Consider the following 144,179-nt stretch of genomic DNA (forward strand, 5'->3'; position numbering starts at 1 on the left):
GGTATTTGAAGAGGCAAAGCGCGGTTCATTAACGAGTTTTATATAAAACGTGCTTTTGAACCACGTTTTAACTAAACGTCCACTCAGCTTCAGCTAAAACATGATTATACTGCGTTTTATATAAAACGAGTTAATGAATCGCGTTTTACCTTAACGTCCCAAATGGCCATTAAGGTAAAACGTGGTTCAAAAATGTATTTTATATATTTTGGTCACTAAATTTCTTTTTCACCTATATATGTATTTTGAGTCCAAAAAGACAATATTTAGGTTCGGAACTCATGTTTTCTTAGGTCTAGCAGTTTGGCTCGAGGATCCATTGTTCAGGTTTAGCAGTCTTATCTGGTAGGCCCCACTGTTCAGGTCTAGCAGTTCTATTTGTGTAGAGCCCACTGTCCAAGCACTTGAAGTGTGAGGGCGCATCTTTGGTCTAACAGGGAAATTTTTATTTTATGTGTCTTATTTAACTGACACTAGTTATATGAGGCATTTTTTTGTCTCACAGTTTTGTGGACTCAGGTTTTTATGGACGTAAAAGTGTAAGATTGGGGTCCACAAATTTATAAGACAAAATGGAATCTTACATAACTAATATCAGTTATGTGAGGCACACAAAAAAAATCTAATCTAACAGATGTATCTGTGTAGGGCCTATTATCTTGTCTAGTGGTTGCACCTACGAGGCGCAATGCACATGCATTAATGCTTAACGTGCTTTGATGGACATTGAATTATTGCTCCGAGGGGTGTGAAAGGGAGCGAGAGATTAGGGGCGGATCTACGAGCTCCGGTAAAATTTTTACGTATTTACAGATATTCCAGTACAAAAATATGTTATATAATGAGAGTGGCAACCTGAATCACATATATATACACACCCACACGCACATACACACATCAATATACAAAAAAATATTTACATTTTGCCGGCTATAATTTTTTAAAGCGACTATACTAGCATGTAGTTTTCCCCATTTTTTCTCTCACTGTTTCATAGTCCTTAGGGGTCGACCCATCCTCACAATTCACTCCATCCTGCCCATTGTATCGGAAGGAAAAAACAGGGGCAACATATTAACTATGCTATTATTATAAAAAAAAAATAAGGCGGAAACAGTGAACAACAAAATTAATCTAGATTAGAGGATTGAGGTACGAAAACAACAAAGATAAATAAGGCAAAAGTTGTACGGATAGTTCAACAGTAAACTTAATCCGGAAACATGAACATCTAAAAAAGCGAAGCAGCAAAGTAGAAGGAAAAAAATAAGAAAATCAAAGCACATGTCATTGAATTAATCCAGGTGATTTTTTAATTTGATTAGCGACAAAGTTGAAGATTAAAGTAATTTGTTATTTTTCCTTGTGGCATTCAATCAGATGTCATCCCCAAGAACCAAGAACGTAACTTATAAGCCGGATTAGTTAACAAATTAAATTAACGCAACCAAACAAATAGGACAATATATACTGTTAAAATTTGTCCATTTAATGTTTATATCAACTTATAACGGTTAATTTAATGCAGTAAGAATATATATGAGTTAATCACAATCATATTCTTATGATTGTACAAGCACATGACATGTATGTATTAACTTGATATAAATATCAAACGTGGGTAAAATTTTATCAAATATATACTAATATCCACTGGATTAAACAAATCCACCAAAGAGAAACTTTATAAATAATCAAAAATTCAAGCAGACAAAAATCAGGAATATGCTAATTGTTTTGGAGCAATAAATCAGGAATATGTTGGATGTTCAAGGCACATTCGAACCTCGGAATAAATAAATAAAACCATATCATAATTTAACAAGAATTTAGGTTTTACACACACACACACACACACATATATATATATATATATATATATATATATTAATCACGAGAACCAAATACAATGCAAAAACAAAAAGATTTATGTTATACTTACTGACAGAATAGATGTATTTTTACAATCAATACAATTTAAACTGGTGTATATGGAATATTTTTCGGGTTAGCATGCACGTATCATTTTCAAGGTTACATGATAATATCCAAATAAATTACGTTGTCGGCATATAATATACTATTGAATTTGTTCTTTTCAAGGAAACATGTTTCGGTTAAACATGTAGCAAACGATGTTAATTAGGATGAGAACCCCTAGTTCAGTTAAATTAGTAGGCAGGGTGGATGCAACATAGAATTATCGGGTTCAACTGAACCTAATATTTTTGACATGAAACATAAATTTATGCATAAAAGATTACTAGAATTACAATAAATAGTAACTCATAATTTATAAATAATGAACTCATAGAACTAAAATCATAGATCTGCTTCTGTTAATAGTACTAACGAAAGTTAATATATATAGCCGGTTGAAACTAAGAAAATGTCGTCCTCTGATCACTTAGTAAACAAAGAACCCAAAGGCCGGCTAGCTATTTCACATTTCTTGAGACAAATTATATTGCCACAAGCTAAGTCTCATTTAACATATATTGTTCACTGATTTCCTGCAGGTGTGATTCATTCTTCTCCTTTAGTACGTAGGTAAGAGGAGTTTTGTTTTGTATTCAGCTTTTTTATTTCATGTTTTTCCATTCTAATCGATGATCATTTGTTAGAAAAATGTCTCTACAGCCAGAGATGAAGTCAGGATTTCATTTTAAGTTACCAGATTCTAACGTACGAATTTATTTATATTTAATGGATGTTTTAAAAGACAAAGACAGAATTCTGACATCCCTTCCTAATACTCTAGCTCCGCATGTGACCAGAAACATGTGTTTTTCTGACAGACTTTTGTCACAAAAGTGCAAAAGAAAACTGTTTTCAATGGAAACATCACCACGAAAAACACGTGGTTCTAATAGTAGTGTCTTATCATGTTAAAGAAATTTGAAAAAAAAAATATCATCTATTATTACTCATGTTCTCACTGGAATATTTTCTTGTGTCTGAAATTGATAGGTGAAAATTACTCAACTATATGAAAGAGACGTTATTAGGGAGATCTGGGAATTAAATCAGCATTTGTTATGATCAATGTGCTAATCTTCTTCTTCTTCTTATTTGCGGTAAGCCAAACTTATTACTATGTTAGCTTTACCAATAATCATGTTTAAATGAAGCTATTTCTTGTTAATACACTTCAACTTTATTGCAACAAATTATGTCTATAATCTCTATGTTAAGTGGTTCTTTTGTTAAATCACCAAAACATACACTATAAATGCAATAAATATATCCTGCTACTGATTTTATGCTTGAAAAGATCGTGTAGGTAGCTTATCATTACTAATTTAGATCTGTTATCGTATCACAATCTAAAAGGATTTTATCTTATATCAACTTATAACAATGAATTTAACCTATTGTATAAGGTTACTTCCATTATTTCCGGTTACTAATTTTGCTCATTATGAATAGTTACTTTTAATTATTATTAACGTGACCAGTAGATAGTGTGAAAAGTATCAACATATAGAAGTTAGTTAAGCTCGTTTAACAAAATCTATAATTAGCCACTAGAGATATTGGATTTGTTTTTTCAATTTGTGATCTTCGGCTAACATGTATCGAACAATACTAATGGCTCGTTTGGTACGAGGGATAATAAATATTTAGTTTCCGAATTAAATTTAAGAAGAGTTTATTCCATGTTTGGTTGGGAGAAAATTGCGGTATAATTAATTCCAGAATTAATTATCCCGGAATTATAATATTTTTTTATCCCCATAAAAAGGTGGAATAACTAATCTCAGAATAATTAATATTGGGATAACTTCTTTCCAATCAAATGACCCCTAAGGGTATTGATAATTCCTAGTTCTTATAAAAAAAAAATAATAACTACATAAACTAAGAAAATGTCTTCCTTCATCTGTTCACTTCATACGAGAAGTACTCTGTCGGGGCCGGCCAGTGGCGAAGCCAGAAAATACAATAAGTTAGGGTGTTCAAATTTTTGAACGCCCTTTGTTAGTAGGCGCTACGCAACGATGTTCAAAGTCTATTTTTTTATGAATAACAAGTAGCTAACACTTCCCATTCAGTAATATCTATGTAATTAGACAATTCATCTCTTTTTGACCGAAAAAGTGTACATGTTCAGGATGGAAGCATCAGGGCCCATTTAAATTACTTAAACTCCGTAAATTTCTTTTCTCTTTTCATTCATTCAGCTATCCTTTACTCATTTCGTATCGCCCTCGGGACTATCCTAATGACTTCAGCCTACGAGTCTGAACACTATAAAAAAGTCCCGCAACAACTTCTTCATTGTTGACCCTTGCTCGACTTTGAGAACTCACACTTGGAACAATTCGAGCTTGTTCACGTTCAGCCATGTCCAAAATAGGAACGAGGAAATACTTAGAATGGCTGTAACTATTCAATGTGACAACATATGTCACAATTAATCGTAGAAGAAGAGGGACTGAGGATAAACTAATTTTTCATACTAAGAAGGCAATGAAGTTACTAAGATCTTTACTTTAAATAAGTATCAATGGTTTAATCACATTAAATGGCAGATACAATCACACAAAGAAAAACTTCTTGATCATTTCTCTTAAATTTATTATAAACTATTTTAATATTACATATTAGTCTGCCACTATTATGAAAAAATCAGGAGTGCATATATTGGTCAAATTCAACATGTAGTTTTCAAATAATATGAATGTTTATCTGTCAAAACAGTACAGTTAAATTTATAATATAGTTTATAGACAAGTGAATCGATTTGACCAAAAACGAAATGAATAATAACATAAATAAGGCTATGAAATAAAATTAAAGAAAATGCAAGCCTGACTATGAACTTATTCTCTCAGATGGCAAAAGTAAGAACGATACTCAAGAATAGAGATTGAGAATAGTGTTATAAAATGATAGCAGAATGTAGCTTTTTTGTGTACAGAATATTTCGTGTCCACAATGGATGTTAATTCCCCTATTTATAGCTCTTTTTAGGGAGACAAGATCCCCAAATCAAACTCTTCTTGAATGAGAATAAAACCGTCATTGATGGCTGCATAATAGTTGGCTTTAAATGCATATATTCTCTATAATGGACGCTTATTGAATGCTATCCGATGTCAATACTTTGAACCTTTGTCATCGGCTACTCTATCTGCGGAACTCATCCAGCATTAGGCATATGCTTGCAATCGGTATCGACTATTTGCTAACGTACATCATATAAGTCTTCAGCTCCACGTGTCATCCCTTCATTCATCCAACTGTCGATAGCCAATTTTACTGTATATAGATAGTCCCCCTACTTTTTGGTGACAATACTTTAGTGTCACCAGGAAGTAGAGAAAACCTCTTTTGTTAGCAAGCAATTTCTGAACATTTTCTGACATTTGAATGGCTGCATATCTCTCCGCATTTAAATTACCCGAACATGTGTTATATCTCACGATTCAACAAATATTTTTGCCAGTTCTCGAGGTAATCAAGACCATGATTTTCGCTATCTATATCTTCTCTACCACTCCTCATTTTTACACTTTACCTTTTATAACTTCTTCTTCTTCTTTGATTTATCTTAGAATCCAACTACAAACTTCAACTTTTTCAATAAAAAATTTTCTTTAAAAATTTCTCACCATCATGTCTTCTAACACTGCTGCTTTCGGAAATTCTAGCATTCTCATTGGCGGAGATTCAAAGAAGAACAAAACCAAAGAGGTTGATATCGAGTCTGATCCTACCGTAAACACCATCATACCTCTTAAACTTAATATGAAGTCTGACCTTCAAGAACAAAAAGAACCTGCAAATCCTAAAATTGGCAGATTCTGGCATGTTAATAGGTATTCTTCTTCCATCCGTCCTCCTAGCATTCATGTCGTGATAGAGGATTGTAACTATAACAATATTAAAATCCTCACCCCTAGCGAGGTAGAAAGGGTCATCTTCTCCAAACCAGCGTTCATGTATGTTTATACATACTCTTGCACTTTGGACCCTTTCACTTTGAGAGTAGTTGAACCCTTTAATCTTAGAATTTTGCCACCGATACCAAATATATCTGGCACAAGTAGGCCCTTCCGTATGGTGTACGGTGGCTTGTCTCTGCTAATTGTGCTCTCAGACCGGAAAAACCCTAACTCTCACACACATGATGAATCTATACTCCCCCAAGATTTTCCCTAGGGGAGTGCTAAAGATTAGCAAACGCGATCAGCATGCTCTACTTACTAGCATTGATAATGACAACAACTGTGGATGGATAGAATGGTTTGTTGTCATGGCTACCAGGGATATCATCCCGACCACATCACCAGCTTTTTCCGAATCATAGAATCTTTTCCGTAAGTCTTCAAATACCATTTTTTTTGTTCAGAAAGACCTTCCTTCGCTACTAACTTTACATTTTTCTTACCCAGCTACTCACTAAAATCCACTACGGGTTCAAGATCTGGCCTTATAGGTAGATAAAATTCTGGATATTACTACACCAGAATCCCGAAGGTGGAAAGAAATGGCTCTCAAATATGGGTGGAAAGCCAAAAACCAAGGTAAACAAAGATTTTCCTTCCCCTCTTTCAATCTTACAACCTAACTTAGAAAAATTTTGCTAACTACATTTTTATACCACATAGGACTTCTGAAGGGATCCGCTGTGTGCCCCGGCGTCGAGGCTCTCGATGACCCGAAAGAAGCTTAACAGGTATTACAACATGCCCTTGCCCGACGGCAAGCTTGTGAATCTACTCTTGCTTCCAGTGAAGGCGCCTCCTCCAAGAGTACCCAGCCTAAAAATAAGAAACTAAAAAGAAAACGCACTTTCTCGGCTGGTACTCAGGAGAAAAAATCGAAAAGAAAATCAACTAGATCGGCCATAGTGGTCCTCGATAACGAAGAAATCGACGATGAATCGGATGCCCTTCATAGAAAAAAAAGGATCTTTATCAGCTCAAATAGGTGCTCAGCCGGGAGAGCTTCAAACTCCACCACCAGAAGAAGTTGAAGGAATCTAAGGGGAAATGGATTTGGTTGAAAATGCCGATTCCCGTTTTTCGATTCTTGCCGATGCCTCCAGTCAAAGGAGTTCAGTCTCTGACCTTCCCCTACCACTAACTTCTGGGCCAATAACAACTGTCACTCCTTCTTCACCAGCTTTTCCTCTCCCCCGATGCCATGCCAACAAAAGGAAGAAACTCTTACTTCATGGTCTCTCGACCAAGGAAATTTGGGAAATACTTATTCGGCACCCACTTAAGACCCTCATGGAAAATGAAGTTCCATTCTTTCGGTTTCGAATGAGTTCCATATAGTCTCCAAGCTGGCGGAGATTTCCAATCATTTGAAGCCGCTGGCCTCAGAAAAAAATTGGAGAAAATGGATTCTATTTCTATGGAGTGTCCAATAAATAATAACATGTATTGCTCGGCACAGGTATCAATCTAACTTTCTTTTATCTTCTTTAAATTTATACTTTGCATTAATAACTTTAGCTCTAACTTTTTTCTGGCCAACTTTCTTGCTTCCGAGGGCCTGCAGAGGTTAATTCTGGAGAAGCAAAAGCTTACTTCGAAATGAGACCAACTTTTAGTCGAACGGAATCAGTTTGTCGAGCGCCTCCTGGTGTTGGAAGCGAGAATTTCTCAAATACACAATCTCAAGGCTTGGGTACAGCAATCCGAGCAAAATAGAATGGCTCACAGCCAAGAAGTTGCCTAGCTACATGAAAACCTTAAGAAAGCAAAGGCTAAGTGGGCTAAACTTCACGACACCATGACTGCTGCTGCCAAACGCGAGCCTGGATTTATGGACCAAGTTAATAACTTGGAAGCTAACTTACGTCCAAAACTGAGGAGGCCGATATTACCGAGAATCAAAGAACAAGGATGGAGGAAAGGCTCAAAAGAATTATGGAGCAGAATCAAATTCTCGGATCCTCTTGCCATGTGTCACTGATATCGTTTTTTCTTTGTTGCTGAAAATGTCACCCCATTGACTCGATCTCCTTCGAAGATCATGTTGATTGTCATCCGAGGTGACCCTAATGTCGGTTTTGACGGTTTTGCATGATCTCGATTTCTCCCATAGTTGTTCTTGGCGTGGCCATTCTTCAACAATGTAGCCACCTCTTTACAAAGATGTCGGCAGTCCCTGGTCCTATGGCAGTGAGTCACATAGAATTTACACCATAAATTAGGATCCATTTGGCTAGGATCCGGTCAGATTGGTTTCGGGAACCTAGATTCTTTAATATTCCTCATTACCGACACCAATACTACCAGACTGATGTTAAAACTATAGTCGGATAATCTGGGGTTGTCACACCTCCTTTTTCCGCGCCCGCGGGGGCACAGGGGAGTTTTTTCCAATTAAAGAACAATCGAAACGGGATTTATTTATTTATTTCAGAGTCGCCACTTGGGAGATTTAGGGTGTCCCAAGTCACCAATTTTAATCCCGAAGCGAGGAAAATGATGACTCCATATTACAGTCTGCGTACCAGAAATCCGGATAAGGAATTCTGTTAACCCGGGAGAAGGTGTTAGGCATTCCCGAGTTCCGTGGTTCTAGCACGGTCGCTCAACTGTTATATTCGGCTTGATTATCTGATTTTATACAAGTCTGAACTTATGTGCAAAATTTAACTTTTAACCGCTTTTATCATTTACTGTTTTTATCAAGAATTGCAACGTTGTGAAAATGTATCTCGAACCGCGTTACAATCAATGTACCCGCGGTCGTCGACACACTTTGACTCCGTTGAGATTTGGATTTGGGTCACATCAATGTGCACCCGAGTTTAAGGAAATTAAATTGTTAAAGGCGCGCCTAAAGCGACTAGCGTATTTATTTTGGGTAGGACCGTGGAATTTTACTAAATGGTCCATCCCGAAGTCTAAATAATTTTTAAAGCAAATATTTACTGAGGGCCCCGCAATTGTATTTTATTTGGCGAGGCTCATCTCATTCTTATTTTTTTTCAAAAATAAATTTACAACGTCATGGACACGCATCTCGAACCACGTCACAATCAATGTACCCGTGATTAGAAACACATTTCGAATCCGTCGAGATTTGGATTTGGGTCACATAAATGTGCACCCGAGTTTAGGAAGGTAAGGTTTATTAAAGCGTGTCCTAAAGAGACTAACGTGTTGTTATTTTAGGAGGGTTGTGAGATTTGCTAAACAACCCGTCCTGGAAACTAAATGCTTCAATAATTTACATTTAACAAGGGCCCCGCATCTGCGTGTTTTGTTTATTTTCATCGAGGCTCATCTCGTTCTTATTTTAAAAGGATATCCTATAGCAACTACGTTTCTTGTCGTGTTCGTCTCTATCAATTGAAAACGGTAGATAGTCCTAATTAATTACACGCTTGCAAGTTGTATGTAATGGAATTCAGAAATGCTTAACAACAAGTCGGGACCGAAGCTGCGTGCACAGTCGGCCAAACAAATAATCCTGGGCCCAAATCCAGCCCACGCGCGGTTGGCCAGACCTGGGCCACTGCTCGCTCGATGCGGGCCTGCCTGATCTGTCCTCGACCTGGGCTCGACCCTTGTGAGGTTGAGGAGTGCAGGCTTGCGCCGTTTATTTTAAGGCAATGGTTTGCCAATTATATGGGGACAATTTATCAAAAGGACACAAAATTAACTAACATGGATAGTTCTAATGTATTTAAAGACATGCTAACCTTATAAAACCTAAGATACAACCTACTGCATTGGGGACCCTTTTATCTATCAGCCTACATATACAAACTAACATTCAATCACCATATATTGATATCTACTGGGCACACAGGCTACCTTCAGTATCTAAACAAGAATGTAAACTATTATACATTAAATGAGGTTCAATATAACAGTCTATGTACGAAATAAACAACTTCAGCTCTTCTCTTTTATATTCATGCTTAAACTCTCAAGTTACATTGGCACTGTTAATCGCGTACCTGGTATAGCAAAGCAGAAGAAGAAGGAGAATTGTCAGCTGAGGGGTATGCGGCAAATACAACAACAGCAGATAAACAGCAATAACACAGCAACAATCCAACAACCACAAATGTTTTCCACAGCCCACAAACAACCAGCAATATTTCCCAGAACAAAGAAAACCAGCAAATAGTCGAGCACCAAATGAGCAATCCCAGGAAAGAGTGATGAAACAACAGCAATACCAGAGTATTCAATGCAGCAACACCAACAGTTCAACAATCACAAGCAGCTCAGTCAATGCAAACCACAGAACTTGGCCGAGACAGCTTGACCAATATGAACTCTTATACAACTTTTCAGACAGTGTTTGGTTACAGTGTTTACTGGAAATTAACTTATGTTTTCAGTCTTTTTCTTTAAACTCACAAGACCTCTCCTCAGACTAACAAATTTTCCAGCCTTTTGTTTTCTCCTTTTCTGAAGACTAAAAGTCCAGCCCTGTTTAAGTTATCAAATGGCCTATTTATAGGCCAAATGAAACAGTACAGCTGAGCTGCCTGCCTTGCCAATTGGCAGAATGCCCATACTCTTTAAGCCCATGCCTAAGCATCTTTGGTGCCAGCCCCTTTGTTCCCCACGCCTGGTCTTTGTTTAATCAAGAGTTATGGGCTCGTTTTATTTATTCATTTTAAGCCCCCATACTCTTATGTCTTGTCCCCCCATTGACATTAGTTTAATCCCAAATTAGTACCCTACTTGTCAGTTCATTTAAACTAATCATTTTTGTTCTTTGCAAACCCCAGACTACCCCTGTCAACCTTGATTATTACTGCCCCTGCCTATTGCAGCATCATGGCATTGTTGAACTGATGAAAGTTCAAATTCAAGACTGCCTCGACTGAATCCTTTTAGTCATTTTTACAATGCCAACAAACCATTTCAAACATTACTGGGGCATTCAGTCAGTGGCCGAGTTCAATTAGTTACGTGAAAATACTAGCTCATTCGATTCATTAGTTATAGCAAACTAATCGACGACATTTATCGAGTCGACTATACTAATTATAACAGGTAATAATCAGTCGCTCATATAAATAATACGTTCAGGGACCTAAAGGGTATCAGACAACTTTTGTTCAATTACTGGGGCCTATATGAATTATTTATGCGACGACTATACTAATCGGACATGCTTTTCACAGAGTGTATTCAGAACACAAACAGAAGACAATCGACCAAATAAAAGGTCTTTACAGAGATGAAAGAAATCCAAAAAATAACAAAATAACAACCAAACACAAAGAGATATGCTGACAACTTATTTAGAAATAAAACAAAAGAAAGAAAAACTTACCACAATGTTTAAATCAAACAGACCCAAATCTGATTCAACTTCGAATTTTTGAGGCCGAACAAACTTTAATCAGGGTGTTCTCACATGAGAACACCTTGATTAAGGTCTATTAGACCTCAAACCCATGTCAAAACTGGCCGGGTTCCCCAGGTGCATGTGTTTCAAGTTCTGGATTTCCAGATCTGGATTTTTAGGAGTTGTGGGTAGATTCGGACCAAACCAAGCTTGGTTTGGTCACGAGGAAGGTCAGGGGAGTGTCTGGTATGAAGATGGGATGGTTTGGCATAGATCCGGGTTCGACTCAAATCTTCAAATGAAGATTCGAGACGAACGGAAGTGATTCGAGGCTCGTGGTTAGTGGATTTGTGTTCAGGACAGTGAGGTGGTCCTAGGGTGTTCAGGAGGTGGCCACCGGCGTCCATGCCGCCGGGTTCTGGTGAAAGGGAAGCTAGGGCGGCTGCTAGGGTTTGGGGGGGGCTTCAGTGTTTGGATGAAGACGATGAGTGGGGGGTTAGAATAGGGGGCGTGGGGTGTGATAGGAGGCTTATATACGGGGAGGCTGATTCAATCCTGGCCGTTGGATTGATTAAAATTGATGGCCAGGATTGGGGAGGCTAGACCATACGGTGCCGTTTGGTTAATCAAGGGGTCGGTCAAAAACGGGAATGGGTCGGGTCATGAGGGCTAATAAGGGCCATCGGATCAATGGAGATGAACGGCCCAGATTAACCGTCCCTGAAACGACGTCGTTTCAGGCAGTGCCTGGGCAGGCCTGGTCTGGACCGGACCTGTGCTGGTTTGGGCCCATTTTTTTTTATTTCCTGGGCCTAACCCGTTTTTCAATCCCTATTTTTTTTTTCTATTTTATTTTTTCTTTTAAAACAAAAAATGAAATAACAAACAATAAAATAATGAAATTAAAACCAACAATAATGCAACATTTTAACACAATTATCATAAAAAATATTTCGGTAAGTTAACTAAAAGCCTAGAACGAACGATGCACATATATTTTTGAATTTTCTTTTACTGACCGAATTATGGTTTAATCACCCTGACATGCATATTTTGTATTTTGTTTGTTAATGATTAAATGCAAAATGGACAGATCCACAAATGACTAACAACACATGTCACGAAAAACTCGAACAATTGTACAGCGAAATCATTTGTCACTATTTTTATTTTCTTTTGGAGCGATTGCTTCGTAAAGCAAAAATCACGTGCTTACAGCTGCCCCTCTTTGCACGAAGACACGAAGGGTTTTCGCGCAAAGATAAGCGAGCGATTTTTGCCCGTCCGAATACTCCGTGTGAAGCATTTTTGAAAAAGATTTGACCGAACCTTTGCTTCAGAGGTTTCCTACATATCCTGGGCTGAAAACAGGAATCAGGTCAATGTAGTTCGGGAAATTTGGTAGCTGGGACTACCGTGTGACTGTAGTGCTTGTTGTTGTTGTGCGCTGTTGTATGCTGATGTAGGATGCTACTGCTCAACCGATCTCCCTATTACATTGCTCAAAAGGAAAACAAGAAGCTAAGCTAAATTGAGGATCCTGAAATCTTATCCATCTTCAACTTGTTCTTGTTGCTTTGCTTTCTTGTCGGCTAACACTCTCCTCCGATGCCTTTATCTTGTGACTTTGGGAGATGATGCTTGGTCCTTTGCTGACGTTTGAATGCCAGTTTACATTACTTTGCTTGATCCGCTGGGGACACGGCTTTCTTCTTTAAATCTTCCAATGGTTTCTTCAGTGGTATGTTTCTTCATCAGCATCGTCATGCTGGGCATGCTACAACGTTTCCAAACTGCTTCTTTTGAGATGCATTCCTTTTTCCTTTTGAATTGCACACTTTCCTCTGCAGTTGTCTGCTTCTTGGTGCTGGGGATTTCATTGTTTCCCGCTTGGGGCTCTCTGTTGTACCCTTCCGTCTCCAGGTGGGGTGACTGATTCCAAAATCTAGAGCTAAAGAGTATTCCCGCATTATACTGGTGGGCGACCTAGAACTTAAAAGTATTCCCGCATTATACTGGTGGGCGACCTAGAACTTAAATGTATTCCCGCATTATACTGGTGGGCGACCTAGAACTTAAAAGTATTCCCGCATTATACTGGTGGGCAACCTAGAACTTAAAAGTATTCCCGCATTATACTGGTGGGTGACCTAGAACTTAAATGTATTCCCGCATTATACTGGTGGGCGACCTAGAACTTAAATGTATTCCCGCATTATACTGGTGGGCGACCTAGAACTTAAATGTATTCCCGCATTATACTGGTGGGCGACCTAGAACTTAAAAGTATTCCCGCATTATACTGGTGGGCGACCTAGAACTTAAATGTATTCCCGCATTATACTGGTGGGCGACCTAGAACTTAAATGTATTCCCGCATTATACTGGTGGGCGACCTAGAACTTAAATGTATTCCCGCATTGTACTGGTGGGCGACCTAGAACTTAAATGTATTCCCGCATTATACTGGTGGGCGACCTAGAACTTAAAATGTATTCCCGCATTATACTGGTGGGTGACCTAGAACTTAAATGTATTCCCGCATTATACTGGTGGGCGACCTAGAACTTAAATGTATTCCCGCATTATACTGGTGGGCGACCTAGAACTTAAATGTATTCCCGCATTATACTGGCGGGCGACCTAGAACTTAAATGTATTCCCGCATTATACTGGCGGGCGACCTAGAACTTAAATGTATTCCCGCATTATACTGGTGGGCGACCTAGAACTTAAATGTATTCCCGCATTATACTGGTGGGCGACCTAGAACTTAAATGTATTCCCGCATTATACTGGTGGGCGACCTAGAACTTAAATGTATTCCCGCATTATACTGGTGGGCGACCTAGAACTTAAATGTATTCCCGCATTATACTGGTGGGCGACCTAGAACTTAAATGTATTCCCGCATTATACTGGTGGGCGACCTAGAACTTAAATGTATTCCCGCATTATACTGGCGGGCGACCTAGAACTTAAATGTATTCCCGCATTATACTGGTGGGCGACCTAGAACTTAAATGTATTGAAATTGTTTCCCCGTTCTTCCGAGAAAATTTTCGACAATCGGCAGAAAATTTTCTGCCCCGGTTTTTGGTGACTTCCATGGCGGTGCATCTTGCAGCCATCATCAATCCTTTGTTCCCCTGCAACAGACAAAAGGATTTAATTAGTTTTTATCGTGGTGGTAGAGGGTGCCTTCCTGGCGAGCAATTTTTCTCTCTTCCTCTTTTCTTGCTCTTTGTCCCCATAATTGGTTGGCGGGCAAAGTTGCCTGTTGGGGGTCTCTAGCCTGCTGGGGATTGGTTTTCAGTTTATCCCCTACTCTGCTTTCTCTTTAAACACATGATGTGGGAGTCTGCTTCTAACTCCTGAAACCACTCCCTTTTGGAGCATACTTCTTCCAACATTTCAGGGCACAATCACTGCATTGCCCGGGACCAGTCTTTAAGACTGTTTGTATTATCCTGCACTGGATGAATTCCCCTTTGGTTCCTGGTAGTAAGCTTTGAAAATCCTTTAAAGACACTTTTTTAGGAAAAGAAATAAAGATATGGAAAAGAGAAAAACTTCCTGAACCAATATTTTGTGGGAGGAGACAATCCACAGAACTTATCTGGAGGACAAAACTGGTCCCCGTGATCATGGCGTGCACCATAGATTCCGACCCAGTCTATTTGTATCGATTGATCTGCTCGATGGTTTGACTTGCTGGGGATGATAAAGGAGTGTTCACTTCGTTTCGAATGTGGTAGCTTTGTTGATCTGTCTTGTCGCCCCATAGTGCCCTTCTAGGGGTTTTCACTAATGAGACTCTCTCTTTTCTCTCATCTCCCGGCGCCTTATGGTGCCTGTGAAGGTTTTCACCAATAAGACTCTCTCATTTTATTTCTTTCGAGGATCTGGGGTGTTGTAGATACGACCCTCTCTTCCGGGGATTCCTTTGACTATCAACTCATTCCTAGTCTTACGATCCTCTTCTTTGCTGGGGATCAGTGTATTACTCTTGGCCTTATTTGCCGGATTTGGCATCTCTCGAACATTGATCGGGAGGTCTTTTGGATGTTGATGTTGGTTCTAGTGTGGAGTTAAAGAAAGGCTATGAAAAAATGAAAATAATTTGATGGGTGATGTGCTACAACTCTTGGAATCAAACCTTTGTTGGAATTTTTAAAACATAACTTCTGCCCCAGTTTTCTTGCTTGGGGAGTTTATTTATTTTTTTACTCTTATGTTGTGCTACGTGCGTTACGCACGCTGTGTCTATTATGCACACTATGTACATTATGCATCCTATATTTATTATGATGCATACTATGACCGAGCCGCGAGGCGCCTACGTATCCTCTTTAAGGAATCAGGTCAAACGTAGTTCCCACGGTTTTGTATTTCTTATGATTTTATCTTTCTTTTTTTTTTCTTTTTTTTTTTCATGTCCTTTCCATTAGTGATTCCAAAAGAGGGGTATGAAAGAATTACTTAAGGCTCAAAGGGGGAAGCAAGGGTTAAACAGTGTTTGGATAGAAGAAAGAATTGCCTCCGTCATCTCATTATCCATCAAATGCCAAATACAAACAAATAAACCAAAAATTGCCATAATTAAAGAAATTACGCATAATATCTCTTGACTGCATCTGAATTGATAGCCATGTCGACACATCTACCCTCGATATCTGTCAAACACAGAGCGCCGTTGGACAATACTCTGGTCACGATATAAGGCCCTTGCCAATTTGGGGCGAATTTGCCTTTTGCTTCGACCTGATGTGGGAGGATCTTCTTTAACACCTGCTGCCCTACCTCAAACTTCCTGGGGCGCACCTTCTTGTTATATGCTCTTGCCATTCTCTTCTGATACAGTTGACCATGGCACACTGCTGCCAATCTTTTCTCATCTATCAGGCTCAACTGTTCCAATCGAGCTTTTACCCATTCATCATCATCAATCCCGGCTTCAGTGACAATTCGGAGGGACGGAATTTCGACCTCCGCTGGTATCACGGCCTCAGTTCCGTATACCAACAAGTAAGGAGTTGTGCCTATGGAGGTCCGGACGGTAGTGCGGTACCCCAATAAAGCAAAGGGTAATTTCTCGTGCCACTGTCTGGACCCTTCCACCATTTTTCGCAGTATCTTCTTGATATTCTTATTGGCTGCTTCGACTGCTCCATTTGCCTTAGGACGATATGGGGTGGAATTGCGGTGTGTAATCTTGAATTGTTGGCATACCTCTCTCATCAAGCTGCTATTAAGATTCGCACCGTTATCCGTGATGATCACTTTTGGGATCCCAAATCTGCAGATGATATGGGAGTGAACAAAGTCCACCACTGCCTTCTTAGTTACTGATTTGAAGGTTTTAGCCTCAACCCATTTGGTGAAGTAATCAATGGTCACTAGAATGAACCTATGACCGTTGGACGCTGCTGGCTCGATGGGCCCAATGACATCCATGCCCCATGCTACAAACGGCCAGGGTGCTGACATCGTATGTAACTCTGTTGGCGGAGAATGAATCAAATCTCCATGTATCTGGCACTGATGGCATTTCCTTACGAAAGTGATACAGTCGTGTTCCATGGTTAGCCAATAACACCCTGTTCGAAGGATCTTTCTTGCCAATATATATCCGCTCATGTGTGGCCCACAAACTCCGGCATGTACTTCCGCCATAACCGTCGTTGCCTGCCCGGCATCTATGCATCTCAACAATCCCAAATCCGGGGTTCTTTTGTACAATACTCCTCCACTGAGGAAGAAACCATTCGACAAACGCCGAAGGGCTCTTTTTTGGTCCCCAAAAGCATGTTCTGGATATATCCCCATCCTGAGGTATTCCTTGATATCATGAAACCAGGGTTCGCCATCTGCTTCTTCTTCTACGGCATTGCAGTAGGCGTGCTGATCACGGACCTGGATGTGTAGAGGATCAACATACATTTTGTCAGGGTGGTGCAACATTGATGCTAAGGTGGCTAAGGCATCCGCAACCTCATTGTGAACTCTCGGGATATGTTTGAACTTTACCGATCGAAATTTCTTGCTCAGATCATGCAAGCATTGTCGGTATGGTATGAGCTTTAGATCTCGTGTTTCCCATTCACCCTGAATTTGATGTACCAAGAGGTCCGAGTCTCCCAAGACCAAGACGTCTTGGACACCCATGTCAGCAGCCAAGCGCAGACCCAGAATGCAAGCTTCATATTCGGCCATATTGTTGGTGCAATAGAAGCGTAGTTGAGCCGTAACAGGATAATGCCGTCCTGTTTCAGAAATGAGTACTGCTCCTATTCCAACCCCTTTTGCGTTTGCCGCTCCATCGAAGAAAAGCTTCCAACCCGGTTCCTCGGGTAATTCCAACTCATTCGTATGCATCACCTCTTCGTCAGGAAAATACGTTCTTAAGGGCTCGTATTTCTCATCAACGGGATTCTCTGCCAAATGGTCTGCCAGTGCCTGGGCTTTCATGGCCGTCCTTGTCACGTAGATGATATCAAATTCTGTGAGCAGAATTTGCCATTTTGCCAACCTTCCCGTGGGCATAGGTTTCTGAAAGATATACTTCAACGGGTCCAAACGGGATATGAGATAAGTAGTATATGAAGACAGGTAGTGCTTCAACTTCTGAGCTACCCAAGTTAGGGCGCAGCATGTTTTCTCGAGTTGAGTGTACTTGACCTCATGCACTGTGAATTTCTTGCTAAGATAGTAGATGGCCTGCTCCTTCCTCCCTGTGTCATCATGTTGCCCCAATACACAACCAAATGAATTTTCCAAGACCGTCAGGTAAAGGATTAGGGGTTTCCCGGGCTTAGGTGGGACCAATACGGGTGGATTAGACAGATACCCTTTGATTTGGTCGAAGGCCTCCTGACACTCTGCCGTCCAACCTACTGCAGCATCCTTTCTCAGTAGCCGAAATATGGGCTCACAAGTTGCTGTGAGTTGAGCGATGAACCTGCTGATGTAATTGAGTCTACCCAGCAAACTCATTACCTCTGTTTTGTTCCTTGGCGGTGGCAAGTCTCGGATGGATTCAATTTTGGATGGGTCTAACTCAATCCCCCGTCGACTGACGATGAATCCTAGCAACTTTCCTGATGGAACCCCGAATGCGCATTTGGCCGGGTTAAGCTTGATATCATACCTCCGGAGTCTTTGGAAAAATCTCCTTAGGTCTGCCACATGGTCCTCCTGACGCCAAGATTTGATGATCACATCATCGACGTACACCTCTATTTCTTTGTGTATCATGTCATGAAACACAGCAGTCATTGCTCGCATGTACGTTGCCCCAGCGTTCTTTAAACCGAACGGCATTACCCGATAGCAGTAGGTTCCCCATGGCGTAATAAATGCTGTCTTCTCAGCATCCTCTTCGTCCATTAGGATCTGATGATAGCCCGCATAGCAATCCACAAAGGATCCGATCTCGCGCCCAGCGCAATTATCGATCAGGATATGAATATTGGGTAACGGGAAATTGTCCTTGGGACTTGCTTTGTTGAGGTTGCGGTAGTCGACGCACACCCTGATTTTTCCATCCTTCTTTGGGACTGGTACCACATTGGCCAACCACTCGGGATACCGAGTGACCCGAATGACCTTCGATTGTAACTGCTTAATCACTTCTTCTTTGATCTTTACACTCATTTCTGTTTTAAATTTCCTTAGTTTTTGCTTGACCGGAGGGTATGCCGGGTCAGTGGGCAATTTGTGAACCACTAAATCGGTGCTCAATCCAGGCATATCATCATATGACCATGCAAAAACATCTTTGAATTCCCTGAGAGTTTCGATCAATTCTGCTTTGACATTCGGCTCAATGTGGATGCTAATTTTGGTCTCTTGGATGTTATCAGCGTCTCCTAGGTTCACAGCCTCAGTGTCATTTAGGTTAGGCTTGGGTTTCTCTTCAAATTGGCACAGTTCTCGATTTATTTCTTCGAAGGCTTCCCCTTCGTCACATTCGGATTCATTATCACAAACGACCTCTTGCATCATTGAGTCAGATTCAGATTGATTTATTAGACTAGGTCGAAGATCCGCTGTGCATGCCATGTCATTAGGACCAGTAAAAAGAGAACTGTTCAGAAAGAAAAAGAACAAAACAAGAAATTAAAACGGGACAAAAGAAAAGAACTTTATTAAATTTGCAGGATAAAAAGGGTTCACACTTTTACAAAACGAAAGTAAAATTGGGATTACACCCTTGAATAATCCGATCAAACAAACAAACAAACAAAACATTAATCAAAGCCTACTACCAAGACTCCCCTCGGACAGGAAGAGGAGTAACCGTCCAATTGTTGGTCTTGGCCTCAGGCCCCACAAATTGTATCTCTGCTCGGCTGGAACCTTCTCCAGCTTCCACCATACTGACATCCGCAAATAGCCTCTCAAAACTCTGATTCAGGTCTTCATTTATACCGATCAAAGGTCCTCGAATCTTTGGGATCGCTGACCCCTTGGCACTTGCTTTAACAAAAGACCTTGAGAGGCGTGGCACTGGTTTAGGCAGGGACCAGACTATCTTCTTCATTTTTCGCGCTTGCTTCCTGTCTGCTGCGGTTGGTTTGAACCCCAACCCGAAAGTTTCCAGATTCTTAGGAAGGGAGACAGGTTGGACTATCCCTTGAAGTTCAACTCCCAGGCCTTTTCCCGGCACAAACCCATTACCCAGCATTTCTGATACCATCATTACTGTTGCGGCAGTCACCCTAGGGTGCGGGATGATTTCTCCTTCAGAAATTTTGTTGGCCGACCCTGTATCGAGAATCTGGTAGACCCAGGGACCCTTGTCATCAGTGGTCTCTATGAAAGGCACAATGGTTCCGCCCATGGTGCATGTCGTATCCTCGCCGTGCAACACGACCTCTTGTCTTTCCCACTCGAACTTCACTGTCTGATGTAGGGTGGAAGGCACCGCTTTAGCTGCATGAATCCAAGGTCGTCCTAACAGCAAGTTGTAAGATACCGTGGCGTCCAACACCTGGAATTCCATGGTAAATAGGACCGGACCGATGGTTAATTCAAGTACAACATCCCCCACAGTGGCGGTTCCGTTTCCGTCAAACCCCCGGACACAGATGCTATTCTCCCGGATTCTTCCACGGTCAATCTTTAACTGGTCCAGGGTGGATAATGGACAAATATTGGCGCTTGAGCCGTTATCCACCAATACTCGGGTTACCACCGAGTCTTCACATTTGACAGCTAGGTATAGAGCTTTGTTATGCTCCGTACCTTCCACCGGCAGGTCATCATCTGAGAATGTCACTCTGTTCACCTCGAAAATCTTGCTAGCAATGGTTTCCAGGTGGTTTACAGAAATCTCACTGGGTACATGGGCCTCGTTCAATATCTTTAACAGGGCCCGACGATGTTCCTCGGAATGGAGGAGTAATGACAATAGTGAGATCTGGGCAGGTGTTTTTCTCAGCTGCTCAACCACAGAATAGTCTTGTACTTTCATCTTCCTCAGGAAGTCTTCAGCCTCTTCTTCTGACACTGGCTTCTTGGTTGCCACTGGGTTGGTTTTTCTTAACTCCACCGGAGCAAAGCATCGACCTGATCGAGTCAGCCCTTGCGCTTCACAACTGACTTCTTCCACCTGTTTTCCTTGGTATGTCACCACTGCTTTTTCATATTTCCAGGGCACAGCCCTGCTGTCAAGCATTGGCAGTTGGACCACCGGCTTTATGGTCACCCGTTCTCTACATACCCCTTTCAACATGACTGCCGGTGTGGGCAGGATCCCTGGTATTACCAACTTGCTTGGCTCGGGTTTGCTTGCTATGACGGACGGGCTCTTCCCCCATATTACTACCGGCTTGACGCCTTCTCCCTGCGACTGTACATTTGTTTCTCCACTGGTTAAGACTTCTTTTGGGGCAGCTTGGATCATCATCACTGTTTGTGAGGGTTTTCTTAATTCTCCTCCCTCACACACCAACTCAATCATGTGAGTTTCGTGATGCGCTGGCAGTGGGTTTTGGTTGATGTTAGGAGCCTCTGGTGTCTGGACCTCGATCTTATTGGTGTCAATAAGATCCTGTATGGCATGCCTTAACTTCCAGCACTTCTCGGTATCGTGCCCGAGCATCCCTGAACAGTATTCACAACTGATTGAACGATCCAAATTCTGAGGCGGGGGATTTGGTTCCCGAGTATGGACAGGACTAACCAAACCCAATTGCCGCAGCTTGTGGAACACAGCGGTGTAGGTTTCTCCCAATTCGGTGAAGGTTCTTTGCTTCCGCAACCTGTCATTCCTAGCATCTGGATTTCCCCGGAAACCTGCCCCTGAAGGATTTCTATATGCCCTTGGTGGAGGGTAAGTGTTTTGTGGTGGTGCACATATGTTCTGGGGAGCCGGTGCGCGCCATTGTGGGCGAACCGGAGGCTGAGTGTATACCTGGGCTTGGTGTACGGAACAATGTGGTTCTCGAGGTGGGTAGAAATTTTGTGGTGGGTTGTATGGGTAGTTTGACCTGTGAGGCCTGGGTTGGTTGTAGTGTGGCCTGCCAGCCCTGGACCAACTGCCTGCCTCGATCGTGGCAACCTCTTCTTTCTTTCTTCTTAACGCACCTCCCGTGCCGCTTTGAATAGCCTGGGTTGTGGCCTTAAGTGCCGAATAGTTTAAGATCTTGTCCGACCTCAAACCTTCTTCTATCATGACCCCTATTTTGACCACCTCGTTGAAAGATTTTCCAACCGTTGTCACCAAGTGACCAAAGTAGGTTGGATCCAATGTCTGCAAAAAGTAGTCTACCATCTCTCCCTCTCTCATGGGAGGATCGACCCTAGCTGCTTGTTCTCTCCAGCGGAACCCGAACTCGCGAAAACTTTCCCCGGGTTTCTTCCCAGTTCTCAGTAACGTGAGACGGTCAGGAACTATCTCCAGATTGTACTGGAAATGACCTGCAAAAGCCTGCGCCAGGTCATCCCACGTGTACCACCTGCTGAAATCCTGCCTGGTATACCATTCCAGTGCAGATCCGCTCAGACTTTGGCCGAAATAAGCTATCAAAAGCTCATCCTTGCCTCCTGCCCCTCTCATTTTGCTACAGAATCCCCGCAAATGTGCCATGGGATCACCGTGCCCTTCATATAAATCAAACTTGGGCATCTTGAACCCAGCCGGGAGTTGGACATCTGGGAAAGGGCACAGATCTTTGTATGCCACGCTGACTTGATTGCCCAACCCGTGCAAGTTCCTGAAGGACTGCTCCAGGCTTTTGAACTTTCTCAACACTTCATCCTGTTCAGGGGCCTTAACCAGCTTCTCAACCTCTGCCGGTACTTCCAACTGTGGATTGTAAGCCTGTGGTTCGGGTGCATGGAATGTAGGCTCAGGGGGATAGTATTGGGTGTCGTGAGCCTGCAACAACGGCTCACTAGTCGTTCGCTGTAAAGGGGATGATGTAGGTCCCACAAAAATGGGAATATTGGGTGTTGGGAGAGGTTGATGGGGTGGTGGAGCTTGGGAGTCATGAGGGCTTCTTTCTTGATGATAGAGGGGATTTGGGCGGCTTGTGGAAGGGCCAGAGTGAGGGTACTCCGGCATGTGTCCCAGTGTCTCATGGCTCTTTTGTGTTTTGGCCAAGGCTAGCTGCATTGCATGCATCTCTAGTCCCATCCTTTCAATCTTTTCCATTGCCTCTTTTAGCAACTGGCTCATCGGCCTTTCTTCCTCATTACTATTCTCTGAAGTAGTCATGCTTGTTGCTACCGGTCCTTTGGATCTGGTTTGGTATGAATGTGTTGCCAGAATTCTTTAACAACTAACTGTCTGGTATCAGACAACAACAAACTTTGTTAGTGTTAGAGCTTAACAGATTTGATCATAACACATAGAGGATGCAATGCACCTAGGCAGTTAACCGTTTCTACATGCTTTGCTTCAAACCACATGCGTCATCCCGGTTTGTTCATTCGTCTCTTTTTAAAGTATTTTGCGAAACCCCGCGTTTTGTTTCTTTTATTTATTTATTTAAAAGCGGTCGAATCTTATGGGGATTGCCTACGTATCACGTCCCCGCGTGAATCAGACCAGGCGTAGTTCTGCCCCAAAGTAAAGACACATAGAAATTCTTCCGGAGTCACTTAATTTCATTATCAAAATTTGCTATTACACATTGCTTCAAACAACATAGCAACAGTACAGACTCCACGGTTCTTTGACCCTATTTGATTGAAGGAAAAATGGAAAACAACATATGGGAAAACATCAAAGCTTAACTAAAACAAGACTCGACCAGAGGTTAATTTTCCAACTTAGGGACCCGCGAGGCATCGTTCGGCCTTTTCGCGGTTCTAGGTGCGAGATCCCTTTCGAGCTGCTCCAACTCGTGCATGGTCTGTTTGACATAACCCATCACTACTGGGAGAACGGTAACGCAGGTCATGTTTTCACACCGTCGACACCTTCTGATGATGGCATGGGCAATGGCCCTGATCTTGTCTCTGGTTTTTTTCTTCTCTATGAGTAGGTGTCTTATCTGATCACTGCACGTCTTGAATACCTGTGAGTCCTGTATATGCTGATCCCTCAGCTGCCGCACTTCTTCCTTCATTTGGGCCAACAAGTCGTAACAGTATCTACTCTCCGATTGGAAATCCCCGGCCTGCTTAACTGCTTTAAACTCAAGTGTAGCCATCTCCCTCTTTATTTTGGCCACAGTCTTCTCGTGGTCACGTTTCAATTGGTTCAAACACCGGCGATGCTTATCTACTCTTGTTCCCCACCGTGCCTTGAACTCTGTCATGACCTTTTCGGATTCTTCTAACCTGTCTCGCCATTCCGCGATCTCTCTTTTCAAACCCTTTATCAACCGCTGGTCTGATCGACTTCTGGGCTGCTCATCGAGAGACAATCTCAATTTTTGGACTTGGGCCTTAAGCTCTTCATTCTCTTGGATCAATCTGTTCTTTTCGCTTCGATCCGCCGCGATTTGTACGCTGTTATCGAATTTCAGACTGTCCATTTGTAGCTTCAAATCGCCAATCTCTGCCCGATAACCCTTCTCTTTTGCTAACCAGTTCCATTGCCCTTGGGATGATTCTACGAAATCTTTGAGATGCGGCCTCTTAGCCGGTCTTTCGTAGGACAGGCTACCTCTAAACCAAGCGTGATATTCTGGGGCGACTTCCCCTTTTGCCGTATTAATCACACAAGTGTTTGCTGTCAGATGTTGGCATTCACTCCAGATTTGGCGAACTTCTTCTTCAGGGAAATGACCGTTCGGACTGATTTCAATCACTTGGGTACTCAAATCTTCATCTTTCGGTACCACTTGGTACCTCCCAAGTTGCCTCAAAACCCGATACGGTGCATAGGGTTGGATACTTTTCAGTCCCATCAACAGAAAGTGAGGCCGGGTTGCCGGCATGTATATGATTTCCTCGATAGGTGACCATCCGAGCGTCCACTGGACTTGGCTGGCAGTGAGAGTTCGGAGAAATGCGGTCCATGATGTGACTCCCTCAGGTAAATTGAACCCTTTGATTCTCGTGTAGAATTCTCCAATACAAGTTTTCTCTGGCGAACCATAACCCAAAAGTGAGGAGCGATGGCATAAATGATCGGTCATCCACATTTGCAACAGTAGGTTACATCCTTCGAAAAAGTCGCCCCTGGCTCGACAAGCAGTGAGAGCCCGGAAAATGTCAGCCATAATCATAGGCGCCAGAGTACTTTTATCTTGGGTAAGCAAAGTATTGACGACCCCGGTTATCTTTAGATCAATGTTTCCATCTTTCCTAGGGAACACTATAAGGCCCAGAAAGGCTGTCATAAAAGCCACTAGCCTGTGTTCGTCCCACTTTTGTCGGTTGCCTTTACTGCATAGTTTGAAATCCGGCTTATTGAACCCGCCCACGTGACCGTATCTAGCATATATGAGGTGGAGACTGCAGAATCCTTTGGCAAGATCTGGATGGTGGAATGTCCGAGGTATTTTTAGGAAATCCAGAAACCTGTGTACCGTGACAGCTCTAGGTGCAATCAAGTATTTGAACCTAAAAGGGGCTTCATCAATCCCGATGTACCCTGCTATTTCTTCCAACGTCGGGGTGAGCTCGAAGTCCGAAAAATGGAACACGTTGTGTGCGGAATCCCAACAAGTGACCAATGATCTGATGATATCACCCCGAGGCTGAACGTTTAGTAGGTCCGGGAGACCTTTCAGATATTTCCTTACTTTGTCTTGCCCTTCTTTGCCTAAGTCGTTCCACCATAACCGCAATTCAAACGGGATCTTGGTCATTACTGAAAAGGGTTCGTTTTGTACCGTGCTCATCCTGCACATTTATTGGGGTGATTATGCCAAGTGAATAAAAAATAAAACTTTATTTAGACGTATACTTTTTATAAAACTTTATGAAAAACCCTGCACATTTATTACTTTCATGACTTTTGGCAAAACAAGTAATTTTGCCACAAATAAAGACATATATTTATATTTATATATATATATGTAGATATATATATATATATATATCAAAATAAGACTCTTTTCCATCTTCATTTTTGTGACAGGACAAACTATATATATATATATATATATATATATATATATATATATATATATTTTTATTTTTTTATATTTTATAAAAAGTATATAAAAGCAGAACGACAACCCCTTTTTTCTTCTTTTCTATTTTTCCTTTGCAATTAATAAAACAAAACCAATAAGACATTTTCCTTTCATTTTCTCAAAATTTCGGCAGAGTTTTGACGGTATTTTGGCATTGGCTTTTTTCCAAAAATAAACAATTAACTCCTTAACCGCTATTCCTTCCTTTTTTTTTCCAATTTCCATTATTCAAACACTGGTCAGCATGCGGGCTCGAGACAAATAGATGCACGGAAAACAAATGGGGATGCATTAGGATGGTCCTTTCATACCAGGTTGCTAGTCCTAGACGGACCCAACCCCTGTGTTGAGTCCCCTAAGTCATATGCAACATGATGCAAATAAGCGTTCCTACTAGGGTTCCGGCATGAAGTCACGTTATTCTATGTTCAAAACCTGGGTCAGTGTTCTAGACAGTGTACCCGAGCGGACAACTCGAGCCGAGGAGGGGCAACTTACCGGGAACCAAAAGGCCGTCCGGCTTCGTAACTTATCCGTCCTCTTTCTTATTTCGGGTATTGACACTAACAGAATAGGGAGTCTCGACCAGCGAGCTTCTCCCCGGAGGTAAGAAGAGAAGGGTTTCGGCACAGTTTATATACAGTTCAAATAATATCAAAGCGGTAAAAGCAGCATTTAGCACATTAGGCTCAAAACATGTAATAATCAGATAATAAATAAAGCCAAATAATAACAATTATTCTAAGCTCGAATTCTTAACCCTGAACCAGTGGTTCTGGGTTCACCATCCCCAGCAGAGTCGCCAGAGCTGTCACACCTCCTTTTTCCGCGCCCGCGGGGGCACAGGGGAGTTTTTTCCAATTAAAGGACAATCGAAACGGGATTTATTTATTTATTTCAGAGTCGCCACTTGGGAGATTTAGGGTGTCCCAAGTCACCAATTTTAATCCCGAAGCGAGGAAAATGATGACTCCATATTACAGTCTGCGTACCAGAAATCCGGATAAGGAATTCTGTTAACCCGGGAGAAGGTGTTAGGCATTCCCGAGTTCCGTGGTTCTAGCACGGTCGCTCAACTGTTATATTCGGCTTGATTATCTGATTTTATACAAGTCTGAACTTATGTGCAAAATTTAACTTTTAACCGCTTTTATCATTTACTGTTTTTATCAAGAATTGCAACGTTGTGAAAATGTATCTCGAACCGCGTTACAATCAATGTACCCGCGGTCGTCGACACACTTTGACTCCGTTGAGATTTGGATTTGGGTCACATCAATGTGCACCCGAGTTTAAGGAAATTAAATTGTTAAAGGCGCGCCTAAAGCGACTAGCGTATTTATTTTGGGTAGGACCGTGGAATTTTACTAAATGGTCCATCCCGAAGTCTAAATAATTTTTAAAGCAAATATTTACTGAGGGCCCCGCAATTGTATTTTATTTGGCGAGGCTCATCTCATTCTTATTTTTTTTCAAAAATGAATTTGCAACGTCATGGACACGCATCTCGAACCACGTCACAATCAATGTACCCGTGATTAGAAACACATTTCGAATCCGTCGAGATTTGGATTTGGGTCACATAAATGTGCACCCGAGTTTAGGAAGGTAAGGTTTATTAAAGCGTGTCCTAAAGAGACTAACGTGTTGTTATTTTAGGAGGGTTGTGAGATTTGCTAAACAACCCGTCCTGGAAACTAAATGCTTCAATAATTTACATTTAACAAGGGCCCCGCATCTGCGTGTTTTGTTTATTTTCATCGAGGCTCATCTCGTTCTTATTTTAAAAGGATATCCTATAGCAACTACGTTTCTTGTCGTGTTCGTCTCTATCAATTGAAAACGGTAGATAGTCCTAATTAATTACACGCTTGCAAGTTGTATGTAATGGAATTCAGAAATGCTTAACAACAAGTCGGGACCGAAGCTGCGTGCACAGTCGGCCAAACAAATAATCCTGGGCCCAAATCCAGCCCACGCGCGGTTGGCCAGACCTGGGCCACTGCTCGCTCGATGCGGGCCTGCCTGATCTGTCCTCGACCTGGGCTCGACCCTTGTGAGGTTGAGGAGTGCAGGCTTGCGCCGTTTATTTTAAGGCAATGGTTTGCCAATTATATGGGGACAATTTATCAAAAGGACACAAAATTAACTAACATGGATAGTTCTAATGTATTTAAAGACATGCTAACCTTATAAAACCTAAGATACAACCTACTGCATTGGGGACCCTTTTATCTATCAGCCTACATATACAAACTAACATTCAATCACCATATATTGATATCTACTGGGCACACAGGCTACCTTCAGTATCTAAACAAGAATGTAAACTATTATACATTAAATGAGGTTCAATATAACAGTCTATGTACGAAATAAACAACTTCAGCTCTTCTCTTTTATATTCATGCTTAAACTCTCAAGTTACATTGGCACTGTTAATCGCGTACCTGGTATAGCAAAGCAGAAGAAGAAGGAGAATTGTCAGCTGAGGGGTATGCGGCAAATACAACAACAGCAGATAAACAGCAATAACACAGCAACAATCCAACAACCACAAATGTTTTCCACAGCCCACAAACAACCAGCAATATTTCCCAGAACAAAGAAAACCAGCAAATAGTCGAGCACCAAATGAGCAATCCCAGGAAAGAGTGATGAAACAACAGCAATACCAGAGTATTCAATGCAGCAACACCAACAGTTCAACAATCACAAGCAGCTCAGTCAATGCAAACCACAGAACTTGGCCGAGACAGCTTGACCAATATGAACTCTTATACAACTTTTCAGACAGTGTTTGGTTACAGTGTTTACTGGAAATTAACTTATGTTTTCAGTCTTTTTCTTTAAACTCACAAGACCTCTCCTCAGACTAACAAATTTTCCAGCCTTTTGTTTTCTCCTTTTCTGAAGACTAAAAGTCCAGCCCTGTTTAAGTTATCAAATGGCCTATTTATAGGCCAAATGAAACAGTACAGCTGAGCTGCCTGCCTTGCCAATTGGCAGAATGCCCATACTCTTTAAGCCCATGCCTAAGCATCTTTGGTGCCAGCCCCTTTGTTCCCCACGCCTGGTCTTTGTTTAATCAAGAGTTATGGGCTCGTTTTATTTATTCATTTTAAGCCCCCATACTCTTATGTCTTGTCCCCCCATTGACATTAGTTTAATCCCAAATTAGTACCCTACTTGTCAGTTCATTTAAACTAATCATTTTTGTTCTTTGCAAACCCCAGACTACCCCTGTCAACCTTGATTATTACTGCCCCTGCCTATTGCAGCATCATGGCATTGTTGAACTGATGAAAGTTCAAATTCAAGACTGCCTCGACTGAATCCTTTTAGTCATTTTTACAATGCCAACAAACCATTTCAAACATTACTGGGGCATTCAGTCAGTGGCCGAGTTCAATTAGTTACGTGAAAATACTAGCTCATTCGATTCATTAGTTATAGCAAACTAATCGACGACATTTATCGAGTCGACTATACTAATTATAACAGGTAATAATCAGTCGCTCATATAAATAATACGTTCAGGGACCTAAAGGGTATCAGACAACTTTTGTTCAATTACTGGGGCCTATATGAATTATTTATGCGACGACTATACTAATCGGACATGCTTTTCACAGAGTGTATTCAGAACACAAACAGAAGACAATCGACCAAATAAAAGGTCTTTACAGAGATGAAAGAAATCCAAAAAATAACAAAATAACAACCAAACACAAAGAGATATGCTGACAACTTATTTAGAAATAAAACAAAAGAAAGAAAAACTTACCACAATGTTTAAATCAAACAGACCCAAATCTGATTCAACTTCGAATTTTTGAGGCCGAACAAACTTTAATCAGGGTGTTCTCACATGAGAACACCTTGATTAAGGTCTATTAGACCTCAAACCCATGTCAAAACTGGCCGGGTTCCCCAGGTGCATGTGTTTCAAGTTCTGGATTTCCAGATCTGGATTTTTAGGAGTTGTGGGTAGATTCGGACCAAACCAAGCTTGGTTTGGTCACGAGGAAGGTCAGGGGAGTGTCTGGTATGAAGATGGGATGGTTTGGCATAGATCCGGGTTCGACTCAAATCTTCAAATGAAGATTCGAGACGAACGGAAGTGATTCGAGGCTCGTGGTTAGTGGATTTGTGTTCAGGACAGTGAGGTGGTCCTAGGGTGTTCAGGAGGTGGCCACCGGCGTCCATGCCGCCGGGTTCTGGTGAAAGGGAAGCTAGGGCGGCTGCTAGGGTTTGGGGGGCTTCAGTGTTTGGATGAAGACGATGAGTGGGGGGTAGAATAGGGGGCGTGGGGTGTGATAAGAGGCTTATATACGGGGAGGCTGATTCAATCCTGGCCGTTGGATTGATTAAAATTGATGGCCAGGATTGGGGAGGTTAGACCATACGGTGCCGTTTGGTTAATCAAGGGGTCGGTCAAAAACGGGAATGGGTCGGGTCATGAGGGCTAATAAGGGCCATCGGATCAATGGAGATGAACGGCCCAGATTAACCGTCCCTGAAACGACGTCGTTTCAGACAGTGCCTGGGCAGGCCTGGTCTGGACCGGACCTGTGCTGGTTTGGGCCCATTTTTTTTTATTTCCTGGGCCTAACCCGTTTTTCAATCCCTATTTTTATTTTCTATTTTATTTTTTCTTTTAAAACAAAAAATGAAATAACAAACAATAAAATAATGAAATTAAAACCAACAATAATGCAACATTTTAACACAATTATCACAAAAAATATTTCGGTAAGTTAACTAAAAGCCTAGAACGAACGATGCACATATATTTTTGAATTTTCTTTTACTGACCGAATTATGGTTTAATCACCCTGAACATGCATATTTTGTATTTTGTTTGTTAATGATTAAATGCAAAATGGACAGATCCACAAATGACTAACAACACATGTCACGAAAAACTCGAACAATTGTACAGCGAAATCATTTGTCACTATTTTTATTTTCTTTTGGAGCGATTGTTCGTAAAGCAAAAATCACGTGCTTACAGGGGTATGTCGACTCTCGATACCCTATCGTCTCTTTCTCATACAACGATCTGTTACTTCGACCACGGTTTGATTTTCTATCAGTAGTGAAACTTTTCGATGACTGAAAACCCTTATTTCCACGAGCATCGACCCTCTCGTACGGTTGAAAACGACTCTAGAGGACCTCCGATCTGCATAAAATCATTTTTAAACCTATCTTGATTTCGATCACGATTATGTCCTTTGGAAGACACCGAAGAACCAAGTTAATCTTCTTCAATTCTTATTTTTGACTTGTAGTGATTGTGAACATCTACCCATGTGGTTGCCTAAAATTCGAGCAAACTCTCCTTCAATTTCCCGAAGGCATCAGCTCAACGGGTTGATACTCTTTGTAAATGCCTCCGTTGCTCACTCATCCAGAACCGTTGGTAACAACATCCTTTTATTCTGAAATCGAATCACGAACTCTCGCAAGAGTTAGGATTCTCCTTGGGATACTCTGAATATATCTGTCTTCCTTGCCTGGACCATTCTTGCTTAGCATGAGCTTTAATAAACAAATCTTCAATCATTTTAGATGAATAAATAGAATGCTCACGTGAAGGAGAATACCAAGTTAGGGTACTCTTCGTCAGGGTTTAGCCAAACTTCTTCAACAAAATAGATTCAATCTCATGCTAAGCTAAATCGTTCCCCTTTACAACTGTTGTGTACGTCATTATATGTTCCTATGGATCCGAAGTCCCATCATATTTCGGTATATCTGGCATCTTAAACCTCTTTGGGATCAACTTCGGTGCCGCACTAGGTTTAAATAGAAATTGTGTATACTTCTTTGAATATGGCCCTTTTAACACTGGTGGCACTCCCGGGATCTGATCCATCCGAGCATGACATTCCTTTGCATTCTAATCCATTCGTTTATTCATTTCTCTCATGAACCTCATGAGCTCGATTTTGAAAGGATCGTTTAAGTTGTTGTTCCCATATCCACTACAGATACCTCCTGCTTCGTTGAAACTAGTCTCCTCCCTAAGAGTGTCGTTATCGATTCTTTGAACCGTTTGATTTATGGGAACACTAAGAGGAATCGGAGCCTTTCCATTAGCATTATTAGAAGCACCCGATATGCATGCTTTAATTCTGTCATCACCCGATCTTGCCTTGAGAGGTGATCCATAATCTCCTTTTGTTGTTCTCTTAAGATTCTGACCGTTTCAACAACGAGTTCATCATCAGGAGTTAGACTCCTCATATGTCGAGGATTCTGTCCTTCATGAACTGGAGTTGTTTCATCTCCTTCATTGCGGGTTTCATTGCTGAATCATCCTGTTGAAACACATCTTCACGTTCATAGTGTGCTCCAACATTGTTGACATCGTTAGCTGTCATTTCCGATTTTTCTTCTGCTAAGAAAAGAATTAAAATTTGTTAGCAACAGATGAGTGGAACAAAGAAATTACACAATTGTCTATGCTCCACGGCGGGCGCCAAACTATTCACCCGTCAAAACGATACAACTGAATTTATAACTTGGTTTATAGGCAAGTGAATCGATCTGAACCAAAAGTACGAAATGAATAATAACAGAAACAAGGCTACAAAATGGAATTAAAGGAAATGCAAGCTTGTGTATGAACTTAATCTCTTCGATGGAAAAAGTAAGAATGATATTCAAGCATAGAGACTGAGAATAGTGTTATAAAATGAGATATGTAGCTTTTTTATGTACAGAATGTTTCATGTCCACAATGGATGTTAATTTCCCTGTTTATAGATCTATTTAGGAAGTCAAGATCCTCAAATCAAGCTCCTCTTAAATGAGAATAAAACCAATATTGATAGATGCATAATGGTTGGCTATAAATGCAGATATTCTCCATAATGGTCGCTTATTGAATGCTATCCGATGTCAATACTTTGACTACTCTATCTTCGGAACTCATCCAACATTGGTCACGTGCTTACAACAGGTATTGACTATTTGCTGACTCACATCTTACATGTCTTCAGCTCCATGTGTCATCCCTTCGTTTGTCCGACTATCGCTAACCAATTTTACCGCATGCAATGAAAAACCCCAATTCGTTAAAAGACACTCCAACAGAACATGTTCTCAAAGGGATTTAATCTTTGAATGATGTGACAATACATAATTTCCTTACATATATGAATATGTAGTGGGGTCATTGTCCTTTGTTTTATTTTAATTTATTATTTAAAAGTTGTACTCAATTCCAAAAAAGTCCTCTCACGTGAATCACATGGCTTCTCTTCTGGTGCCAAAACAAAGTACTTTTCTTGCAGTTTTGTCTTTGTAACTATCTTAAAAGAAACTATGCAAGAGTATAATAATGGGACTCTCAGACATATATAGTACGAGTGTAATAACCCCATAATTTAAATGGGGACATATTGGTCATTTCATAAAACTAATAATGATTGAGCCGTTGCCCATCAGTATGGATAAAAACATGAACTAGGCTAGTGGAGAACTTTACTCCAAATATAAAGAATCTGAAACAACGAAAACCTAGAAGGAGCCACGAAGCCTCTCCAAAAGAAATATTTACCATCATATGCAGAAAGCATTACAAGGAAATTAAAGAGGGAATGAAGTCCTCTGGCATAAAGTTTTAAAAGGGAACAAGAAAAGGAATTTCACCTCGATTCAGTGTAGGTATACGCAGAAACAAAACTCACACAGTGGAGTGAATAAAAGAAAGAGGTAACATTGTATTCTTAATTTTACTTTTAACTAGTAATATTATATAGATAATCATTGACTTGAGTTAAATTGTGATACTAGAATTAATGCTGTATTTAGTTATAATGAATATCATTAGACATGAATTATTTTATTATCATAAAATTGATTAAATTGATGAACGTTTCATGAACTAGGAAGAAAGAATTACAAAGAAGTATTTGATAAGTTCACAGGTAGCCTTACTAAGCTTATTACGAATGGAACCACGAGGAATTTGGTACTTCGCAAAGTTGACACTTAGACTCGTGTTTGTGATAATATAGATTGATCGAGGAAGTCGTATGAACGCCCGAGTTTGCACGCTTGGTATTTTGAAGCGAGTACTGTGAGTAGTAATCTTACCACAATTTGTGTTTTCATAACCTGCATGGTTTATATATGATTTTGAAAATAAACATATTACTGATGTTTTAAAATTGCATGTGGGACAAGTCCTTTACTTGATATGATACCGAAGAGTTTACTTGAGATGTTTACCGAATAATTTAAATATTTTTACCGTTACTAGATATATTTTACCGTTACTTGAGATGTTACAGTTATTTGAATTATTCTCACTATTACTAGACATATTTTACTGTTACTTGAGACATGATGACTGTTACCGAAATAAAATTACAAGATTTGATAAGGAATGATATGCCCTTTATTATTTTGAAAATGCTTTTGTACAAGTATTTACTATTTACAAGAAAGAGTATAAATGGGAGGAGATTTTGAAGGATCCGGTAGCTAACGGCGGGTTCGTTAAACCTGGTGCACCTTGTAGTTACAGATTACCGATTACAGTTATAGCCCTAGCTACTGGGAAGGTAGAACTAGCATACAGTTACAGTTTTCACTCTAGTAGGGATCTACCGTTATATTTGACTCATTTTACAAAGGGGTCCACACAGTGATACAAATTACATGATCATTTCTTGGAAACCTCCCGACATAAAGAATTGATATGATATAGTGCTTGCTGAGTTTATTACCGAATTGTTGAGTTTTTCAACATGGACATATTATGTCTATCAATTAATATCAGGTTGTTCAAATTATACCACCAAACAATCGCGAAATTAAAAATTTTGTTACCGGTGTTCAAGAAAAATATATAAGTATATATATAGTAATAAGAAAATATATTTTGATCTATGTAAAAAAATATACTTTTGCGACGAAGAGTGTTCAACTCAAATAGATAATGGAGTAGGGACGATGGAAAAAGGTTTTACTTTTTCATCGAAGAAAACACGTTGATATATCTTACTTTTCATACGAGTAAAGAAACATTTGGTTAGACTTACACTGTGGAGATACTTTAGATAGATTTTTTTAGTAAACATACCAGCGGGTCAAACTAGTTTATAGGAGTATATGTTTTCATTTATTTATATATTTATGTATTTAATAGAAATTAAAAGTACTTATAAGCAAAAATTTATTAAAAGTTTATAGGAGTATTGAGAAGACCAGCTTATAACTTTTCAGTTTTGTAAGCACTTCTGTTTTATTAATATTTTTACTGTTTTATCCTTTATATTTTCGTAATCTTCGAATGCGCTTGCCAAGACAAAAACCTTTACGCCTTCCCACTCAATTTCTGTCATTGTTCTTATCCATATAATATACTTTTAAATGTATAGTATTTTTAAAATAGCTGTAAGGCATTTCATATATTTAATTGAAATGGGGCTTCTCAATATTTTATTTATTAAATACATTAACTGTTTATTATTAGTCTCAACATTTTAATCTAATCACGTAATTAATTATTTATAAAATTACTTTCAACACTTGAAAGTATTTTGTAACATCCGATACATATCAACTACTTTTATCAACTGCAATAAACATGCTATTAAATGACTACTGATTGATTGTTATTAGTGCTGGGTTTCAAGCTTGTTAAAACTTAAAATAGAGTGAATGAGAAATGGAGGGAAAAATTAAATTTTTAAATTTTTCTCTTTGACAAAGGAACATTGTCTCATATTGGAGGAGGAAAAAGTTTTGATAGGTATATATACAATTGCACTTCTTCTAGTTCTTAAGGAGTTGAGAAGAAGACAAGTCTCGCGTCGTCGTCGTTTGGCTTCGGTTTCGGATTTTGTCAGATGATGGCATGCCTCGCGTCGTCATTTCTCGCTCAGATTTGATTGATTAATTTTTTGGACCAAATTTATTTGTTAATATTAACGCAACATTATTTAATCCAAATTAGATCATTTCTATAACCGTAATTTAATTTTTCCTCCGTTTTAATTTTCCTGTTATTTTTTGAATTTAGCGATTTGCGTAAATAGCCGTTTTATAAAACAATCAATTTGAATTGTAGCCTTATATAGAAGAGTAACTCGTGTATTACCCAACGTTTTGGCTATAAATACATGAACTCTCCTTAAGATTTTCCTTGCAGAAATTTTGATTTCTCCTTCTTTCTTCTGCATTGTTTTTAACAGAAAGAAAGTAGTAAGTATGATTTGCTACTGATATTAGAGTTTGTTGGTCACTGAGGTTTGAAGTATCGCTACACAGTGAGGGTAATCCGTTTTATCCTTGGAAGAAATAATCCTAAACCTTAGGTGCTAGGAGAGGATTAAATTCTTAAGGAAATACTGTGAATACAGTGGGCCCATATTAATTTTGTTCTTTTAAATTTCTAGTTTTACATTATTTCTATTTTTGAATATATTTTCAAATACAGAATACTAACAATTAGTAATTAGGAATTGGCAACATGGGAATAAAAGTTATTCTCAAAAGCTAGTTCAACCATATTGGTAGTGTAAAAAAGTTTAATTTCATTCGCTTTTAAGTGACCTTATTGCGTAAATAATTTTGTTCGTTATTGAATATTATCTAAAACTCTTGATGTATTATTAGTGGATTCTTTTATTAATTACTTACCCCAAATTAATGATTATTAGTGGATTCTTTTATTAATTACTTACCCCAAATTAATGATTATTAGTGGATTCTTTAATTAATTACTTATCCCAATCAAGTTTGGACTATATTCTTATAATAAGTAAGTTACTAAGTTTAGATTAAATTTAATAATGAGCATCAACTTTTAAAAGATTAACTTTAATCTAAACAAATATTTCAATTTTGTATTCTAGTGGGGGTTATTTGTCCCACATTGATTTGTAACTCCTAATATTAAAATTTTGTAAACTTATATAAAGGCCTTGAAGTCTTAATGTAAGTTATCATATTGCATTTGAGTGAACATTTGATATAACGCTTTCTTTTAATTGCTTTTGTTTTTTCCCAGAGAGGGAGAGGCTGTTCATAACCTCATATGTTTTGACGTCAGCTTATTATTAAAGCCTCTTGTTCAGGTAATCTTAAAAATACTTATTCTGTTCAATTTATGTGATACTTTTTGCTTATCGAAATTTAAATTATTTAGAGAGCGTTTGGACATAAACATTGTGAAATTTCGGAAAAAGTTAAAAATCAAGTGGAAATGGATTTAAAAATTAGAGTTGTGTTTGGACATGAATACAATTTGGAGTTGTTTTTGAATTCTTGTTAGTGATTTGAAGTGACAATTTTGAAAAAATAGTTTTTTAGAGTTTTAAAATTTTCCAAAAAATCCTGAAATTCAACTTCTAAGTCAATTAAAAATTTTATTACCAAATAATGATTCCGAAAAAAAAGTAAAAAAATTTCGAGAAAGCGTAAAGAGAAATCTATAGCCAAACGGGTCTTTAATTTAATCGTGAATTTGAAGATAGGGTCTTTAGAGTTTTTGAGATAAAATTAACAAATTTAAAAACTACATAAAAAGTATTATAAGTCACAATAATTAATAAATATTTAAAGGCATGCATATGAAAGAATCACGAGCAAAGAATTGTTTGATTCTCAAAATCCGAACATGTTCACGTAAATTAGAACAGAGAGAATATCATGTTTGCGTTTATTTCCATATCTGCGTTTTAAGTTTTTTTATTTATTTAAAAGTTTCTTATTCATCCTTCATTTTTTTATTCCTTTTATCTTTGCACCTAAGTGATTAACCTAGAAACAAATAACTTAATTTTAATCTTGCAGATGAAATTGTAACTGCAGGCGTTTGGACAATATTTTGATGAAGTTAAAAAGCAAAACATATTTGAAATTGAATATAAAAAATATTTGTTGTGTTTGACACTTTTGAACATTAATTTGACTTTGAAAAGAAAGTTTGAAGTTTTGTAAGTAAAAATTTGAAATTCACTTGAAAATAGTATTCAAATTAGTTTGTCAACTTCAAATTTTATATTATATGTTGGAGTTGAAAAATAAATTTTATAACAAACATTGTTTATATTTTAAGTTGAACTTAAAGTAATGAAAAAACCTTATTGACCAAATTGAGCGTTATTATATATAAAAATTTTAAAGAGCACAAGAAATATTCCTATCGCGTGTAATTCTTTGGGGAAGCCTTGAAAGGCATACGAGGCCTCTCGTAGATCAATACCGACTCAGTCCGCTCCTACTATCCAAATACAATAATGAAAGGCTCGTCCATATTGGCCATAGATAAACAATGGCATATTGTCACTCTACATGTTAGAGTCAAGGACTAAAAAAAATATATTGTTAATTAATGCTAAAAGGTGAATTTTTTAATACATGTAAAATAATTAAAAAAATCAATAAACGTAGATGGGTGGGAGTAATAATTAATTAATAAAAAAGCAGCTTCATATGATATTACTCCTATTAACATAATATATCTTATTGGATTCTTCTTCTGAGATTTGGCATACATTAACTAATTTTGTCTTGTACTCAACTAGCCTTTTCAAACGTTATTAGAGATAGAGCTGGACCTCTATGAATTTAAAATAGTACAAATTTCATTTATTTCACTTTTCCTTAATTGCCTCAAGAGTACAAGAAAATTAAATTAAATATTCGGCGCGTAAAAAGTTGTCTAACTTTTACAAGTCCTTATAATTAAGTTGTCTGCAAGGGTAGACGGTCTACCTTAAATCTCTTCGTATGCGGTTCTTCTTCGGACCAGGGGCAGATATACCTTTATTAAATATGTATATATAGATAGTATACAAATAAAAATATTGTATATAAATATAAAAAACGACACCGCTTATTATTAAGTGATTTATTGATTCGTTCATTTCTTCAAATGCTGACGTCGCGTATCTAAAATCTTGTGTACGCTACTGTCCCGGACCCTGTGTAAATACGGGATATGTTGTGCACCAGACTGCCCTTTTATATATATTGTCCTAACACTCTCAGTTTCTTCAACAGAAATTTTATCCTTATTTCATATAATGGAGAATAAGAGAGTAGCTATTATTGGAGCTGGAATCAGTGGACTTCTTGCATGCAAATACACATTAGAAAAAGGCTTTATTCCTATAGTTTTTGAAGCTTCAAATGAAATTGGAGGAGTTTGGACTCAAACTATTGAATCAACTAGACTTCAAAGTCCAAAGAGAACGTTTGAATTCACTGATTTTCCTTGGCCTTCTTCAGTTAGAGGAAGATATCCTCATAATACTGATGTTTTGAAGTATATTGAGGCTTATTCTCAACATTTTGAGTTGCTTCCTTATATTCAGTTGAATACAAAAGTCATTGGTATAGATTATGTTGGAGTTTCTGATGAAGAAATGGATTCTTGGGATTTTTGGAGTGGAAATGGGAAACCCTTTGGCTCTAAGGGGAAATGGCACATTTTGGTGCAACATGCTGAGGACTTCACCACTCAGGTATGCATGTTTAAACTGAAAGAGAAAACAAAATCTTTTCTTCTTTCTTGATTTCTTTCATATATGTTTAGTAGTTTAGGATTGATTAATTTGTTGCTGTATAATCACATCTACTACATTACCACCAAAGATTGTGGTGGGATGTATATGATCTTTGCATATTTTAAATTAAAGGTTTCGGGTTCGAACTCTGAGAATGAAGAAACTTCTAATGCATAACGAATTTGAATCAGTCGGGATCCAATTCAGAAAAACACTGGAATAACCAAAAATAACATCGGCTACATTCGGTCCATATTAATGAAATCCGCTAATTATCAACAAGGTTTATGGTAGACTGATAAATACTCCTTCATCCTTAACTAGAGGTCTCGGTTTCGAACCCTGGGTATGGAGTCACCTTTATTAGGGAGCGCGTTACCTCCCCCTCCAATATACGACTTCCTAGCGCGAATTCGATTTAGTCGGGCCTCAATATAGGTACTGGACACCAAGTAGATAATTCAAAAAAAACCCGCTAATTGGGATAGTAAAGATAGATTTGGGACCAGAAAGAAGATAGATTTAACTTCTTGATTTTTTTTAAAGGTCAAATATTTTGAAATAAATTCAGTTTGTTAAAACAATTGATATTTGAGAGTGATGGAATATTTGTAAGTTAGAGTTTAAAAAATACTTAAGAGATGTCGCACTCGATTCATACGTACCCTGTAACTCCGTTTGACTTAAGTTGCTCCTATTCCTATTCATGTTTAGAGATCCAAAGAGATATACATTAGCCAAGATTAATTAATTACTCGTTTAAGTGTTTTGAAATTTAAAATTTGAAGATAACGTATTTCTGATTTTGTTACGAAATCTGTAAAATAAAGCTTTTAAAACTTACTCGTTCAACCTTCTTCCACCCATAGTCAATACTCCATTCAATCCACTTTATGTAAATATTTTTACTTTTGAGAAGATTATATTGCAACTTATATACTAGTATTTTTCATATAGTTTTTGAATATTCAAATTTTAATTTTAAAATATTGAGTTAATTTAATTTAATTTAGCTTCAAAAATAAGTCAAATTTACTCTCGCAAAACGAAAAAATTTCCATAAATTGAAAAGAAACGAGTAGTAGTTTATGGAATTCATTATCCTATATATCTTGACATTATAAAGATTTTTACACTTCTACTCACTCTATTCCATTTTATGTAAAGATGTTTGAATGAGTACAAAGTTTAAAATGTTAATAATTTAAGGCACGCGGAATAGAATGGTTTTCGAAGGTACTAAAATAGAAAGAGCGTCATATACATTATAACTGATTGACTAGTGTATTTTAACTGGTTATATCAGATTATTAATTTATTACTTTATTTTTAAATTATCAAATTAGGTTTTCTATAGATCATTCCGCTTGTCATCTTAACTTGATAGTGTAAAAAAATCTTTATATTATTATTGTATGAAAATTCAACTCATAATTTATTATGTTCTTAATTCCAGGATTATGAAGTAGAATTTTTGATTCTATGCGTTGGGAGGTATAGTGGTCTACCAAATATCCCAGAGTTCCCTATAGGTGAAGGGCCTGATGTTTTTTATGGGACAGTAATACATTCTATGGAGTATTCAGCTATGGACAATGAAAGTGCTAGAGAGTTAATTAAAGGGAAAAGTATTGCAGTTATTGGCTCTCAGAAATCAGCTATAGATATTGCTGCTGAATGTGCTGCTGCTAATGGTAAGAAACTGCTTTGATCATAATCCTTTATTTTCATATATAATTTCTTGCCTTTTCAACTGATATTTGCACCAGCATATGGGGCCCGACTAATCCGAATTTGGAACAAATGCAGAGATAGCCATTTTCAGAAATGATATTTAGAGATTACCCAGTACCTGGTTTGTCCTGAAATTTTAAACTAAAAAATCATAAGTTCATGACAATTCAGGACACTTTTGTCCCAAAAAATTGAACCGGAAAACTAAAATTCAGGATGCGCTGATTAATTTCTAAATAACAACCCTTTAAAATGGATATGTGATGTCATTTCTACCACGAATTTATACTGTGTAAGGCTCATTCGAGGGGGAAGTGCTTCCTACCCAAACTTTTTGGGGGACGTACACAAATAACCATTCCTAGTGCTGCTATTCATGGATTAACCAATTTTTATTTTGTCCTGAAAATTTAAACTACAATTCTTAATTTCAGGACGATTCAGGACATTTGTGTCCCGCAAAATTAAACTGAAAAATTGAAATTCAGTATATATTGGCTAATTTCTAAATAGTAGCTCTTTTATGTGGCTATCATTTCTATTTTTTCATATCAGGGCTAGAATCCCTAACTTCTGATTAATAGTGATAGGATCTTATTCATTCCGCATGGTGTTTTGCACCAAATATCAAAAAATCTTATTTTTGGCCATGGTAAACTGAAGCAAAATTTGATCATATTTGTAAATTAGGTCCTGGAAATCCTTGTACATTGGTTCAAAGGACAATAGCATGGGCTCTTCCGAGTGGTTGCTTTTGGTGGGGAATTAATCTTGGATTTCTATATGGTAGCCGCTTTTCAGAGCTCTTGGTTCACAAGCCTGGCCAAAACATCATTTACAGTGCCTTGGCCACCCTACTTTCCCCTCTGGTAAATTTTCTTGAAATCCATTCCATTAATTAAGAAATAAAAAATAGGAAAGTCTAAATTTGCTCGTGTATTATTCAAAATTGCTAACGTTTGCAAATCGTCTTATATTTGAACTTGCTATTAATGTAGCTCAAATGTGATATGAGTGGGAAAAAAAAGTATAAATTTATTCCTCAACTTTTGATTGTGGTCTAAAATTAGAGAAATGTATAAGTTTTATCTACTACAAAATAATAGCCAACATTTTTTTTTGTTTTTTGTATATATGTAATATACATACTTTATACACTTTTTGGCTAGCGAATGTAATTAATTGGGAAAATGATATTGTATAGCTGCTCTCAAAATAATAACTGAAAAAATGTATGTATATATATACACACACATTCTGTATGTTATATACAAAAATTATATAAGTTTTATACACTTTTTTGACTACCAAATATAAATTGTTTCTGCCGCAGACTAAAAGTGACAATTACCTTAATTAATTTCGGGCGACAGGTCAATTTTGTGCCCTTAATATTACCCTTATGGTGGAGCTTTGTTAGACAGAAGTTTCACCGATGATAAAGTGGCCCAATTAATTTCAGATAATATATGAGCAAATTTGACACATTTCATGTATATAATTTTTTTTCTTCATATACTTAATTTTATTTGTTAATTCTTTTATTTTCATTGAACAATAATTTTTCAGAGATGGGGTTTTTCAAAATTTGTGGAGAGTTACCTTAGATGGAATCTTCCATTGAAGAAGTACAATATGGTACCAAAACAAAGCTTTCTTCAAGATATGTCTTCTTGCAAAGCATTCTTATTACCTGAGAATTTCTATGGAAAAGTGGAAGAAGGAAGCATTATTCTTAAGCAAACACAGTGTTTCTCTTTCTACAAACAAGGATTGATTATTGATGGAGAAGTTGATGAGCCTATAAAAGCTGACCTTGTTATATTTGCTACTGGATATAAAGGTCAAGAGAAGCTGAAGAATATGTTTGCCTCAAAAAGTTTTCAAAACTACATAATGGGTTCACCTAAATCAATTGTTCCTCTTTACAGGTACACACTATTACTAATTTACTACTATCAAACCACCCACCCAATTCCTACAAAAATAAATAAATAAGTTGAAAAGATCCAAATTTACCCTCCACTACTAGAATTCGTTTTAAATTAATCTCATCTATTTTGCCGGGTCATTGATATCTTCGTCATGAAGGGAAGTCTTGAAGCAACAGTAAAGTTGTCTCCGTGTGAAGTATAGATCATGAGTTCGGGCCGTGGAAGCGGTCACTAATATTTATATTAGGGTAGACTGTCTACATCATACTCCCAGGGGTGCGATCATTCATGGAATTCTGCTTGAATGCGAGATGCTTTATACACCGAACTGCTTATTTTTTTGTTGATATCTTCATCATAGAAAATCATCTCGTATTTTCCGATAACACGTATTTTTGTTGGAACTCCGTTAGGATAAAGGGAAAATACGAAATAATTTTTTAAAGTCAAGGAATCCACTATGTCAAGATTTTAATCGAGTTCCATGTTGTAACTCCGCTAGGGTCAAGGAAAAGTAGGAGAAATTTTGCTAAAGGCAAGAGTATTAATGACTCGAAAGTATAACGAAGGCTAATACTACAATATTTTTAACAGTAGAAGGGCAATTTGGAAATTTTCTCTAGAATAAGTTACATGTTTCTGATATAAAAAAGGCAGTCCGGTGCACAAAGCATTGTATATTCACGCAAAGTCCGATGAAGAGTTGCACTCAAGGGGGTGTGGTAGCCTATCCTAATGGAAGCATCAATGGTTAACTTCATGCATGGCTTGAACCCGTGACCTATAGGTCACATATAAACAACTTTACTGTTGTTCCGAGTCTCCCCTTCCTGTTTCTGATATGATTTGCTATTTCTTTTTCTTTGTAATATTTGGGCAGGCACATAATACATCCAAGAATACCACAACTAGCAATAATAGGATACTCAGGAAGCATAACAAATCTTCACACATCTGAGATGAGGTGTCAATGGCTAGCACATTTTCTTGACCAAACTTTCAAGTTGCCAAGCATAAAAGAGATGGAAAAAGAGATTGAAATGTGGGAAATTTACATGAAAAAATATGCAGGGAAAGAGTATAAAAGAGCTTGCATTGCAGCTTTACATATTTGGTACAATGATCAATTGTGCAAAGACATTGGGTGCAACAATAGAAGAAAGAAGAGTTTCTATGATGAGTGGTTTCAACCATATGTGCAGTCTGATTATGTTGGATTAAGTCCTAATTAATTAGTCATATATTTTGGAGAATTTGAGATTCTTTTATATGTATAATGGCCAATATGTTTGGACGGTGTTATTTTCTTTCTTTTTACCTTGTATTGGTCTTTGAGATTGGATTGGTTTCTCTTGTCTAGTAAATTCTCAAGGATCTTATAGAAGTTTCCTGTCCTATTATGAAATAGAAAAATTTACAGCTTATCTTTTTTTAATGAGTTTGACAAGTCTAGATTTGATAGCGATGATTCTTATATATATATATATATATATATATATATATATATATATATATATATGTTTGACCGAGCTTCTAAAATCAACTTATTTTAAAAGGTTATTTTTTAAAGGTATTTTCTTAAAAGTTATTTTTGATGAGGAATAATTTGTGAGTCTAATTAATTTGGAAAATATTTTTGAGCAGTAATTAATATTTGACCAAGCTTTTAAAAAAATACTTCTAACAATATTTTTTGTCAAAATACTTTTCAAAAAAATGCTTTTGGGAAGAAACTATAATTTTTTCTGCTTCTCAAAAACTGATTTTGTTTCTACTCAAAAGCATTTTTTTTACTTCTAAAGCTTGGTCAAATACCTTAACTTTGAAAAAAGTATTTTTGAAAAAAAAAATATTTTCGGCAAAAAGAAGCTCGACCAAACAAGCTATTAGTGGTTTTACTCCGCCAAGCTAACCAACTTCCTTAACAACAAGCCTTAACTTCCCTAGGGGGCGTTTCGCTATTGGGATTAATTCTGGTATAAAATTTAAGATTATATTTATTCTGTGTTTAGTTATCGATATAGTTAAAACTGGTATACATTTAATACTAAAATCTTAATATATATTATCTTTCTCATAATGATAATCCTAAGATATCCTTGTTCTGAACGATCCCTACATCATCAAGCAACTCACAACTAACTTAAAGAAAAACATAAGAGGCACAACATTCATTCTAAAGTTATCTCACAACAACAATAATATATAATAATAATAGTCCTTAGGATCAGCTCTCAGTCTCGTAGTTAGCCCCGTTATAGTCCTCTTTTATTTGAGTTTGGAACTGACAATATGAGTAAGCTCATATATACAGAGTGATGATAACATGAGTTGACCAAATGGAGGTTATGATTCATATAACATCTTAATTGTTTGGGACCAAAGCTTAGTCATTATTATAATATTGGTAAAATTTTACTCACTTCGATCTAGTGGCAGATTCAAAATTTTCATCAAGAGTGTCAAAATATAAATAATTAGATACATCGATAAGTCAAGAGGAGTCAACATATAGTAAATGTACATAAAATAAAAAATTTATCTAACAAAATAGTGTAATTTTCCGCGAAGAGGTATCGCTTGACACCTCTTGCTTCAATGTGGCTCCGCCACTATTTCGGTCTATAATAAGTGGGCTTTTTATGCATTTAGCATATCCCTTAAGAAAAGTTTAACTCAGAAAGAAAAAAGATACTTTAATTAAATTGCTCTTAATTAAAATTTATATATTGTTAACTTGGAGAGGTACAGATGCTCCGGTGAGGTGGTGTGAGAGGCTGGAATTGAAGGGCCAACGGAGAGATAGAGGTAGAGTGAAGAAGTATTGGGAACAAGTGATAAGACGAGATATGATATTGCTCCAGCTTACTGAAAACATGATCATGGATAGGAAGATGTGGAGGTTGAGTATAAAGGTCAAGGGTTAGGTAGCCGAGCATTGTTCGTATTTGTAGCAGTAACTTTGATACTGTTTGCAACAAATTTTTATAAGACTAAAAAATAAACTGCAACAAAAATAATATAAAGAAAAAGAGATTTTATTGATAAATATTTGTGAGTACAATTCTATGTATCCATTGATTCTCCTCTCTAAAATTCTCCGTGATTCGAGGGCTTGAGAAGCGTCTTTCTCGAATGTAGGATGATGTGGACCTCCTTGTGATGTATTTAATCGCCAAAAACGTCGAGCAACACTTTGTTGTTACGGGTTGATCTCCGGGAAGAACTCCGTTGATCACTCTTTTGTTGAAGAACTAAGCACTTGATGATTGATCTCTCTATTTGTGGATGTCTTCACCAATTGCGGAGTGTTCTTCTCCAACTCTGAATGTCCCCTGAGAGTTATGTAACCCCTCTATTTATAGTTGTAGAGGATGGATAGTCCAGCTACATAAGAACTCTCTTGCTTGATTCTGATTAGCCAATGTCATTTTAGCCACTTGGTATTTTGTGGTTGATTCTTGCTTTTTTACTTGGATTGCCACATCATTTAGCACGTGGCGTCACCTTATTGGCATGGAGTTTGACTGGATATGCCATGTCACACGGCATAAGTCTGGACCTTAAGATGAAATGGACTTTGGGCCTGAAAATAATAAAATGGACTAATTTAACTTGTAAAGCCCAAATTAATTATTTAACCCAATTGAATTTAATCCAAATTTTGTATAGATTAAACCTAATAAATTTTATATATCTGCAGATGCCCCCTACTTCAAGCCTTGTCGCAATATAGACCTGTCGAGTCTTGATGACGAGGTTTGAAGTACCGGTGAATAACATAATCCTTTGAATTCACCTCTAGTATTTTCTTGAGACTTGCTCGTGTACACTCTCTCCAAAGTGTAGTTTGAGGTGATTGGATCTTTATTTTTGTAATGCTAAATGGATTAACATCGCAACACTTGCAAATTAGCAGTAACGTCCAGTCCTTGTGTTTGGACATTTTTCAGGAGGTTCATTTTTAAAAAAATTTATTCTCGAACATTAACTAAATATGCTTGAACCAAGATTAACATATTGGATTCAATTTTAACTAGCACTCTCTTGCCGAGCCTCGTGGGAATTGGATAGAAGTAGATTACCGTCATTACTAGTTAAATTCTTTTAACCCAACTATCCTAATTTGCTTGCACTTACGAGACCACGCCATCAATAAAAGTACTAGGAAGCCTTTATAGCATATGTATATCCATAAACCAAAGGTTCAAGCACCTCGTTCTAGAAAGTCCCTTCTTTTCTATCATTGGCTTAAGCTCTATTCAGCTAGAATCCTTTCTCAATGCAAATTTGTGTCCTATCCAAACAGCAAACTTTCCTCTTCGACTTTAAGTAGGTTATTGAAGAAAATACGCTGCATTGATACTCCTGCCCTACTGAAATATAAATTCCTTTCCCACTGATGCCTATAAAAAGGGTACCAACCCAATTGGTTTTGACCACAAACCAATATCGAGTTCCTCTCCTAGTGAAACACAAGTTCTTTCCAGTGTGGCCTATAAAAAGAAGTGCATCAAACCCAATTTTTCTATCAGAACATAGCCTCTAGTTTCACAGTTTCTTCCAAGTCCTCCTTCTTGATTTCTTCTTTGGCTGCTAGCACTTGTTCTCAAATACCGAAGATCGCCTACTTCGAACGGTGTGTCCGACGCTGCTGGTCTTCTCTTTCACTGCTTGTTTCTAGCTGCTCATCGTGTCGTCGTTCATGTTTCTTGTGCGGGACTGGTTGGAACTGCCTGTGTCGGATACTCAACGACTTAGTTCATGGTCGAGATAGAGATTAATGAGGCTACTTAATTTCAACTTCTCTTTACATGCCAATTTATTTTAGTTAACCTTTCTTTTACTGATCATGCTAACTCTCTATTTTTTTATGGAACGTGAGGTCTGGAAAAGTCTTACTTATGCACCAACAGAGCTGAATGCCTCCCTATATCATAGTCAACAAATCCAACAAGCGGGAACTGCAAACAGAAGCTACTGTAATCTACAGGAAGATAGTAGCAAGTCGTACGACGAATTGAAGCGTCTCGTCATCCATATTGATACTTACAGTTGAATTGAAGCTTTACACCGTCGACACAATCATATTGTTGCGGAAGCCAAATGTATATAGTGTGAATAAGTTATAACTACTATACCAAAAATTATAACAGCCACCAAATAATAAATAAGACAATAAAGCAACAAAAAAAAAGAACACCAGAATTGACGAGGTTCGACCAATTTTGCCTACTTCCTCGGACACAGCCAATAATTGATTCCACTCCAAAATACAAGTGAAATAATACTAAAGAGAGAAGATACAAATGCTTAAGAAGATAAGAAGGCAAATGAGAGGTGTATTTAAATCCTAAACATTAGGCCTCCTTTTATATGAAAAAATTCCCAAACCCAAATTGTCACCCACCGATGTGGGACTTTTGACAATCAACAAATCTCCACCTTGGCAAAATTCCACATCTTCAACTTTCTCTCAATAACAAATTTTGGTTGTGTCTTCATCATCAATCTTCAGTGTTCAACAATGTTGATCAAATCCAAACAATGTTGAAACTTGACCGCAGTCACCACTTTTGTCAGCATATCAGTAGGATTCTCTATAGTATGAATTTTATTTACCGTGACTCCACCTTCTTCTATGATTTCTCGTACGAAATGATACCGAACATCAATGTGCTTCGTCCTTGCATGATAAACTTGGTTCTTCGTTAATTGAATAGCACTTTGACTATCACAAAAAATTGTGATACTTTTTTGTTCAACACCAAGCTCTTTTAGCAACCTCTGAAGCCAAATTGCCTCTTTCACAGCCTCTATAATAGCTATATACTTCGCCTCTGTTGTAGATAAAGCAACTGTTAACTGCAAAGTAGACTTCCAACTAACTGGTGCCTTTGTAAAAGTAAACACATAACCAGTAGTTGATCTTCGTTTGTCCAGATCACCCGCAAAATCTGAGTCACAATATCCAACTACAGACTGATTGTCTTCCTGCTCAAAAACTAACCCAACATCTACAGTATTGTGAATATACCGTAGAATCCACTTCACAGCTTGCCAATGCTCCTTTCCTGGATTATGCATATATCTGCTAATAACTCCAACAGCTTGTGAAATGTCAGGTCTCGTACAGACATTGCATACATCAAGCTACCAACAACATTTGCATATGGTACCCTTGACATATACTCTTGTTCAGCTTCATCTTTTGGTGACATAGTAGTATTTAGCTTAAAATGGGGAGCAAGTGGAGTACTAACCGGCTTAGTCTTCTCATCTATGCCAAAACGCTGCAGTACTCTCTTCAAATATTCTTTCTGAAATAAACAGAGTTTCTTTGAACATCTATCTCTTATTATCTCCATGCCAAGAATTTTCTTTGCCTCACCCAGATCCTTCATCTCGAACTCCTTCTTCAGTTGAATCTTTTACTTATCAATTTCTTCCGAATTCTTGGAAGCTATCAACATATCATCAACATATAGGAGAAGATATATAAAGTAACCATCTTTAAGCTTGCGCAAATATACACAATTATCGTATTTGCTTCTCTTGTACCCTTGCCGCAACATAAACTTGTCAAATCGCTTGTACCATTGTCTAGAAGATTGTTTCAATCCGTATAACAATTTTTCAAGTTTGCACACCATATTTTCTTTTCCAACAACTTTGAATCCTTCTGGCTGAGTCATGTAGATTTCTTCCTCCAAGTTTCCATGTAAAAATGCAGTTTTTACATCCATCTGAACTAGTTCTAAATCCAACTGTGCTACCAAAGCCAACATAATTCTAATGGAGGAATGTTTTGCAACTGGAGAAAATACTTCATTGTAATCAATTCCCTCCTTTTGAGCATATCCTTTGGCCACTAGTCTTGCTTTGTAGTGAACATCTTCTTGGTTAGGAAATCCTTTTTTCTTTGCAAATACTCATTTGCACCCAATTGCTTTCTTTCTTTTCGGGAGATTGGTCAATCTCCATGTATGATTCTGATGAAGGGATTGTATTTCATCATTCATGGCAATCCTCCACTTATCTTCTTCTGAACTTTGGACTGCGTCTTTATAAGTGGTAGGAACATCATTAGCTACAATTGAGGCGGCACAAGCAACTGTCTCTATAAGACGAACAGGTTTTGTTATTGTCCTTTTTGGCATGCTGGTTGCTATTGATTCAAGTTGTTGTTGAGGTTACTGAGTTGGAATCTCCCTCTCTACTGGCTATTCTTCCAGAGGATAATCTCCATTTGTTTCCTCCTCTACTTCTTGTGTAGGAAAAATAAATTTTCCCTCAAACTCCACCTGCTTAGAAGCACCCTCATTTTGTTTGGTATCTTTTGTTACCTTGTTTACCATAGTAGATTCATCAAAGGTAACATCCCTGTTAAATATTACTTTCTTTGTCATAGGACACCATAATCGATATCCTTTGACTCCAGAAGTAATCCCCATAAAAATAGCCTTCTTTGCTTTGGATCCAATTTTGACTCTCTCACATGATAATATGCAGTTGAGCCAAATACGTGCAAAGAGTCATAATCTACAGCAGGCTTTTCATACCATTTTTCAAATGGTGTCTTGTCATTAATAGCAGCAGATGGTAAGCGATTAATGAGGTGACATGCATATGTAATTGTCTCAGCCCAAAATTCTTTGCCCAAGCCAGCATTGGACAACATACACTGTACCTTCTCTAGCAAGGTCCGGTTCATACATTATGTCACACCATTATGTTGTGGTGTATGTATGACAGTGAAGTGTCAGACGATGCCATCATTTTCACATACCTTATTGAAATGATCATTTTTGTATTCACCTCCATTGTCTGTGCGAGTACACTTGATCCTCCTGCCTGTTTGATTCTCCACCATCGTCTTCCATTTGAGAAAAATTCTCAACACTTCATCTTTGCTCTTCATTGTATACACCCACACTCTTCGGGAAAAATCATCAACAAAGGTTACAAAATAGTGCTTCTCACCCAATGAAGGTGTTTTGGAAGGACCCCAAACATCAGAGTGTACATAATCCAAAATGCCTTTAGTATTATGGATCGATGTACCAAATTTAACTCTTGTCTGTTTCCTTTTGACACAATGCTCACAAAACTCCAAGTTGCAAGTCTTTACTCCTTTTAACAATCCTTAATCTGATAGAGTTTTCAAGGATTTTCCTCCAGCATGTCCCAAGCGCATGTGTCATAGCCTGGTTGCTTCTGCCTCTTTTTCATCATTGGATGTCACTATCGCTGCCCTAATAACTGTACTACCGTGATAATGGTACATGTTATTGTTTTTCCGATTGGCCTTCATTACCACTAATGCACCGAAACATACTCTCATCACTCTATTTTCTGCAATGATTTTGAACCCTTTTGATTCTAGGGCTCCCATAGAGATGAGATTCTTCTTCAAATCCGGTACATATCGAACATCTGTTAATGTTCTGATCATTCCATCACGGTTCCTTAATCGTGTTGAACCAATGCTATATGAGGTAAGAGGGCTGTTATCCGCTGTGTGGATGACTCCATATTCTCCTTCTTGAAAATCCACGAACCAGTCCCTGTTGGGACACATATGATAGCTACAAGCCGAGTCCATCAACCATATATCTGATGACGTTGATGGCTCTGTTGTAACTAATGAGAAGTCTGAATCATCACAATCAGCTACATTTGAATCCATAATGGCATTTCCATTGTTATGTTTGGCCTTATTATTCAACTTCGAACAGTCTTTCTTCCAACGTCCCTTTTCTCGACAAAAGGCACATTCATCTTTGCTGGGTCTAGATCTTGACTTGAATCTTCCCTTCTTTGTCCTCATTTGATTTTGAGGATGACCCCTTACAACCAGTGCTTCTCCTTCTCCGCCCTTTGGTTTTTCTCCCTTTCTTTGTTCATAGCTGTACAAAGCCGAACAAACTTCTCTGAGAGAAATTTCGTCATTCCCATGGAGTAGAGTAGTTTCAAGGTGCTTGTACTCATCAGGAAGTGACCCCAACAACATCAAGGCCAAGTCACCATCATCAAAAGTTGCATCCATATTTTGCAAATCTGTGACCAACTTATTGAAACTGGTGATATGTTCATTCATCGTGGTACCAGGAACATAGGTGAAAGCGAAACAGTCTCTTCTTCATGTACAATTTATTTTGACTATTTTTCTTCAAAAATTTATCCTCCAGTGCTTTCCATAATTTACTTGCAGAAGTTTCCTTTGTGTATGGATATTTCTGCTCTCTAGCAAGGTAGGATCGAATGGTACCGCAAGCAACACGTTTGATAATTTTCCAATCTTCTTCTCCAATAACATCTGGTTTCTTTTCTTCAATGGCAAGATCCAGCCCTTGTTGAAAAAGGACATCTAGAGCCTCGCCTTGCCACATCCTAAAATGTCCTGACCCGTCAAAAATTTCTACCGCAAATTTCGCATTTGACACAATTCTTGTCATAAGCAAAGATGCCAATGATGACGTATTGTTGACACTTGATGTAGATTCTTTTTGTTTATTGTCTCCCATCTTTGACACAAATATTATTTAATAGTTGACGACACAAATCAAGATTATTTCCTTTTTGGTGTGGAAGATCAGACTAAGCTGCAACCACAGAGCATACTTAGACAGAACCTTGACTCAGTTACCAAGATAAATCTTTTCTGATGTGAAAGATCAGACTATGCTGCAACCACAGAGCATACTTAGACAGTACCTTGGCTCTGATATCAATTATTGCGGAAGCCAAATGTATATAGTGTGAATAAGTCAGAATTACTATACCAAAAATTATAACAGCCACCAAATAATAAATAAGACAATAAAGCAACAATAAAGAGAACACCAGAATTTACGAGGTTCGACCAATTTTGCCTACTTCCTCGGACACAACCAGTATTTTATTCCACTCCAAAATAAAAGTGAAATAATACTAAAGAGAGAATATACAAATGCCTTAAGAAGATAAGAAGGCAAATGAGAGGTGTATTTAAATCCTGAACATTAGGCCTCCTTTTATAGGAAAAAATTCCCAAACCCAAATTATCACCCACCGATGTGGGACTTTTGACAATAAACACTTATAGCATCAAAATATTTATGGCGTTGGGACCAACTTACATCATGCCGAATTAAAGCGTCATGCTACTAGTACCATACCAGCAGAAACTTCGTGCTATTAGCACCAAGGGCTCCATAATATTTTTTTGCAGGTTTTCAATAGATCCCAAGATGTCTGATATCACTAAGAATATGCAAGAGGTGTCACAATGATTTGCAGCGGAACACTCGTCTCTTTATTGCGGCCTAGTGCGAGAGACACATGGAGTGTCCTTTCGTCCTCGGCGACGAAACCCCTACTCTTGGAGGCTCGGAGAGAGACCATATTTTATCATCGGTGAGAACAACAACATGTACCACATCGCATTGTTGCAGGCCGACGAGGAAGACAGCTGGAATAGGCCTTTCCAACTTCCGCAAGCAAGCACCTAGCGCATCTCTGCTGCTTTGACTTCATAGCATTTCGTGCTCTCATTAAAAAAAATTATATCTCGACCTAGGAGTGTCCAAATTACAATCCGCTTGATTCTCCAGAATCAAAACTTGCACCACAACGTCATATCCAAAACTTAGGGCCAAATTTCATCAGGACAGGTTGAAATGAACTTTCAAAGGCGATGCACAAGTCTGTCATTTCGTCTTCACAGCATTGTATATTGTCATTGGAATGCACATATCTCAAGCTAGGAATGTCCAAATCGCTAGCTATCTACTCCACTAGAAAGAAGACTCAGAGATAAGGAAATCACCAAAATATTATGAAAGGATTCCTATTAGATTATCCGCAGCAATAATTTGAAATTGACCTATTTGTCTGCCGAACTTGCTATTTAGTTTTGTGCGCATTAATGGAAAAATTTGTATCTCGATCTACGGGTGCCGGAAATATGGTCCATCTATGTCTCTGGAAAGAAAACTACAATTTTTGCAACACTTGAAGATATCATGGACGAACTTCTTTCGGATTGCCCGCAACAGTAGTTTGAAGTTGCTCCTAACATCTGCCACACTTGCTTTTCAAACTTGCGTACTTTTGTAGAAAACTTCATATCTCAAGCTTTGGGTGTCAGAATTGTGAGCCGTTTGTGTCATTAGAAAGAAAACACAGAGAAAAAGAACATCTGAGAATATCACTGCATAATTCCTTTTGGACTGGCTGCAATAATTTCTCGAATTCGTCTAGGTGTGTGTCATGCGTTTGTTTCTGCTTTGCGCACTCTTGTTGAAAGATTCATATCTCGAGCTAGGAGACTCCAAATTGTGATCCGTTTGCGCCGCTAGAAAGTACACTCATAGATCTACAATACATATGAGTTTCGTGGCAGAACCCCTTCCAAGCTAGAAACAGAAAATTCTCAAAATCCACCTAGCTGCAGTAACTTTTAGATTCGTGTAGTTCCAGTGAAAAAAATAATATCTTGAGCTATGGGCCGCCAAATTACAAGCGGTTTGTGTTGTTACAAACTAGACATCCAAATCTACAACATATAAAATGTTAGGAGAAGAACGTATTCAAGATGGACTACAGTAGTTTTCCAAATTTGAACCCGTCGTCTGTCGAGCTTTCTTTCCAGCTCTATGCTCTCTGAGTTGTCGTACAAATGTTTTTTTTATTCTTGAAATTAACTCTACAGTCTTGCATGTAGTAGCTTTGGCTATATGCGTCCCAAATCTTATCTCTTCATTTATTTCTTTTGCAGACTCGCAAAGAAGCTCAAAGAGTTGGGATATCAGACTGAAGTGTCATACAAGATGTGGAGCCACCCCTTCACCAACTATTGCACTTGATTTGTTGATAGTCTTGAAGCTCATCAATGGCGGCTCCCATGGTGATTGGGACCTTCAACCAACAATTGAGGATGGCATCAAATGTGGATACTTCATATAGACTTGGAAATGCATTTAGACGCGTCAGCAACAAAGCCTAGTTTACGATCATCTTCATGATTTAGGCTTTTGTTTAGAAAAATGTCTAGTTCCTGTTGTCTCTACATTTTTTTATGTATCAACTTTTGTACTATTGAAGCAATAAAACATATTTTACACTTCAACACAAATTGTCTCGTTTTCCTCATAGATATGTGCCTCTACACTTGGAAGAATTAATGTAATGATCCGATGACGCCAAACTTTTATTTTTTTAAAACTCATGCGACTGAATTTAGAATGAAACTCTAAGCTGCCTACGTACCTCGGTGAAGAGGATCAAGTTATAACGTAGTTCAGAGGGATGAGTTTTTTTTTGGTCTTGACTTTTGCCTAGGTCGCCTCTTTCGAGGTTTTCAACCTAGCAGACTCTTTTTTTTGGCCGTACATAGTTTAGACTCATGCGGGCCAGGAGTGTAGCAACGTGCAGTTTAAGCTCATGCATCAAGGAGCGTCATGACTTACAGTTTATGCTCGTACGTCGAGGAGCTTCATGACTTGTAGTTTAGGCTCGTACGTCGAAGAGCATCATGACTTGAAGTTTAGGCTCGTACGTCGAGGAGCGTCATGACTTGCAATTTAGGCTCATACGTCGAGGAGCATCATGACTTGCAGTTTAGACTCGTACGTCGAGGAGCGTCATGACTTGCAGTTTAGGCTCGTACGTCGAGAAGCGTCATGACTTGCAGTTTAGGCTCGTATGTCGAGGAGTGTCATGACTTGCAGTTTAGGCTCATGCATCGAGGAACATAGGTGACTCTCATGGGAAGTACTGCTTTAGAAATTTTTCGCTGATCGGACCAACTTTGAGACCATCCTTATTGACAATTTTGTATGCGCCACTTGAATATGCTTCCTTCACAACATATGGCCCATCCCATTTTGAGGTAAACTTGTCGTATATGCATTTGTTGAGGATTATGGGTCGTCGAACAGCTAGGACTAAGTCTCCCACTTGGAATGATCGTGGCCGCACTTTCTTGTTGAAGGCTCTAGCTAGTCGAGCTTGATAACACTCCAATTTTTGTTGCTATTCCAATCTTTTCTCATCCAATGCCTCTAACTCTGCTAGGCGAAATTGAGCATTCTCTTCAGACGTGAGCCCTTCTTGAATTGCTATCCGCAATGATGGAATCTGTTGCTCCAACGGCAGGACTGCTTCTACGCCATATACCGAAGAGTAAGGAGTTGCTTGTGTAGCAGTTCTGAAGGTTGTCCGGTATGCCCACAAAGCTTCACCAATTCTCTCATGCCAGTCTCTCTTGTTCTTTGCAACAACTTTCTTCAAAAGGTTACCAAGCGTCTTATTAAAAGCTTCAGCAAGGCCGTTGGCAGGTGCATTATACATTGAAGACTTATGTTGTTTGAAACTGAACTTCTCGCATAGACTCTTCACGAGCTTGTTGTCAAATAGCGTTCCATTATCAGTGATTATGTATCTTGGTATGCCGTACCTAAAAATTATATATGACTTGATAAAATCGACAACGGTTTCCTTTTTCACCTCCTTGAGTGGAACAACTTCCGCCCATTTAGAGAAGTAGTCCGTAGCGGCCAATATGTACATCTGTCCCTTTGATGACTTTGGAAGTGGTCCAACAACATCAAGTCCCCATGCATCAAAAGGCCATGAATCTACAGTTGGGTGAAGAGGCTCTGGAGATTGGTAGATGTAGTTGGCATGAAATTGACACGCTTGACATCTTTTGGCATGATCCATGCAATCCTTCACTATTGTCGCCCAGTAGTAGCCCATCCTCTTGATGCGAAAATGGAACTTGGGACCAGATTGGTGTGCTCTATATGAGCCAGAATGTGCTTCCTCCATCGCTTGGCGGGCTTCTTCTTTGTCAAGACATCGCAAGAATAGTCCTTCAAAAGAGCGGCGAAACAATGTCCCCTTATAGAAGATGAATCGTGGTGCTCTTCGTTTGATGTCTGTTCTTTGTCGCGGATCTTCAGGTAACTTTCCATGTTCAAGGTACTCTATCAGTGGTTAGTTCTTCATTGGTGAAGGCATCCACAAATAGAGAGATCAATCATCAAGTGCTTAGTTCTTCAACAAATGAGTGATCAACGGAGTTCTTCCCGGAGATCAACTCGTAACAACAAAGTGATGTTCAACGTTCTTGGCAATTAAATACATCACAAGGAGGTCCACATCATCCTACATTCGAGAAAGACGTTTCTCAAGCCCTCGAATCACGGAGAATTTTAGAGAGGAGAATCAAGGGATACATAGAATTGTACTCACAAATATTTATCAATAAAATCTCTTTTTCTTTATATTATTTTTGTTGCAGTTTATTTTTTCGTCTTACGAAATTTTTTGTTGCAGCTACATAAGAACTCTCTTGCTTGATTCTGATTGGCCCATGTCATTTTAGCCACTTGGTGACTTGTGATTGGTTCTTGCTTTTTTACTTGGATTGCCACATTATTTAACACGTGGCGTCACCTTATTGGCCTGGAGTTTGACTGGATATGCCATGTCACCTGGCATAAGTCTGGGCCTTAAGATGAAATGGACTTTGGGCCTGAAAATAATAAAATGGACTAATTTAACTTGTAAAGCCCAAATTAATTATTTAACCCAATTGAATTTAATCCAAATTTTGTATGGATTAAACCCAATAAATTTTATATGTCTACAGATACATCACATCGTCTATTTTGTATATTTGTGTATCCATAGACTTTTGTTATTACTTGTTACTGCATTTGTTTCGATTTTCTGTTTGCATTCCTTAGTGTTAGTTCTGTTAGTATTTTCGCTTCGGTGTCAGATTTGGTTTGCTTGTTATTGTCCTTCCATATATCTTTTCCGAGCCGAGGGTCTATCGGAAACAACATCTTTGCCTTCTTAAAGATAGGGGTAAAGACTGTGTACACTCTACCCTCTCCAGATCCTACTTGTGGGACTACACTAGGTGTGTTGTTGTTGTATATTGTTAACTTGATATATTGGAATTTGTAAATAAGGATAAATTTTGAAAAAATGACGTTAATTCTTTCTCGATTACATAATGAACTAAAATAAAAATATTAAAAAAATTATTTATTATAAACCGGATGGATTGAGTACCAAATAAAATAGGGCATGAGACATGTGGACAGCGCCCAACATTCTGAATTTATATATATTGAGGTTTATAAGAACAAATAACTACTTAATAAATCAAAGTGATGTGGCCAATATTCATCCTCAAACAAAATACCTACTTCATAAAATATGAATCAAAATCATCAAAAATTTCCTCCCCTTCTTCTCTCCCTTGTGAAAACACCCATTTACATAGGCTTATTTGTGTATCTCTGTACTCAAAGAAAGTCAAATCGTAAGAAAAGACAAGGAAACCCTCACTGAATTTCATCAATGGCTACTGCTACTGCTGCTGTTTCCCCTACACTTTCTTTAAATCATCATAGTTCTTTGGTTCCAAAATATCATGGGGTTTCTTTGAATTCAGGAATTCGTGTTCCTACATGGTTTTCCTCTCGTGGGTTCACTTCAAGAATCAGAGCTAGCTCTGCTATTGCTGTAGAACCGGTAATTCTTGTAATTGCAAAAGTCTGTAACTTTTTTTTACGACATAAATTGTCACTCAACTTTTATTATTTTCATATGCTAAAATTACTTAACTATTCAATTTTGATTAAGTTGTAGGATCATAGACTAATGATGTACCATATGATTGTTGCTGCTCTATGTATGCTAATTGTGACCATATTTTAAATTAGGGAGCTAAGTTTCTATGATGAGTGTGTGAATGCAATAGGACGCTGAGTTTTTTTTTTTCGTGGTGGTTTCCCATTTGACCCAACTAATTGGGATTTATGCAGCCTAAGACCCATTAGAGGGGGAAGCCTCCATACCAGAATGCTGAGTTATGTTAAATTGACTAGTGGATACACAATGAAATTGAAATATTTCTGGCTCACATGCGAATCTAGGATTTTTGGAACATGGGTGCACCACTAAAGAAAGGAGAAGAAAAAGTATTATGTGGGTATTAATCTCTGTTCCTCAAGCTAAATAAGTTAGCTTTGAACCAAGTGAGACATTCAACCTTTTTGGAGCACGGGTGCCAATAAATAATAGTACACTAATTCTAGAGAATGTACATAAAATACCTAGTTTGATAAAGAGATCATAAGTTCACGTGCCCATATTTTAGGCCTAAATGCGCCCCTGATCTGGCTGAACTATTATTACATCAAGATAACTGGACATAGCTATATTTCTTAGCTCGTCCTCGCTGGTTGATACATAAACATCATGATTAAATGGTTACAATCATGACTTTTTTTTGGCCACATAATTTCCGTTTTCATTCTTTTTAAGTTTTACACTTAATGTGGTTAAGTGATGCATTACCTTTTGTTTTCAGTTAATGTATAATCTTTTCTCCTGTCTTGTTCAGGAATCGAGAACTCTAGGTCAGGATGCTACAGAAACTGAATTGTTTGCTTGCCCAATTTGTTATGAACCACTTATGAGAAAAGGCCCTTCAGGTTTTAATGTGTAAGTTCAGATAGAAAATGCATAATAACAGTGCTCGAGGTGTGGCTTTGTTTGACTATGGAATTAAAACTTGCAGACCTGCAATCTACCGATCGGGCTTCAAATGCAGAAAGTGTAACAAGTCATACTCGAGCAAAAGTATCTACCTTGATCTCACTATTACTTCTGGAACAAAAGAATACAGTGAATCTAAACCGGCTCGGACTGAGCTATTCAGGTATCTTATCAAGTTTCATGTCATTGCTTGATTAAATCATTTCCAGCTCTAGTACTGATTGTTAATTTCTGATTTGCTTTTGGCTTTGGAACTATTTGCCTAAAGATGTTGACTGTGGTTTGGATTCGTTAACTTTTCATCCCTCTTCTCTTGCATTGTCCTGTTCTTGCGTACACAACACAAGATATGCAAAAGTATTTGTGTTTGAACTGTAGCTTATTTCTTTTACAAAGTTAGCTATCCAAGGCATGGACCTTAGACATTTACATTTAATGGCTTGAAGTCAAAATCCTGCGATCTTTAAACTAATTACAGAAGTGGAGAAAAAACAACATTGATGTCCAACTAACTGCATGGATTGGGGTGTGAGTATTTATCAGTGGTATGTATTAGGCTCTTGTATTTACTATTTTGGCATGTTTAAACAGTTTCAAAAGCTTCTTATCTAGCATTGAGGCATGTATCCAACCCATTTGGCATGTGTGTGTTGACAAAAATGAAGAGTCCATGAAACATAGTAGTTTGCTGCATAAGATTTAGCCCTCTTCCTCATGCACTTATGTAAAATCCACAAAAATCGAAAAGTTGCATCAAGATTCACTTTGAAAATAAAATGTTTCCATACTAAACGGTTTCGGGTCCATAACCATGGGTTCCAATGCAGATATTTTTGTTTTTTCAAAATTCTTCTCCTCTCATCATTTCAACTTAAATTGGAAGTGTTATGTAATAACAAGTAAGAGATCGCAAAATCAGTTTTTGAGAAAGTTACAGGATTCAACTTTTGACAAACTTGCAGATGTTCAACTTTTATCTCATCCTTAGATCTTTCTTCTTGCTTGTTACTATAAAAAGCATTAATTGAAACCTATAAACTATGCCTCAATCCTAAATTAGTTGTGGTTGACTATATGAATCTTCTGAATCTATTTCGCTCTATTTGAGCTCATTTCGTTCTTATACTAAATCTGTTTTAGCTCAATTTAGGAGGTTCTCTAAAATTAGAGGTTTTCTAGATCTCACTCCCTACACTGAATACAAGTCTTTAGTAGGACAAACCTTGGACTTACAAGTGTTACAACAACTAAGCGTTAATTCCAACTAATTATTATCTAATATACTGAATTGTCTGTTTTTAGGACTACAGTTCCGTCTAATCTCTCATCACAATTTTTCTTTCTAAGGGGGTTAAATTTGCAGTGTGTATATTCTTTCTTCTAAGATCGTAATGCCCTTATCTTCTAGAGTCTTTTCCACAGGTCCACCGCCACAATTCTTGTGTTGTGATCATAGCAATTTGGTACCCCTGAACTTGCTACTTTCTTGATGCAACTTTCATTTCCTTCCAGTTCCGTGTCAGTTTCTAAGCCCTATGCTCTACTTTAATTGACTGTCTGCAAATGCTATTGAGTTTGTGGCAAGTAAATTTGTTAGCTATTTGTTGTCGGGCCTAACCTCGGCACCTCCTTTGTCTTTCTCTGGGTTAATATCTTTTCATTGTTTTTGGGGGTTCTTTTTGTTAAGTTAAGCTTTTCTTTGCTATTACTGGAAGCGCCTTATTGGTTAGAGTGTTGAAAATATCTGCCTAAATTTAACTTTTACCCCATTCTTCTATTGCAACTATCACATCCGAGTAATGCAGTCAAATATGTTGATTTATGAAGAACAGTTTATTTAGTTTGGTTTACCTCCATTCATGGTTTTGACCTTTGCCTCTTTTGTTAGATTAAGCTTTTCTTCTTTATTCCTGTTAGTGGCTATCCGGATGAAAATGCCGAAAATTCTCTTGATCTAGTTTCATGATGTTTTCCCCCCCTGCTTCTTTTTGTTGGTCTCCTGATGCATCTAGTAAAAGCTTGCAATGAGGATTTCTAGACTTCGTCTGATTCTTTTTAGATAATTGTAGATGTTCATTTCTAATTGCTGGTGCTCTTATCGTTCCAGGAGTCCACTTGTTTCATTCTTGTATGAGAGAGGCTGGCGTCAAGCTTTTAACCGAAGTGGTTTTCCTGGTCCTGATGAAGAGGTAAATTTTTTGTTGATTGCTTAGGTTGGACGTCCTCCCCATACCCCCTATTTGTGGGATACACTAGGTTTGTTGTTGCTCAGGTTAAATAACTACATCTAAGTTCTTTCACCTTCCTTCATATAAAAGAAGGTTGTCACTTATCCATTATCTTTTCCATGTTAGAGTAAATCAGTGGCTTCGTTAAACAAAGCATGATACAATAAAATGCTAATTCATTGGGGAAATATTGGACATGGGAGGTTTAAGGTATTGACCACTAGATCAAACCCTTTTCTTTCACATAACCATTAAAGTTATTACTAACTTTTGTCACAATTTAGTTGTTTGACTAATTTAAGATAAAGAAAATAAAGTTAATAATGTCGCACTCATTGAGTAAAAGGATTAAGGGATAATTTTAGAGACCTCCGTTGTAGTTTGAGATATTACACTTTCCTCCCTTATTTTGATTTTTCTTGTAACAATTATTTTTTTACATATTTATCATTAATGTAAAAAATTTTAAACTGACTAATTTGCCATTTTTTAACATCAACCTCCTCTAATTAATTATTCCCTCTGTTCCAGTTTATGTGAACCTATTTCTTTTTTGGTCCGTTCCAAAAAGAATGACCTCTTTCTAAAATTGGTAACAATTTAGCTTAAACTTACAATTCTACTCTTAATGAGAAGCTTAAATAACCACCCAAATAATCCGGGCCCCTTTTTGACTTGTTTAGGACCACAAATTCCAAAAGTCTTTATTTTTTCTTAAACTACGTGCCCAGTCAAACAGGTTCACTTAAATTGGAATGGAGGGAGTAGTTTTAATTAATCTCCTTTAACAAAAACTTTTAGAGTAAAAACCTAATTGTCTTGATTTCGAAGTCCTCCCTTATATTTGCGGTTCATCATCCATGTTCTTCTTCCTTTTCACTTCTACATAAACCACTTTTCAGATTAATTGAATTGATCAATCACAGAGTCAAAATACTACTCCATGAAGTTTAATTTTGACAGACTAGAACTAATTAAGCGAAGAAACCATATTGATTCCCGTAGAAATTTTGACTCTAGAAAACCAAAATCTAACCTCACCCACAACCATAAAGAAAAAAGAAACAAAATGAAAAGAAAAGATTAGATATTCTCCCATTAGATTTTGCATGACATGATCCCGACTAGAGTTAATTTTCATAGAATTGATCTTGTTGAGTGACGTTATTGGGTTTGCAATATATCTGATCAATAAACATGATTTTAACATAGGCAACTTCTTCAATGAGTTTTTTGAGGTTTGGAACGACATAGTTTTGATGTAAGTATACTCCAAATGCAATGCCCATGCGTATGAAACTCTTCCCTATTAAAATCCATCCTCCTTCTCCATCCTCCTTCTCTGGCTATTGAATTGTTGAAGAAGATTGCGAGAATATATAGGCGATTCTTTGTTTTAAAATTGGGATGTTCAGACTTTGAAAAAAAAACTACTTAAAAAATAACACTTGTTGAAGTTTAAGAATCTTTTAAAGATATGTTTAGAAGATTAATTAAATAAAAGTTTATTAGAAGGGTAAATAAGTCAGTTTGCACTTTTTTATATTAGCGATAAATTGGTTAAAAGAATTGTTACAAGAAAAATCAAAATAAGGGAGGTAAGAGTAATATCATAACCATAAGGGAGGTTAGTGTTATACAACAAAATTTGAGGGGAGGTCTCTGAAATTATTCCAAAGTTTATGATAGTGCAAAATTTTGGAAATGAGATTAATTTGCCCCAATAATTTATGATAATTTTGAGATTGCGAGCTTTTTGGTTTTTTGATAATATAATCTTCTTAAATTCTAAGTAGCCAACCAATTGGACTATCATGATTTAACTTTTACTTATGATAATTGTTTAAGAAATTTGGTATGGTTTAAACTAGAGAAATATGTACCGTATGTAAGGACGGTAATGTCATACCACTTACCACAAGAAGCACCAACCACAATATAATTTGGTGGTCTAGGATATAAAGTGTAAGAGTAGAGAAAGAAAGGAGATGACTTGCAATAACCGAGAATTCGGTGGCGGGCATTAACGAATTTTAACCAGTTAGCATTTCATGAAAAAAATGAAAAATTTACTTCAGAAGACTTACTACTTAGAGAGAGAGAGAAGGGGGGGGGGGTAGGAATATCCCATGGAAGGCAAAGTCAGCGTTTAAGGGCTTCATGTTATCTACAATTCACATAAAATATTAGTAAGTTAAATATTAGCAGATAACTAAATAAAAATAATATATATAAACCTATAAACCTTGATAGAAAATATTACCATTAATAGGTTGGGTGAAGCCATGCAACCAATTTCGTGTAATAACAAGAGTTTCACATTTTCGATACAACTTCTATACTTAGTGGGCGTTTGGACATAAGAATTGTAAAATTCCAAAAAGGTGAAAATGGTGTTTGAAGATTAGAGTTGTGTTTGGACATGATTATAATTTTGGGTTATTTTTTAAGTTTTGTGAGTCATCTGAGTGAAAATGTTGAAAAACAGTTTTTTGGAGTTTTCAAATTTTCGAAAAATTCCAAAATTCATCTTCAAGTGAAAATTGAAAATTTTATGACCAAACGATGATTTTGAAAAAAAGTGAGAATTTTTCGAAAAAAGTGAAAAAATTCTTATGTCCAAACATGCTCTTAGTGAAAACACGACCACCTGTGCTAGATGTCGATTCTGATGCTACAGTGGTAATTGGAACATTGCGTACTTCATATGCTATCACTGGAAGGTCAGAATATTTTTATTCGCGTTCGTTTCAATAGTCGACAACATCCATCTCTAAAAGCATCTTATACTTAAACTTTGGTTCCTCGATTTCGACTTTCTAGCATAACGAGCAAATTTACTCTCAAACATTTTCATTTCCTATTACTTAAAAACATGAAATGCAAATAATAAGAAAAGTAGGAAATACTATTGCTTAGTTGAAATGTATCAATCTACAACATATTGAACATTAATTTTTTTGATCAAGAGTGAAGTGAAATTACGTACATTAGATAATTTGGATCCCTTTCGTTTAGATTGACTTCTTTCATCACTTGATGTACACAAAATAGTAGAAGCAGTTATTCCATTTCGATTGTTTGCATAATCATCGTAGAGCTTGTACATGTTATTTCTCATTATTCTTTTTGCTCTTATGCAGAAGTAGGATGCACCTTAGTGTAACAAAACTTTAGAGGATCAAGGATTGGTATAAATGCATGTACTACACTGTGCATTAGTTTTATCAACCCTCCTAGGGCATTCTTGAAGTCATTCCCTTAATAATTACATCTTCAATATGCGACTTCTCCTTTGGCATGCATTTAATTCTCTAAACTAACATAAAAAAGAAATTGGAGGTCGGATAACTCGAACTAGAAATCAAGTTAGTTGTCTCATGAAAAGGCTCCAAGAATTCACATATTTTCTCTGACTTTCTCCATTGATTGGATCTCGGACATTAAGCATAAATTCTATTAATCAAATGTAGACTAGCAAAAGCCTTTTCATACTGAAGTGCACTCAACATCAAGTAAGTTGAGCTCCATCTAGTTGATACATCCAACCTTATACCAAGATTTGTATCAATTCCAACTTGCTCAACAAGCTTTTTACTGGAAGTCAATTGGTCTATTTCTCTATATTGCAGTTTGCCTTGTGGATATATAAACATTTAAACCAAATAATGATATGGAATTTTTTTACATTTAGGAATATGACTATGTAAATGTGATGCCTCATAGTTATTATCCGTGGGTCCGTAGTTGAACCAACCTTATATTCTTCATTACACCCGTTACATATTGCTCTTTAAGCTCCATCTTCAGCTTTGCAAATCTTTGTGAATAAACCCAAGCACTCGAGGCTAACTGTTTTTTTTTCATGTTCAGATTCTCCATGCTTGTTCATCCCTAAACAAGGCATGATCATCCATTGATCTTCCTGTAATGAAATAAACAAGAAAACTGTAAATCCATGTTCTTCATTCTCAAGCAGACATATGCAGAAAGAAAGTTAAAAGAAACTTGTTCATATCCATTAAAATAAAATAATTCTACTAATTAAACAGAATGGACATCACATTCACATTCACTGGAATGAATACACATAAAACTGACATCCCAAAATCAGCTATATGAAATGAAGAAGGAGAAATTAACAAAAAAAAATAAATCCTAAATCCAACAAGAAACTAAACATAAGATGGTGAAGAGCAGTTTAACATGAATTTGCACGAAATAGATATAAAATCGATAATACAACGAAGAAGTATGAAAAAAAGAAGATATGTGAGATGTAACCTGAGAAATGTTTGTCCGAAGAGTAATTAGGATTAGCAAGTGCACTATTGTCTTAGTGGTTAAAGGAGCATCGACAACCAACAACTAAGAGGTCATCTGATGACTAGGACTCGAGGAGGTGAGGAAAAATGGAGAAAGGGGCAGGGAGGCAAGAAGAAAACAAATAATGAATATGATTTCTACAAGACTAAATCACCAATACCTTAGTTTCTTCCTTTTTTTGTTTAATTCACTTTTGGGCTGCCTTTTTGTTTAATCCATTGAATCACTTTTGGGCTTTTTATTTAATTGATTTGGGATTTTTTTCTTTAGCCTCACAAGACGGGATCGGCCCAGCCTTTGAGGCTGGCAGGACAAATGAGGCTAGGCTTAGTAACCTCACTTCTAAAAGGGACTAAGAAACCTTAGCCTAACCCTACTTAAATAAAGGGCTTAGTTGGGCCAGCTTCACGAGTCAAGCCCATTTTGACGACTCTACTTGAGATGAGCTTAAATGTAAAAATATGGTTAGTGGGGGTTCATATAGTTGATGCCAGTTTGCTTGGGATTGAGGCTTTGTTAAACTAGGAAATAGGTGAACAACTTAGATGTAGCAAATTTCTTGTTGGATTAGCGGCATAAATCCTAATCTCTAATTTTCAGTTATGGGTAGAGCCGTCAAAATGGATTTGGCCCGTGAATGACACAACTCAGTCTTTTATTTAATCATGCAAATAGTACACACGAACCTACTTTAGAGGTGAACATAAACATGCAGACTCTGAACAGGAAAATCCTAAGCAGTTAACATCGAATGTTTGGTTTATTTCAGAAAAAATGGCCGAGGTGAAAATCGAGTTGATAGGGCAATATGTAAATGGTGTCATAAAGAATATAAGGTTGGTTTACCTCCGTGATCCACAAGTAAAAACTATGAAGTGTCACATGTACATCATCATATACTTAATGTAAAAAGATTTCATATTATGATTTGAGTCAAACGTTTATTGATCAACAAGGTATAATACAGTCTAGAAAATATGCCAATTGACTTCCTGTGAAAAGCTTGGTGAAGCTTTAATTCTGTATGATTTGCCATATTCTTTTATTGGGTATGATGGAAGTAGAGTTTGGACAAATTATGCAAGTTCGAAAGTAATGATGCCTTCTAGGAACACTTATGTTGCAGCTTTTCAATCAGTGTATTTTAGTGAGAAGGAAAAATTAAAATAAGCTTTTGCTAAGATTCCTAATCGAGTTTGTTTGACAACTCATTGTTGGACAACAAGCACTTCTGAAGGCTATCTTTGTTTAATGGCCCATTATGTTGATGAAAACTGGAGGTTAGTTCATAAAAATTCTGAATTTTTGTCATTTGATTCCTCTCGTACAGTTGAATCGGTTGCAACTATATATGATTGTTTGAAAGAGTTGGGCATAGATAAGAAGCTATATTCGATCACTTTGGATATTATCATTAATAATGATAACATGCAAAATATTTTAAAGGGCATCTTAGTTTGCCCAGAACCCACTAGTGGGATTTTACTGGGTATGTTGTTGTTGACATCTTAGTTTGCAAAAGAGTTAGTTATTTGATGTGAGTTCTTTCATGTTTATTGCTCTCATATTCTAAAGTTGATTACATAGTTGTCAAAGGCTCATTTAGGTGCGCTTAAGCCTTGAACCTCAGAAAAGCTCACGGAGGATACTTCCTCTCGCTTATGCTGTGCTTCCTTCGCTTAACATGGTAACATGGACTCACATCTTGTCTTCCTTTAATAATTTGTCCCGTTACCGAGTCACCAGATTTATTACATAAACGGTTGGGACATCCTAGTTTGTCAAAACTTCAGAAAATGGTACCTGGCTTATCTCACTTGTCCACTCTAGAGTGAGTCATGTCAGCTCGGTAAGCATACCCGCTCTCATTCCCCTCGGCGTCTTGATAATAGAGCAGTCACCTTTTACTTTAGTCCATTCAGATGTTTGGGGTCCTAGTCGGGTCAGTTCTACCTTGGAATTTCGCTATTTTGTCAGTTTCCTTGATGATTATTCCAGGTGCACTTGGATATTTTTGATGAAAAATCGGTCTGAGTTGTTTTTTATTTTCTAGACCTTCCATGCTGAAATTCAAAATCAATTTGGGGTTTCTATCCGCACCTTTCGTAATGATAATTGTTGCGACCAAAACACTCACGCAAGTGTACGCGATCTACAAGTAATATAGTAATAAGTAAAGTATCGTTCCCACGAGGACTTGTGATTAACTTGTCAACTGATGCAAACTCAAACAATTATCGATTTAAGCTAATTCATTACAAAATACATACATAACCAACTTAAAACTTGACTGGTAATTTAACAATAATACTACACCACGTATACAATTTTCTTTTAACAATTAATAAGAGAGCATGGGCTTGCTAGAGATCATGCTACGCTTTTAGCTTAAATATAATTTATTGAATTATCTAGGTTATTGATTATAGGGTTAATAATACCCATAAGAATCTGTCAATTTCTTATGCGCCTATTCAAGTTAAATTAATACCTATATTTCTATGGTATTAATATTAACTCAAATGCATTTACAAATCCTATCTCTCAACCAAGCAAGACAATTAAGTATAGTTCTATCTTAATTGCGAATTTTTCACCCGATGCCCAGGATCCGGATCTTGCTCTATTTGATTCTATATGCAATCAAGAATTTCCTTTTTCAAGTTTAACTCAAGATTCGCAAATAGTATTTTACTGTTAGCTACGCAGTAAAATAATTAACAGCAGAATCAAATAAACAACCCATAATGATAAATTCAAGATCATCAATTTAAGCTTCAAACAACATAATCATCTAACACCCATAACCCCAGAATACTTGGGTATTTAGCTACTCATAATTATACAAATATCAACAATAAAAGTCTTAAACATAATATAAGTAAATACAAGAAGAAAGTTTAGAAAAACTCTTTTAGTTCTTGCTTCAAGATTGTAATCCCCTTCTTTTCTTCACTTCAAGATTGAGTCTTCTCTTCACTCTCTCTCTAAAATTATTTCTTCTTCTAAAATCTGATCTCTCCAATAATGGAGTTTTTGCTTTATGTAAATTGAGTGGGATTAAGAAGGAATTCCAATTTTACCCCCAAATAAAGTCCCTCCGGATAGGACACGCGCGAACTATCGCGCGAAGTTTGGAAGTTAGCGCAGTAGTTCGCGCGCTTCAGTAGCTCGATTTTGTCCATTTTTCCGTCTCGTCCTTGCGCACACTCGACTCCTAGGGGTTGTTCTTGCTCATAAATCATTCCAATCTCCTCTTGAAAGCATCATTTAGGCTCCTAATCCTGCAATGTATACATATCACAATTAGAGCCTATTTCTCATCAATTGACCATAATATGACATCGGAATATAATCAAGCGGAAGCATAAACAATAGCTAAATCACCTAGATTTCGCCTATTATCAACACCCCACACTTAATTCATTGCTAGTCCTCGAGCAATCAACTATATTCTCTAGAGAATCCTTCACTCAACCATTTCCCTTAACGCATTACACCTAGAACAATGTACATGTATTACGCCTAGCAGTGAACAATCCTAGCCTCAAAGTCAACTCTCAAGTGCCATGCAATATTCACATTTCCTCAAAGTACTCTACACAGAAATCAAGACTTGCTTCTCCGTCACGATTCATATGCCCTCACAATTACATCAACAAAAACTGAGTTCAATCCACCACATTCAATTCATATATTCACATATATCAAGGAAATTACTCACTCTCACAAAAGAGGTCACATGCATGCAATTGGTACCATAAGCTTGCCCTTAATGTAAATATCTACTGAGGTAGATTAGTTCGATCCAAAATCAATTAGGACTTTTTCATGGTTGTAATGTGGGCTAAGGGACGAGCAGGATGTATTTAGGAATAGTGACTCAACCCCTAAGCACTTTAACACATCACACGAGCAATTTTCAGCGTAAATTCTTCAACCCACTTCTCATTCATACACAATATCATCCCACAAATACGCCCTTCTTCTTGAAGCACTTTATTAATTCATTCCCACTAGCTAGAGCAAAACATAATGTAATCATCTTTTTTTTTTTTTTTTTTCTTGTCACTCAATTTCTGCTAGTGGTGTATTCGTTTACAACATAAGTGCACTTTTCATCCTTTTATTGGTTCCACTCAAAAGCCACCCCACACTTATTTCCTTTTTACTTCTTTTAGCGCTCTTCTCATAATTAAAGTGCTTTAAGAGGTAAAAGGATCAAAACAATGTCAATTAAGAACAAAAGGGTATAGGCTTGTGTTAGCGGAAACGTAAAAGAAAGAACACAAGATTTAACGTGGTTCGGATCAAAATAATCCTACGTCCACCAGAGAACAATTGCCCTTTTAATATTAACAAAGGAAGGGGAGATTTCCCAATTACACTTAAGAGAATTTCTCTCTTAACTCTCTACTCACTACAATGTATTGTATTATTTTGGGATGATTTCTACAAGTGAAGGAGTGCATCTATTTATAGAGGTAAAGACCTCCTCTTGATGTCATTGCTGACATCAAACTACCTCCTCTTGATGTCATGGGTGACATCAAAGGAGGAAGCTTCCTCCTAGCATCCACACCAACTCTTTCCACCAACTCTTCCAATTGGCATGCCATTGTTGACTAAACATAAACCAACATTTTCAGCATGCCATTGTTAACTAAACATAAACCAACATTTTCAATCTCCACCTTGGTTTGCGTTTCGAGCGTGTGAACAACTCTGGCCAAAACTTCTAAGCTTACTGGGCAACCCCGTTGTAAGAAACAAGAAGAATCAAACCATTGTTGAACATACCACCTCCACCTAGCAACTGTTCTCTTCGGAGTTGCATCAGTTGATGCACACCCCCGCCAAGTCCTTGCAGTGTGCAAACTTAGCGAGCGGGACTATCTTGGTCAACATGTCTGCAGCATTATCATCTGTGATAACCTTCACGACCTTGATAGTTCCCTCATCAATAACATCTCGAATAAAATGAAATCTGACATCAATGTGTTTAGTGCGCTCATGAAATCTCTGATTTTTCATTAGATGAATAGCACTCTGACTATCACATCTAAGAGTTGATTCCAGCTGAACCAAACTCAATTCCGCTACTAAACTTTTCAACCAGATAGCTTCCTTTACCGCCTCCGCTGCTGCCATGTATTCTGCTTCTGTCGTAGACAAAGCGACAATCGACTGCAAAGTCGACTTCCAACTGACGGCACTGCCAACGAGGGTAAAGATGTATCCAGTTGTGGACCTTCTTCTGTCAAGATCTCCTGCATAGTCAGAATCCACATAACCGAGAATTGAAATACCTGTACCACTTTTTCGAAAGGTAAGACCAACACCAGAAGCTCCTTTGAAATATCTCAATATCCACTTGACAGCTTCCCAATGCCTCTTTCCTGGGTTGGACATGTATCTACTTACCACACTTACAGATTGAGCAATATCTGGACGTGTGCATACCATAGCATACATAATACTACCAACTGCACTGGCATAAGGAATCTTTGACATATGCTCCACCTCATCCTCGGACTGAGGCATTTGTGACTCTGAAAGTTTAAAATGAGGAGCTAATGGTGTACTTACAGGCTTGCACGTTTGCATATTGAATCTTTCGAGAACCCTTTCAATATACCTCTTCTGAGAAAGATGTACAACATCGTCTTCTCTTGAAATCTCCATACCAAGGATTTTCTTTGCAGCTCCTAAATCCTTCATGTCAAATTCCTTACTCAATAGTTTCTTCAAAGCATTTATCTCTGTAATGTTGTTAGCAGCAATAAGCATATCATCAACATACAACAGTAAATAAATCATTGAGTTACCAGACATCTTCTTGTGATACACACAACTATCAAATGCACTCCTTGAGAATTCATGTGTAGTCATGAATGCATCAAACCTCTTGTACCACTGTCTAGGGGATTGCTTCAAACCATACAAAGACTTCTTTAGTTGGCATACGTGATCTTCTTTTCCCTCAGCTAGGAAACCTTCAGGTTGATCCATATAGATTGTCTCTTCTAGATCACCGTGTAAGAAAGCAGTTTTGACATCAAGCTGTTGAAGCTCCAAGTCAAATTGTGCAACCAATGCTAGTAGCACGCGAATTGAGCTATGCTTCACGACCGGAGAGAAAATCTCATTGTAGTCAATTCCCTCCTTTTGGCTGAAACCTTTTGCAACCAATCTCGCCTTGAACCTAACATCTTCCACTTCAGAAATTCCCTCTTTCTTTCGGTAGACCCACTTGCATCCAACTGTCCTCTTCCCCTTTTGTCTTTTCACTAAGACCCATGTCTGATTCTTGTGAAGAGACTCCATCTCTTCAGTCATGGCTAACCGCCATTGTGCGGCATCCTTGCAAGAAGTTGCTTCAATATACGAGGAGGGCTCCAGATCTTTAATCTCTTCTTGTGCAGCTACGAACGCATATGCAATCAAGTTTGCTTGATTTATAAGGCGTTCCGGTTCTCGTGTCTGCCTCTTCTCCCTCCCCTTCGCAATTGTGTATGGTTCATTGACAGCAAGTTCTTCAACGCCTACATCTTCTGACTCATCTTTAACCTGAGTCTCTTGATCCTTTTCCTTGGCAAGCTCCACCGGAAGCTCCACCTGCTCGTTGTTCTTGTTTCCTGAAAACTCCACGGAAACTTTACGGGGATCAAGTATAGAGGATTCATCGAAGGTGACATCTCTACTAACTATAAATTTGAGTAAAGACAAACACCAAAGTTTGTACCCTTTTACTCCATCCACATACCCTACGAATATGGCCTTCTTAGCCCTTGGTTCAAGCTTTCCTTCATTAACGTGATAATAAGCTGGACACCCAAATACTCGTAAGTATGAATAGTTAGAGGGTTCACCTGAACCATACCTCATTCGGAGTCTTAAAGTCAATTGCCGATGCTGGAGATCGATTGACAATATGAGCAGCAGTGTGAACTGCTTCAGCCCAAAATACTTTGGACATTTTGGCTTGTAAGAGCATACAACGAGCCTTTTCAAGAAGAGTTCTGTTCATTCTCTCGGCAACTCCATTCTGCTGTGGGGTATGCCTGACAGTCCTATGTCTTGAGATCCCATGAACCTTGCAGAATTCATTAAACTCTTCATTGCAAAACTCCAAGCCATTGTCTGTGCGAAGATACTTGATTTTCCGCTCCATTTGATTTTCAACCAAAATCTTCCACTCTTTAAATACCTCTTTCCGCCCTTCGATGGAAGTTTAGAAGGACCCCATAAATCTGAATGGATGTAGTCTAGCACTCCTCTTGTCTTGTGTTTGCCAGTGCTGAAGCTGACCTTCTTCTGCTTCCCTAGAACGCAGTGCTCACAGAAGTCAAGCGTGCTGATCTTCTCACCTTCCAAAAGTTTACGATTGCTCAACATCTCCAGTCCACGTGCGCTCATATGACCCAGTCTCATGTGCCATAGTCTTGCCTTGTCATCATTAGATAACTGCACTGTAGATGCATTTGCAGAGCCAACAATGGTGCTTCCGGCCAATGTGTAAAGGCCATTCTCCAGCTTGCCTTTCAGCATGACTAAAGAACCTTTAGTCACCTTCATAGTTCCTGCTTCGCTCATGTACCTGTAGCCTTGTTCATCCAGAGTACCCAAGGAGATCAAATTCTTCTTCAGATCAGGAACATGACGGACTTGTGTAATAGTCCTCACGATTCCATCATGGCAGCGAACCCGAACTGAGCCAATGCCAACTATTGCACAAGTTGCATTATTGCCCATTACTACGGTTCCTCCACTTTTCTCGTAGCTGCTAAACCAGTCTTTTCGGAACGTCATATGCAGAGTACAAGCAGAGTCTAACACCCATTTGTTTTCATAACTACTATTATTATTACACGATGTTGTTAGTACATAATCATTATCAAAATTATGTACCTGTTCAACTGTAGATGCACTCGCCTTTTCCTTGGACTTTGACATTGGGCAATCTCGTTCAAAGTGCCCCTTCTTGCCACAACCCCAACACTCTGTATTCTTCTTGTTCACACGAGACTTTGATCTGTGCTTTGATTTGGTCTTTCCCTGTTGGCTAGTCCGGCCTCTTACAAAGAGGCCACTTGCCTGGTCATCTCTATCTCCTTCAATGTGCCTCCGCACATCACTAGAGTTAAGTGCCTGCCGCACTTGCTCAAGCTTGATAGGCTCCTTGCTATACATCATTGAATTCTCAATATCACGATATCCTGAAGTCAATGAAAATAGCAAAGCACATGCAAGCGTCTCCTCCTCCCTTTTAATTCCTGCAATCTGTAAGTCCATGACAAGTTTATTAAACGCATCTAAATGATCTTGTAACGAAGTACCTGACCCCATCTTAAATGTGTGAAGACGCCGTTGTAACAACATTCTTGTTGTCACTGATCGGTCTTGGTATAGCCCTTCTAGCTTTTCCCACAACTGTTTGGCCGTCTCTTCGGTACCCGTACTCACTTCACAAAGCACGTTAGGTGCAAGGGATAGTTGGATTGCACTCAATGCATCCCCTTCAATCTTCTCCTTGTCGGGAGCTGATATATCCGTAGGATACTTTCCGTCAATAGCATGGATTGAACCTTCCCTCCGCAGTAACGCCATCATCTGGATCTTCCAGATATTGAAGTTGTTGCGTCCATTGAATCTATCAATTTCAAACTTCATGGAACTCATATTTGCTTGTTCTTTCTCCTTGGATCGTTAAAGAATCCTGTCGCTCTGATACCAATTGTTAGCGGAAACGTAAAAGAAAGAACACAAGATTTAACGTGGTTCGGATCAAAATAATCCTACGTCCACCAGAGAACAATTGCCCTTTTAATATTAACAAAGGAAGGGGAGATTTCCCAATTACACTTAAGAGAATTTCTCTCTTAACTCTCTACTCACTACAATGTATTGTATTATTTTGGGATGATTTCTACAAGTGAAGGAGTGCATCTATTTATAGAGGTAAAGACCTCCTCTTGATGTCATTGCTGACATCAAACTACCTCCTCTTGATGTCATGGGTGACATCAAAGGAGGAAGCTTCCTCCTAGCATCCACACCAACTCTTTCCACCAACTCTTCCAATTGGCATGCCATTGTTGACTAAACATAAACCAACATTTTCAGCATGCCATTGTTAACTAAACATAAACCAACATTTTCAGCTTGTAATGCGGGTGCCAAACAAAAAGTCTAAAGTGTTTTGGTCAATTCAACATGGGACAAACAAAATAACGCGACAATTTGTACAATATCCCCCACCCCACACTTAAAAAGAAGACATGTCCAAATCAATATGTAGGTCTATCTCATGAAGACCCGCAAAGGCACATTGAGAATTTTTTGGAAATCACTGATACTTACAACTATCCAAATGTTTCCAAGGACTATGTCAGGCTGACCTTGTTTCCGTTTTCATTGCTGGGGGAAGCTAAAGAATGGTTGCAGAAGGAGCCTGCTAATTCAATCCATACTTGGGATGATTTAGCAAAGAAATTCTTAATCAAGTTTTTCCCCACTAAAAAGACAAAGTCTTTGCGGAGTCAGATTCTTGGGTTCCAACAACGGGATGGTGAAACTCTTCGCCAAGCTTGGGAAAGATACAAGAAATTACTTCGAGACTGCCCACATCATTGTCAAACTGATGAGGTATTGGGCCATACTTTTGTTGATGGATTAGATGAGACTTCAAAAATGAATCTTGATTCTGCTTGTGGAGGTAGTTGCATGGCGAGGCCATATAGTGAAATACAACTCTTGCTAAACAACTTCACTGCCAATGATCATAATTGGCAAGGTGAGGGAGAACCAAGGAGAGCAATGAAACAAAAAGCAGCAGGGGTACTTGAACTTGATGACTTTTCCGCCATGAGAGCAGATATAGCAAAATTGGCGAATCAAATGAATAGAATGACAATGAACCAAACACAACAAATGCAACATGTTCAACAAATGTCGATTTGTTGTGAAATGTGGCGATAACCACACAAGTGACATGTGCCCAACGAATCCTGAATCTATTTATTATGTGGGGCAACAAAGCAGAGGGCCGATGAACCAACAGGCACAATATGGGAACACTTACAATGCAAATTGGAGGAATCATCCTAATTTCTCTTGGGGTGGAAATCAATCAAATCAGAATCAATATAGACCCCAAGGAAATTTTAATCAACCACAAAGGCCACCCCAGCAGGTAGAAGAAAATACAAATGATTTGTTGAAGAAATTGTTGCAAGACAACCAACAACTCAGAATTGATTTTAGAAATCTTGAAAGACAATTGGGACAACTAGCTGCAAATCAAAATACTGGGCCTGCAGGTGCTCTTCCAAGTGATACAGAGAAAAATCCGCAAGTTAGTGCAATTACACTTAGAACTGGAAGAGAATTAGAAGAAGTTCCAAAGAAGAGAAAAGACAAGCCTGTACCTGAGGGTGAATTGATTCCCAAAGCAACACAGGAAGTAAAGAAAGATGATACAATTTCAGCACCTGTGAATGTTCCAAGGCCACCACCACCTTTTCCACAAAGATTGCAGAAAAAGAATGACGATGGCATGTTCAACAAATTTCTCTCTATGTTGAGTCAGATTCAATTGAATATTCCGTTGGTAGATGCGATTCGTGATATTCCAAAATATGCCAAATACATAAAAGACATTGTGGCTAACAAGAGGAGACTGACTGAATTTGAAACAGTTGCACTTACTGAAGAGTGCACTTCAAGGGTCCAAAATAAGCTTCCTCAAAAGCTTAAGGACCCTGGCAGCTTTACTATCCCTGTGAGAATAGGCAATGTTGATGTAGGCCATGCACTTTGTGATTTGGGAGCAAGCATAAATTTGATGCCATTGTCTTTGTACAAACAATTGGGTTTGGGGGCTCCAAAACCCACCACTGTGATGTTGCAACTAGCAGACAGGTCCATAGCTTACCTGGAAGGGGTGATTGAAGATGTGCTACTGAAAATTGGGAAATTTATTTTCCAGGCTGATTTCATCATCTTGGATTTTCAGGCCGATGAAAAAGTTCCTATTATATTGGGAAGACCTCTCTTGGCTACAGGTGATGCTATAATTAAAGTAAGAGAAGGAAAAATGATCATGAGAGTTGACAACGAGGAAGCTGTTTTTAATGTATATAAAGCAATTCAACTTCCTCGGCATTATGAAGAATTGTCTATGATATCTGTCATGGAGATTGATGAACAGCTTATTACCCCAAATGTATATTTGCAGGATTCTTTAGAAAAAACAATTGTGTTGTTTGAGAGTTTGGAGATTAATGATGAGGTTGAGGAGATGAAACATACTTTGAATGCAACATGTGAATATATAAAAGGTTTAAATCCCTTTGAACCTTTGAAACAAGCCAGATGGTCCTCCTCTGAAGCCCTCAGTTGAAGAAGCTCCCAAATTGGAATTAAAGCCTTTACCTTCTCACCTTCATTATGCTTATTTGGGTAGTTCTGAAACGTTACCTGTTATTATTTCTGCTGACTTGTCTGAATTGCAGGAGGAGAAATTGTTAAGAGTACTACGTGAGCATAAAAGAGCAATTGGGTGGACAATGTCTGACATAAGAGGTATTAGTCCAGCTTTTTGCATGCATAAAATTCTCATAGAGGAAGGACACAAGCCAAGCATAGAACAACAACGCCGCCTAAATCCGAACATGAAAGAGGTGGTAAGAAAAGAAGTGATTAAATGGCTTGATGCAGGTATTGTATTTCCAATATCTTATAGCAAATGGGTAAGTCCAATCCATTGTGTTCCAAAGAAAGGAGGAATGACCGTAGTGACAAATGAAAATAATGATTTGATTCCCATTAGAACTGTTACTGGGTGGAGGATTTGCATAGATTATAGAAAATTGAATAATGCCACCCGAAAAGACCATTTTCCCCTTCCCTTTATTGACCAAATGCTTGATAGATTAGCCGGGCAGGAATACTACTGTTTTTTGGATGGATACTTGGGATATAATCAAATTGTTATAGCCCTAGAAGACCGAGAGAAAACCACATTTACATGTCCCTATGGGACATATGCATTTAAAAGAATGCCATTTGGTCTTTGCAATGCACCTGCGACTTTTCAAAGGTGTATGATGGCTATTTTCACTGATATGGTTGAAAGATTTGTGGAAGTATTTATGGATGATTTTTCTGTATTTGGATGTTCTTTTGATGAATGTTTAATGAATCTTGATAAGGTCCTTGCTAGGTGTAAAGAAACAAATTTGGTACTAAATTGGGAAAAATGTCATTTCATGGTACGAGAAGGCATAGTCCTAGGGCATAAAGTGTCCAAGAATGGATTGCAGGTGGATAAAGCAAAGGTGGAAGCAATTGAAAAATTACCTCCACCGACATCAGTTAGAGGCATTCGCAGTTTCTTAGGCCATGCGGGTTTTTACCGTCGTTTCATTAAGGATTTTTCAAAAATCTCATTTCCTTTGTGCAGGCTTCTTGAGAAAGATACATCTTTCAAGTTTGATGATGCTTGTCTGAAAGCATTTGATGAGCTGAAACGAAGATTAGTTACTGCACCAATTATCATTGCTCCAGATTGGAAACTTCCATTTGAATTGATGTGTGATGCAAGTGATATAGCCATTGGAGCTGTTTTGGGGCAGCGGAAAGAGAAAATATTTTGTTCCATTCACTATGCGAGTAGAACTCTTAATCCATCTCAAATGAATTACACTGTTACTGAAAAAGAGTTGCTCGCAGTAGTATGGGCATTTGATAAGTTTAGGTCCTATCTAGTGGGGACCAAAATCATAGTTTACACAGATCACTATAAGGTATTTATTTGCAAAGAAAGATGCCAAGCCAAGGTTAATTCGATGGGTTCTTCTTTTGCAGGAATTTGATTTGGAGATTCGAGATCGAAAGGGAACAGAGAATCAGGTTGCAGATCATTTATCCAGGCTGGAAAATAGAGGCCATGTCACTGAAGGAGAATCAATCAAAGAAACATTCCCTGACGAACATTTGCTTGCCATCACTTCGGATGAAACACCGTGGTATGCTGATTATGTGAATTTCATTGCAAGTGGGGTGACTCCACCAGAATTCACAGCTGACCATAGAGGAAGGTTCTTACATGATGTGAGATTCTACATGTGGGACGAGCCTTTTCTATACAAGCAATGCGCAGATCAATTGGTAAGAAGGTGTGTCCCTGAGGAGGAGATGAATGCAATATTGCATGACTGTCATTCTTCTCTTTATGGAGGTCATCATGGTGGAGACAGAACTGCACAAAAGGTTTTGCAATCAGGTTTTTACTGGCCAAAATTATTTAAAGATGCACATGCTTTTGTTAAAAATTGTGACAGGTGCCAAAGAACCGGAACGATCACGAAGAAGCACGAGATGCCTTTACAAAATATTTTGGCAGTAGAACTCTTTGATGTCTGGGGAATAGATTTCATGGGACCATTTCCGTATTCTAATGGGCACAGATATATTTTGGTTGCAGTGGATTATGTGTCTAAGTGGATTGAGGCCATTGCTCTTCCTACTAATGATGCGAAGATAGTCGTAAGTTTTGTGAAGAAGCACATTTTCACACGCTTTGGAACTCCAAGGGTGTTGATAAGTGATGGAGGAACACACTTTTGCAACAAATTGTTGAAAAATGTTCTAGCAAAATATGGTGTAAGACACAAGGTTGCTACTGCATATCACCCTCAAACGAGTGGTCAAGTTGAAGTGTCAAACAGGGAGGTAAAACAGATTTTGGAGAAAACTGTGAGCGCAAATAGGAAAGATTGGTCCGGTAAGTTAGAAGATGCATTGTGGGCTTACCGAACTGCATACAAGACTCCAATAGGTACTTCTCCATACAGGTTGGTTTATGGAAAAACATGTCATTTGCCTGTTGAGATAGAAAATAAAGCTTATTGGGCTATCAAAAAGCTAAATATGAATATGGACTTAGCTGGAGAAAAAAGAATGCTACAACTCAATGAACTTGATGAGTTTCGGTTGCATGCTTATGAAAATGCCAAGTTATATAAAGAAAAGACCAAGAAGTGGCACGACAAACACATCCAGCATCGTGAGTTTGAGCCGGGTCAAGAAGTTCTCTTGTTCAACTCAAGGCTAAAGCTTTTTCCTGGAAAGCTTAAGTCCCGTTGGGCAGACCCTTTTGTTATAGTAAGTGTAACTCCTCATGGAACAGTTGAATTGCGAAACATTAGTTCAACATGCACGTTCTTGGTAAATGATCAACGAATTAAACACTATTGGGATGGGGACATTCAACGTCACAAAACCTCAGTAGATTTAATTGATGTATAATGCAATATGGCGTCGTGCCGCGACATAAAATAAGGCGCTGGTTGGGAGGCAACCCAACGATTGTGGTATTTGTGAAAATATAATTTTTTTTATTATTTTGTGTACTAATAAATGCAGGTGAACAAGGGCGGATGCTAAGGTAAGAATATATAAAAAAAAAAAAATATTTTCTTCGCGAACTATACCCAAAGACTTTGTCTTTTTAGTGGGGAAAAACTTGATTAAAAATTTCTTTGCTAAATCATCCCAAGTATGAATTGAATTAGCTGGCTCCTTCTGCAACCATTCTTTAGCTTCCCCCAGCAATGAAAACGGAAACAAGGTCAGCCTGACATAGTCCTTGGAAACATTTGGATAGTTGTAAGTATCAGTGATTTCCAAAAAATTCTGAATGTGCCTTTGCGGGTCTTCATGAGATAGACCTACATATTGCCCGGTGGACTGAATCAGCTGTACCATGTACTGTTTAAGCTCAAAGTGACCAGTGATATCAGGCTTCACAATAGCCCGAGTCATATTAGCAAGATTTGGCCTTGCAACTTCTATCACCGGACGCCCTCCATTACCTGCCATCACTGTTGGCTGTGGTTGAACTAAGATGTCCAACGCTCTTTCTGTTTTGTATTTAGCTTCCAACTCTTTCCTTGCCTTATGAAGTGTCCTTTCAATTTCAGGATCGAGAGGGAAGAGATTGCTTGTGCTTCTACTCCTCCGCATTCAAGAGAAGAGCCTGCGTGACACAAACAAAGTGAACTGAAAATTAATGCTTAAACCAATAGCTGATAAAAGCTTAACTCAGTCAAGTAACTAATTTCCAAGTCCCCGGCAACGGCGCCAAAAACTTGTTGCGCCCAAAACACTCACGCAAGTGTACGCGATCGACAAGTAATATAGTAATAAGTAAAGTATCGTTCCCACGAGGACTTGTGATTAACTTATCAACTGATGCAAACTCAAACAATTATCGATTTAAGCTAATTCATTACAAAATACATACATAACCAACTTAAAACTTGACTGGTAATTTAACAATAATACTACACAAAATTACTACACCACGTATACAATTTTCTTTTAACAATTAATAAGAGAGATATTCCGGGGTCATGGGCTTGCTAGAGATCATGCTACGCTTTTAGCTTAAATATAATTTATTGAATTATCTAGGTTATTGATTATAGGGTTAATAATACCCATAAGAATCTGTCAATTTCTTATGCGCCTATTCAAGTTAAATTAATACCTATATTTCTATGGTATTAATATTAACTCAAATGCATTTACAAATCCTATCTCTCAACCAAGCAAGACAATTAAGTATAGTTCTATCTTAATTGCGAATTTTTCACCCGATGCCCAGGATCCGGATCTTGCTCTATTTGATTCTATATGCAATCAAGAATTTCCTTTTTCAAGTTTAACTCAAGATTCGCAAATAGTATTTTACTGTTAGCTACGCAGTAAAATAATTAACAGCAGAATCAAATAAACAACCCATAATGATAAATTCAAGATCATCAATTTAAGCTTCAAACAACATAATCATCTAACACCCATAACCCCAGAATACTTGGGTATTTAGCTACTCATAATTATACAAATATCAACAATAAAAGTCTTAAACATAATATAAGTAAATACAAGAAGAAAGTTTAGAAAAACTCTTTTAGTTCTTGCTTCAAGATTGTAATCCCCTTCTTTTCTTCACTTCAAGATTGAGTCTTCTCTTCACTTTCTCTCTCTAAAATTATTTCTTCCTCTAAAATCTGATCTCTCCAATAATGGAGTTTTTGCTTTATGTAAATTGAGTGGGATAAGAAGGAATTCCAGTTTTACCCCCAAATAAAGTCCCTCCGGATAGGACACGCGCGAACTATCGCGCGAAGTTTGGAAGTTAGCGCAGTAGTTTGCGCGCTTCAGTAGCTCGATTTTGTCCATTTTTCCGTCTCGTCCTTGCGCACACTCGACTCCTAGGGGTTGTTCTTGCTTATAAATCATTCCAATCTCCTCTTGAAAGCATCATTTAGGCTCCTCATCCTGCAATGTATACATATCACAATTAAAGCCTATTTCTCATCAATTGACCATAATATGACATCGGAATATAATCAAGCGGAAGCATAAACAATAGCTAAATCACCTAGATTTCGCCTATTATCAATAATGCCCTAGAGTATTTGTCTTTCCCATTTCAGCAGTTTATGAACTCTCATGGGATTATTCATCAAACATCTTGTTCGTACATATCTCAACAAAATGGGGTAGCTGAAAGAAAGAATAAACATCTTATTGAAACTGCTCGTACCCTACTCATACAATCTCATGCTCCGTTGGGGATGCAGTTCTTACGTCTTTCTATCTTATTAATCGTATGCCATCTTCAGCTATCCAGAATCAAGTTCCATTCTCTGTCCTGTTTCCCCACTTACCTTTGTTCTCTCTTCCACCCTGTGTCTTTGGAAGCACGTGGTTTGTTCATAACCTTACTCCAGGAAAAGATAAGTTAGCTCCTCGTGCTCTTAAGTGTGTATTTTTGGGTTACTCGAGAAAGCAAAAGGGGTATCGACGTTGTTCTCATGACCTCCAGCGGTACCTCATGTCTGCTGATGTTGCCTTTTTTGAAACCCAATCTTACTTCACAGGTCCAGATAATCACTTAAATATTTCTGAGGTGCTACCAGTTTCATCTTTTGGAGATTCAGTCACTATCTCCCATTCATCTTCCTCTATAACTCTAGCTCCACCACATACTGCTCCAGTTGCAGCTCCACCACCTATCTCCAGTTCCACCACCTATAGCTCCAGTTCCACCACCTAGTCCAGTTCAACCTTCTGCAACTCCACCACTCTTGACTTATCATCGTCATCCACGTCCAGCATCAGGCCCAGGTAATTCACGTCCTGCATCAGATTCCGCACCTATTGTGGACTTGTCTCCTCTTAGTCAACCAATTGCACTCCGCAACGTGTACGATCCACTTTTAATCCTAATCCCCATTATGTCGGTTTAAGTTATCATCGTCTGTCATCACCTCATTATGCTTTTATATCATCTTTGTCCACTATTTCTATCCCAAAGTCTACAGTTGAGGTACTATCTCATCTAGGATGGCGACATGCTATGATTGAGGAGATGTCGACAAGCTATGATTGAGGCACTATCTCATCCAGGATGGCGACAGGCTATGATTGAGGAGATGTCTGCTTTACATGCGAGTGGCACTTGGGAGCTTGTTCCTCTTCCTTCAGGTAAGTCTACTGGTGGTTGTCGTTGGGTTTATGCAGTCAAAGTCGGCCCGGATGGCCAGGTTGATCGTCTTAAGGCTTGTCTTGTTGCAAAAGGATACACTCAGTTTTTTGGGCTTAATTATAGTGACACTTTCTCTCCCCGTGGTTAAAGTAGCATCTGTTCGTCTCTTCTTGTCCATGGTTGTTGTACGTCATTGGCATCTTCATCAGTTAGACATTAAGAATGCTTTCCTCCACGGTGATCTTGAGGAAGAAGTTTATATGGAGCAACCACCTGGTTTTGTTGCTCAGGGGGAGTCTAGTGGTCTTGTATGCCGATTGCGCAGGTCACTATATGGTCTGAAACAGTCCCCTCGAGCTTGGTTTGGTAAGTTCAGCACAGTTATTCAGGAGTTCGGCATGACTCGTAGTGAAGCTGATCACTCTGTGTTTTATCGGCATTCTGCTCCTAATCTGCGTATTTATCTGGTGGTTTATGTTGATGATATTGTTATTACTGGCAATGATCAGGATGGTATTACTAGTCTGAAGCATCATCTCTTTCAGCACTTCCAGACTAAGGATTTGGGCAAATTGAAGTATTTTCTAGGTATTGAGGTTGCTCAGTCTAGCTCAGGTATTGTAATTTCACAGTGGAAGTATGCCTTAGACATTCTTGAGGAGACTGGAATGATGGGCTGTAGACTTGTTGACACTCTTATGGATCCGAATGCTAAGCTTCTGCCTGGACAGGGGAGCCTCTTAGAGATCCTACGAGATATATGAGGTTGGTTGGCAAATTGAATTAACTCACAGTGATTAGACCTGACATTTCTTTTCCGGTGAGTGTTGTAAGTCAGTTTATGGATTCTCCCTGTGATAGTCACTGGGATGCAGTTGTTCGCATTCTTCGGTATATAAAGTCAGCTCCAGGCAAAGGGTTACTATTCGACGATCTAGGCCACGAGCAGATTGTTGGGTATACAGATGCTGTTTGGGCAAGATCACCTTCTGATAGACGTTCTACGTCTGGATATTGTGTTCTAGTAGGAGGTAATTTGGTCTCTTGGAAGAGCAAGAAACAGAATGTAGTTGCTCGATCTAGCGCCGAAGCCGAATATCAGGCCATGGCTGTGGCAACGTGTGAGCTAGTTTGGATCAAGCAGTTGCTCAAGGAGTTGAAGTTCGGAGAAATCAACAAGATGGAACTGGTGTGTGATAATCAAGCTGCTCTTCATATTGCGTCAATTCCAGTGTTCCATGAGAGGTCTAAACACATTGAGATCGATTGTCACTTTGTCAGAGCAAAGATACTCTCAGGAGATAGTGTTACAAAAGTCGAATGATCAGCTAGCAGATATTTTTACTAAGTTTCTTATTGGTTCTCGTATTAGTTACATCTGTAACAAGCTCGGTACATATGATTTATATGCACCGACTTGAGGGGGAGTGTTAAGTAGTTAGTCATGTTTAGTGTTCGGGAAGCAGATACCTATTATTATGTAATTACTCTATATAAATAGGGTTGTACAACACTTTAATCAATATAATATTTTTCTCCCGTGCATTCTCACAATATAAGGCAAGACACTAAGGTGTGCGCGTCGTTGCCCGTGAGTTCTATCTTGAATCAATTGGCACTAAACCACACATATCATCGGCAAATAAGTCTATTAGCTGTTAAGGAAAACATTATGTAATATGAATGAATTTGTTACTTTTTTCTTGAATTAGCATATACCCCCCCCCCCCCCCCTTTGTGCAATTTTTTTTTACTAAAACCCACACTTTAGTTGTGCTTTGTGTTTAAAACCTCAATAGACTTGATGCACTTTTAGAGCTTTTCTCCTTTGATAAGACCGGTTGATTGTTCAAAGGTGTGAAAGTAGCTAAGGATGCCTATTTAGAATTAAAGAAAGTTAAAAGTATGTCAAAGGATTTGATGATAGAATAGAAAATTTGAGCTATGTTAAGCAAGTTGGAATTGATACAATTCTTGGTTTAGGGTTGAATGTGTCAACTAGATGGAACTCAACATACTTGATGCTTGAGAGTGCACTTCAGTATGAAAGGCTTTTGCTAGCATACAGTTGATTGGTAGAAATTATGCTTATTCCCCAGCATCTGATCAATGGAGAAGAGTAGAGAAAATATATGAATTCTTGGAGCATTTTCACGAGATACCTAACTTGATTTCTAGTTTAAATTTTCGTCTCCAACTTTTTAATTCAAGTTTGGAGTATTGAATGTATGTCGGAGGAGAAGTCATATAATGAAGATGCAGTTATTAAGGGAATGAGTTCAAGAATGTTTGTTTGATAAGTACTATAGTATGATAATGTAGTACATTTGTACATGCACTTGGAGCAATATGTGATCCTCGCTTCAATTGCAATTCTTTAGGTTTTGTTACTCTTAAGGGGATCCTATTTCTGCGCAAGAGAAGTACGATTAATGAAGAATAAACTGTACAAGCTTTATGATCATTATGTAAATAATCAAATTGGAGCAAGTGCTTTTACTATTATATGTACATCAAATGAAGAAATAAGTCTAGCTGAAGAGATCTAAAGTATTCAGTGTAAGTATTTTACGTTGTTCTTGATAAAAAATTACTCTTCACTTTGTTGTAGATTCTTACGTTTTGATTAAGCAATTATCTATTTCGTCTTATTATCTGCATTTCATGTTTTTAATTTAATAGGAATTTAAAATGTTTGAGAGTGAATTTGCTGGAAAGCCAAATTTAAACCTTTATTTGGATGAATCAAAAGCTTAATTTTGAGAAGTTTCTAGATAATGGATGTTGTTAAGTATTGGCAGAAACATGAAACAAAATATCATTACCATTACTCAAAGTTCCAATTACCACAGTAGCATTTATGGTCGTATTCTCACTAAGTATAGAAGTTGTATCCATCTTGAAATTGTTGAAACTCTTTTTGTTACACGAAATTGGTTGCATGACTTTATTCAGCCTATTACCGGTAATTTCTTCTATCTAGATTTAAATATTATCATTTTTATTTGGTTATTTGTGAATGTTTAACGTATTAGTATCTCCATTTCCATTTGTATGTTGCATAGTTTGATTGAACATGAAGTTTAAGAATAAAAAAAGAGGAATACTTTTGAAACTTGTGTTTTGAATATGTCGTATCATTTGTGTGGCTATAAGAATTTTGGAACATGTGGTCTTAAACATGCCTTAACATTTGTGCGGCTATAAAAATCTTTCATTAAGGGTAAAATGCTTCCAAATTTAGAAATGTACGGGTGAATGCGGGATGCTTCGTGCACCGGGCTACCCCTTTTTTTTACCATCTTTCTCGGAACGAACTAATAAGTTAATACCATTCTTTTTGGAACGGGTTGGAGTAATATTTTATGTGAATTGTAAATGGAGATGAAGCCCTTAAGGCAACTTTATCACAAGATGATTCTAATGTGCTTGATGGTTTTGTTTATGTTACAAGTGCAAGTTGAAGTGAAATAGTTAATCTTAATTTAGGTTTATGTAATTTTTAACTCTCTTTAGGACTTTACGTTTGTAAGTGGGTAAAATCTTACTTTTGTACTAATGATTGATGACTATGAACTGTATCTTTGTGACTACGTTGTTGTTGGTTGTTTTTGGTGATTATGTTTGTTTTTGTGATTGCAAATGCAAGCTTTTCTTTCCAGACTGGAAAAGCTAAGGCAGTACAGAAATTTGGTGTACTTGGACGTAAAGGCTATATGTCATGCTTGAGTTGCAATGATTTTGGGTGTTGTTGATGTAGTTTAGCAGTATGGTTAATCACACTCAAATCAGTTATTGAGTTTCGTGTACAAAGTTTTGAAGTTCAATGCAGGAATAGGAGAAAGAAACAGATAAAAGAATGGAGCAATATTATTTGCACCATGCTGCGGTTCATTATTATGGCCATGATTTTGCTAGTATCATCCAAAAGAATTTACAAACAAAATCGATCCTTAATGCTAGTAAGCAATATGATATGCTAACTTGTTTTGCCCAAATAACAATAAGTTGAAAGGAGAAAAAGTACACATTATCTTTATTTTGTTTGGTCATTGGTTTTGTAGCAAATTGAAAGTTAACAAAAGGTTGTTCTTATGACGACAAAGGCTGGCTTTATTTCATTGAATACCCCCTTGACTATATACCCACAACATTAAGAAAAAGCGTAAAATTTGTAATTTCTCATGTATTCAAAGTTTCATGGTTAGGTAGTCCAATGATGGCTCATTACTGTGCGATTATCCTTTTGATATTAAATGCAGTTTAAGATGGCTCAGGAGTACTTTAAAGTTGCTGAAGGTGGTGTTGTTATAGACGTCAGTTGCGGGAGTGGGTTATTTTCCAGGAAATTTGCCAAATCTGGCGCCTATTCAAGAGTCGTCGCGCTCGACTTTTCTGAAAACATGCTTCGCCAATGTTATGATTTCATCAAGAATGATGAGAGTATCTTAAGCTCGTAAGTGATTTTCTGCCTTATATAGATATCATGTTATTGAAATTCTCATTGGTTAATTACCAGTAAAAAACCCTCACTAGTTGGGAAATCGAATTGTCTCTTAAGGCAAGAAAGATATTATTGATTTCTTTCTCTATAAAAATTTGCAGCAATCTGGCTCTTGTAAGGGCAGATGTTTCCAGATTACCGTTCTTCTCTGGATCAATTGATGCTGTTCATGCAGGTGCTGCCTTGCATTGCTGGCCATCTCCATCCAATGCAGTAAGTTGTTCAAATTTTAATCTTTCCCTGGCAAATTATCCTGTACTTCTTAACTTAGTGAACTACTTCTCAATCCCAAACTAGTCAGGGTCAGCTATATGAATCCTCTATATCTATTCTGCTCCGGCCATTCCATTCCTATAGTGGTTAATAACTTGTCTTTAAAGGTTAATTAGGTGTTTGCTAGGACTAGAGGTTTTCTGAATCAAACACTTAGGCACTAACATTTAGGTCTCGTAACACTTATCTCTACAGCACTAACATTTAGGTCTCTAACCAGACAAAAGGACTAATGCAAACGCCAGACCTGGTATAAGTGTAACCAAAACTAAGTCCTAATCCCAACTAGTTAGTATTGCATGGAAGGATCCTTTGCTTCTATTATGTTCTGTTGTTAGTTCTGATTTCGATAGCTCGTGGGTCCTTGTACTTGTAATATTGACAATATAAGTCTCACATTTTTGGCCAGTTTTTCCAACTTGAGATTGACTTTACGGTAACTTAACCATGTAATTTGGGAAATAATTGGTACATCTGTTTCAGTGGAAGCTGCAATACAAATTGCCCTTTATCTTCTGATGCTGCCAAATTAATTTCTCAGTGAGTCCAAATTGTGAATATCTACCTTCATCTTTTAGGCCTTCCCAATATTATACCTATTTTCAGAAAATGAAGAGTTGTACAATTTTACCATAATTATACTTATGGAGCCATGGGCTCACTTTTACCCTGCATGAACAACTTTTCCCTTTTCTGATATGTAAAAGCCAGAGAGTTTGTGGCCCCCTGTATACACCCTTGTAACGCTTGAAACATATTTACGAACAATTCTCTAATTGATGTCGTCAAGCCAACAGGAGAACTGATTCTGCGGAAAGAAAGTACTCTCTTTGTCTCATTGTATGTGATGGTGTTTGACTGGGTCCAAAGTTTAAGGGTAAAATGAGATGTATAAAGTTCTAAATGTAGAATTGTATCATTCTTTTTACGGAAAAGGGTTCAAAATGCCCCTAAACTATTCGAAAAGGTTTAAAAATACCCTTCGTCCACCTATTGGGCTAAAAATACCCCTCCATCCACCTTTTTGGTTCACTTATGCCCTTTGACCGTTAGCTCAATGCTGAATTAAAAAAAAATTACTTAAAAAAAATATTTTGCAAAATATTTTTATTTTTTTAAACTAATGCACCAGTAGTTCATTAATTTAGTAAAGTCTTATTCTTCTTTTTTTCAGTTTTTTCAAAAAACAATTCAGTTTTTACAAAAAAATATATTTATTTTTATCCAGTTTTTTTAAAGCATTTTTTTTGTAAAAACTGATTATTTTTTTTGTAAAAACAGGAAAAAAAGTTATTTTTAATAAAATATTTTCGTTTTTTTAAAAACTGAAAAAAATATTTTCAACAAAACATTTTCGTTTTTTAATTTTTTTTTCTTTTCATTTTTTTAATTTTTTTGGGGCAGGCTAGTCCGAAAAACGGTTAGATATGGGTTAGTCTTTCTAATAGGTTAGATGTTTTAATTTTGACCAATAAGAAGTTGCCGCGTGAAACTTAAATGCTTTAAAAAATTGAAAAAATTTATTTTTTGAAAATGAAAATATTTTGTTGAAAATATTTTTTTTCAGTTTTTAAAAAATGAAAATATTTTATTAAAAATAATTTTTTTTCTTCAGTTTTTACTTAAAAAAAAAATATATTTTTTTGTAAAAACTGAATTGTTTTTTGAAAAAACAGAAAAAAAGAAGAAGACTTTACTAAATTAGTGGACTACTGGTGCATTAGTTTAAAAAAATGAAAATATTTTGCAAATATTTTTTTAAGTAATTTTTTTTTAATTCAGCATTGACCTAACGGTCAAAGGGCATAAGTGAACCAAAAAGGTGGATGGAGGGGTATTTTTAGCCCAATAGGTGGATGATGGGTATTTTTAAACCTTTTAGAATAATTTAAGGGCATTTTGAACCCTTTTCCGTTCTTTTTAGTATAGTCTAAAAAGGAAAGAGTATTACTCCCTCTGTTCCAATTTATGTGAACCTATTTGACTGGACACGGAGTTTATGAAAAAATGAAGGCTTTTAGAATTTGTGGTCCTAAACAAATCAAAAAGGGGCCCAGGGTATTTGTGTGGTTATAAAAGTTTCTCATTAAGGGTAGAATTGTAAGTTTAAGCTAAATTGCTTCCAAATTTAGAAAAGGGTCATTCTTTTTGGAGCAGACCAAAAAGAAAATAAGTTCACATAAATTGGAACGAAGGGAGTACCTAAATTGGGACAAGGAGTACTACTTTAGAATACCAACCCCGGACCCTAAGAATCTGATAAAGAAAAGTTTTTCTAGAAATGTGAGCTCATTTTAAGGGCAGAAAATGGAAGTGGATAAATATATTGACAGAGTTAGTTGCAGGAAACTTAAGCACCTGGAGCTAGTGGGTAAACAACTTAATCATTTCCATGTCTGCGTATTGTTTTGGTATTGCTAAGACCAATATCTTAGTGTTGATGAGCTATTGGACGTGTTAATTGCATGCTGCTTTTGGTTCTAACATTGGTATTTGGTAGTGATTAGTTCTTATACTAATTCGTAAACTTATAATTTGTCTTGCTGTCGCATAGTTTTGTTTGAATTCTTTGATGCTCACTGAAGTTTGATGATCTCTTCAATGAATGAAGTTGAGTTTACACTTAATGATGCTGTTATTTCTCTGCCAGATAGCTGAAATTAACCGGATTTTGCGTAGTGGGGGTGTGTTTGTTGGTACAACATTTCTTCGAGTTAATCCTTCAGCCCCTACGATATTCAGGGCTTTGGAGCAGGTGAAGTTCGTTTTCCATCTTGTGATTATACAATTTATACTCTTTACTTTTCTCCTTTTTATACTTCGCATGATAGTAATTGGCTATCAGCTTACAATGGCTTACACCATGCAAAAGATTACCTAATAGTTATCATTTGAAGTTTGAACCCTATTAATTTACGATTTTTCCCCAAGTAAATATCCCAAGTGAAGTCAACTCGAAAAAGAACAGCCCGACCTCTTTGTTTAAATTTGATTTGGGGGATAGGGTTGGGCTTAACCTGCAAACAGAATATTCAAGACCTAGTAGTTGGTCTCACTTTATATCGGTTAAAGAGTATAAAGTAGTTACCAACACATAAAGACAACATAAAATTGTTCAGCTTTCTTCCCACTAGAATCCTATATTAGAAGTTGCTCAAAACTAACCAAAACATGCCAATACGATCATCAAGCCCAAAGATGGACCTATGTTTTGAGTAGAGCGGTCACTGGACCCCGTTAAGGCGTTAACCTCGGCAAATGTTCTAGATATATATATGTGTATTATATGTTAAAAAGGATCATATATTTTTCTTGGAACCATTAAGATCAAAAGTCCAATGGGCGCACTGGTTGAGCAATCGGCTCATGTGCCCGCTACCTTCAAATTCTGAGTTTGCCTCTGAATTTTCCGTCAGAGATATGAACATAACTTTCTTCCGTTTGATTGCAGAATGTTGGACGAACCTATAGCTATTTTACGCAAGAGGAGATCGAGGACTTGGTGACAACCTGTGGTCTCATCAACTATACCAGTAAAGTTCAGAATTCTTTCATCATGTTTTCTGCACAAAAACCCTGATCTTTGGCTGGTTAAATCTCATTATTTTCCCTGTTTTGGTATATTCTTAAACTCACTTATGTATCTCAACTTTGTAGATAATAATAGTAAATAGATAAAGTTGATTCAGGCAGTTACCATTGCTGATAAAAACAGTGTACAGTCAAACCTCTCTATAATAGCCTCGTTTGGATAATTTTGGTTGTTATAGCGAAGTGCTATTATCGAGAACATATATTATAACATAAAATGAAAGTTGGTTCCGAAAAATCTTGGCTTTTATGGAGAAGTGTTGTTATATAGGGATGTTGTTATAGTGATGTCGGACTATATAGGGATGTTGACATGCTTTTATAGAGGGGTATAAAATAGCATACATGTAATATGTATCTAGTAGGTTCCCTTAACTGGTTTATTGGAATCTACTTGTATATGTTTATTAGTTGTGAATGCAGCTTCGTAACTCGACAATATCTATACATTGATACTAAATCATTTTCCTTCAACAAGAACCACAAAATAATACTATAAATTAAAGAGAGGAACATCTTTGGTTTGTGGATAGGAAATTAATGATTAGCATATGATTGGATGCTGAAAATAGCTGTTTGTCATTAGTTAGTGACAAGTTTGTTTTGGGAATCAGCATGCTATATTTTTCATTTTTTCATATATTAGGGGATTTCACTTAAAAAAGAAAATATTTTATACTAACGGATTCAGGCCATGGGTTCCAATGCATGAGATCTTGCACCTTAGCGCAATACATTAGAATTTTGAAGCACCACCACGAAAGCTACAACGCATCAACCTGTGGAGCGTTTAGGCACCACTATGTTGTGCCAGCAAGCTACTCCAAGTGTCAAGCTGTCATTATCAGACCACTTACGTGATGTCTAATTTTCATTTATGTGTTTTATAGTGCATTTTTTTTTACTCTCAGTATATAGAGGTTAAACACTAGAAAGTACTATCATATAAGACGTGACTTGGGTCCGCCAACATATTACTGCAAAAAATTAATAATTCCTTCCAATAACTACCATAACTATCGCTTTGTGAACTATAAACGTAAGGTGGTATTGGAATCGATAATTTTCATCTCGTAAAATAAGGTACAAATATTAAAAAAAGAAAAAAAGAAACATGATATAATGTTCGTATAGCACATATTGGAACTGCTCTGGGGATATATCAATGGTTTTGACACAATTACCCATAAAAATAAAATTATTTATCCTTGTCTATCCATTTATTTTTCTACCCATAAACTAATTACATTTCCTACTCATAGTAGTTTTTGTGGGGAATTTTTTCTTTATTCTCCAATTCTTTTTTATTTCTATTCTTCTTTTCTTTTTTCCTTTTTTTCTTTCTTTTCTCCTTTTCTTTTTTCTCATTATCTTCCTTTTTTTCCCTCTTTTATTCATTTATTTTTGCCCAAATCGTATTATTGTTATTTTTACCATAACTTATTTCACACTCAAATTTGACTCCTTTATTTTTTTTCTTTATTTCTTGTTCCTTTTCTAATTCCACGTGATTGCCATGCAAACCTTGATCTCCTTCCCTACAAATAGCAGTACATACTCTACCATTAGCAGTAACACCAACCAGTGATGGAGCAAAAAAATATAATCTACGACCACTAAATCTCCGTATATACTAGTTAGAACAGAAATGATAATAAAATATTGGAAAATGCAATAAAAATATAAGTAGCAAAAAAGACTTCTAGTACCATATGATACCAATATGGTATACATGTATATCAACAGAGTATATATATATATATATACCAACAGAGTATATGATTGCTCTAGAATATTGATACAACTATCTGTGACTATACTATTGTACCAAAACATTAAAGGATACAATAAAAGTATGAGAAAATTACATGCTCGCATTGCAAGCTAAATATTTGCAAAGTAACTTGCTCATTCCATATACTAACAGGGTATATAGTTGTATGAGTCGTTCCAACAATGGCCTATAATTATAAAAACTATTACATAATACACATAATCTATATCCATCAGCACAAAAAAATTTCAACACTGCATATCACGTTCATATAAATAATTTCAGAATACAATTCACTTAAAAATGCAGCCAAAACAACCAAAAAAATGTTCAAACTACCATATGATACCAATATGGTATATAACTATGCCAACATGATATACAATTTTACTGGTTAATTTCTAGCAACTATATGACTATACTACTATTACATAACACACATGCATAAAGAGAAAAATAAAAAAAATAGTGTACCACATATTAATATAATAAAGTATTTCAAGATATTGTACTATATTACTATTATTAAAAGAAAATCAAATATTGTACTAATAAATGCAGCTAATACAACCAAAAAAATGATTCAACTAGCATATGATACCAATATAGTATATAACTATACTAATAGGGTATATAGTTGGAATGAATTGTATATCAAAATGGTATATTTGTATACTATTTGAGTATACAATACAAATTCGTCTTCTTCTCTTGTTCAACTATATTTCAACCCAAACTTCTAAAATCTACTACAAAATCTCTACCAAATTGACTAAACTTTAATTACAACCTCCGATCAACTTTCCAAACAAACCGATATAGGATCAGATCAAAATAATTAAAAACTCAAACAAATTAAGTTATGATTTTCAAGCTTCAAGGTCCTTCAATGGTGGATTTGAATTTTGTACAATAAATCTCCAAAAACCAGTTTGGGTGAAGAGAAAGAAGAAGGTATTTGTGAGAAACAAGCGTGAATTGCCATTGATGATGAACCCCAGAATAATACAATAAGAGAAGATTAGTAGTTTTTGGTCACATATGTATGCTTTTTATAGAGATGATACTAGGTTTGGATTTTTGATTGCTGAAATTGGGATTGCCGTTTTTGCTTCAAATGAAAAAAGAGCAGAGTGGAGTAAGAGTTAGAGAAGCAGTTGAGCCGGGGGACAAGCTGCACGTGATTCCAATTATTACTCCCTCATATTATTGAGAAATAACCGGGTAAATAGTTTGGGCAGCATGGGTAGGAGTAGTAAATAGTTTGGACTTGAGCATTAAAGGGTAACTAAATAGTTTGGAATTAATGGGTATAAAGTGAGATTTTCTCTATATCAATAGTCAAATTTGCTACTACAACACTGGCCTTGTCCACAATTCAGATTCGTGCCGAAAAGTAACACTCTTATTAAATGCGATTTTATTTTTAACGCTCGAACATAAAACTTTTGATTAAGGACGAAGTGGTGCTTACCGCCATACCATTACCTTTGATTGTTTTAAGTGTTCATAATTCATATTTCATTTTTACGTGTCTTTTTTTGTTTTTCTCTTTTACTTGGCTTTCTTACTCATGCTACACCGCCTATAATAGGATTCATCCTGTTTAAAAAGAAGTATCGTAGAATAAAGAGCCCCATGTGGAAGAAGGCAATAGAATAAGAATAAGGTTTTTTGAACAGAACAAAGTGAGAGCTTTATCTCAGAAAAAAACAATAACTTTCAGAGAGAAGTTTAACACAGATCTCCCCTCGTGCGGCTAAAACGCTGATTCATCCTGTTTGTTCCTCTACCTTCCCTCGTGCACTTCTGGATCTTTGACCTTTGACCGACATTAAAATATAGTATATTTTTTTTTTTTAAAATGGTTATGTTTTGTACACCGATTGTAAGAGAATTTTTATACTATCAGATATAAAACAATATGTAACTTTTTATATCAAATCTAATATAACTTGTTACAATCGATTATAATGTTTCAAAAGTTTAGAATATATGCATACTGCCTACGTATACAACTTAAAATCAACAATTTATTATTCAAAAGATTTTTATTAATATTTTTTGTTTTGGCTGGTGCGGAAAGCACTATGATTACTACAATTTCTTCTTGTTTGTTTGTGGTTTTGTTGGAAGTTACGATAATAATGACTAATCTTATCCTAAAGATTATAAAGAGTTTTCATCTTAACTTGTAAATAATTACTTGCAATTGATTTTTAAATAATTTGATAATAAAACTTTGTGATTTCCACAGTGGAAGGCGACTCGATGACGGTGGGCCAAGGAGTATTGACCGACTTCTAGGTTGGAAAGCTTTCAAATAACGAATGCATATAACACTTAAGTCAAATGGGATATATATAACGCCTTAGTCAAATCTTACACGTAAAGATGAAGGAAATTGAACTACTTTATTAGACAGAGTATAAATTCACATAATACACTAGATTAATTCTGGCTAAATACGGCAATACCCCAAGAGACAAATCAATATGGTGTGTTGGCCGGGCAATACCCTAATAAGGACAATAAGTTAATTTCATGGCTTAAGCTATGCCAAATATGGTATCATAGCAGGATTCCCACCATACGAAAATGAAGCAAGCCTTAGGGAGCACACTAAGTCCTCAAGGGAAGCGTATGTGATGCCATGATCGAGGACAGGCGAGTCAGGGCGAGTAGAGGAGAAGGATTGTCAGGCTTCTAGACTGATAAATTTTCGAAGAAATGGTGCACACGACGATTTAGGTAAATTTTATATCGGAAATTAGAGGAAAGTAGATTGTTATATAAAACAAAGCATATAATCACATCGTATGCATGCTTTTGTGCTTGAAGTGCCATAATATAAAGGACAAATTTGTGATTTTTGTTCGACCAAAAGAGACAATACGTGCCATGAACTTGGATTGCGATATTTTCTTTTGTGCAGCTAGACAACAATAACAACAACAACATAGTATAATCTCATTTAGTGGGGTCTGGGGAAAGTAGTGTGTACGCAAATCTTACCCCTACCCTGGGGTAGAAAGGCTGTTTCCAAATAGACCCCTGCATTCTTCCCTCCAAGAACTTCCCACCTTACTTTTGGGGAGACTCGAACTCACAACCTTTTGATTGGAAGTGGAGGTATACAACAAATTCAACTTTTAAAAATATAGCAGTAACATGTTTGGGTGTCAGCAACAAAGAGTTTGAGTGGCTTAGAGGAATATTTGAAAAGTGCGAGGCGAGATGGACAAATGGAACAATTATGGATTGCATATGTGAAAGTCAGTTCATTGGATCCTTTTCATGTGAGATTTTGTGACTACCAAGTATTTTAAAAGAATTAATTATCAGAAACCCTTTGTCATGTGTAATCTACTCATTCTTCACTTTTTGTTTCTTGTCATACATGCCATGATTCAGACATTTACTAGTGTTCAATTTTGCTAAAACAAAAAGAGAATAAGTTACTAGTGAAACTTCTTTCTCTAATTTGTCAAAAAATCAGAACAAGTGTCTCCTTGGAGTTTAGCTTATTATACTCCCTCCATTTTCACTTTAGGTGAGACGATTCGGAGTATGAAGTTCAAACTATCTAACTTTTTGAGTGAAATGTAAATACAGAATCTTCGAAGTTTTTTGAAATAAATAACAGCAATAAATCCAATGAAATTACATATGTGCGGTATGAGGAGAATAGTGTGTACGCAGTCCTTAACCCTACCTAAAGAAAATAGAGAGGCAGTTTTGTATAGATAAAATATGTTCATATTAAATGCTCGCATAATAATGTGACACGTGGAGCCAAAGGCAGATGAAAAGCGAGGTAAATAGCAATCAGGTCCGAAGGCAGCAATCTCGTTTGTTCCCAAAGGGAACGTTTTTCATAAAGACAAAATAAATGCCTGCCACCCGCACTACTAGAAATCCGGTAAAAAGCGACCACAAAAAGCGACCAAAGTTGGTCGCTTATAGGCCTAAAAGCGACCAAACATGCCTGGTCGCAATATTGCTTGTCCCTTTATTTTAGGGACCAAAGTTGGTCGCTAATTAGCGACCAACTTTGGTCTCTAAGGTAAAAGGACCAAATATTTCGGGTAAAGACTATAGCGACCAACTTTTGTGCTTTATTATTTTAATAATATAATTTTGGAGACCAAAGTTGGTCTCTAAATGTAAAATACATTATTTATTTATTTATTTATTATTAATCATAAAAAAGAGACCAACTTTGGTCTCTAATCCAAATATTATATTTTAAAATCTAAAAAATAGAGACCAAGATTGGTCGCTTTTTTATTAATTTTTTTATTTTTTTTAAAAAAGAAGCGACCATAGTTGGTCGCTAACTTCAAGAAATAATTTTTTTTTAATTATAATTGGTCGCTATATTTCCAGAAATTATTTTTTTTTAAAAATAGAATAGCGACCAAAGTTGGTCGCTTTTGAGAAATCTGGGTTAAATAGCGACCAAGGTTGGTCGCTCTTGCCCAGAAAATTATTTTTTTAAAGGGAAAAGCGACCAATTAGCGACCAAATTTGGTCGCTTTTCTTGGTATATTTTTGCCAGAAAATGCCTGTTTTGGTAGCTACACCACCTGTCAGCTTACCAAAAATTCTAAACATGCATTTTATGCCAACAACAACAACAACAATAAACAACAACAACAACAACAACAATAAAAAGCAACAAAGTATAAAGTTCAATAGAACTAACACATTTAGCTAACAAAACTAAGTTAACGCTTATTACAAGCCCATTCGAAAACTGGTTCTATTGTCTAGTTCAAAGTATATAAAGTACTCAAGGAGTGTTTGTGAGCACGTGATTTTTGCTTCACGGAAATTACTCCAAAAGAAATCGAAAATAAAACAAGTTGCCTTCGAGTACAATTTTGAGAATTTGCATGACATTTTTTGTAATTATTTTTGTCCGTAAATGTTTATTTGTTGTAGTTAATCATAAAATATAAGAAATACATGTTTCATGCATATTTATGATTTAATTGTGCATTTAGGAATTAATCAAATCATAGTTTGGTTCTAAAAGGAAAATCGCAAAAATACTTATTTCTTCTTTTATGTGTCATCATTGTGTGATTTTATTTGAATCAAATATTTTAATTTGTGTGTTGATTGTTGTAAGTGTTAATTTTTGATTTTATAATTTAATTAGAAATTGTGTTTTTTAATTAGAAATTAAAGAAGGAAAAGAAAAGAGTGCAAAAATTGAGAAAATTCAGACCTGGGCTCGTTTTAAACCCAAAGAAAATCAAGCCCAAAACACATTGATCCAGTCCGTCCCTCAGACACAAGGAACGACGCCGTTTTGGCACCTCCCATCTGGACCGTTGGTCAAACAGATCCAACGGTCCAGTTCAGCTCTCTCATTAATCCAAACGACGCCGTTTAGGCATGACCAATCAGAGCCGTTCATCCCATCCAATCCAACGGCTCCAGGCTTTCCCCTGATACCCGACCCACTTAACCCCAGAGACCGACCCAGTCTCACTTAAATCACATGACGCCGTTTTACCCAAGTGAAAGATCTTGGCCGTTGATCATTCTTGATCCAACGACCAGGATTCAACTCCCCCATCCCTTATATAAACCCTCCTCTCTTACCCCCACGCCCCCTAAGCTAGACCCCCTCCCTCATCCTCGTCTCTCTTAGAGACTGAACCGAAACCCTCTAGAACCCTAGCGCCGCCCTTCCATCCCCCACCTGAAACCCGGCGGCAACGATGCCGGTGACCACCAAATTAACACCCCTAGTGCACCTCGACCCCCTGGACACGGATCTGTGAACCGTTTGTTTCAAATCAACTTACATCGTCTCGAATCTTCATATGAAGATTCGAGCCAAACCTCAACTTATACCAACCGACCCCAAATGCACACCAGTTACTCCCCTGACCTCCCTCGTGACCAAACCAAGCCTGGTTTGGTTCGAATCTAACCAGAAAAGCTCGAACCCCTAATCTGAGCCCTAAGAACCCTAGAAATCCAAAACCTAGGGGGTTTGTCCAATTAAACGAAGGGTTGGGGTCTAATAGACCTTAATCGAGGTATTCTCAGTTGAGAACACTTCGATTAAAGTACGTTCAACCCTAAAAGAGGTCCGAGTTAGAATCCAAGGCGGGTTCGTCTAACCTTCAATTTCTTAAGGCATTTTCTTTTCCTTGTCAGTTCCATGTTTTGTCTATGTCTGTTTATGTGTTTAAATGTCAGTTTGAGTTTGTTTTCATTTGTGTCGACTATTCTGTCCACCTTGCCCGGACCTTTTATTTGGTCGAATTTGCTTCTGCGCGTTTTGTTGCACGTAATTACAGTTTGGGCAATCGAGTCGAATAGGCTCCGTCGATTGGTTAAGTTTTGCGTAAAATCACTGTGCCTATCAGTATGAAATCACCCCCGTACCTGTTCGAGTTCGATTATTTGTTATCGATTGTATATGTTGTAATATATGGTCTGTTAATAAGTGTCGTCGATTAGTTTCACAGTCTTGAATGTTAAAATAACCTGATGACTATTTGTTTCATATTGCTTCAATTCTGATTGAGTCAATCTGTACCATTTATCTATCAATCTAGGAACTGTTTTAATTGATGAATTGGATTTAATTCACTGCTTTAAACTGTTAGTGGAAGCCATGTGTGGACAGATGCTTTTGAATTAATCAATTCATCCGACCATGCTTGATTAGAATTAAATATTATTTGAACATCCACTAATGGCCCGCAGAGAATAACAGGTCTTTCAGATTTAAAAAAAAAAACTAAAAAGAATTGCATCTGAAAAGGGGTATAGAATGGTTGCTTTTAAAATAAGGAAGCATGGGGGGTCAGTTTTTTTAATTGGTTTTAACAAGCTGGAAATCAGTAACAGCATGAGTTTAATGATAAAAAGCTGAAGATGCACATGAAAATGGTGGAGGAACCTGCTGTACAGCAGGATATTCACTACATTTTTGAACTTCAGAAGATTAAAAATAGGAAAAACTCCATGCCTAGAGAATCCGAAGTGGAAATGACAGCCATGAGGGGTTATTTTAAGCCAGGGCAGCCTGTCTTTGAAAGGGGGAGGTCCTTCTCTTCTAATAGAATATAAGAGGGGACTGAAAAGAAAGGAGAGGAGGATTTTGGAAGTTTAGGAGCTGAGTACTAAAAAAACACAAAAAAGGGAAAAGGCTGAACATTGTTGAAACATTCTGAAAATTAAAAGAGGGCTGGATTCTAAACATCAGAAATTCAGAGTAGCAGAGTGAAAGACAAGCTGAGTTTTTACCCTAAAGAATCCAATAGGCTGAAAGCCAAATACTGAAAATGGTTTCTTGAGTTGTTATTCCTGGTCTGCATTAGTTTGTGTCGATACTGTTTCTTTGGTTGTGCTGGAATCGCGTTGGTTTTCAAATCTACTACTGGGTTTCCTGATTACTGGTTGTTAGTGGCTACTGCTGTGGCTGTTTGTGTTGCTGTGTTGTTGCATACTTCATCTGTTGATCCTCCTCTTTTCTTTCTTGTGTCCAATATCCAGGTACACACTTGAATTTCACAATGATGTAACAGTAAAATTGAGCATGAAATGAAAGATGCGAAGGATTTTAATCATTTGGTGTTGTACTTATAGTTTTATAAAGCGTTAGTGGATTGTGTAGTTTTTTTGGGTTATAACTCAATAGAAAAATGCATTAGGTAGTTTGTACTTAACTGAAACTTAGTTTGTTTAATACTGTGATCTATAGTTGTTTAGTTGTATATATGATATAGTTATGTAATTTGTGAAATGCACAAGTAGTTAGTATATCGATAACTAGACTTCATCTCTAGTCATATTTTACACATATAAAGCAGACTGCTTCTAATCTTGCCAAATGCAATATAGCTTTTAATCATTTGAGTTAACTCTATCAAAATCGGATTCCATTAGGCAGTTTATAGGACAATGTTTGAATCCCGTTAATAACATCCTCCAGTAGTTAATTCCATTAATCTCAGTCATGAAAAAAAATGTTAGTTTAAGTTCAACTTGGAGAACGGTCAGCGTGAGTTTAGCATTTTATCAATCTCGTATGCATATCTTTTTTTTTTAAAAAGCAGTTCGCTCATGGAATAAGGCACGAAATAATTCCCCGCTTTACAAATTTGAGTGCAATTTTTCGTTAGCATCTTTTGTAATCTAATAATTAATAAGAGGTCGGAGCTTGCCAAGCATGTAATTTGATTAGCGTATATTTTCTTCTTTCATTTTTAGATACGAACATAATAGAAAAAAATGTAGTCACTGTAGGTTTATCCTTTTAAAAATAAAAATGAGACGAGCCTCGCCAAATAAAAATGCAAATTGCGGGGCCCTCAATAATTGGTCATAATAAATACTTAGATTTTTGGGATGGACTGTTTAGTGAATTTCACTGCCTTCCCCAAAGATAATAACGTGTTAGACTCTTTAGGTGCGATTTAATTAAATTACATTATTAAATTCGGGTGCGCATTTATGTGACCCAAATCCAAATCTCAACGGAGTCAGAATGTATTAGCAGCCACGGACGCATTGATTGTGACGTAGTTCGAGATGCATTTTCACGACGTTGCAATTCCATAAAAAATAAATAATAATACAAGCGGTTTAAACTTAATAAAAACACAGAAGTTATAACATGTATTAAAATCAGATATTTAGCCATTATAACAATTTAAGCGACCGTGCTAGAACCACGGGATTCGAGGGTGCCTAACACCTTCCCTCGGGTCAACAGAATTCCTTACTTAGAATTTCTGGTTCGCAGACTTCATTTGGAAAGTCGAATATTTTCCTCGAATTGGGATTCAAGATAAACCGGTGACTTGGGACACCAAAAGCCAAACCTTTCCCAAGTGGCGACTCTGAATTAAATAAATAATCCCATTTCGAATATTGTCACTTAAATTGGAAAAACTCCCTCGCGCATTTAACCCTTCGGGGCGGGCGCGCAAAAGGAGGTGTGACAAAAAGTTAAAAACCTTTTTAGAAAGTTGGATTGCCTCGCCCGACTCATTAGGTGGCTCACTGCGTATGAATTCCTCCACATCAGCTGTGAAGCGAACCTATAAGAAAAATTATATTGAATTAGTATTTCAAAATTTATGTAAATAAATCAAAATACTTAATGAAAAGTAAAAAACTTACATGTATAGTCGAGGCTCGACCCTCGACCCACCTTTCTGGATCAGTCTCTTTCTTCTTCTTTACAATACGAGTCTCATTGAATAACTCATCTTACTTCATTGGCATCATAAAGTTATCTAGTGGCTTTGGTGATTATCCTCGTGGTACTATTACTTGGGATGAACTTAGATACAGAGAGTAACTTGGATACAGTACCCAACAGGGTGTGTCTTTGATCAATTGTTATTCTCATTAGCGACAATGATGACGAGAAGGTAATGATATGTGTTTCAAACAATGATGGTGTAGGTAAGAATTTAACATTTCCTAAGCAGATAAAAGAAGAGGTTATAGAGGAATTCTCTACTTCCTCTTGGAAAATGAAATAGAGAATTCCTCTATAACCTTTTCTTTTATCAATTTAAGAAATGTTAAATTCCTACCTACACCATCACTGTTTGAAACACATGCCATTGCCTTCTCATCATCATTGTCGCTGATGAGAACAACAATTAAAGGCACACTATGCCAGGTACTATGTCTCAGTTATTCTTTGTGGAAGTTGCATTGCATGTCTAATAAAGTCATCAACCCCTTCTACAAAATCCTCCCGCAATCCTAAATTTCAATTCATATCCACAAAAGTTCAATTCATATCCTAAAGGCTCAATTCATATCCTAAAAGTTCAATTCATACACAAAAATTTCAATTCATATCCTAAAAGTTCAATTCATACACAAAAATTTCAATTCATATCCTAAAGGTTCAACTCATATCCACAAAAGTTCAAGTCATATCCTAAAATTTCAATTTATAAACTAAAATTCCAATACATAAACTAATATCCTAAAGGTTCAATTCATATCCTAAAGGTTCAACTCATATCCACAAAAGTTCAAGTCATATCCTAAAATTTCAATTTATAAACTAAAATTCCAATACATAAACTAATATCCTAAAGGTTCAATTTCATATCCTAAAGGTTCAACTCATATCCACAAAAGTTCAAGTCATATCCTAAAATTTCAATTTATAAACTAAAATTCCAAAACATAAACTAATATCCTAAAGGTTCAATTCATATCCTAAAGGTTCAACTCATATCCACAAAAGTTCAAGTCATATCCTAAAATTTCAATTTATAAACTAAAATTCCAATACATAAACTAAAAGTCCAATTCATAAACTAATATCCTAAAGGTTCAATTCATATCCTAAAGGTTCAACTCATATCCACAAAAGTTCAAGTCATATCCTAAAATTTCAATTTATAAACTAAAATTCCAATACATAAACTAATATCCTAAAGGTTCAATTCATATCCTAAATGTTCAACTCATATCCACAAAAGTTCAAGTCATATCCTAAAATTTCAATTTATAAACTAAAATTCTAATACATAAACTAAAAGTCCAATTCATATCCTAAAGGTTCAATTCATATCCTAAAGGTTCAACTCATATCTACAAAAGTTCAAGTCATATCCTAAAATTTCAATTTATAAACTAAAATTCCAATACATAAACTAATATCCTAAAGGTTCAATTCATATCCTAAAGGTTCAACTCATATCCACAAAAGTTCAAGTCATATCCTAAAATTTCAATTTATAAACTAAAATTCCAATACATAAACTAATATCCTAAAGGTTCAATTCATATCCTAAAGGTTCAACTCATATCCACAAAAGTTCAAGTCATATCCTAAAATTTCAATTTATAAACTAAAATTCCAATACATAAACTAAAAGTCCAATTCATATCCTAAAGGTTCAATTCATATCCTAAAGGTTCAACTCATATCCACAAAAGTTCAAGTCATATCCTAAAATTTCAATTTATAAACTAAAATTCCAATACATAAACTAAAAGTCCAATTCATATCCTAAATGTTCAATTCATATCCTAAAGGTTCAACTCATATCCACAAAAGTTCAAGTCATATCCTAAAATTTCAATTTATAAACTAAAATTTCAATACATAAACTAAAAGTCCAACTCATATCCTAAAGGTTCAATTCATATCCTAAAGGTTCAACTCATATCCACAAAAGTTCAATTCATATCCTAAAATTTTAATTTATAAACTAAACTTCCAATACATAAACCAAAAATTTCAATTCATATCTTAAAGGTTCAATTCATATCCTAAAGGTTCAACTCATATCCACAAAAGTTCATATAATTTTAATTTATAAACTAAAATTCCAATACATAATCCTAAAGGTGCAACTCTTAGGGTTTCTTCTCTTCAAACAATTTCTTCCCCAAATTAGTAGGTAATACTAATTATTTTGGACTAAATGTATTAATAAGAACCCTAAAAATGCAAATAATATATAACTTTGAACCCTAATATGGTTGAGCTAACTTTGAACCCTAACATGGAGAAATTAAACCCTAATATGGAGAAATTAACTTTGAACCCTAACATGGTTGAACAAATAATATATAACTTTGAACCCTAACATGGATAAATTAAACAAAATCACTGTATTTCGAAAAAAACAAAGAAAGGAGAAAGAAACCTACCTTGGGAATGGAGGTCACCGGCAGTGGAGCTGCTACCGTCGGTGGTCGTCGGTGGCGTGGGTGGCGCCGCTGCTGCTGGGAGTCGGGTGGGAGGGGGGTTTGAGTGTGAGAGAGAAAAGAGAAATTTTGGGGAATTTTTTTGAAAGAATGGGAGGGGAAACCCGGTTTTGACACTGGAATTAAAAATAGCGACCAACTTTGGTCGCTATTTGGTAGCAAAATAAGTTTTGACTTTTTGACCAAAATAGCGACCAAAGTTGGTCGCTATTTCTAAAAATAAATTAAATTACTTTTAATTCAATTTAAAATTATGTACATATGTAGTATAAATTTAGGATTTTAATTCAATTTAAGCTATATATAATATATATATATATATATATATACATATATAAATAAATATATAATATTTTAAAAAATATTATATATATATATATATATATATTAATTGATATAAGTCAAGATGTTTTAATTTATTGTTAATATATATACATGCATATGAGTAGGTTATAAGTCGATGAATCAATTTACAAGTGTATCAATACCTAAAAGAACCCGTCCCTGTGTTCCGAGCGCTTCATGTTCTTATATATATATATATATATATATATACACACACTATATACTATATTATACTATATATATCGAATATACCTTGATATATAATACACTTAGTATATATACTATACTATGCACTAAGTATTAGTGCATTAGCTAATATTATATCGAATATAGCTTATATATATATATATGCACTATACTATATATATAGTATAGTGTATTATATAATACACTATACACTTAGTATATATAATACACTTAGTATATATATATACTATACTATACTATGCACTAAGTATTAGTGCATTAACTAATATTATATCGAATATAGCTTATATATATATATATGCATATGAGTAGGTTATAAGTCAATGAATCTATGTGGAGAATGTGACGACCCGAAGGGTCATCACCGTAGTTCTTCCTTGTTTTGCGCTTTCGAGGCCTTGAAAACCTCGCTTTTAGTTGCCTCAATTGGCGTGCACAGTTCGGGCGCATAGCCGGAAAGTTTTTATGTTAGAATATGTGAATTATGTGAAAAGTTTGATGAATTTCGATATTAATATGCATAACATTGACTTCGGTCAACATTTTGGCTAAACGGACCCGGACCTGTGATTCGACGGTCCCGGAGGGGTCCGTAGAAAATATGGGACTTGGGTGTGTGCCCGAAATTAAATTCCGAGGTCCCAAGCCCGAGAAATGAATTTTTGAAAGAAATTGTGTTTTCTGAAATTTGATATGAAAATTTGAAATGAAAAGGGGTTAGAAAATATAGGTATCAGGCTCGTATTTTGGTTTCAACGCCCGGTACAAGTCTTAAATATGTCCCCTCCCTAATATCTATTTAAATTCTGTATATCTTTCCGTTGTTGCACATATATCTGTACAGGTTAATTGTGGTAGGTTCGGTCTAGCCTCGTCACTACCTCGCCGGGGTTAGGCCAGACACTTACCAGCACATGGGGTCGGTTGTGCTTATGCTACACTTCTGTGCCCTTTTTGTGCACAGATTCGAGAGTAGCTTACGGACCGCAGTAGCGGTAGATTGGGAGCGTGCCTTCAGTCCAGAGACTCCTAGGTAGTTCGCTGGCGTGCGTGGTCCCTGGGTCTCATCTATTTCATTTCTGTTTGTTTTCATTGTATCGAAGCAAACTCCTTATGTATTTTCTTTCAAACTCTTATTTGTAGTATCTTATAGTAGTCCGTGAGTATTGTGACACTAAATCTTGGGTAGAGGATGATGTTAATTTTTCCGCATTTTCGTTCATTTAATATTAAATTAAGACTTTCGCCTAATTTATTGTTTTTACTATTATCTTGTTGAAAATTAGTTGAAAAGGTATGTTAAGATTGGCTTGCCTAGCTCCGACAGTAGGCGCCATCATGACTCCCGATAGTGGGGAATTCGGGTCGTGACAAGTTGGTATCAGAGCACTAGGTTACTTAGGTCTCACAACTCACGGACAAGCTCAGTAGAGTCTGAGGGATCGGTACAGAGACGTCTGTATTTATCCCGCAGAGGCTACTGAGTTAGGAAAATTTCACCTTGTTCATTCTTGTCGTGCGATTCTTTTTCTCAAGTACTGATTGTCTTTCCACTCTGTTCTTTCGCAGATGGCGAGGACACGTGCTTCCTCTTCTACCGCGCAATAGCCTGAGCCCCCAGCAGCAGCCCCTATTAGGGGCAGAGGGCGAGGCCAAGGCCGTGCCAGAGGCCGAGGCCGGGGCAGAGCTCAACCCCGAGCAACATTTCCAGCGACGGAGCCTCAGGTCGATTTTGAGGAGGAGGTTCTTGCCCCAGCTGTTCCAGTGGGCCCAGCTCAGGTCCCAGAGGGTTTCATAGCCACTCCAGTGCTTCAGGACGCTTTGGTCCAACTGGTAGGCTTTATGGAGGGCATTTATAGAGCGGGTTTGCTCCCCGTAGCTCCAGCCACATCTCAGGCTGGGGGAGGAGTTCAGACTCCCGATACTCATACTCCAGAGCCGGTGGCTCCTCAGGCTCAAGTTCCAGCAGTTCAGCCAGCCGTGGCAGTTAAGCCAGCTGTGGCAGCCTAGCCAGGTATTGCGGCTCAGTCCAGTGATGGTGCGGCTATATTCGCGGATGCTTTGTGGAGGCTTGATCGTTTCACCAAGCCTTTCACTACTACATATAGTGGCACTCCCTCAGAGGATGCTTAGGATTTCATATTCAGCTGTCATGAGGTTCTACGGACTATGAGCATTGTAGAGACCAATGGGGTCGATTTCACCACTTTTCGCCTGGCAGGATCCGCCAAGACTTGGTGGAGGGATTTCTGTTTAGCCAGGCCAGCAGGGTCACCATCATTGACCTGGGATCAGTTTTCAGAGTTATTTCTGGGGATGTTTCTTCCAGTTACTCAGCGAGATGCTCTTCGCAGGCAGTTTGAGCGTCTCCAGCAGGGTCTTATGACGGTCACCCAGTATGAGACCCGGTTCATTGATCTTGCTCGTCATGCCATTGTGATACTCCCCACCGATAGAGAGAGGGTGCAGAGGTTTATTGATGGGTTGGCCCAGCCGATCCGTGTTTAGATGGCCATGAGTGCCGGTAGTGAGATTTCATTTCAAGAGGCGGTAGATGGTGCCCGCCGGATAGAGATGGCACTTGCTCAAGGAGGTGGTCATGGGTCTGATAAGAGGCCCCGTCATTCTGGTAGATTCAGTGGTACCTCGTCTGAAGGTAGGGATTCTTATGGTAGAGGCCATCCTTCGAGGCCCTTTCAGTCAGCTCTCCAGGCTTCTCATGGTACACCAGGTGGTCATGGTTCTCAGCCGCAGTATTCTGACCAGCAGCTCTTCAGTTCACCACCAGCCCCCATCAGTGCACCGCCACTTCAGAGCTTCAGGGGAGGACATACAGGTTGACAGGGCCAGCAGTCCCAGCAGCCGAGGGCATGTTATGGTTGTGGTGACCCAAGTCACATTGTTAGGTTTTGCCCCCGAGCCTCGAGTAGTTCTCAGCAGTAGGGTCCTCGCCCTACGATTCAGGCAGTAGGTGATCCACAGGCCGCCCAGCCAGCTAGAGGCGGGCGTAGGGATCATAGGGGTGGAGGTAGAGACCGTAGAGGTGGAGCTCGGACCGCCAGAGGTAGGGGTCAGCCAGCAGCCGATCGCCCCAGAGACACAGTTCAGGGAGGTGGGGGTCAGCCCCATTGTTATGCCTTGCCGGCCAGGCCAGAGGCCGAGTCATCAGATGCTGTGATTACAGGTACTATTCTGGTCTGTGGTAGGGGTGCTTCTATGTTATTTGACCCGGGATCTACGTATTCTTATGTGTCGTCCTATTTTGCACCCTATTTGATCATGCCTATTGAGGCTTTGGGTATTTATGTATATGTGTCCACACCGATTGGTGAATCTATAGTGGTCGACCGAGTGCATCGTTCATGTGTGGTGGTAATTGACGGTCTTGAGACCCGTGTCAACTTATTGCTTTTAGATATGGTGGACTTTGACGCTATATTGGGGATGGACTGGTTGTCCCCGTATCATGCTATTCTTGATTGTCACGCCAAGATCATGACCTTGGCCTTGCCAGATTTGCCCTGACTTGAGTGGAGAGGGACCCCAGGCCATGCCACCCGCAGTGTTATTTCGTATGTCAAGGCTCGACGTATGGTCGAGAAGGGGTGTCTAGCATATCTGGCGTATGTTCGCGACTCCAGCACAGAGGTTCCATCTATTGGGAGTTCCCCGTGGTTTTCCCTTCAGACCTGCCGGGTATGCCACCTGACAGGGATATTGATTTTTGTATTGATCTAGCTTCGGGCACTCAGCCTATTTCCATTCCGCCATATTGCATGGCGCCGTCAGAGTTGAAAGAGTTGAAAGAGCAGCTTCAGGACTTGCTTGATAAGGGTTTCATTAGACCCAGTGTATCACCTTGGGGTGCACCGGTGTTGTTCGTGAAGAAAAAGGATGGGTCGATGAGGATGTGCATTGATTACCGGCAGTTGAACAAGGTGACGATAAAGAACAAGTATCTACTGCCGTGGATTGATAATTTGTTCGACCAGCTTCAGGGTGCGAGGGTGTTTTCAAAGATAGATTTGGGATCTGGCTACCATTAGCTGAGGATTAGGGCGTCTGATGCCCCTAAGACAGCATTTCGCACTCGGTATGGGCACTATGAGTTTTTGGTCATGTCATTCGGATTGACTAATGCCCCAGCAGCGTTCATGGAGTTGATGAATCGAGTGTTCAGACCTTATTTGGACTTGTTCGTGATAGTCTTCATTGACGATATTCTTATATACTCCCGCAGTCAGGAGGAGCATGAGCAGCACCTCAGAGTGGTTCTTCAGACTCTGAAGGATAGTCAGTAGTATGCTAAGTTCTCAAAGTGCGAGTTCTGGTTGAGTTCGATCGCATTCCTGGGTCATGTCGTATCAGCAGCAGGTATTCAGGTAGACCCGAAGAAGATAAAGGCAGTCAAGAACTGGCCTCGACCAGCTTCAGCTACGGAGATTCGAAGTTTCCTTGGGTTAGCAGGTTACTACCATCGGTTTGTGGAAGGGTTTTCATCCATTGCAGCCCCTATGACCAGATTGACCCAGAAGGGTGCCCAGTTCAGGTGGTCAGATGAGTGTGAGGCGAGCTTTCAGAGGCTCAAGGCAGCTCTGACCACGACACCGGTGTTGGTTTTGCCCACAGGTTCAGGGCCCTATACAGTCTATTGTGATGCATCTCGCATTGGACTTGGTGCAGTGTTGATGCAGGATGGCAAGGTCATTGCCTATGCTTCGAGGCAGTTGAAGGTTCATGAGAAGAACTATCCATTGAAGATTTGGAGGCACTATTTGTATGGTGTGGCGTGTGAGGTGTTCACGGATTATAAGAGTCTTCTGTATCTGTTCAAGCAGAAAGAGTTGAATTTGAGGCAGAGGAGGTGGTTAGAGTTGCTAAAAGATTATGACATCACTATCTTATATCACCCGGGAAAGGCCAACGTGGTGGCCGATGCCTTGAGTAAGAAGTCAGCCAGTATGGGCAGTCTTGCTTATATTCCGGTCGGTGAGAGACCGCTTGCTTTGGACGTTCAGGCTTTGGCCAATCAGTTTGTGAGGTTGGACATTTCTGAGCCTAGTCGAGTATTAGCTTGCACGGTCGCTCGTTCTTCGTTATTGGAGCGTATCCGTGATTGGCAATTCGATGATCCCCATTTGTGTGTCTTGAGAGACACGGTGCAGCGTGGAGGTGACAAGAAAGTAACCTTAGATGATGATGGCATATTAAGATTGCAGGGGCGAGTTTGTGTGCCCAATATTGATGGGATTTGAGAGTTGATCTTAGTGGAGGCCCACAGTTCTCGGTATTCTATTCACCCGGGCACCACGAAGATGTATCAGGATCTGAGGCAGCACTATTGGTGGCGCAAGATGAAGAAAGACATCGTTGTGCATGTGGCTTGGTGTTTGAATTGTCAGCAGGTTAAGTACGAGCATCAAAGACCTGGTGGTCTATTTCAGAGGATTGCACGTCCCGAGTGGAAGTGGGAGAGGATTACGATGGATTTCGTTACTAGACTTCCGATGACTCGAAAAAAGTTTGATGCAGTTTGGGTCATTGTTGATAGGCTGACCAAGTCAGCGCATTTTGTTCCTGTTACAGCCACCTATTCGTCCAAAAGGTTAGCCGAGATTTATATCAAGGAGATTGTTCGCCTTCATGGGGTGCGGCTATCTATCATTTCGGATCGAGGTACGTAGTTTACCTCGCATTTCTGGAGAGCGATTCAGCGAGAGTTGGGCACCCAGGTTGAGTTGAGTACAACATTTCATCCCCAGACGGACTGTCAGTCCGAGAGGACTATTCAGATTCTTGAGGACATGCTCCGAGCCTGTGTCATTGATTTTGGAGGCTCGTGGGACCAGTTTTTTCCTTTATCAGAGTTCGCCTACAGAAACAGCTACCAGTCCAGCATTCAGATGGCTCCGTATGAGGCGTTGTATGGTAGGCGATGTCAGCCTCCAGTTGGATGGTTTGAGCCGGGAGAGGCTCGATTATTGGGTACAGATCTGGTTCAGGAGGCCTTGGACAAGGTCAGGATTATTCAGGATAGATTTCGTACAACTCAGTCGACACAGAAGAGTTATGCAGACCGCAAGGTCAGAGATGTTGCTTTCATGGTTGGTGAGCGGGTATTTCTCCGTGTATCGCCTATGAAGGGCGTGATGAGATTTGGGAAGAAGGGCAAGCTCAGCCCTAGGTTCATCGGTCCATTTGAGATTCTTGATCGTGTGGGAGAGGTGGCTTATAGACTTGCCTTGCCACCTAGCTTGTCAGCTGTGCATCCCGTGTTTCATGTATCTATGCTCCGGAAGTATCGCGGAGATCCATCGCACGTGTTAGATTTCAGCACTGTCCAATTGGACAAGGATCTGTCATATGAGGAGGAGCCGGTGGCTATTCTAGACCGGCAGGTTTGACAGTTGAGGTCGAAGAGTTTTCCTTCGGTGCGTGTTCAGTGGAGAGGTCAGCCTCCTGAGGCATCGACCTGGGAGTCCGAGTCCGATATGCGGAGTCGCTATCCTCATTTATTTCCCAACTCAGGTACTTCTTTCTTTTGTCCGTTCGAGGACGAACGGTTGTTTTAGAGGTGGAGAATGTGACGACCCGAAGGGTCATCACCGTAGTTCTTTCTTGTTCCATGCTTTCGAGGCCTTGAAAACCTCGCTTTTAGTTGCCTCGATTGGCGTGCGCAGTTCGGGCACGTAGCCGGAAAGTTTTTATGTTAGAATATGTGAATTATGTGAAAAATTTGATGAATTTCGATATTAATATGCATAATATTGTCTTCAGTCAATATTTTGGGTAAACGGACCCGGACCTGTGATTCGACGGTCCCGGAGAGGTCCGTAGAAAATATGGGACTTGGGCGTGTGCCCGGAATTAAATTCCGAGGTCCCAAGCCCGAGAAATGAATTTTTGAAAGAAATTGTTTTTCTGAAATTTGATATGAAAATTTGAAATGAAAAGGGGTTAGAAAATATAGGTATCGGGCTCGTATTTTGGTTCCGACGCCCGGTACAAGCCTTAAATATGTGTTAAGCACTATCTGTAAAGTTTGGCTAAAAACGGACGTCATATGACGTGTTTCGGACTTAAAATGGGGAATTTGAGTTTTTATGAAAGTTGAAAGAAAATCATGTGTGTGAGGCTTGATCCTATGTATATGATATTATTTTGGCGATTTGATCGCACGAGTAAGTCCGTAAGATGTTTTTAAGGTTGTGTGCATGTTTGGTTTGGAGCCCCGAGGGCTCGGGTGAGTTTTGAATGGGGCACGGGAGGTCTTGGACTTAAGAAAATGCAGGTTCAGGTGTTGCAGACACCAGCGCGGCCGCGGTCATTTCCGCGCGGTCCGCGCTGGAGCCGCGCGACCGCGATGGAGCCGCGCGACCGCGATGCCTTTCTGTGCGGTCCACGTGGCTGAGTCTGAGGGCTAGGGTTTCAGGTTAACCAGTGCGGCCGCGCACTAAAACAGTGCGGTCCGTGCTGGAAGGGTTCAGAGAAGCCCCAATTTTTCTCCCACTCGGCGCGGCCGCAACACATTTTTGTGCGGTCCGCGCCAGGTCCTCAGAAAGGTATACAAGTTCGGAAAATCTCAGTCATTTTTCACTTTTCAAAAACCCAAAACCTAAGAGGCGATTTTCCAAACAACTTTTCTTCTCCAAAACGATTGGTAAGTGATTTCTAACTTAATTTCTTTATTCCATAACATCTTTTAACATAATTTCAACTTCAAATCAAAGATTTTCAGGGGTGAAATTGGGTGTTTTGGGTAGAACCTAGGTTTTGTACAAATTGAGAAGTTGGACCTCAATTTGGGGTCCGATTTCAAAACAACTCATATATTTGGATTCATGGGGGAATGGGTAACCGGGTTTTGGTCCGAACCTCGAGTTTCGACCATGTGGGTCCGGGGGTATTTTTGACCATTTTGGGAAAACCTTGCAAAATTTATTTTCATGCATGGGGAGTGATTCATTTAGTAATTATTAATATGATTAAGTAACTTATGACTAGATTTGAGCGGATTGGTGGTGGAATCAAGAGGTAAAGCTATACTAGAAGCGTGAGTTGAGTTTGGAGCATTCGAGGTAAGTGTTTGTTCTAACTTTGGCTTGAGGGATTAGGATTTGGATGTTATTTGCTACGTGTTAACTGTGGAGTACGGTGTATAGGCATGGTGACGGTTATCTATGCACCAGAGTCTAGCATGACCGTGAGTCGTAGTTGCTTTTAAATTCAAAAGACGTGAAACAGTTGAGCTAATTACTTGCTAAAATAATTATGAGGTGATAGTTGAGAAACAGATGAGTTGAAGAAAGAAGTGTGGTATTTTTCCCTTGTCGGGACTTATTGTTGATTTGTTCTCCCTTGCCGGGATGTTTAATCTTGTTGTATATTCCCTTCCCCGATTGGTTGTGACTGATGATTGGGTGAGGAAGAGCGATTATGCACGAAGGGTCTTTCCGTGCCATGTTTTGATAATTATGCACGAAGGGTCTTTCCGTGCCATGTTTTGATAATTATGCACGAAGGGTCTTTCCGTGCCATGTCTCTAATTATTTGAGCACGAAGGGTCATTCCGTGCCTTGATGTGAGAGTTATGTGAGGAAAAGCACGAAGGGTGATGCCGTGCACTATATTTGACAGTTTTGGTGAGAATTGAGAGTAAAAGCACGAAGGATGGTGCCGTGCAGTTGTTGATTCACTTGCTCTCTTTCTTAGATGTTAATTATTCAGTTTCCATCTCTCTGTTCGTTGGTCTTATATCTAAATTGTTACACCCCACAGCATGTCCCCTCCCTAATATCTGTTTAAATTCTGTATATCTTTCCGTTGTTGCACATATATCTGTACAGGTTAATTGTGGTAGGTCCGATCTAGCCTCGTCACTACCTCGCCGGGGTTAGGCCAGGCATTTACCAACACATGGGGTCGGTTGTGCTGATGCTACACTTCTGTGCCCTTTTTGTGCGCAGATTCGGGAGTAGCTTACGGACCGCAGTAGCAGTAGATTGAGAGCGTGCCTTCAGTCCAGAGACTCCTAGGTAGTTCGCTGGCGTGCGTGGTCCCTGAGTCTCATCTATTTCATTTCTGTTTGTTTTCATTGTATCGAAGCAGACTCCTTATGTATTTTCTTTCAAACTCTTATTTGTAGTATCTTATAGTAGTCCGTGAGTATTGTGACACTAAATCTTGGGTAGAGGATGATGTTAATTTTTCCGCATTTTCGTTCATTTAATATTAAATTAAGACTTCCGCCTGAATTTATTGTTTTTACTATTATCTTGTTGAAAATTAGTTGAAAAGGTATGTTAAGGTTGACTTGCCTAGCTCCGACAGTAGGCGCCATCACGACTCCCGATGGTGGGGAATTCGGGTCGTGACAAAGTGTATCAATACCTAAAAGAACTCGTCCCTGTGTTACGAGCGCTTCATGTTCTTATATATATATATCGAATATACCTTGATATATAATACACTTAGTATATATATTATACTATACTATACTACGCACTAAGTATTAGTGCATTAGCTAATATTATATCGAATATAGCTATATATATATATATATATATATATATATATATATATATATATATACATATATTAATTGATATAAGTCGAGACGTTTTCATTTATTGTTAATATATATACATGCATATGAGTAGGTTATAAGTCGATGAATCAATTTACAAGTGTATCAATACCTAAAAGAACCCGTCCCTGTGTTCCGAGCGCTTCATGTTCTTATACATACATACCTAATATTATATCGAATATAGCTTATATATATATATATATATATATATATTAATTGATATAAGTCGAAACGTTTTAATACCTAAAAGAACCCGTCCCTGTATATATTGGAGTATATAGTGTATACATATATATATATATATACTATACTATACTATACTATACTATACTATACTATACTATACTATACTATACTATACATACTATACTATGCGCTAAGTATTAGTGCATTAGTTAATATTATATCGAATATAACTTTTATATATATATATATATATTAACAATAAATTACAACGTCTCGACTTGTATCAATTAATATATATATATACAACTTATATACTATATACTATATTATACTATATATATTGAATATAACTTGATATATAATACACTTAGTATATATACTATACGATACTATACTATACTATACTATACTATACTATACTATACTATACTATACTATACTATACTATGCACTAAGTATTAGTGCATTAGCTAATATTATATCGTATATAGCTTATATATACATACATACATACATACATACATACATACATACATACATACATACATATATTAATTGATATAAGTTGAGACATTTTAATTTATTGTTAATATACATATATATATATATATATATATATATATATATATATATATATAGGTTATAAGTCGATGAATCAAATTACAAGTGTATCAATACCTAAAAGAACTTGTCCCTGTGTTCCGAGCGTTTCATGTTCTTATATATATATATAGATATAGACACACACGCACGCTTCGTAGTACTGCTTAACTTCATATATAGCATGTTAGAGTATATTTTAGTCTATTCATCCTTTGTATTACAAAAGTGTTAGCGGGTTACATTTATATTATTTAGATAGTAAATACAAAAGTGATTTTTAATTTTGACCATTGTTGACCTGAAAAGAGACCAACTTTGGTCGCTAAATATACATAAATTTAAATTAGCGACCAAAGTTGGTCGCTAAATTTAAATCAAATTTATTTATATTTTATATAATATTTAAAATAATAATATAATTGTTAAACGTTAGAACTCGGTCCCAGATTAGCGACCAAAGTTGGTCTCTATTTTCGTAAGCGGCCAACTTTGGTCGCTAAATTTGAATTATATTTTTTTATATTTTATAAAAAAATTTAAATAAAAATATAATTATTAAAATTTTATAATTGGGTCCCATTTTAGCGACCAAAGTTGGTCGCTATCTACTTACCCCTTAATTAGCGACCAACTTTGGTCGCTAATTTAAGTTATATTTATTTATATTTTATAATTTTTTTAAAATAATATTATAATTATATAAGTGGGTCCCCCTGTAGCGACCAAGATTGGTCGCTAATCTCAGTATACCTTCAAGCAAGTCTGACTAGTCCGGTCAATATTTTAACAAAATTAGCGACCAAGTAGCGACCAACCTTGGTCGCTGATGTATATCAAATAATTATTTTATTATTTTCGCCAATTTAGCGACCAACTTTGGTCGCTAAATTTTGGTCGCTTTTTCCCGGAATTCTAGTAGTGTCGGTAACATTTAATAAAGAATATTCTAGAACATTATGTACGTAGTCCGTTACAAAGAATATGACATTCATTGCCTACCATTACACATTATTCAATGGCCCCATAATTGTCATTTAAGAGGAGCTTGATCCTAGGACCTTGTTCCTAGAACAACTATAAATAGTGAGCTCAATAGCTATTGTAGTGGACGAATTTTCTGAGAAGCTTATGCTATATACTGTTCAAATCTCAATAATATTTTATCTTTTTGCTTATTAATATCGTTACTATTGCTTCCGGATGTTCTGCTCCTGGAACCAGGATTTCTGCTGTCTTATCTCAATCTCATCAGTAAGTCTTACATTCTTGTTTAATTTATTTATCATTTTGGGATCAAATCGATTTACTTGTCTATAAATTACGTATAAATTCAACTATACTGTTTTACGGGTAAACAACTTGGTGCCCACCGTGGGGCTTAGACTATTGTATAATTGAGTTGATCCTTGCATCTGTTACTAACCTGTCTAATTCTTTGGTCTTAGCAAAAATCATAAAAAATGGCAGATAACGATGTCAACATCGCACACAATGTTGAGGCCCAAGGAAATCAGCCTCAGCATGACGACTCAATTAGTGAAACCCGTAATGAGGGGGATGAGACCATGCCGGTCCATGGTGGGCAATATCCACGACATGTTTGAGAGGCAACTTCTAATGATGCTAAAGACGAGCACGTCGCTGAAACAGTAAGGATCATAATGGAGTAACAAAAGGCCATTATTGGTTACCTCTCACGATAGGATCAGGTCATGATGGAGTTGAGGCAAGCGTTGTCAGGTGCTTCCAACAACGTGAATGGACGAGGTCCAGTTCCTCCAGGTGCTCCCGCAAACCAAACAATGCAAAAGATCGACAATAATGCCCCGAGGGGCGAAGTCAGTTTTGACAGGGTCGGGGGGAACGGTAGCGGATCCTGTAACAACAATGAGAATGATCCCTTTAAAATCGAACCCATAAGATTTATGAGGTAAATAAACACCTGAATGGATCAAATTCCGGGTGCACCACCATTATTGAAAAGACCAGACTCAAAGAAATAAACCCAATTGTCGTTCAAACAAAGCGCATCACCATAATTGATCCCGAAGCGGTTCAATATACTAGACGTGCCGAAGTATGATGGGACTTCAGATCCTTAGGATTACATCACCACCTATACAACGATGCTAAAAGGGAACAATTTAGCCCCACACGAGATTGAGTTGGTCTTGCTGAAGAAATTCGGGGAGACCCTCACGAAGGGGATCCTGGCATGGTATTCGCTTTTACCCGAGCACTCAATAGATTATTTCGAGATGCTCACAAATTCTTTTATCAATGTCCATGCCGGGGGCCAGAAAGGTACATGCCCGAAAGGCTGACATATTTAGGATTGCACAAGGAGAGTCTGAATTGCTGCGGGAGTTTGTGACCAGATTCCAGAAAGAAAGGATACTCCTACCGGCCGTACCGGACGAATAGGCAGCTAAAGCATTTACTAAAAGGCTGAATCCAAGAAGTTCTTTCGCTTCCTAGAAATTAAAAGAAAGTTTTCTCGAGTTTCAAGCAATAAAATGGTCGGATGTTCACAAATGGTACAAGTAGAAGATAATAATTGAGGATGATCATCTCAATTTATCGGCATCAACCAAGGTTTGGGACCGGGAGAAGAATAAAGAGAAATCAAAGGATGATTTCAACACAGATCGACAGTCTCCAAGAGGTCGATTTTTGCCTTATGAAAGGGCCGAAGGACGCGACAGAGGTTTCCGGTCGGTGGATAGATTAGCTACCGCTAAGAGAGATGATCGTGTCTGGAATAACAGATCATTGCAGGACAGGGAGATATCGGGTTCCCGGTACTCCTACCCCAGGCTTTCTGAATATAACTTCAATGTCAGCGTAGTGTAACCGGTATCGTCTATGAGGAACATTAAGGAAGCATAGTTTCCAAAACCAATGAGATCCGATCCCAATAAGAGGGATCCTAATTTGTGGTGTAAATACCATGGGACCAACGGTCACCAGACTAGAGACTGCCGACATTTGCACGAGGAGGTGGCGACATTGTTGAAAAATGGCCATTTTAAAGAATTCTTAAGCGATCGGGCTAAAAATAACTACGGCCATAATCGTGATAATGTGGAACCTCTGAAAGCAGGAGAAGATCCTCCTTATTTTAACGATCAACATGATTTTCGGGAGGAACGAGATTAATGGTGTGATATTTTCGGCGGCAAAAAGTCAAAAGTGTCAGTAACCCACAATAAGAGACTCCGGGAAGTCGTTGAGGACAACATTACTTTCACGGAGGAATACATAAATGGACTAGTGCTGCCACACAACGATGCCTTGGTAATCTCTCTTAATGTCTTAGATTTTAAAATTAAATGTGTTTTGGTGGATCCAGGAAGTTCGACCAATATTATCCAGTGGAGAGTGCAGGAGCAAGCCAAGCTGAACGAAAGTATTATTTCAGACACGAAACTCCTTGCCGGTTTCAATTTGGAAAGCATGACAACCCAAGGAGAGATCCTGCTGCCCACGAATGTCGAGGGGGTAACGAAGAAGACTATTTTCGAGGTGGTAGACAATGATATAGGCTACAATATTATCCCGTGGAGACCGTGGTTGCACGAGATAAAGGTTGTGCCGTCTACATATTATCAATTAATGAAGTTCCCAACTCTCGAGGGAATTAAACAAATAAGAGGAGACCAACCAGAGGTGAGGGAGATGAACGCAACCTCAATTTCCAGTAGCAAAGGGAAGAAGCACGCAACATAGCAATTACAGGAGCTGACGCCTGCTCCCTAGCTGAGCGAAGTCAACTAGGATGGGGGGGAGTCATTCAAATCCTATCAGGTACCATGGTATTTCTAGGTACCAGAAGAAACAGATGCAACAAAGTCCATAGCGAAAAAACTTGAGCAAATCGTTGTTCGAAAAGTTCTTGGAGAGGAAGTTCCACTTGGGATAGGATTAAACCTCGAGCTCAGGTCAAGATTCATAAAATTTCTTAAATTTAACGTTGATTGTTTTGTGTCGCATGCAGATATGACAGGCGCCAGAAATGGTTGTGCACAAACTAAGCCTAGATCCTAACATCCCTCCGGTGAGGCAGAACATGAAGCTTAACCCCGAAAAGTGTGCATTCGGAGTTAGCTCCGGTAAGTTCTTGGGATTCCTAGTGCCGCAAAGGGGGATCGAATAAAATTAAAGCAATCGAAGACATCCCCGACCAGCTATCAAGCGTGAAAAAGGTTCAAAGGTTGATAGGAAGAATGACCTCTTTAAGCAGATTCATTTCCCGGTCTTCTGAAAAATGTCATCACTTCTTTTCACTCCTCAAAAAGAAGAACAACTTCGAATGGACTCCAAAATTCCAGCAGGCTCTGAAGGATTTGAAAAGGTATTTGTCAAGCACTCTATTTTTATGAAACCGGAGGAAGGCGAATAGTTGCTGATTTACTTAGCGGTCTTAAAGGTAGCGGTAAGTATCGTTTTAGTCCATGAGTACAAAGGTATGCAATATACTATCTATTATGTTAGTAAAATTTGAACGGGAGCAAAAACTCACTAACCACATCTCGAAAAATTGGCCTTAGCTCTCATAGTCGCCGTTTTTAAGCTTAGGCCTTATTTCTAATGTCATCTGATAGCCGTGGTAACAACCTTTCCCCTATAGAATATCCTTCATAAACCTAAACTTTCAGGCCAGCTGGCCTAATGGGCAGTCAAAATGAGTGAATATGATATAGAGTATAAACTTAGGACTGCGATTAAGTCACAAGTTTTGGCCGACTTTGTGGCCGATTTTAGTTCGGACTATTACCTTTGGATATCAAAGAAGCAGTAATTGACATCAGGAGTTTGGACCTTGTTTATGGATGGAGCTTCCAACATGAAAGGTTCCAGGCTCGGCGTGGTGCTAATCACGCCTTCGGGGGAAACCCTGATGCAAGCCATAAGGATTGTACCTCTATCTAATAATGAAACAGAGTATGAAGCTTTAATTGCAGGACTCGAGCTGGCTCGAGGACTGGACTCTGAGGTCATAGAAATCAAATGCGATTCCTAATTGGTAGTAAGTCAGGTCTACGGGATCTTCGAAGCCAAAGAGGAACGCATGCAACAATATGTAGTGAAAATACAGGCTTTGCTCGCACGGTTTAGGGAATGGTCAATTACCCACATCCCAAGAGAAAAAAATGCAGAGGCAGATGCACTAGCCAATTTGGGATAATCCACGAAAATGGAGAGATCAGACTCCAGTATGATCGTGTAGCTTATGCATTCGGTATTGGATGTGGATGTCTATTACGAAGTAAACACGACCAATTTGGTTTGGTACTGGAGAAATGAGATCATTGACTATCTCAAGCACAGAAAATTGCCTGAAGATCCTAAGGCATCTCAGGCGCTGCGCACTAAAGCATCTCGATACAGCTTCAAGGGAAGTCAATTGTATAGAAGATCTTTCCAAGGCCTGTTAGCCCGATGTTTGGGAGCTTCCGAATCTAAATATGTCATGAGAGAAGTCCACGAAGGGATCTGCGAAAATCACACAGGTGCAGATTCCTTAGTGTTAAAGCTAATTAGGTCAATATACTACTAGCCCCGGATGGAATAAGACGCCAAGGCTTATGTTCAGAAATGTGATAAATGTCAATGCCACGCACCATGGTTACATCAACCGGTAGAGCTACTACACTCAGTTTTATCGCCCTGGCCATTCGTGAAGTGGGGAATAGATATAGTCGGTCCACTGCCACCGACCTCTGGTAAGGTAAGATTTATTTTGATATTAATTGACTATTTTTCTAAGTGGGTTGAATCAAGTCCATACCTGAAAATTGACGAGTGCGAAGTGGTAGATTTCTTGTGGGAATATATAATTTGTAGATTCGAGATACCAAAAAGGATAGCCTGCGATAACGGGCTACAATTTATAGGCACTAAGGTCACAAAATTCCTTGAAGACCTGAAAATCAAAAAAATACATCATCACCTTATCACCCGAGTGCAAACGGTCAAGCATAGTCAACAAACAAGGTGATTATCCTAAATCTCAAAAAGAGATTGGAAGCAGCCACAAGTAAATGGCCCGAAGAGCTGCCTGGAGTATTATGGGTGTATCGAACAATGACCAAATCAATCACGAGAGATACTCCTTTAATCTCTCATATACGGAGCAGAAGCCTTGATTCCGGTGGAAGTAGGAGAACCTATGTTGAGATACTTTCGGGCGGATGAAGAAATAAACAATGAAGCATTATTGGTCAAATTGTAGCTGCTCGACAAACGCAGGGAGTTGGCACATATAAGGATGGCAGCCCAAAAACAGAGAATGGATAGATATTACAATCGAAGAGCCAAACCTCCATTATTTCAAAGTAAGAGACTTGGTTTTAAGTAAAGTAACTCAAAACACCTGGGAGCTCAATGCAGGAAAGCTAGGTCTGACGTGGGAAGGCCCCTATCAAGTTTCAGCTGTCACCGGTAAAGGGTCATACGAATTGGAAAATCAAGACGGAGTAAATTTTCTGAGCAACTGGAATGTGACATACCTTAAAAGGTACTATTGTTGACGAGCACCACCTGTACTGAAAGTATATGCTTCACTTTTTTCCCTTCGTCCAGTTTTTATCCCAATTGGATTTTTCTATAAAAGTTTTTAACAAAGAAGCAACAGAAAGCAAACTACGAAGGAAGCTTCGTTGGCAAAAATAAGACCTTTAAATGACAATTCACTCAGGCAACGAGCTACTACAGAGCGGTTAGATAGTCTTTTGCTCGGTAGCAAAGTTCCTACCGTGAAGTAAAAGCTTGCTATTGGGCCAAAGGTTACCCGACCATTCACAAGTGCAAGCCTCCGAGTGATTATTAGATAATCTTTTGCTCTACAGAAAAAATTCCTAAGGGGAAGTAAGGCTTGCTATCGAACTAAAGATTATCCAACCATTCACTAGTGGAATCTTCAAAGGAGCAAGACTTCTAGTGTTCAAATTTGTATTCTTCGCATTTGAACACAAGGGGGGGGGGATAATATGAGAATACGACAAAATGATTGCCACATCGACTGGGATTACGAAATTCGGGAATAACGTTTTATCATCGGGACTAGGGATTGCACGGCCAGCCCCATAGAAATAAGTTGTACAAGTTAGCCACAAATAATGGCAATTTCTTTTTAGCACAACAAATGCTTATGTACTTTTAAAAATAAAAGGAATAAAGTAAAGTCCTTTTATTTTTATCTTGTTTCTTGTTCGAACAATGAATTAATTTTATCATTTGAAAGTTAAATAAGTACTTCAAATGCTAGTACTGTAATAAACATGGGATGTCCTCTTCAAGAGCACCGTAAATATAAGAGGGCCCTCTCTTATGATACCCTCACGGTAAAGGATTGACTCCAGATGAACTTATGTCCGGAATCCAAATGCTATCGGGGAAAAATGCACCGAAGCCTCGCATAACTCGACGCAAAAAGAAAACTTGCACAATACTTAAACGAAAAGCACACAAACAAAAAAACTTGCACAATACTTAAATGAAAAAAAATACTTCTCTATACAACAAACGTGCCTAGAAGTACAAGTACAAAAGTATAAACAAGAAAAGCAAAGTGAAAAGAAAGCAAAAAGCTAAGTTACTGCACCCCCAGATCCGGAGGAAGAGAAACATCTGCACCCCTAGGAGAAGTAGGTGGATCCACCACCGGATCAAGATCTTGGCCTTCACCATCATCTCTTTCAGGTTTTTCTTTAGTTCCTGAGAACTCGAAACCGGAGCCAGAAGAGTCAGTAGCATCAGGTTGGACCGGGAGACCCCTTCGGGCAGTTAACTACAACTCACGGGCCTTGGCGATTTCGGCATCAAAGTCAATGACGCCCGCTTTGGCCTCTTTCAAGGGTTTTCTCCTCATGCTATATATAGAATATATTTTTTCAACAACGATGGAAGCCGCTCGGGCGCTGAAGTTCTTCCGTAAGCTGGTCAACCTTGGTTGAAAGGTTATTCCGCTCAGATCTAGCGGCCTGGAGGCGTCAAAGTCATGAATAGTTTATAACTTTGTTATGCTCTATGACTCTCTTATGCCTCTCTTCCAACCGGGCATACTTCTCCTCAGCAGCAACAACTTCTTCAGCTTTGGAGTTCAAGGCTGCCTCCAAATTATTAAGTCTTTCAGTAGAGGCAGCCTCACAATCGGTAGCAGCAAGAACGACATTTTGGACCTCAACCCACTTTGCCTTAGCTTCTTTAAATTGTACCCTTAAAAAGGCGGCCTCTTGGACGAGGGTCACTAACTCTTGCTCGCTTTTCTGCAACCGAGCCTCCAACTCAATGGCCTTAGCGGCTTGTAATTCTAGTTTCGGAAGGCGAGAAACAATTTGATCTCGCTCGGTCAATAATTAATCCTGCTCGGAAGTAAGTTTCTTCTTGTCAATGATCAACCTCTGAAGGCCTTCGGAATCATGGAAGTCAGCCTGCAAAACAGAAGTACAAATTAAAAATCTTGCCATAACAAAGATAGAAGGAACAATAGAGGGAACAAGGATCGTACCGCTGCTGCGTTGTGCATGGCATTGTTCACCATACACTCTCCTAAGAGAGGTTGTATTTTATTCTTATCCTTTTTTGAAGCCAGAGGCTTCAGATAATTAGCAAGTTCCACCAGCCAGGACAATAGATGGCATCCGGTAGAAACTGAGAGGGAAACACTCCTCATCCCCTAAGGATCTTTGGAGGGAGACGAATAGTTATTTCCCAAATTACCATCAATTGGGGACTGGGGAAATGGGATATCCTCCTTTTGGACGACTGCGGCCGGTGGAGATGATGTAGTAGTTGTTGGTGGTAAAGGCAAAATTGGCGAAGAAGGAGATGAAGCTGATGGCATTGTAGGTTGAGAAGCGGTTGTGGCAAAAACAGTGCTAGTTGTTGGTTGCTCATCAACCGAAGACGAAAGAGACTCGGTATCCATCCTCATGGTACCGAGCACAATTACTGGAACTCGGAAGCGGGAGTTAGAATCTTCCACTATATCATATTCCCCCAGAGCGTCGGGACGTCGTCCTCGATTGGCGTAACTAGCTCAATAGATTGAGTATTCCGTTGAGCTGATGAAGTCTCCCGATCAATGAGAACGAGCCCAAAGTGAAGGGGTACGTATAAATATACGTAAAACCCTTCTTGGGGAAGGTTACCCGCTCCGCTAGATCAGGAGCGATGGTGTTCAAATTGTGACAACCACAGTTTTCCTTCACAGTAGGGATGCTAGAAGGATCGATAGAAGAAGGATATACACCAACAACCCATGTGGGGGGGTTAGTAGAAGGGTACTTCTCTTTAAAGTCTTTAGCTGTAGTAAGCCTTCTGGGGATAATGGTACTCACCATAGGAGGAGCAGTATCATTAGTATTTTCTTTGTTCTTTGAAGCACTTGAATTTATGGAAGAGGAGGCCATTGTTATTAGAAATAAGTAAGGGTTTTTCTCTGAAGAAGAAGATTAAAGGAAGTTAAAAACAAGTGTGAGTTGAGTAAAGAGAGTTTGAGAGGGTTTAGAAAATTATGAAGTGTAAAAGGAGAAGATTGATGCGTATAAGTAAAGGAATATGCTGCTAGAATAGTGGCCATAATTACCTCGAGAACCGGCGAAAATGTTGCTGAATCATGGGATGATGCGTGTTTAGGGCATTAAATGCAGAAATATGCGCATCTAATCAACCATCAGAAACTTTTCAGAGGGGTCAACAAATTTTTCGTCGAGAAAGGTATCTTCACCAACTTCCCAGTGACACAAGGATGTGCCACTAAAAATAGAGGAACTATCTGTATAGGGTAAAATATGTTCATATTAAATGCTCGCATAGTAAAATGACACATGGAGCCGAAGGCAGATGGAAAACGAGGCAAATGGCAACCAGGTCCGAAGGCAGCAATCTCGTTTATTCCCGAAGGGAATGTTGTTCATAAAGACAAAATAAATGTATGCCACCCGATAACATTTAATGGAGAATATTCTATAGTATTAAGTACATAGTCCGTTACAGAGAATATTGCATTCATTGCCTACCGTTAAACATTCTTTAATGACCCCTATAATTGTCATTTGAGAGGGGTCAATGACCCCTATAATTGTCCTAGGACCTTGTTGTCTAGGAACAACTATAAATAGTGAGCTCAACAGCCATTGTAGCGGACGAATTTTCTGACAAGCTTATGATATATACGGTTCAAAGCTCAATAAAATTTTATCTTCTTGCTTATTAATATCGTTACTATTGCTTCCGAAAGTTCTGCTCGAGGAATCAAGATTTCTGCTGTCTTATCTCAATTTTAACGCTAAGTCTTACATTATTATTTAATTTATTTATCATTTTGGGATCAAATTGTTTCAATTGTCTATAAACCACGTATAAATTCAACTGTACTGTTTTATGGGTAAATATATTTTCGGTAGACACTCGGCTTAGAAAAGATATAAAGGCAAAGAGGAAAAAAGGCTCAGGAACAATAAAAAGCAGGGAAAATATTATAAGTTACATATTTATATATAACATAAAGAGTATTATAAGTTATAATAATTAACAGTTTAAAATATTTAACAAATATAAGAACAAAACGCGATAAAAGGATGTATATTTGACTCTCCAAATAATACATGTATCACAAAAAGTGGGACTGAAAAAGTATTTCCTAATAGGCAAGAAAGTGTTGGTAGAGGTCACTATCAACCTTTGTGATTTAGTACGTGGTAACTTTGGTAGCTTCCTATGTGTAAATTCATAAACCGTACATTCTTCTTTTAAGAAAGAAGTAGAAAGCAAAAGGCAGAGGAAAAGAAAAAGGCTTGTCAAAGCTAGAACGGGAAAGAATCTGTGAGGGACAAAACGTTAACTCGAAGAATTACAAAAAGTTAAAGAAGTTTGAGGTGTCAAGGGCACTATCGTTATAAAATGAAGGAAAATATTGTTTTTAGACTGTTACCTTTGAGATGCTATTACCATTTCCAACTTGAAACGTGTGTGGTTTTCGATATACATACAAAATAACTGTTTATATAATAAGTCCAAGAAGGCAGAAATTTAGAGTTTTCCCTTGCTACATTCTGTATAACAAGAGGAATTAGAAGAAAAAACAATGACGTGCTGAAGCTTGTCTTTGATTAGATTATTTCACTTGAAAGATAATAATACCAAAAATGATGCAAGCTATATTTATTTATCTGTAAAACGGTACAGTTGAATTTGTAACGTGGTTTATAGACAGATGAATCGATTTGATCTCAAAATAACAAATAAATTAAATAAAATGCAAGACTTAACATTGAAATCGAGATAAGACAACACATAGCTTGGTTTCGGGAGCAGAACTTCCGAAGGCAGCAATAAGAATATCAATAGACAAGAAATAAAGTGTTATTGAACTTTTGAACCGTATGTAGCATATATTTGTCAGAAAATTCGTGTCCCTTACAATGGTTGTTGAAGTTACTATTTATAGCTGCACCTAGGGAACAAGGTCTTATGATCAAGCACCTCTTAAATGACAATTATGAGGGCCATTGATGAATGTTTAATAGCAGACCATAAATGCCAAAATTCTCTATAATGGATTGTGTATTTAATATTCAAGAATATTCTTCATTGAATATCACCGGGTGGCAAACGTTCGTTTGTCTTCATTAGCAATATTCCCTTCAGGGTCTTCCCAGTGCCAACCGAAGCTGCTATTCCTGGTCTTGCTTTCTACTTGCATCGCTTTCCGTCTGTCTCCGGTTCCACGTATCGCTTTACTATTCGAGTATTTAGTACAAACCGATTTTACCATATACAGATAGTCTCCATGCTTTCCGGTGGCACATCTTTGTGTCATCGTGAAGTTGGTGAAGATAACTTTTGTTGGCGGAAATTGTTTGATCCCCTCCGAAAAGTTTCTGACGCTTGATTAGACGCACGTCTCTCCGCATTTAATGCCCCGAACACACATCACTCCACGGTTTAGCAATACTTTTGCCGGCTCTCGAGGTAATTATGGCCACGATTTTAGCCGCCTATTCCTTTACTTATACCCCTCATTCTTCTTCTTTTACACTTCACAATTTTTCAAAACTCTCTCAACTTTTTTGCACTCAACTCTTTCTTGCTTTTAATCTTCTTCTTCAAAGAACTTTTATTACCTCTTGCTAACCACGACCTCCTCCTCAAGAACTAAAGCTCTCTAAAAAACAAAGAAAGCACCGATGATGCTGCTCCTCCTGCGGTGAGCATCATCATTCCCAGAAGGCTTAGTACAACCAAGGATTTAGAATAGAATTTTCCTTCTACCAACTCTCGTACATGGGCTGTTGGCATATATCCTTCTTCCATCCATCCTCCTAGCATTACTGGTGTGAAGGAGGGTTATAGTTGCCATGATCTGAACATAATCGCTCCCGATCTGGCGGAGTGAGTAACCTTCCTTAAGAAGGGTTTTACGTATGTTTACACATACTCCTTTACTTTGGGCCCATTCTCATTGAGTGGGGGACGTGAACTCGTAATCTTGGAGTTCTACCACATGTATCAAGTTTTCTTGGCGAAAGTGAGCCCCTTAGTGTGGCGGACAGTAACTTGTCTACGGCGGCTATGCTAGGAAATAGGGGAAGAACTCTCATTGGCTCGCATGATGAGCCTTTACTCCGCCAAATGTTTTCGTAGAGGAGTAATAAACTTTAGCAAACGAGGCCACCAGGCTTTATTCACTAGCATGGATGATGACAATGACCATGGATGGATGGAGCGGTTCTTTGTAGTTTCCACCAGGGATATCATCCCAGCCACAACTCTATCTTTCCCTAAGTCATGCACTCGTATATGTCAGTTTAACGTCTGTCTTTTCTCTGATGAAAGGTCATTTCATGCTATTACATACCATTCTCTTTTCATTATTTCAGCAACTCGGTGGACACCACCACAGGTTGAAGGCTTGGACTAGTGGGTCCAGAAGATTTTGGATGTTACCATTCTTGAAACCCGCAGGTGGAAATAACTGGCCCTCAAATACGGGTGGAAGGCCAAAAATCATGGTAAGTTGGTTCCCAAAATTAATCTTTTTTTTACCCCGCCAAAATTTTTCGTGGAGAAGTAATAAACTTTAAAAAATGTAGCCACCAGGCTTTGTTCACCAGCATGGATGATGACAATGACCGTGGATGGATGGAGCGGTTCATTGTAGTTTCCACCAGGGATATTATCCCAGCCACAACTCCATCTTTCTCTGAGTCATGCACTCGTATACGTCAGTTTAACGTCTGTCTTTTCTCTGATGAAAGGTTGTTTCATGTTGTTGTAGACCATTCTCTTTTTATTATTTCAGCAACTCGGTGGACACCATCACAGGTTGAAGGCTTGGACCAGTGGGTCTTGAGACCCGCAGGTGGAAATAACTGGCCCTCAAATACGGGTGGAAGGCCAAAAATCATGGTAAGTTGATTTTCGAAATTAATCTTGTTTTTACTTCATGTATTAGAAAATTGGTTAACTTCTTTTCCCATTGAATTTAGGTCTTTCTCATGACTCCATTGTCGTCCCCGATAAGGACGATTTGGCTGATCCCGTAGAGGCTGCAAGGTCGCTGAAGGAGTCTTTCTCCCGAACAGGCGCCATCAGACCCGCTTCCGGTGCAGGTGCTTTCTCTTGGAGTCTTGGGCCAGAGAACATGCAACCAAAAAGGTGACGTTCCTCTACGGCCGAGGGCAAAAATAGAAGGGTGAAGAATGCCGCACCCGAGCAAGCCACAACCACTGTAGTGATTGATGATGATGGGGAAGTCAGTGATAAAAATGCTTCCCTACAAAGGAGACAACGGTCTTCATCAGCTTAATAAAGTGCCCAATCTAAAGAGCTTAAATACCAATTGAGGACGTCCAAGCGCTCTAGGGAGAGTGTCATTTAGTGGAGAATGCCAGTTCTAGATTTCAAGTCCCACTCGCTGCTTCCGATACTGTGAGGCTGAGTACGTGGCCTCTTCCGTCTTCGAATGATGAGCAAACAATAACCAGCACTGATTTTGCTACAACTGCTTCTCAACCCACAATGCTATCAGCTTTATCTCCTTCTACGCCAGTCATACCTTCATCACTAGCAACTGCTACATCACCCCCACTGGTCGCAGACACCCGAGAGGAGGATGTCCCCCCTCCCCAGCCCCCAAACCATGGGAATTACGGGCACAACTATTCGCCCTCTCAGCAGATCCCTAGAGAAGGAGGAACGTCTCCCTCTCAGTTTCTACCAAGTGCCATCTGCTGTTTCGGCTGGTGGAACTCGCTAATTACCTGAAGCCGCTAGCTTCAAAGAAAGATAAGAAGAAAATATACTCTTTTTCAGGGAAGTGTATGATAAACAATGTCATGCACAACACAACAACGATATGATATTTGTTCCTTTATTTCTTTTTGACTTGTTATGACAGGATTTCTGATTTGGGTTTTGCTTTGCAAGCTAACTTCCTTGCCTTTGAGGGCCTTCAAAGTTAATCCTCGATAAAGAAAGACTCACGTCCGAGCATGATCAACTATTGGCCGAGAAGGACCAAATTGTTGCTCGCCTCCCGGCACTGGAAGCACATGTTGTCGAAACTGGTGAGTTGGAGCCTCGGTTGCAGTATAGTAAACAAGAAGTGATGTCCTTTAGCTAAGAAGCCTCCCAGTTGAATACAAAATTTCAAGACGCCTGTAAGCACACAATTTTTGACCCGTACAATTTTTAAGTTAGTTGTAGTTTTTTAAATATTTACTTGAGTTATTATAGATTTTTAATACATTTGTTTTACTACCACTTTATTAGTTAAATTTATTGTTTTAGTATTTAAAAATTAAAAGAAAATACAAAAAAAATTATAGTTTCAAGTTTTATATTTAGTTTTAATTTAGTAGTTTATTTTATTAATTAAGATGTGATTTTTATATTTTTATAAGTATATTACATTGTTTTAATCTTCCTACCATATTCAAGCCCAACAAGACAAAGACCCATTCTTCCCAACCTATTAGCTCGTTTAAGTGCAAGATTTAATCTTAGATATCTATTCTCCTCCAATTTAATGGCCCATGTTAATTCTTATAACCATATTTAAACCCAAGTATAGCCAAACCTTACCTTACCTTTTAATCTCAAAAGTTCCTACAGCCTAGATACATCGGCGCACCATCAGAATAGGGATAGAAAAACTCAAAAATGAACAGCTAATGACGATCGGTATTTAGAAGATACAGATTTTGGGGATTCAACAATGGTTATTCTACTGTTTCTTTTGGTTGGATTTGATTCAAAAATTGGAAAATTTAAAGGGGAACAAACGAACAGGACAAAATGGGGAAAGGAACGAAAAGGTTTCTTGGACAAAATTGAAAAGGGTACATTGAGAAAACATGAGGACACAACAGACAAGGGGAGATTGAAAATTAAAAATCGGTTCTAAATCTTTTCTTTAGGAAACCATTTTCTTATCTATTAACTTACTTATATGTATTAGCTTTTCATTTTATTTTAAATCCAAAAATATACAAACCAAAAAACAAATCTGCTCATTTTAGATTTCGGATTTTGGTTTCAAATGCAGATTTCTCTTGAGTGCTGGAATTGTATTTGAGTTCGACTGAGGTGAGGTCTCCGTTTAGTGGTTCCGACTCCGGTCAGAGGTTCATTCTTGTTCAAATTTTGAAGGAAACAGTCAAGCAATTGTAAAGGTTCATTTCTCAATTTTCATTTTCATTTTATTTTATTATGATAGCTTGGTGCACGTTTTGGTTGATTTGTGGTTCTACATTGTTTGAGTAGCATGTCTTAGTTTTTATTTAAATTAGTTTTTAATTCAATTGGGATGCATTTAGTCTTGGTTCTTGAATAAATGCCTTTAGTTCGGTAGATGAAAAATTAGAATTGTTTCTTTCTTGGTAAGGAATAAGAATAGGCCATAAGATGAGTTTTGGACCATAAGGAATCGGGCCAAGTAATAGATCACGTTAGCTAGTCTATTTGCCCCAACAATATCTTATTCATAAATTTGGCATCACAATAGTCTTAATGATCAGGAAATGCGCTAGTTGCTTTAGGTGCTTTAAATAAATTATATGGCTACGAGTACGATTCCTGTGACGTAGTTGTGATACATAATTTTCAAATCCGGGGGTACATTATGTGATCCGGCCACAACTTCTAATAATGTTAATAATTTAAACATGTTGTAAATCGTGGGTACGGTTCCCATGACACGAATCACAATATGTACCAAATAACTAGTTGTATGACAATCGGATTATTAAAAGCGCTTCTAAAAGAGATAAAATGCACATAGGTTTCAAAGATGTTTTAAAATCAAATAAATAGGTCAATATTAACAGTTGAGAGATCGTGCTAAAACCACAGAACTCGGGAATGCCTAACACCTTCTCCCGGGTTAACAAAATTCCTTATTCGGATTTCTATATTTCCCAGACCGTAAAACAGAGTCAAACTTCCTCAATTCGAGATTTAAACCGATGACCTGGAACACCATAAATCATCCCAAGTGGCAACTCTGATTTCTAAATAAAAAATAATCCCGTTTCGATTGTCACTTTAATTGAAAAAAACTCCCTTATACCCCTTTCGGGGTAGAAAAAGGAGGTGTGACAGCTCTGTCGATTATGTTGGGGATAAGAACCCAGAACTTCTGGTTCAGGATTCAGAATTCGAGCTTAGAATAATTGTTATAGTTGGTTTTGTTTATTACCTGATTTTACGTGTTTGGGCCTAATTTGCTTGTCTGATCAAAGACAAGATTATATAATTTTGCATTTTAAATCAAGTCATTAGGATAAGACATACAAAATTATCCTAGTTTCATGTTTTTCCACTATGTCTTGTTTGGATAAGGTTTTAGCCACATGGCTTTAATGACCTATGAGTCATTGTTTAGCCATTGTGGCTTTATGCCACGTGGCTTTGGGGTTATTTAATTAAACTTTTCCTAGTTATTAGTCAACTGAGTAATGTCCTGCTACCCGGTAATTAATTAATTACCCGCATAATTTAAAAATTATCACAAAATTACTTAAAATTCTATTTATTTTTAAAATACTTCATATATACTTTATACATTATACTACCGTGATCATATGGTACCTCGCATGGTACTAGTTTATAATTATCGAGTATTATCGCTTGACCCATATTTTATTTTAAATTGTCCATTTTCAACGAAACTCATATTTTTTTAATCTGTGTACCCCTTTATCCTTCATAACACTTATTTATCGCTTGATATAAATAACGTAAGTACATTAACATCAAGATGATCTCATCCCCGAGTCTCTGCCAGTTAACGAAAAATGAAATTTTAACGTACGAAAATGCGAGATGTAACATCCTTCCCCCCTTAGAAACATTCGTCCTCGAATGTTGACTAATGCTCTTATCATTTTCTTAACTTATATCTTCCGAACACTTTAGAACTTTCCTTGCCATCTAGGCGACTGTTCTATAAATAAGTCCAAAGTCTAGGGCATCCCCCCTTAGGCCTCCTTCTCACACTACAACTTGTAGTCGGAATCCTTCCAATCTCGTAATTGTTTCTACCTTTCATCATGCAGCCTGTATAGTTTTGATCTTATAAGTGTACCAATCTCTAGGCTTTACATGTAGATCTTGATAAGATGTCCCTTTGGGCATTTATGAGTGTACTGAAGTTCTTCGCTCGGTACTTGGTTGAATTCACAAATATTGTTATCTCTCATCGCATAGGTTCGTTTAACCATCCGTATAAATTTACTGCCATAACTCTTACTTTAATTTATCGTGGTTGAGGTCTACTACCAAATCCTAGCTTACTCTCGTTGCTGATTTCATATGTATAAATTTAAGTCCTTTAATGTTTCCTCATTACTGTTTATCTTTAGAATGACAGTCTAATCTTATCTCATACTTTGTAACTTTTGTCCATCCATTGTTAATTCACCTCACTATTGATCTACAATGTACTATTGCTAACTTGAAACTCTTATGTAATCACTAGGGCTTGCGTTGATCGTGGAACATTTAAAGTGATTTTTCTGATCCACCTTGGGTGATACTATACTCCCATAACCGTATTTCATAACATTCTGGTGTGACTTACCTTACGTGGGTATTTTAATCTTAATCCCTTACAATTCGTGAAATCCTCTTCAAATCATTACTCAATCAAAGGTCCAAATGTCATTCTTTATCCATCACAATTACACCCTTATTCTACTACCAGGGCAGTATTCCATTTCTTCTAATGCCATTAGTCTTAAACCCCTTTGAGTTCATTTAAGCTATACTTAGCTTTGTGTACCTTAGAGAAACCATAAGCTCTTCTTGTTTTCATAGGCTTAATCGTGAGGACTTATCCATTCTCGTCGCCTTCTCACTCGCCCTTTCTTATCCTTATTCCTGACTTCCTAAAACCTTGTCGCTTTACCATACTTTAGTTTGCCACTTACACATATCCATTTATACTATTCGCAACCTCCTTTCAACGTGCTTGTATCATAGATTTCCTTGTGTTATTCTAGAACGTCAAGCGAAACATCATATCATCTCTAACTCTTATTTACTCTCTTAACTAGACCTCTCGATATGTAGAAACCATAAGCTGAAAGATATGCCAGTGAAGATGCCGCTATCATTCCTGGACATTGAATCATCGTGCTTCTGGCCCTTTTATCCGAAGTATGAACTATTTACGATCTTCTGCCTTTGAGTATCTCATACGTTGTTCACCTTTACCTTACTTACCTTAAAATCTCGCATCGTATCTTCTATCTCTTTTCCGATCTTCCTTCCACCTAGGTGTAATTCACATCCATAACTTGAAGCTCTATTGTAATACTCGCACCTCCGGTACATACACAATCCGATGAGAGCTTTGTACTGACTTCTTATGAGGCTGGTACTTCTTCTAACTGGATTCCTTGTATAGCCATTATATATTATGGTTCTTGTGTTATTTCTCTTGAACATCTGATATTAAGAGTGATTCTGTCATGTTCTCAAGCACAACTTTTATAATTTTTCTAGGTCCAATAATCAGACTCCTGATTTACTTAGGTGATGTAATTCTTTAATTTCCTCTTCCTTCTGATCATCCTTTACGTAGGCTTAAGCTTGCGAGCGCGTGATTTTTGCCCTATATGTATTACTCCAACAAATTCAAAACAAAATAATTTCTGTCAGTGTTTACAATTTTGTCGGATTTTGTGGCATTTTCTGTTAATTATTTGCATTTTGTTTGTGCATTTTAATTGATGGGAAAATACAAAATATATGTTGCATTTGCATTTAGGATTTAATTTTACATTTTTAGGATTAATAGACAAATCAATTATTTTATAAAAAATGGGAAAAATTACAAAAATAGTTTATTTTGCACTTTTAATATTAATGTCGAATTTTGGTAGTTTTTTCCTTTAATTTGATTTTTAATTATTGGTAGTAACAATTATTAGGGTTAATTAATTTAATATGGTAGGCTAATTTAGTTTAGGATTCAATTTAAGTTTTAATTTCAATTTTGGAAAAGAAAAAAAAAATTTGTTTAAAAAAAAGAAAAAAGAAAAAATGAATTGGAAAAAGGAAGGAAGTAAAGAAGGTTCAAATTTGGGCTCAAATCCGGTCCTACCGTCCCAACCCAAATGAAACCACCCAATACCCGGCCCAACTCATGCCTGACCCGGTCCGGATCCCCCTCAAACGAAACGACGTAGTTTCGATCAGTATCGATCTGAGCCGTTGATCTCCACTTGATTGAACGGCTCAGAACTAAAACTTGGGGAGTATTTTTATGTCCAAATCTGTTCCACCCCCCTCAAAACCCTTCTGCTCAACACCCCACCAGAACACCCAAGCTTAACCCTAACAGAGCCGCCCCAATCTCCACCACCGTCCACCAGCGGCGCCACCATGAATCGCCACCAAACTTACACCAAACACCCCCTCCTTCTCCTCTTTCCGAATCTACAAATCCCCGCCCTCGAATCAACCCAGAACGACTCAAATCTGGTTTTGGAAGAAAACCCTAGCTGAGCCGCCCCCAAATCCCCGGCCTCTGGTGGCGGCGCCTACCCCAATCCCACCCAAAATCACACCCTATAACCATCTCACTCCCCTCATCTCAAATCCCCACTCCATTTGTTTCAAATCCCCCTGAATCTCCTCGAATCTTAGATCAAAAGACGAACCTTAGAAACTCCAAATCGGATTCTAAAGGAATTTCAAGCCTAATTTGATTTTTGTCATGTGCTCTTTATAAGAACACACGATTAATATCATATTTGGCCAAAAAATTCGGAAATTGAAGAATTTAAGGCATTCTTCCATATTTCATGTTCATCCGAAATTCCTAGGTATTCTTTCTTTACCCTGTTATTTTGTGTTCCTTTTCCCCATCTTCTTCTACTCCTTCTCATTTTTTTTGTTTTGATTTTCTGTTTGGTTTCATTTTTTTAGTTTATTTTACTTTTCTTATTTTATTTTTATCATCTGTGTCCGCATGCTAGATTTAGGGTGTGCTTGATTATCAGTTGTTTCCTAGTCTGGGTAGTTTGAATTTTGCATGCTCGTTTTGGGCTTAATTTGGCTCCGAGTCATTAGGTTTCTGAATTTGAACATCTGGTTTTCTGAGTTTTTCTGCATATTAATTGGGTCACAAAGATTGTTTAGCCCAAGAGGAATGATTTGGGTCCGCTCAGACTCACTAATTCGGGTCAATTGGACCCTGGTCCTGCCTGGTATATAGAGGATAATAACAGGGTCTTAGGGGGTTAGTATATGAAATTTAGGTGGGGGAATCTCTTGTTACTGAAAAGGAAGCTTCTAGGAAGCTGGGGTGGGGGTGGGGGGGCTAATCTAAAAATCTGAGTTTTAAGCTAAGGGTATTTGAGCAAAAAGAAAAATTCAAAAGGGGTCGAAGTGCAAATCTGTTGATTAATTAGGTTTCCCTACTTTCTTGCCTATAAAGGCATCATTTCTTGCATTGAAAAAAGGGGAAGAGACCTTAAAGGCTGATAATATAGGAGAAATCAGAACAACTGGAAGAACACTAAAAATTACTGTTTCATTAAAGATTTCCATAATTCTTGAGGCTCTCATTTCTGAAACAATCACTAAACCATCAATGCTAAAATGATTTGGGTTTGGTTGGTTTTCCAAGTTTGGTTCAAGTTTTGGTCGTTTTTTTGATTGCTGGGTATCAGTGGTTATTTCTGCTGGTTTAAAGTTGGGTTCAAAGCTGGTTTCATTGATCATTTCTGAGCTTACTACTGCTGCTGTTTCTGTATACTCCCAGCTCATTTTTCTTGTTGGTTTTTGCTGTTGTGACCAGGTATTACTCAACACTTTGACATGTGAAATGGAAGAACACGAGTTTATTTGATTAAGTTGCAATCTATGTTTATCAAATGTTGTTTCCTATATTTCTGAAAATTATTAGACTTTACAATTAGCTTAATTTCTTTGTTACGTTTGATATTTTCTGTTTCAGTTTTGATTTGTAATAATGGCTGAATTATGATCTTTAGCCAATTAGCCTATATGAGTTTAAGTCTGGAATGGACCTGTTAGAGTACTGCAGCAAAAGAGTTCATACCTATTTTGGCTTTGTTGAAACCAGTGTTTGCTTGGTTTTGATTTCTGCCTAAGTGTGCTAAATGTCAAGCATAATTGGAATGGCTAGCAACTTTCAATTGGAATACATATTAGTGGTTGTAGCGTGCTAATTAAAGTCATGTATTACTTCATCTCATCGAAGTGTAATTGATTCATTTCCAGGCCAATAGTCAGTATTTGGTCAGTTAGTGTTTGGCTTCTACTGGGTTTTCTTCTTTAATAAAAGTCCGTAAGCATGAACTTTTCCTTTCAAAGTCAGGTTCAAATCCATGTTAATAGGTTTATTTTCTTGAAATCATGTCAATCTGGGACTAAAATTTGACTGATCTTTACATTTGGTTTTCTTTTAGAAAATTTTAAGTCATGTAGTCTTGTTTAACGTGTTGATATGAAGTCAGAATTTAGCATGAGTTTAGATCTCCGAATTTCTGTTATTAAATGATGAATAATTGGCGCGAAGGTTTTGCTATCATGTTGGGAATCTTATTTCAGTGTAGAATGTATGTGGTATTCAAATGTGATGTGTATGTGCTTAAGGTAGTCAACATTTGGTTCAGATTCAAGGATTATATGAAGGATACAGTGTTACCATCAATTTATTAGATTTGGGCTCAATTGGGGCCCAGAACTTTAAAACATTTGCAAAATAGGACCTGGCAGGCCCTATCGCATGAATATTGTCTTGCTGTGGCCGCTAATGGGCCCAATCGGCTTTAATAACTAGCCTAATTGCCCAATCGCTACAATTTGGTTGGGTCTGGTTACTCACAATGGATTCGAGAAGTTTCCTATGCTCTTTAATTAATTAGCCATGCCCTCTAGAGTTAATTTAAATTCCCTTTTAAAATGGAGTCGAGGTGTGCTACGCCAAATAAAATTCCAAACACGTAGTTGCTTTAGGCACGCATTTTAATAATATTATATTCCTAAACTTGGGTGCACATTTCATGTGACCCGAATCCAAATCGTAAAACGTTGAATAAGATGTGTTCCGGATTGCGGGTGCATTTCGTGTTGCACAATCCAAAGGCACGTTTTAAACGACGTTCAATCTTCTTTAAAAATCAATATAGAGGCGGTTAAAAGTTAAAATTTGCGCATAGGTTTATAATCATTAAAAAATCAGATAATAGGCCAATTATAATAGTTAAGCGACCGTGCTAGAACCACGGAACTCGGGAATGCCTAATACCTTCTCCCGGGTTAACAGGATTCCTTACTCAGATTTCTGGTTCGTGGATTGTTAAACAGAGTCATATTTTCCTCGATTCGGGATTCAACCGGTGACTTGGGACACCATAAATCTCCCAAGTGACGACTCTGAATTTCTTAAAATAAATTTCGTTTTGGTTGTCCTTTAATTGGAAAAACTCCTTTATATGCCCCTTTTTTGGGGTGTAGGTAAAAAAATGAGGTGTGACAGCTCTGGAGACTCTGCTGGGGATCGAACCCAGAATCTCTGGTTCAGGGTTCAAGAATTCGAGCTTAGAATAATTGTTATAGTTGGCTTTATCCATTATCTGATTTTGTTACATGATTTGGGCCTAATGTGCTAATTGATTGCTTTTACCGCTTTGATATTCCGTGAACTGTATATAAACTGTTGCGAAATCCCTCCTCTCTCTGAGTCTTCTAAATCATGAAGAAGTGTGCACTTCGTGTGACTTCTTTTCTATTAGAGTCATATTCCAAATTTAGAACGAGGTCCAGACAAGTTGCAAAGACGGTGAAGCTTCTGTATTCCCGGTACGCCCCCCCCCCCCCCCCGGCTTGAGCTGTCCGCTCGGGTAAGCCAGGTCTAGAACAATAAACCCCAGGATTTAAACCTAGCAAAACATAGCTTCATGCCGGATCCCTAGTAGGAACGTTTGTTTGCATCATATGCATTTTGACTTTGGAGACTTAACACAGGGGTTGGGTCTGTCTAGGACAGGTGCACCCGAAACAAAAAGACCATCCTGATGCATCCTACTTGCTACTTGTGTATTTATTTGCTTCGGATTTGCATGCTGACCGGCATAGGAATATTGGGAAAGGTTGAGGAAAGAGAAATGGCAGTATGAGGGTTAAAGAGAGTTAATCGCCGGTTCTGAAAAAAACGAATGTCCAAATAGTGTCGAAACCCTGCCGAATTTTCGAGAAAATAAAAAGAGGGAAGAACGGGAAAAGGTTTTTTTGTTTTCAAAATAGATTGTTTTATTTACCAATGAAATGAAAAAGAAAAAAGAGAAAAAGTTTTTTTTTCAAAAAATAGTTTTATTTGCCAATGAAATAAAAAAAGAGAGAGACTCTTGTTTTCAAAAATAGTTTGTTTTATTTGCCCGAACTACACCAGTTTGATTCTCACAGAGTGTGAGATACGTAGGCAACCCCCATCGGGTCCAACTTCATTTTTGCAAAAATAGCCCAAAAATTTTACTTTGATTTGAAAATAATTAGGGTGATGTCATTCTTGTCAAAAATAGCCGAATGTCCCTAAAAGGGCGCCGGAAGGCTGTCTTTGCAAGAACAACCACTTTTGTCATTTTCAAAGGTTTTGGCTGGTTAGCTGACACAGCCTTAAAATCTTCGTTTTTGAAGTGCTGAAAGGCCGTTTTGGCAAGGCCGGATGTTTTATGGAAATTTTGGAATTGGTCATTTCTCTTAAGGCAAAACGAGTCATGTTCTTTTTAAAATTAAAATCACCTTAATAAATGTGCAGGATGAGCACAAATCAAAATGAACCTTTATCAGTCCGTGAAGAGATCCCTTTGGAGCTACATATGTGGTGGCATGATTTGGGGGACGACAGCAGAAACATTGTGACAAAATCACTGGGCGGTCTTATTGGGATTTTGAAGGTCAAGCCCAGAAAAGACGTGATTGAGGCCTTAATATCGTTTTGGGACCCAACACATATTGTGTTCCACTTTGCGGATTTCGAGTTAACTCCTACGCTAGAAGAGATAGCAGGCTATGCCGGTTTCGAAGGGAATCTCAGAAGTCAATACCCGGTAGCGCCAAGAATAGTGACACCCCATAAATATTTGGACTTGTTAAGCATAAGTCGGGATGTCCGAGACGGAAATTTGGCCAAAGGATTTTGTACCCTCTACTTTCTGTACCGATGATACAAGAATCCACGTGGCTTCAAAACACCAGATACTGGTCTTACTCATGCTGGGAATCAAGACAAGTGGGAAGCTCAGAGAGGATTGGCTTTCATAGTGGCATTCCTAGGTATTTTGGTTTGCCCGAGAAAAGATGGGAATATAGAGATGGGATTAGTAGGGATAGCTGACTTTATGGTGAATAAGGCAAATGGGACTATAGTGCCGTTGATCTTGGCAGAAATTTACCGAGCTCTTACTCGTTGTCGAGAAGGAGCAAAGTTCTTTGAAGGGTGCAATATGCTGTTACAAATATGGATGGAGGAACACCTTTGCCACCGTCCCAGATACTTGAATTGCGGTATGATTGACCTCGAGTGCATCGAAAAACATGAAAAGTGAGTAGAAGGTTATGAGTTTCTAGATGGTAAGGAAGCATGGCATGCTCATTTGAGATCTTTGACCGCAAATAAGATCGAATGGACATTCGGATGGCTCTCGGTCAACGAAGTAATCTATATTTTGGTTGAGGTGTGTTTTTTGCTGTTGATGGGTCTGCAGAGTATCCAGCCTTATGCTCCGCATAAAGTCTTGCATCAGTTGGGACAGTACCAGACCATCCCAAACAATGAATATTTGAGTCAGCAAGTCATTGAGTTAGATCCAAAAGCTGCCTTCCCAGAAGAAAAAGTGAGTCGGGTTTGGCATCAGTGCAAATTCTTAGGGCCTAGCACGCAAGTACGAGACCTATCCAGAGGAAAGGTGGAGCCCAATTATATTTCTTGGTATGGTAAAAGATCCCGAGTTCAATATGAGCCTGACAGGCCCGCAAAGAGACCCCATGTCCAGCAATTCACTAACGGAGCTCAGGTACAATGGGATTGGCTGACCAAAGAAAACAAGTACAGGTCTACCATAAGCAAGTTGGAAAAGCAAGTTAGAGAACTTCAATTTGAGAATAGCTTGCAAGTGACGGCGGAAGAAGGGGAAAAGAAAAGGCTAGCCAAAGAAAATGAATCCCTTCGAGCTCAAATTCAGAAATTGAAAGTAGCGGCAGAAAATCCAGTCCGAAGTGATAGAGATGAAAAGCTCATAGCTAACCTGAGGCAGAAAGTGAGTGACTACAGTTTCGATTTGAACAAAGCAGAAAGTGAACTAGACAAGGCTAAAAAACAATTAGCTAAGAAAGCAGACGAAAGGGTACGCCTTGTTAAGCAATTGAGAGAAAGGTACGACGATGAGGTCACAAGGTTGAAGAAAAGGGTCATCGCCATGGAAAACAAAATGATCAAATAGGCCAAAAACTTCAAAGTTGAAAGGGAACATTGTTATACAACATTGGCGCAATTAGAAATAGATTTGCAACAACTTCAGGAGCAAAATCATGTGGCTGAGCAAACTTTGGGCCCAGCAGATTGGGCGTTTGTTACAAGAAAAGGGTGCTATAAGAGAGAAAATTAGAAGCATTGCCGACTACATCGTTATGAAGTGCCAGATTTGTGAGGATATGACTCGCACTACCTTCTTTGCAACAGTAATGACATTTGTTAAAGAGATAATGAACGACTTGGATCGACTTCAAAGGGAGCTTGTACATAGGCCCGTGATGAGACCGAATAATGTCCCGCGGGCACTAGAAGCATTGATGTATTCATGATTTTTTTCGTTTGAGTCTACATTTCCTTTTTTAAGCGTCTGTCAGTCGTGTGAGTTTTCTTTCTGCTAGAGTCCGTCCAATTGTTTTTGAGTCTGTATTTTCTTCTGTTGGAATATAATGTCTATTTTTGGAGTCTGTATTTCATCTTTGCATCGAAATCTGTTAGTCTTTTGGAATTTGTTAGTTTTCAGTTTGTAATGGAAGCATTTGTTGTTTTATTTTATGAAAACTGAAAATCCCAAAAATGTTTTATTTCGCACTTATCTACAAGAACTATGCTTGGTCTGATTCATGCGAGGTCATGATACGTAGGTAATCTCCATAGGATTCGACCTTAACCAAATAAAAGAGAGTAAAGAGAAGAAAAGAGCGGAAAAACAAAAGAGAAAGAAAATAAGAAATAAGAGAGAGTAAAGACAAAGAGAGAACAGAGGCAGGAATGAAAGGAAAGGAAAAGAAAAGAAAGGGGGATGTTTGCAATTAAAAGAAGGAAAAAGCCAGGATGACGCATGCAACCAATCAAATACACAATAGAGATGGTTAGATGTTTAGGTGCATTCATGCCCAATGTGCGGTTACCAATCTGTTAAAGCCTAATCGCTAACAAGGTTGTTTGTTTGATGTATTAAGTCCAGGCAGGTGGTTCGTTGACTGGCATTCTGGAAACTCACTCCTACAACACCCGATCGAAAGACAGGCTGAATATGGTCGACCAGGAACCGGAAACTAGTATTGTCGATCCATCGAAAGAGATGGAAGAAATGGATGTTAACGCAATGAGGGAAGAAATGTATAAGCTGAAACAGTAGATGGCTGAAATGTACCATGTTTGGGGGAAAGGGCATCCACCACCGGTTTATCCCGCCAATCCTGCTTATATCCCACCATCAGCCCAACCTCCGTAGCCTCCCACTGTGAACTCGTCTCCAGCCTTCCCCCTCTACCAACAATGTCAAGGCACCACTTCCCATACTTCTCAAGCTCCACCACCCAAACAAGTCTCGTACCCTTCCCCATCGATTACACCTGTTTTTATGGCACCTCCACCTGCTACATTACACCGATCTTCTAGTGAACCCCTATTCCAAACTCACAATAACCAGTACTTTCCCCCTGAACCCACATTCAAAGTTCCAGAACCATATCCTTACACTCCTCATCTTGATATCCCGGCAGAGACCAAGAAACTGCCCAGAAATCCTGAGCATGAAGAGATGATCAGAAAGTTCAAAAGCTTAGAGCAATCGTTC

General features: G+C 38.1%; 2 protein-coding genes and 1 long non-coding RNA gene across 5 annotated transcripts; all 3 read left to right on the top strand.

Annotated features, from left to right (window-relative positions):
• The first annotated feature begins 2,972 nt into the window (after positions 1 to 2,972).
• Positions 2,973 to 44,533, top strand: LOC104219130 (probable flavin-containing monooxygenase 1). 3 transcript variants are annotated; one of them, XM_009769760.2, is made up of 8 exons: positions 33,384 to 33,620; positions 33,926 to 33,987; positions 36,928 to 36,994; positions 38,925 to 39,388; positions 40,887 to 41,124; positions 41,855 to 42,033; positions 42,734 to 43,095; positions 43,979 to 44,533. In XM_009769760.2, the coding sequence occupies exons 4-8, from the start codon at positions 38,948 to 38,950 to the stop codon at positions 44,328 to 44,330; spliced, it is 1,572 nt and encodes a 523-aa protein (XP_009768062.1). In that variant the 5' UTR covers positions 33,384 to 33,620; positions 33,926 to 33,987; positions 36,928 to 36,994; positions 38,925 to 38,947; the 3' UTR covers positions 44,331 to 44,533. The 3 variants fall into 3 exon arrangements, with proteins under 3 accessions (XP_009768063.1, XP_009768062.1, XP_009768061.1); XM_009769761.2 differs by lacking the exons at positions 33,384 to 33,620; positions 33,926 to 33,987 and adding an exon at positions 2,973 to 3,077; XM_009769759.2 differs by lacking the exon at positions 33,926 to 33,987.
• Positions 44,534 to 58,292: 13,759 nt separating this feature from the next.
• Positions 58,293 to 92,387, top strand: LOC104247717 (uncharacterized methyltransferase At2g41040, chloroplastic-like). Its single transcript, XM_009803802.2, has 8 exons — positions 58,293 to 58,635; positions 59,510 to 59,610; positions 59,687 to 59,827; positions 61,772 to 61,853; positions 88,044 to 88,237; positions 88,387 to 88,498; positions 91,209 to 91,313; positions 92,010 to 92,387. Exons 1-8 carry the CDS (start codon positions 58,462 to 58,464, stop codon positions 92,136 to 92,138), a joined length of 1,038 nt encoding a protein of 345 aa, XP_009802104.1. The 5' UTR covers positions 58,293 to 58,461; the 3' UTR covers positions 92,139 to 92,387.
• A 39,314-nt stretch (positions 92,388 to 131,701) lies between these two features.
• LOC104229191 (uncharacterized) lies at positions 131,702 to 138,227 on the top strand. The gene is made up of 3 exons (XR_711549.2): positions 131,702 to 131,988; positions 132,137 to 132,263; positions 137,900 to 138,227. It is a non-coding gene; the product is annotated as an uncharacterized lncRNA (long non-coding RNA).
• Positions 138,228 to 144,179: the final 5,952 nt, after the last annotated feature.

The sequence above is a fragment of the Nicotiana sylvestris genome, chromosome 11 (assembly GCF_000393655.2).
Source record: "Nicotiana sylvestris chromosome 11, ASM39365v2, whole genome shotgun sequence".
NCBI lineage: Eukaryota > Viridiplantae > Streptophyta > Magnoliopsida > Solanales > Solanaceae > Nicotiana > Nicotiana sylvestris.

Coding starts and splice junctions, on each gene's coding strand:
- LOC104247717 (XM_009803802.2), top strand. CDS start 58,462: ATGGCTACTGCTACTGCTGCTGTTTCCCCTACACTTTCTTTAAATCAT. Junction 58,636..59,509: donor CTGCTATTGCTGTAGAACCG/GTAATTCTTGTA, acceptor TGTCTTGTTCAG/GAATCGAGAACTCTAGGTCA. Junction 88,499..91,208: donor GGCCATCTCCATCCAATGCA/GTAAGTTGTTCA, acceptor TTTCTCTGCCAG/ATAGCTGAAATTAACCGGAT.
- LOC104219130 (XM_009769761.2), top strand. CDS start 38,948: ATGGAGAATAAGAGAGTAGCTATTATTGGAGCTGGAATCAGTGGACTT. Junction 42,034..42,733: donor CCACCCTACTTTCCCCTCTG/GTAAATTTTCTT, acceptor ATAATTTTTCAG/AGATGGGGTTTTTCAAAATT. Junction 43,096..43,978: donor TCAATTGTTCCTCTTTACAG/GTACACACTATT, acceptor ATATTTGGGCAG/GCACATAATACATCCAAGAA.